This window comes from Phoenix dactylifera, chromosome 8, assembly GCF_009389715.1.
Source record: "Phoenix dactylifera cultivar Barhee BC4 chromosome 8, palm_55x_up_171113_PBpolish2nd_filt_p, whole genome shotgun sequence".
Classification (NCBI taxonomy): Eukaryota; Viridiplantae; Streptophyta; class Magnoliopsida; order Arecales; family Arecaceae; genus Phoenix; species Phoenix dactylifera.
The window spans coordinates 15,144,684-15,287,971 of record NC_052399.1 but is presented as its reverse complement, the minus strand read 5'-3'; the positions used below and the strand labels follow the sequence as shown (position 1 = coordinate 15,287,971).

The 143,288-nt window shown below is 39.4% G+C and overlaps 10 protein-coding genes, 2 non-coding genes and 2 pseudogenes across 25 annotated transcripts; 7 read left to right on the top strand and 7 right to left on the bottom strand.

Annotated features, from left to right (window-relative positions):
• The first annotated feature begins 5,612 nt into the window (after positions 1-5,612).
• Positions 5,613-7,945, top strand: LOC103703369 (GDSL esterase/lipase At4g10955-like). Its single transcript, XM_008786207.4, has 2 exons — positions 5,613-5,964; positions 6,815-7,945. Exons 1-2 carry the CDS (start codon positions 5,762-5,764, stop codon positions 7,788-7,790), a joined length of 1,179 nt encoding a protein of 392 aa, XP_008784429.2. The 5' UTR covers positions 5,613-5,761; the 3' UTR covers positions 7,791-7,945.
• Positions 7,946-9,296: 1,351 nt separating this feature from the next.
• Positions 9,297-9,369, bottom strand: TRNAR-ACG. The gene has a single exon. It is a non-coding gene; the product is annotated as a tRNA-Arg (tRNA).
• A 3,865-nt stretch (positions 9,370-13,234) lies between these two features.
• LOC120111819 lies at positions 13,235-13,320 on the top strand. The gene has a single exon (XR_005513213.1). It is a non-coding gene; the product is annotated as a small nucleolar RNA snoR114 (small nucleolar RNA).
• A 215-nt stretch (positions 13,321-13,535) lies between these two features.
• LOC120111724 lies at positions 13,536-16,807 on the bottom strand (annotated as a pseudogene).
• Positions 16,808-17,506: 699 nt separating this feature from the next.
• Positions 17,507-22,221, top strand: LOC103703368 (oligosaccharyltransferase complex subunit ostc-like). The gene is made up of 2 exons (XM_008786206.4): positions 17,507-18,145; positions 22,021-22,221. Exon 1 carries the CDS (start codon positions 17,586-17,588, stop codon positions 18,132-18,134), a length of 549 nt encoding a protein of 182 aa, XP_008784428.1. The 5' UTR covers positions 17,507-17,585; the 3' UTR covers positions 18,135-18,145; positions 22,021-22,221.
• An 831-nt stretch (positions 22,222-23,052) lies between these two features.
• On the top strand, positions 23,053-35,969 carry LOC103703366. 4 transcript variants are annotated; one of them, XR_603433.4, is made up of 11 exons: positions 23,053-24,289; positions 24,418-24,509; positions 24,633-24,799; positions 25,568-25,887; positions 26,421-26,571; positions 26,974-27,220; positions 27,693-27,764; positions 28,793-28,871; positions 30,916-30,961; positions 31,837-31,954; positions 35,268-35,315. XR_603433.4 is itself a non-coding variant. In XM_008786203.4 (11 exons), the coding sequence occupies exons 1-10, from the start codon at positions 24,019-24,021 to the stop codon at positions 35,296-35,298; spliced, it is 1,548 nt and encodes a 515-aa protein (XP_008784425.2). In that variant the 5' UTR covers positions 23,086-24,018; the 3' UTR covers positions 35,299-35,346; positions 35,422-35,969. The 4 variants fall into 4 exon arrangements, 1 of the variants encoding a protein (XP_008784425.2); XR_003384923.2 differs by lacking the exon at positions 30,916-30,961 and adding an exon at positions 28,014-28,102 and having other exon boundaries at positions 23,054-24,289; XM_008786203.4 differs by lacking the exon at positions 30,916-30,961 and adding an exon at positions 35,422-35,969 and having other exon boundaries at positions 23,086-24,289; positions 35,268-35,346.
• A 7,129-nt stretch (positions 35,970-43,098) lies between these two features.
• On the bottom strand, positions 43,099-46,767 carry LOC103703365 (transcription factor bHLH144-like). Its single transcript, XM_008786202.4, has 4 exons — positions 46,499-46,767; positions 46,285-46,381; positions 45,953-46,135; positions 43,099-45,034 (listed from the first exon to the last, which is right to left on the bottom strand). The coding sequence occupies exon 4, from the start codon at positions 44,676-44,678 to the stop codon at positions 43,938-43,940; it is 741 nt and encodes a 246-aa protein (XP_008784424.1). The 5' UTR covers positions 44,679-45,034; positions 45,953-46,135; positions 46,285-46,381; positions 46,499-46,767; the 3' UTR covers positions 43,099-43,937.
• An 8,054-nt stretch (positions 46,768-54,821) lies between these two features.
• Positions 54,822-61,516, top strand: LOC103703364 (60S ribosomal protein L18a-like protein). Its single transcript, XM_008786201.4, has 4 exons — positions 54,822-55,158; positions 55,299-55,395; positions 59,898-60,012; positions 61,191-61,516. Exons 1-4 carry the CDS (start codon positions 54,963-54,965, stop codon positions 61,248-61,250), a joined length of 468 nt encoding a protein of 155 aa, XP_008784423.1. The 5' UTR covers positions 54,822-54,962; the 3' UTR covers positions 61,251-61,516.
• A 3,069-nt stretch (positions 61,517-64,585) lies between these two features.
• Positions 64,586-69,075, top strand: LOC113462486 (cytochrome P450 CYP72A219-like). Its single transcript, XM_026803050.2, has 4 exons — positions 64,586-65,565; positions 65,873-66,117; positions 67,065-67,455; positions 68,527-69,075. The coding sequence occupies exons 1-4, from the start codon at positions 65,347-65,349 to the stop codon at positions 68,950-68,952; spliced, it is 1,281 nt and encodes a 426-aa protein (XP_026658851.2). The 5' UTR covers positions 64,586-65,346; the 3' UTR covers positions 68,953-69,075.
• A 667-nt stretch (positions 69,076-69,742) lies between these two features.
• Positions 69,743-73,338, bottom strand: LOC103703424 (annotated as a pseudogene).
• A 9,660-nt stretch (positions 73,339-82,998) lies between these two features.
• Positions 82,999-92,709, bottom strand: LOC103703363 (cytochrome P450 CYP72A219-like). 3 transcript variants are annotated; one of them, XM_039129020.1, is made up of 5 exons: positions 92,294-92,709; positions 86,156-86,376; positions 84,556-84,800; positions 84,060-84,432; positions 82,999-83,599 (listed from the first exon to the last, which is right to left on the bottom strand). In XM_039129020.1, exons 1-5 carry the CDS (start codon positions 92,568-92,570, stop codon positions 83,168-83,170), a joined length of 1,548 nt encoding a protein of 515 aa, XP_038984948.1. In that variant the 5' UTR covers positions 92,571-92,709; the 3' UTR covers positions 82,999-83,167. The 3 variants fall into 3 exon arrangements, with proteins under 3 accessions (XP_038984948.1, XP_008784485.1, XP_008784422.2); XM_008786263.4 differs by lacking the exon at positions 92,294-92,709 and adding an exon at positions 86,470-86,818; XM_008786200.4 differs by lacking the exons at positions 82,999-83,599; positions 84,060-84,432; positions 84,556-84,800; positions 86,156-86,376 and adding exons at positions 88,793-89,378; positions 89,485-89,857; positions 90,433-90,677; positions 91,980-92,200 and having other exon boundaries at positions 92,294-92,658.
• A 3,816-nt stretch (positions 92,710-96,525) lies between these two features.
• Positions 96,526-102,298, bottom strand: LOC103703362. The gene is made up of 2 exons (XM_008786199.3): positions 101,769-102,298; positions 96,526-96,987 (listed from the first exon to the last, which is right to left on the bottom strand). The coding sequence occupies exons 1-2, from the start codon at positions 101,935-101,937 to the stop codon at positions 96,704-96,706; spliced, it is 453 nt and encodes a 150-aa protein (XP_008784421.1). The 5' UTR covers positions 101,938-102,298; the 3' UTR covers positions 96,526-96,703.
• Positions 102,299-105,978: 3,680 nt separating this feature from the next.
• LOC103703360 (CTD small phosphatase-like protein 2) lies at positions 105,979-121,763 on the top strand. 8 transcript variants are annotated; one of them, XM_008786192.4, is made up of 10 exons: positions 105,979-106,106; positions 108,176-108,239; positions 109,369-109,448; positions 109,560-109,653; positions 109,883-110,096; positions 110,687-110,817; positions 113,368-113,470; positions 115,091-115,633; positions 120,499-120,836; positions 121,268-121,763. In XM_008786192.4, the coding sequence occupies exons 5-10, from the start codon at positions 109,931-109,933 to the stop codon at positions 121,424-121,426; spliced, it is 1,440 nt and encodes a 479-aa protein (XP_008784414.2). In that variant the 5' UTR covers positions 105,979-106,106; positions 108,176-108,239; positions 109,369-109,448; positions 109,560-109,653; positions 109,883-109,930; the 3' UTR covers positions 121,427-121,763. The 8 variants fall into 8 exon arrangements, with proteins under 8 accessions (XP_008784414.2, XP_026658896.2, XP_008784415.2 ...); XM_026803095.2 differs by lacking the exon at positions 109,369-109,448 and having other exon boundaries at positions 113,368-113,461; XM_008786193.4 differs by lacking the exon at positions 109,369-109,448.
• A 1,962-nt stretch (positions 121,764-123,725) lies between these two features.
• LOC103703359 (mitogen-activated protein kinase 10-like) lies at positions 123,726-140,781 on the bottom strand. 2 transcript variants are annotated; one of them, XM_008786190.4, is made up of 10 exons: positions 140,145-140,781; positions 138,304-138,712; positions 135,427-135,554; positions 135,211-135,270; positions 131,522-131,671; positions 131,250-131,405; positions 130,834-131,045; positions 130,633-130,734; positions 124,644-124,822; positions 123,726-124,450 (listed from the first exon to the last, which is right to left on the bottom strand). In XM_008786190.4, the coding sequence occupies exons 1-10, from the start codon at positions 140,166-140,168 to the stop codon at positions 124,017-124,019; spliced, it is 1,854 nt and encodes a 617-aa protein (XP_008784412.2). In that variant the 5' UTR covers positions 140,169-140,781; the 3' UTR covers positions 123,726-124,016. The 2 variants fall into 2 exon arrangements, with proteins under 2 accessions (XP_008784412.2, XP_008784413.2); XM_008786191.4 differs by having other exon boundaries at positions 124,656-124,822; positions 140,145-140,780.
• Positions 140,782-143,288: the final 2,507 nt, after the last annotated feature.

The window sequence follows — 143,288 nt, the reverse complement described above, 5'->3', positions numbered from 1 at the left end:
TTTAAAGCCATAAGAAACAATTATTTTATCAAATTTCTTATGCCATTGCTTAGGAGCTTGTTTTAAACCATAGAGGGATTTGACTAACCTACAAACTTTTCTTTCCTGTCCTTGAGCCACATATCCCTCTGGCTGATCCATATAGATCTCTTCCTCTAAATCACCATGAAGGAAGGCAGTCTTGACATCCATTTGATGAATTATCAAATTATGGATTGAAGCCAGTGCAATTAAAGTACGAATTGTGGTTATCCTAGTCACAGGAGAATATGTATCAAAGTAGTCAATACCCTCTTTCTGAGAAAAGCCCTTAGCAACTAATCTTGCTTTATATTTTTCAATAGAACCATCAGGTCTTAATTTCTTCTTAAATATCCATTTACAACCTATAGCCTTACTACCAGGTGGTAAGTCAGTTAAAAACCATGTTTTATTAGTCATAAGTGAATTCATTTCACTATTAATAGCTTCCTTCCAAAACATAGAATCTAATGAGTTCATAGCATCTTTATAAGTTTTAGGATCATCTTCAACCATAAAAGTATAGAAATCAGATCCAAAATCTTTCTTTTTCCTAATTCTTTTCCCTTTACCAAGTTCATTAATATCATTAAGTTCATTTTCATTTTCATTATTAGGAATAATTAGAGAATTAGATGGCGAACTACAAGATGCATCATTAGATCTATTTATTACATGCTTTTCTATTTTATCCTTAAATGGAAAAATGTCTTCAAAGAAAAAAGCATCTTTAGATTCAATTATAGTATTCTTTTCTATGCCATTAATATCAGAACTAATGACTAAGAACCTATAAGTAACACTATTAAGAGAATAACCAAGAAACACAGCATCAAAAGTATTAGGTCCTAATTTTCTTTTCTTGATTAAAGGAATATTAACCTTAGCCAAACAACCCCAAACTTTTACAAAGTTTAGGTTAGGTTTTCTTCCTTTCCAAAGTTCATAAGGAGATTCATTAGAACCTTTAAATGGAACCCTATTAAGCAGGAAACATGCAGTAAGCATTGCTTCCCCCCACCAAACCTCAGGTAAACTTGAGTTGGCAAGCAAAGATCTTACCATATCTTGCAGAGTCCTATTTTTCCTTTCAGCCACTCCATTAGACTGAGGTGAATAGGGAGGTGTAACTTCATGTAGAATTCCATTAACTCTACAGAATTCATTCAAGTCATTAGAGGTGTATTCTTCTCCTCTGTCTGACCTGAGAATCTTTATTCTCTTGTCAAGTTGATTTTCTACTAAAGATTTATAAGTCTTAAACATCTCAAATGCTTCATCTTTAGATTTCATTAAATAAACTTGACAATACTTAGAATAATCATCTATGAAGGTAATGAAATACCTTCTACTCCCTTTAGTCAAAGTTCCATTTAGATCACATACATCTGAATGTATTAATTCTAATAAAGTTGAATTTCTATTTATTATTTTAAATGGTTTTCTAGGTTGTTTAGATTGAACACAAATTTGGCACCTTTCCTTTTCATTTAATGAAACATTAGGTAATAAACCAGAGCTAATCATTCTTTTAATAGTATTATTATTCACATGTCCTAATCTAGCATGCCAAAGAGATGAAGAACATATTGAAAGCACAATTTTATTATTGTTATCAGAAGGAAAATCCAAAGATACATTATTTATTACATACAAGCCATCACACTCATAGCCTTTACCTACAAATGTTCCATTCTTTGTTATAATCACTTTCTTAGATTGAAATAACAAAGAATAACCACTCCTATTTAGAAGAGATCCACTGATCAGATTTCTCCTTCCATCGGGCACATGGTACACATTAAATAGTGTAAGCACATTTCCAGACGTAAGCCTTAGAAGTACTTTTCCAGTTCCAAGCACTCGTGCCGAGGTGGAGTTCCCCATAGTTACTGTTAGGCCACTCCGGACCTGATAAGTAGTAAAAAGGGTATGATCAGTACACATATGAACATTCGCACCTGTATCCACTAACCAATCGGTAGAGCAAATTGCCAAATTTAATTCTGGACTTAAAGTTACATACCGATCATCAGTACTAGTAGGACCAATACTGGATAGCACCACGTTGGTTTGTGGATTTGCAGGTTGAGAAGGCGCATGTTCATAGTTCTGATACTTCTTCCTCTTCATCCGGCATACTCGAGCCATATGACCGAGTTTCCCACAATTGTAGCAAATCGGCTTCCGATCATTCTTATTGATATGGTGTTTTGGCTTTTTCCTTTTGTTTCTAGGTCCACCCTTTTCAAATTTGGAGTTCTTGAACTTATGGGTCTTATTCTGGCCTTCTACAAAGTTCACCTTGGTTAGAAGCTCAGGATTCATGAGTTGCTCATTATCTTTCTCAAGGTGTTGTTCTTGGATCCTAATGGCAGACAATAGAGTTTTTATTGTCATATCCTCGGTTTTATGTTTCAGGGATAACCCAAAGTCTTTCCAAGAAGGTGGGAGCTTGTCAATGGTACAAGCAACTTGAAGGCTCTCAGTTATACCCATTCCCCTTAAGCCTAATTCATGATAAATCACTGTTAACTCATGGGCTTGATCAACTACGGGCTTGGTGTCAACCATCTTATAAGACAGGAATTGACTAGCAGCATACTTGTCCATTCCGGCATCTTGGATACCATATTTCTTATTAAGATCATCCCAAATCTCCTTGGAGGTTTTAAAAGTGCAGTAGACATCAAAAAGGGGATCAGTAAGATAGGACAGAATCCTTCCCCTACACAGGTAGTCTTTCTTCTTAAATTCCTCCAAATTACAAGTTCTAGCTGGTTCATTCTCTTCCTCATTTGGAGGAGAGTCAAAGATTATGGAAAATAACCCAAGTGTGGTTAAGAAGATTTCCATCTTCTGTCTCCAACGCTTAAAGTTATTTCCATTAAATTTTTCAGGAGGAACCGGGTCACTTGCATTGGCCATTGGAGTAACTCTAAGTACTAGCCTATTATATGTATGAAGAAATCTACTTCAAGAAAAGTGACCAACATACCACGCCTCAGCATCTCGGGTTCCATTTTTCCACTTTCTCTATTTATTTTCTATAAGCCTATTTCTGCCTATTATTTGTTGAAGTAGAGTATTATAGATTTAAAATTTTCTGGGACAGTATTTTCCCAACATTCTTGAAGTAGATATCTCCCAACATTCTTGAAGTACATTTCGCCGCCTTACAGTGCACTAGGCTTGGATGGCGTTCTACTCCTGAGATACAACAGCCTCTCGCACTGTTCCTTCTGCCTCAATGATTTGCACGGATCAAAGAAGCTTTCGAACCCAGAATCAGTATGCAGCAAGCCCGTTGATTGAAAGAAAAATAGCAAACAGGGAGAATAGTAGTTTTCTGCTTTCAAATTATATATGTCTCCTGTCTAATCCGAAGAGGTCTATTTATAGACTTCTTCGGGACAGACGCGACCCAAAACCGATCCAACGGTCAAAACCGGTAAGAAAGTTTGAAAAAACACTGGGAGTATGGCCAGCGGATGCGAGGTCGGTTGCAAAGAGGTGCTATCGAGGAAGCGACGTGGCTCCTCGTGCTAAGGGTGCGAAGCACGACTCATGCGCCTCTTGGCTCATCGCACCTGTTGTCCGACCTCGGCTCCTCTGGGCTCATTGCACCTGTGGTCCGACCTCAGTCTCGGCACCTCGGACGAGCATAGGCACAAGGAACCTCGGACGAGCAGGGCCTCAGTCTCTTGGACGACCTCAGCTCTGGGTCGCACAGGTGCAAGGAACCTCGGACGAGCAGGGCCGAGCGAGCACAGGCTCGAGCGCAAAGACCGTCGGGTCGGACGAGCACAGGCACAGAACCGAGCCTTCACGTAAATAAATCCTCCATATGAGAGATTTAAAAAAGGAGGAAACAGAGATTCGAACCACCTACCTCAAGCACCTCAAGCGGGCACACCAACCATCCACACCACACTCCCTTCTTAACATATATACATAATATATATGTTTTAAGTATGAAAACTTTTAATTATTATTTAATAAAAATCTAACAGAGCAGACCTCCATCAAAAAGACTTCATACAAAAAAGTTATTAGGAGTGACGAAAAAAGTAAACATCAGCTGTGTACCTTCCTTGCGCGCGCGGGTGATTTGTACGTTATGAAAGCATGTAATTTACCATGCTGTCTCCCCGAGCTGCAGCTGCAGCGAGTTGCAAAGCTCTGTTTCCACTCTCATCCTTCATGTTGATGAGCTTCTTAAAAGTTTTCTACGACGAGCTTAGCCGCCTCAAACTGGTTATATTTCACACTCAAGTGCAAGACTCTCTCTCCTTTATCTGTCAGCGCTTGGCTAAAACACTGATAAGCTTGCAATAATTCCTTCAGCAGAGCAACATGCATGATTGTTTGCTGCAGCCAAATGGAGAGGGATTCGCCCATCCTTATCCCATGCAAAGGCGTGAAGAAGCATCCCATGTCCTTTGGCTGAAGCCAGGTGCAGTGGGTGCAAACATTCGCCCGTCCCGAACTCGGGCTGATCCTGGTATTAGCCTCAGTATCTCTGCAGCCAAAGTCAGTGTGGCCGAGCAAGGAAGCTATATGAAGAGGCGTGTCCAGAGCTTCTGGAATGGTGACGGTGTCGACGACCAGAGGTTCTTGGAGTAGCTGGTGCAGAGCTGCCGCATCTCGGTTTCTTATTCAATGAAAATGAATAAAAAAATAATTCTATTATTTTGTCGTCACTCCCTATTATTTTTTGTTATAATACCATGATAATAACTGTTATAATAGCAATCTTTTTTTATATAACTCTAACATGAGTACATTCGGCCATATCAAAAGAAAGTAAATAATATAAAGTAGGAGGTATGTTTTAAATTTTGAACTACTGCTTGGAGATATAATGTGTTGTTTAAAATCTGGAACACGCTTTAAAAAATAAAAAAATAAAAATATTTTATAGATGAGATTTTTGTGCAACCAAATGGCAAATCCCAGCTCTCCTAATCAAAAATCAAGCTAGGCACCGTGCCATAAGAAAAAATTATTGCTACCGAGGCGCATTCCTGTGTGCATAAGTAATTAGCATAGTGCACAACTAGATGATGCATGCGATATAGGCAATAATTTCTCTAAAATGAAAAGGGCCACGCTGGCCAGAGGAAAAAAAATAAACAACGCCAGGCTGGCCTATCATCATCATCACTAATTGTGAACGTAAGGATGATAGGACCTTCGGAGCTAAGCAAGGGCCAACCCGGCCCTCTATAACGTTACTGTTGCACCATTTATCAGAGCCGTTAACCTCCACCAAGTCAAAAGTCAAATTAATCTGATTCAATGAACGGCCCGGCCCTTTATAACGTTACTGTTGCACCGTTTATTGGAGCCGTTAAGCTCGGCCCACTCAAAATAATCTGATTCAATGAACGGTGCGCGATCTATCTCGTCGAAATCCGATCGCCCCTTCCATTAGAAACCAGACGGCTCCGAAGCCCGCTTCCGGCAACGAGTCGGGTCTTCGCGTTCAAAGACGACCGTTGCGAATTCAAACATCTGCACGCGGTTCCGCTACCGCACCGCTACCGCACCGGCAAAGAAGGATTAAATTATTCAGCGAAGAAAAGGCCGCATGCCAAGCCCCACGCGGAGAGTGCAGTAGAAGAAGCCCCCCCTACTGATACCTTCTTCGACCGTTGTTCTCTCCTCGTGAGCGGAGTTCTCGGTGTTCGTTCTTCCTTTCTTCGATCAGCCTCTCTCTCGGATCAGGGGACGAAGAATGATAGAGAGAAGAGCAGGGGAAGAAGGAGAAGAGGAAACCAAGGGGGCGGGCGTCATGGCTGAGTGCGCGGTAGAAGAGACGGGAGATGGGAACAAGGGAGAGGAACCGGCGGAGGTGGAGGGGCATCCCTACGACTTCCACGTATCGGGTCCTCGCAACCTCGCCTCCTCCAACTGGAGAGATCTCATCCGCTCCAACTGGTTCGTCTCTCTATTCGCCCCACATAAAGATTCTTCTTCTTCTTTTATTTGGATTCTACTAAGTCGATTTCTTTCTTTCAATTTGTTTGTTAGAAAGGAGTTTCGTGGTTGCTGGGAAAATGTGGGAAAGGGAATGTTAATAGGGGAAATGGATGGAAGAGATTATTGTGGCTTCCATTTTCTCTTCCTTATCGCTCATTCTCCCAGCAATAAAAAGAGAGATTTTTTTTTTCCTTGAAGGAGTGCTCACCATTACATCTTGTGGGAGATTTAGGTGTTTTATTGGCGATTTAGGTCAGTTTCTTCAGGAGTCATACAGGAGAGATAATAGAGGACCAGAAGTTTGGGGGTCCATGGGGTTTGAAGTAGAATGGTACAAGGAGAATCTTGTAAAGACAAGGTTTTCCTGACCTTTTTTTAGCTCTGATTGTCTAATGCTCAGTACATAGCGTAAACAAAGATTAAAATGAGACATTGGGTCGCATTTTCTTGGACATTTCTTTCACATTTTATAATTATCTTAATTGTTAACTGGGGTCTCCAGGCTTTTTCACCACCCATTAAAAATAAATTTTTTATTGGTTCATGGAAAAGAAAATTCCTATATGGGATATGAAAAAGCCACTCTCCCACGGACTAGAAATTGTGGTAAATCTTGTTTGTGACCTTCTTAACGGCTATTTTTAATAGATAATTTTAAACCATTAAAGATTTCAGTTTAAGTGATTTGCCTTCAGAATGCTCCCTTTGTTTTCTATTTTAATATCTTAGACCGCTCGAGGGCCTCAAAATTCACTGATAAAATAATGTGCTAACTCTAGCTCCTAGTCCTATATATTTGTTTTTCCAGGATGGATCCAAGTTACAAGAGGACGGTGATCGCATGTTTCATACAAGCAGTATACTTGCTGGAACTAGACAGGCAGGATAAGAGAACTGAGGAGAACGGGCTTGCTCCGAAATGGTGGAAGCCCTTCAAGTACAAGCTGACACAGACTCTAGTAGATGAAAGGGATGGCTCCATCTATGGTGCAATTCTAGAATGGGACCGCTCCGCTGCTCTATCTGATTTCATACTGATGAGGCCGAGCGGCGCTCCCAGGGCCGTATTAGCTCTCAGGGGTACATTACTCAAGAGCCCCACGATAAGGAGAGATTTAGAGGATGATCTCCGGTTCCTAGCTTGGGAGAGCTTAAAGGGTTCTGTTAGATTTGGTGGAGCTTTGGGAGCATTGAAATTGGTGGTCGATAGGTTTGGCAGCAGCAATGTGTGCATCGGTGGGCATTCCCTGGGAGCTGGCTTTGCTCTCCAAGCAGGCAAAGCACTGGCAAAGCAAGGGGTGTTTGTGGAATGCCATTTGTTTAACCCACCCTCTGTTTCTCTTGCCATGAGTCTAAGAATTATACGAGAGAAAGCTGGTTCTATCTGGAAGAGAATCAGAGCTGTAATGCTGCCTCTGGGTGGCGAGGTTGTGCTCGACAGTGAGGAGATGAAGGATTCGAAACCTGGACAGAGGAGACTGTGTACAGAGGCCAAGCAATGGGAGCCACATCTGTATGTGAATAATAGTGACTACATTTGCTGTTATTACACCGATCGTGCCGGGGTTGCTGCAGATGTGACTCCAGACATTGGAGATGCCGCGGCGAAGCTATTCGTAATGTCCAAGGGCCCTCAGAAGTTCATCGAAGCTCATGGGTTGCAGCAATGGTGGTCGGACGACATGGAACTGCAAGTGGTTGTTCATCGAAGCAAGCTTATTAACAGGCAGCTAAGGTCACTATATACAGCAGTCCCACCACCGGCAATTCCATTGAAGTCCTAATAAAACGTCTGCAGTATTCTTTTTTCTTTGGTCTCTTCTAATCTCAATTCCTTTTTTCGCATTCTTTGATTTGCATGCCTTCTTTGCCATTTCCTTGCATAAGCAGGATTGTTCGCCATGCATTTTTGCTAGTAAAGAAAACATAAAGTATGCTACTTTCTAATGTGGTTTTGACCGGAATATGACTCTCAAGTTTTGCTTGCTTTGCCCAATTGGCAAATTCATATACAAGATTTTGATTGGGGGACAATTCTCATTTAATTATTGGGTGTCATGTATTCAAGTCACGGCTGTCTGAAATGGAAATAGATTTCGAGAGGACAATGGAAGCAGCATCCTGGATAGCTAGGAACCCAGATAATGACGTATTGCAATGTCAAATGAAACAAAATGCAAAATGCTATATGAACAGCATTCAGAAGCATCTGCATCGGACCATTGGAGCATTGCTCTGTATCACCAAAGAAGAAAACTAGTTATAGCAAGCAGAGCAGGCATAGCACCATACACAAATATACCATACACATAACAGGAAAGCCCCAAGTCTATCTAGCATGTGTGTTGAGTGTAAAGATCGAGTACTCATGGTAGGCTGAGAGCCTCCACCCTCTAGTTTTTTCAAGGTAAACTTCGACGACAGTATCTCAGAGGATGGTGGCAGATATGGTGTTGGCTTTATGATCAGAGATCAAGAGCTCAGATTGATTACGACAAGGGGATGACGCATATTTGATGAGTCTATCCTAGTGGCAAAGCTGCGCGCGGCATGGAAGGGCTTCGTTCATGCTAGAGTGCACTTGGGGACTCAACGGATACTCTTGGAGGCTCATTCGGCCACAATGATTGAGTGGATTAGGTGCGGGCGTGCCAGGCCAAATCTATACTTACTGGTCTGGGATATATGCCACCTTCTGGAGAGTCTCGACTCATTCTGGGTCACACATAAATTTTGGGAGGCGAACAGTGCAGCGGAATGTGTCGCCTCCTTCACAGCTCATTACTCCGAGGCATTCTTATAGGATGGCACTGGCCCCATTTTGTAAGGCCTCGCTCATGCTTTACATTCTGATTGCTCGTGGCATACTCACATCCAAATGTAGTAAGATGTGGTTGTACCAAAAAAACAAAAAAAGAAAAAAAGGATGAGTAGAACTCCAAAGTAATATTTTGATAGAGCAATGCAATTATACACATTTTTTCTTAAAATTTCTGTGATCTTTTGATCTCTCGTCCAACAAAAGTTATACAAGTTACTGGTTTCTCTGAACTCTTATGGTCGAATGGCTTCCATACAAACTTGCTGTTCAATATTTCCAGATGACTGGAATTGATGATTTAGATTTAAGACTTCTTCAGATGCCCACTGTAATTTTTTTAAAAAAAATAAAAATATAAGAATGTACAACTAGCCAGATGACTGGAATTGATGATTTAGATTTAAGACTTCTTCAGATGCCCACTGTAATTTTTTTTAAAAAATAAAAATATAAGAATGTACACAACTAGCGACTCCGCTGGGGATCGAACCCAGAATCTCTGGTTCCGTAGACCAGCGCCTTATCCATTGGGCCACGGAGTCCACATAGAACACTTTTTCTGTATAAAAAACATTAGTAAACTCATGATGCAAGTAATTAACCATTCATCTACATTTTGGGCAATAATTTAGTTTTGATGGACATCTTTTTCTACCCTTAATTTGGCCGTAGTTTTTTTTTTTTTTTTGCAAGCATAGACATAATAGTCATGACATGCCTTCCGAAAAAATCATTTAGATACCTCCATTAGGTTTTGTCATTAACTTTTAATATTTGTGCCTTTTGTTTGATAATTTTTTGTCCATTTAAACTAAAGAACCTCATAATTATATGGTAGCTTCATCTAAACACTCCTAGATCCTTATGTTGCAAGTATATAGATGGAGATGTTTTCATAGTATCCTTGAAATCTTGAGACTGCATGATCATGGCCCTCTTATTTCCTTCTCCTCACTTGGTTCCTTCTCTCGCACCTACCTGGTGACACCATACCAATAACCAGCTCAGGCATTCAAACAGACACACAAACCCCTTACAACCACAAGTTTGTTAAGATAGCATAAACCCGGCGGCCACAACATCCACATCCATTACAGTGCAAAGAGCAAGCGATGGTAACTTCTACCTTAATAACTGGTGCTCCATCAAACAGATAACATGTTTCTCACTTCTTCTATTCCTGCTCAAACCTCATATGAAGTTACATATAAAAGTACTGCTCATTAACATCTTCTTCTCCAAACACCGAAATTCTGAGTGGCATCAACAAACAGATCCATGAGAATTTTCTTTGAATTAGAGGTCGGTTTCATATACCATAAGCAGAACATCAGCATGAACAAACAAGATAACATCCCATGATATACCAAACTCTCCTGGCTTAAGATCACGAGTGTCAATTCAGCAAATCAAAGCCAGTCATCAGTATTGTGATGACCTCCAAGAAAAAAGTCATCAGTTGTAGGCTGTTCTTACTAACCTCGATCTTTAAAAAGAATGAAAGAAAGAAAAAAAAGAACAAGACATTTCTTTTTGCTACAAAGAACAGACATTTCAGCAAAACATAACTGTACCAGCATCATAAGGTGAGGGGAGTGTGCATTCAATAAATCCAAGCAACGGCAATGAAAGAAATGTTTGGTGTCCTTGGTGTAATAGCTAGCTGGGAAATGATGACAAATGCTCCACACCAATAAGAGACCCTCATCTTGGGTAAAGATTTCAGGGACTACTTGACAGCCTACCACCTTGAATCATTTGCTTGCAGCTGCGCCATCAACAAAGCGTTGGCGCGTCCCTTTTCCTTGCTCCACAGATATCATCACTCATCACTATTATAAATGAACTGCTGTAGCCCCTGCCTTCAGCAGCTGAATGCATCCCCATGCAAACCTCCTTTTCTTTGTAGTTCTCCAATACCCGAAGTAAGCCAATGGGACGCCTGAGTCTGGTTATGCTCTTGAGCATCTTCAGTCTGGCCCTCCTGAACTCTGGAGCTGCCACCACAACAGAAGAGTTGGATAGCATTGCCCCATTGCCAATGATGGTAAGTGCCACTACTGGTTGGGCTGCAATGGCTGCACCGGCCATCATTGCGGCCATGGCTTCTCTGCTTGCATGGTTACTTTGAGTCTTGCACCAAATCTAGATGCTGCTTCTCTTCTGTTTCCAATGAATGCTTGTGAATGTAATAAATATATATAAAATTTTGAGGAAATGGCTGAATTTCTAGTTTTTGGTTGTTCATGCACATATTACATCAATACGTGGATCAGTATGAACAGCAGTTTTTGTGAGGACCTATGTGGGAGTGTGTTTAATTTCACATTGGTTATTCGTCAAGAAGATCTTGGATACTTATCCAGGACTAAGGAATCTAAAAAATACCTTCCGGCTAGCTATTTTGCATGAGGTCTTGGGTTGTGACAGTTTCTATACTCTAGTAGATTCATGATCGTTAACGGTTGGGCATGGATGGAAATCTAGATAATAGTAAGATACTTTGATAGCAAATCACATATAGAGGATAGCTCAATGGGTAAGTGCATGGTTGGTTCAGCATTATCTAATGCCAAAAAGACATCTCTAAGACTGGTGTACAGGCTAACCTTCTTGATTTCATGAAGAGTAGCAGGCAAGCCTTCTATTTCTAAAGCAGATGAAACTCATACATATTTCATGGACAAGTAATTACTATGCCATTACCAACTTCCTAAGCACAGTTTAATTGATGAATGCCACAGAAAAGATCATAAAAGGATATTGTTGTTACCTGGTTGGCTAAGCCTGTTTGAGAAAATTCAGACACACAAGCATCTCATTTAACTATTTCAACCAAAGAATACCTGTCTGCTTAAATGCCCATCTAAAAGTTCAATTGAGCTTAAGCAAATTCAGTATATTTTAACTGAATCTACAATATTCAAACTCTAGATTTCTTTTGATATGAATCTTGAGCAAAATATAATGACCATGAATATTTTCATGTACGAGCAAACTCCAGTACATCTTCAAGTCAATCCTTCTACTCTGAATCATTTATAACAGCCCCAAAATGGAGATTTGGAAAATTAGCTCTCGCTTAAAAATAAGCACCTGCGGTAGCATAAATGTAGATATGTACAATAGAAAAGAAAAGGCACAAGATGCGCTCAGGAAAGGCAGGTCTACTTCCTACTTCTGCTTGCCTCCAGTATATTTACTGCAAGCTGCACCATAAGTTTTCTGATTAAATAAAAGTACCATTAGAAAGGCAAGTCAAAAACACCCATTTATTCTAAAAGGTTTCTTAATAACAAAAAAATCCAATAGCAAACAAAACAAAACTAAAATGGCAACTTCAGAGCATTAAACTCTTATGCATAACAACTGGCCCAGAGTAACTCCCAGGAGGCATCAAAAGCCAAAGAAATTTCTAAACTGGAGAAGTGGAAAAAAATGTGGCAATAGTAAATCAGCTGAAATTAAATTAAAAATCTCGTCAAGATAAATTAAATAAATAATAATGTATAACAGAAAAATTAGAAGAAGGCTCAAGGGTTCAAAGTACAGAAAATTGAAAGTAAAATTGATAACAAGCAGCCAAATAAAAAGGCCTATGAATCAAGTAGGGGGAATGACAAAAGCTAGCAAATGAAAACATCAATGGAACTGAGACCGCCTATGGATTTATGTAGAGGTCTACAATATCAAAAGCCAAGCAGTCATGGAACTCCGGATGATCTTGATTAGTACTTCAGTATCAACATAGTTCCTATAGTTTTTATCGAATCACGGTTTGAGGTCTAAAAGGGCTCAAGTTGCTCGATTTGGGGAATGTGGCAAATGGGACGATATCCAGATATAGTAATGGAATAGTTCAACTTATATCTAATTACCCTCTAGAACTTCACAAAAAAAATCTAGAGAATCAAAAAACCATCAACAAGAAAATAATATTGTAAAATGAATATGCATCAGTATATATATGCCAATATATGTAAATAATATTATAGCAGGAGACAGTTACCATGGTAGGGAGCTGCCACTGTAACAACCCAGGACCTCACCCAAAATGGCTAGCCGGAAGGTATTATTTGGGTTCCTTGATCCTGTATAAGTACCCAAAATCTACCCAGCGAATAACCGATGTGGGACTAAACACACGCCCGCACGGATCCTCACATACTCCTCCATTCAAGCCCTGACGTCCTCGTCAGGCTAAAGGTTCATACTATTCAAATCAAATCACAAACACCACAATTGGTCCGTGGTCAGCCCCAATGGATCCGTGCTGCAGTGTCCCCTAATCCACATAGGTTATGGGGTGGTAGCGCAGTTGGCTAGCGCTTTGGTCTCATAGCTTCTTTAAGAGAGTTATCCTGAGGTCGAGAGTTTGAGCCTCTCCTACTCCAATAAAGGAGAAAAGAGCCATGAGGATAACTGCGCAACCTGTGATGCTAGGGCGCATCACGACCGTCAGATTATTCCGACGAAACTGCGCTTCTGAGCTCTTCCACTTTTAATAAATCTGTCACGCCCCGAACCCGGGGCCCGGGGCACGAGCAGACGCCGCGCACCTGCAGGGCGGACCCCGCAGGCACGCAAGGCAGATAAATCAGATCCAACATCAATAACTAAATAAAGATAAATTCCAGTTTTCATATCAAATGTCCACATATACATATGTCAAAAGAAAGTCCATATCTACTAGCTAAATACATCATGATCACTCCATCCCGTAATTCCTATAATCATATGTCATCACCTGCAAAAATGTAAATAATAGGAGTGAGCTAACAGCTCCGTAGGCAACATCATGCAATAAAGTCGTCATATAACATGTCATGATGCACATAAAAAGCAGCTAAACTCATGAATCCAAAAATCCACACGATAATCCGTAAACCCTATCCGAGACTCAAAATAGCTCAACCGCATGACTACGGCCACATCACCCAGTGGCATGGTTACACTGATGTGCCAATACAACTCTCCGAAGAGCTGCTCCACTGAGCCAACGCACCACTGTGCCACACCCCCTGGTGCCAATTTCATGCTCCACCGAGCCGCTCCGAAGAGCAAAATGCACCCCTGTGCCGCCACTATTCTATCACCGGTGGTCGCGGTGTCGGAACTAGTTCCTCAGTACAAGTCGACAGGGCCAACGTATCATCCCATTGGCGGGGCCTAGACTATAGTCACGCGGATGTTAAAAAATCAATAAATCAATTTTCTACATGGTAAATTTCCAAATCAAAGTCATGATCATACTCCCAATAGTAAAGCACATAACAAATTAAATATTTAATTCTAATTCTAACACATATTGCCAATAATAAAACATAACATCAACATATGCAAGATACATGTTAAAATTCTACTTTAAAGCAATAGGTTACCTACCTGGGCTAGCTTAACAATCCCTGCCACGAATATCACGAACCCCTGATTAAAACATAAACATTAATTATTTAATTAACTAAGAAACATAATTTAAACAAATTTTCAATCCCTTAAACTCCTAAGTTCATAAATCCAAGAATGGGCCCCCAAGATCAAACTTAGACCCTAAGAACAAGTAAAACAAAACCCCAAAATCAAAATCCTTTAAACCCAAAACCAATTGTGGCCCAAAATAGATTAGGCCCAATTGAACCAAACCAGATAACAAGTCCAGATCAGATTTCGGGCCCAACCCAAACCAGCCGACAGATCCAATCAGGTCCAACTCAGCCCAAAAACAGTTCTCCAGCCCAACCCAAACCAGATTACACTCAAATCAGATTAATCCAAATTTCTGACTCAGATTCAGACCATAACCAAAATCCATTCACTCAAACCCAAATCAAACCCAATTCACGGAATAGGTGGAACCGGTTCATAGCTTCAACCGGTTCAGGTTCTGATCCACAATTGAGGCACGGAAATCAAATCAAGAACAAACCCAGGAAGAAGAAAGAAGAAGAAGAAGAAAGAGAAGAAGAAGAAGGAAGAGAAGAAGAAGAAGAAGAAAAAGAAGAAGAAGGGGAAGAAAGGAAGAAGGGGTTGCTGGTGGTTCCGGTCGGCCTTCGGCGGCTGACCGTGGCCCCTCGGCGGTGGCGCTCGGCCAGCCGCCGCCGGCCACACCGCTGTCACGAGCGGCGCGGAAAAGGAGAAGAAGAGAAGGATGAGAGGAAGAAAGGGAGGAAGAGAGAGAGACCGGGGTTGGGAAGCCCAGCCCCCGTTCGCCCACCTCCGGCCGAACTCATTTCGGCCGGATTGACCCCGGCCGGCCGCCGTCGGCCGGCCGAATCTCACAAAAGAAACTTCCCCGAAACAGGGAAAGTGAAATCGATTGAAATAGCATCATTTCTCTCCCCTTAAATCCATAAAAATGATAAAAAAATTGTCTTTCTCACCTCCGGTCGTCGACGAATGGATCCCCGGCAGCGTTGGCGGCTTCGGCGGCAGCGGTGGCTCCGGCAATCCTCTCAAGAAAGGGGAAAGAGGAGGGGAGGAAAGGTTAGATTTTTTAGAGGGATGGGGAGGGATGGGGTACTATCGAGGATCGTTCCCGTCTCTTGTTCGCGGGGGATGGGGTGGTCCCGAGGTTGTCTGACAGACCCATAAATTTTTATGTGAGGATCCGTGCGGGCGTGTGTTTAGTCCCACATCGGTTATTCGCTGGGTAGATCTTGGGTACTTATACAGGATCAAGGAACCTAAATAATACCTTCCGGCTAGCCATTTTGGGTGAGGTCCTGGGTTGTTACAAATGGTATCAGAGCGGACCCGGCCCATAACCTATGTGGACTAGGGACACTGCAGCACGGATCCATTGGGGCTGACCACGGATCAATCGTGGTGTTTGTGATTTGATTTGAATAGATATGAACCTTTAGCCTGACGAGGACGTTAGGGCTTGAATGGAGGAGTATGTGAGGATCCGTGCGGGCGTGTGTTTACTCCCACATCGGTTATTCGCTGGGTAGATCTTGGGTACTTATACAGGATCAAGGAACCCAAATAATACCTTCCGGCTAGCTATTTTGGGTGAGGTCCTGGGTTGTTACAGTCACAATGTAAGGTATGCAAGAATTGAACAGGGTGAACAACATAGTCAATCATGAATGTACTAAGGAAGCCATGATTCCATTATATGAAATGGTTGGATTTAACTTTCCCTCCTTTTAGTGAAAATGGGGACAGAAAACATAGCAGGAAAAAAAATATATACAGAACCCGTAGAAGGAAGAAGATTAAGAATGTCGCGAGCCATACCACATCATGTGTCACAAGACATTATTACTTGTCTAACAGCACTAAACAGATCCTTCGATGAACATGTTGGAGCTTCAATGCTAGAAACAATCTCCACCTTGTAGAAATAATCTTTGCAGAACAATGCTTCCACAGCAACTTCAGCAACTTGATCTCTAGATATGGAACCTTCATCAAGAGTATCCTGCAAAGCATTGTAAAATAAAGAACAGATCAACAGATTAAAATGAGGAAAATAAATATTTGAAGTACAAACTAAAACTGAAAGGCCAAAAATGGACATTGTTAGCTCTGGTTCCATGACTATATTTCCAGATGGGGATCATTTCTTAACCCTCCAGGCCTTATGATTGTATAAGTTATACCAGATTTCCTAATATATTGCTCTGCCTGCAGCTTTGCTATCAAAGTAAGCCCAAACACATTCAGAACTATGCAAGTTGGATTAAAGATTTGGCCCAATGAAGCTCCATTTACTAACATGGAACTGATGAGTGATGAGAATGAATCTGTTACCCCCAATCTTGCGGCATGCTTCTACAAGGTTTGTTATCCCCAAGCTGTATGCCTGTACTATTAATAATTTCCAGTTACTGAAGACTGGATCAAAGATTTGAAGAGAATGTCTGAAAAACAGCACAAAGTAGAACTTACGAATTTGCCAAAAATTGAAATTGCAAAAATTGGAGTACTGAAAGCGAAAAAAGAAACTACAAACCAATAAAACCTGCCGGGCATGATCATATCATATCTATATGCACATTAATTAGGTTCTGATGAAGGGTAAGCTTGATTGTTTCTTAATTAATTATGTGAATATATGAACTCAACAAACAATTACTAGGCAAAGAAAAAAAGAACCAATCGGATAAAAGGATAACCTCTTGGCTGAGAGAGAAAGAAGACATGAGAGCAGAAAAGGAAAGAGTAAGTATGACTTTCACACAAGAGACTTTTTTTTTGAGGTATTCACACAAGAGAACTATAATGGGATTTATTTAGCATTCCTTAAACTATTGGTAGTTATAATTCTGAGAATTCGTACGAACATATGTTTAGTTTCATGTTGGTTATTGGATAGATTTTGAATACTTGTATAGGACTAAAAAACTCAAATAATATCTTCCAGCTAGCTTTTTTGGATTGGAATTCTGAGTTGTGACAAATAGTATCAGAATGGATCTGAGCCATAATCTTTGTGGAACCAAGCTATAGTCTATATGGACTGGAGAATACTACAGTATGAGTTCATAGGAGTATCAATCATGATGCTTGTGATTAGATTTAAATGAATTTAGACTTTTAGCATGGATAGAAACGATTGGAGAGTATCACAAAAGAAAAACAGAATGGTATTATACGGTTACCAAATTCATGGGTGCATAGAATTTCGTATGCAGTGCGTCGCATATAAAGTGCTGGTCACGATAATTACGCCAGCCCGTCAACCGAAGTTCCCAAACCCTAAAAATCCCCCAGTGTCCAGAGCGCAGGAAGGGACGGTGGAATCTGAGAGATGCGACCGAAATCCGATCATGCCAGTGGCGGCAGTGCCGCCGCCGCCGCCGCATACGCGGCCTCCCAGCCGTCGGAATTTGATTCGATCGATCCGATCCTCCACCTTATCCGCTTCCTTCCCTACGGCTTTCTCCGTCCGCCTCGCCTCCGCCTAAAGCTTCCCTCCTCCTTGGCCCTCCCCTCCCCGATGACTGTTTTCTCCCTCGTCCTCCTCACCTACTTCGCTGTCGTCTCTGGTCTCGTCTACGACGTCATCGTGGAGCCCCCCGGTATCGGCAGCACCCAGGATCGCTCCACCGGCGCCGTCCGCCCTGTTGTCTTCCTCCCGGGCCGCGTCAACGGCCAGTACATCATCGAGGGCCTCTCCTCCGGCTTCATGTTCGTGCTCGGCGGCGTCGGCCTCATCCTCATGGACCTCGCCCTCGACCGCAACCGCGCCCGCAGCGTCCGCATCTCCTTCGCCTCCTTCGGCATCTCCGCCATCGTCATCGCGTACGCGATGAGCATGCTCTTCATCCGCATCAAGATCCCCGGCTACCTCTGGTGATCCCTCTCTCGGTATGTCTCAAAGTTAGCATCTTGGATTATGGACCCTCTTCTGGATTTAGGGTTAGTAGCTTCGAGGGTTCTTGGAGCTTTGTCCCCTTTATTTTTCTCTGAGGAAGTGCTAAAACCTTTAGATCTGCTGTTAAATAAGTTACTTTAAGTTAATGGATTATCTTAAAAGGTATTGCGTTTTTTGTTCGAATCAAAATGGATGCTTGTTAGTTGGTCTGATTTAATTGCATTGTCGAATGTTTACAGTGTGAACCTTTTGTTAGATAGTAGTTTGCAATGGTAGAGCTTGGTTTTAATTGATTGTAATTCTGATGTTTCCTTTGTGCTTCATGGCCTCGTTTGATTCTGGACATGATGACTTGGAATTCTTTGATGCCGATGTCTTGGTATCTGCTGAGCCATATTGTGAGGCAACATTGATATGATTATGGACATTCATCGTGGATTTGCTGATTATGTTACTCATTTTGAGAGCAACAATAAAAGCAACACTTGGAGAAAAATTGACCATCATCTTTGTGATAGATATGCAGTAGGCTCCAATATAAAGTTTCTCTGTACAAAGTCCATGATTCACATTTGAATCAAAATGTTAGCATACTTCTTGGATAAGTTTGTGATTGTACAGGATCTGGAAAATGCTTTCCCTGATAGATGAGTTTCATTTGAAAGTATTATATCCCATTTGATTCTGTTGGAAATTCCATGAGAAATTGGTGTTAACACAAACAGCAAAATGATTCGTTTTTTGATCATATTGTCATATGTTATATAACAACCAATTTGTTACAATGATTGCATAAGCGGAACAGCGCAATGCTTGTTTCTCATCAAGATCTCTGATTCTCTGAAATTTTTTTTTTTGTTCTTTATATGCTAGTAGACAATGCGCCCCTTCTTCTATGCAAGCTAGAAATCCCTTTTGGAATATTTTCTCAATTAGGTAAAATTCACTTTTGTTCTTTATGAAAGTATCTTGTTTTTTCCACAAAAAAAAACAATGAAATATTTCTTTTTTTTTCTTTTTTATTGTTGTATTCCCCCCTGTTTCCCTAGATGTTCCTTAACTGTATTTTTTTAATACTTTTTATGATTTAAATCTCGAACTCCTTAGTTCTCGAAAAAGTTTTGGCACAGGAAAAATTGTGCTGTTGGTTGTTCAACGTTGAAATATTTAACTAGATAGAAAACATGAAGAATCTTAGCAATCAAAGTCCCAAACACATCAGGCAGTAAACCTTCACCTAACGAACTTAAATTTTCAATGGAATTGCAGGTTGCTTTTCTATGTAGTCTTTCATGGTTGGTATGAAAGTTTAGTTTTGATTCAAGTATCGTATATTTTTCTCAACCATTTTTAACTATGCGTGTTAGAATGAAAAATTATCGTGGGCACTTTTCTGGCACCAATATTTCAACTTTCTAGTATTTACATCTCCTACGCTATCAAACTATGTAGACAAACACCAGCTTTTGTCATGTCATCCTCTGTGGACGTGAAGCAATATAAATTTTGTTTCCATTCTCTGTTTCTAGGCAGCCCCCACTTTCCATGGTTTGAAACTGTTTCAAGCAAAATTGAGCATCCATTGGAGTCTATTCAGGAGAAAGCACAGTACACTATCAGAACTGAATATCTCATCTCACTAGATGGGTTTTTCAGGCCGAGTATTTTATTTGTATGTCCAACAATATATAGGCAGGATGTCAATCACTTGTTTTAGTTAAAAGCAATATGATATTGATCTAAGCCATTTGTTGCATTTGGCTATATCTTTTCCATATCATCTTTTAGGAAATAATGTTGGCCATATTGTGCACAGGATTCATAATCTCTATGTGACTAAACATATAAAAAAACCTAATTAGAAATGATCAATGTTATAATTTGGTTGCGATTAAGGATGTTTATCAAGGAGATGTAGTTTATCGAATAAAAAGCTGTCATTTTACACTTGTTGCTGTTTTAGGTAAGTGTTGGTGCAGATTCCAATAGAAATTGAAGAGCTTTCAGTGTTAAACATCTTTCTGGCTTAGTGTGAACATTCATGCAAAATGAGTTCATACCTAACTAGTAGTAGAGGATGGAGGGAAAAGTGATTATGTTTGTAAGGAAGGTACTAGCATATTTAGGAGTATTTAAGTAAAGTTGAGGGAAAAATCTATTTGGTGCTCTGAACTTTGTAGTATGTGCGGGGTCATAGTGGGTTTTATGAGCTAAAGGTAACGTAATCTGGCTGTTTGAGTCTATGGAGGCTCTGATGTAAAATCATCGATATCTATTAGGATTAGATTTTTTTTTTTTTGTTAATTGCCATGTTGTTAGATAATTGCAAGTAGTCTTTGGCCTTCCTACACAGGGAAACTCAGTGGCTTAAATGTGGCAACTGGTTCTTGTTAATGTTATTCTAAGGACCATACTGCTTGATTTAAAAGTGAAAATGCTATGCGTGCTGGACATCATCATGAGCTTTTCCTGATATCAGATTTCGAGCATCCTTTTTTTCTCATTCACTTGATTTATCAACCATCATGCAAATATCCTTTGTGACTCCTATTGTAAACATGTTCAGTCTTTTAACAAATATACTCTCCTTATGACTCCCCTCCATCGGCAAAGGAACTAGAGTGCATAATGGAAGTAACTGCAGATGTATCAATTTTAGTCATATGTTCCTTTTGAATGTAACATAGCTCACATGTGCCAAGTTCGGGTTCTATGGAATTAATTGTTCTTATGAAACCTCTGTTATCAAAATTCCTAACTTACAAGCATTTCTTGGCCATATTCATTGGAGATCAAGCTAAATGGTTGCTTTCTTCTCACCCAATACATGAAAATGGTGATATTCTTGAAAACATTACAGGCAAATATTGATGAAATTAAGATATTTTATTGCTGAAATTGCAATTGGATCCTTCTTAAGTTTGACTACGAGAATCTTCAAAATAGACTTTTTAAAGGCATCAGTCTCCTCATTTTGGATTGAAGAGTAGTGCTACATTGTGCATGCTCTTATTCTGAAATATAATCTGTTATGCTGTAAGCTATACATTGCTCTGGTTTCTTCTTGGTGGAGCTGCAAGTACTACACAAGCTTATGCTGTTATGCGCATACAAGTATTGAATTATTAAAAGATTCCTGGCGGAAGTTGAGGCCTACTATTGAAAGAGCAAACTGCTTTAGTCTGAATTTTAATCTCTGAGCACATACTCGAGAGATTATATTTCCTATGTTTCTCATGGGTCATGCGGGTTGCAGTGTGTAACAGTTATATGCAATTTAACCATATCGATTGGTAAATGACCAGATCTTTATTTCAATGTTTAGAAATGTGCAGTTTCATAAGCTGTCTTGTTTTTTGTTCTTGACCAGAATAAGAAAACACTTGAAGTTACACAATGACAAGCAATTATTTGAACTTGAAGTTTGAGCGCCCGTTAGAGTTTTAGATTCTAAAAGAAATTATCGAAATTATTTGAATTTGTAATTTAGTTTCATTCATAAGATAAGTAATGATATGATTTTTTTAGATTTTTTTTATTTATATAATATTATTTTTACATCGCATAAATTATTAATCACTTTATATGTAATTTATGAATTTTACGAGATAGCGATTTGGATAAAAAATAGATGTGTAATTTGGAGTAATATTTTTTGAATTATTGTTATATTATTTACTGATTTTACATCGTGTATGCATATTTTGGTTGAATTATGATATATATGTTATTTTGTAAAAAGAATTTTAATATATATCAGATTTGAACTCTCAGTCTGATTATATATTGGATTCTGCCAATTGAGGGTTATGCATTGGCACTTTGATTATTATTGAGCTCATTGATTTTACTTCTGGTCCCACTGCAGGGTATAAATATGGCATTTCGGCCCACTCCGCGGAATATTAATGCGGTATTCCGACTCACTCTTCAGGATATAAGTTTGGCTCTGTTTCTGGCCTAGCCACAGGATATAAGTGTGGTCATAGTTAAGGATTCTTGAGTTGAATGTGATTTGTTTCAAATTTGATTTATAATAATATATATAAATAATTTTGATGGAAGTTCATATGCTGGTCTGCTAGTTAGTATATATTACCCCTGTTAGATGAACATAGGCCCTCCTTCTGAGGGAAAAAAAAAAAAATTTGGTTCCTCTACTTTCCCCATTCAGGTGGGTTAGGATATGAGTGCGAGGACCGAAACGGGCTGACTTGAAGGCTATGGTGTCGGTTCGCCACCCCACCACCAGCGTTGCAGAGTTGTTACCCCCGGAAACACCTCATGTTAAGAAACAAACAATTGGAGCGACAAATGTATTTCGAAAATAAAAATCAAGCTCAACTCTTAAAAACTTCTTGCATTGAGAGAGTCATTGGTTTGCCTACAATTGGCTAATGGCATGACTGAGGTTAACAAGATTGTTGACGATATTGAACACAACGGGCATTAGTGCAATCAAAGCCTTGGAGGTTGGGATTATGGAATGGCAGCCATGGATACGAGGCCAAGGATGTGGGGACACGCCACATGTATTATTTCTCGGGTTAGAGCTGGGAGTGAGAACACATAAATCATCAATGGCTAACCTATCCTGGTTCCTTTTCCATCTTCTTTCCAAATACTTTGCCTTGGATTGTTGTTCACAATATAGCCGAAGAGAGATGCTGAAGAGATCGCGGAAGAGCAACGTGGATCCAGTCAGAACTGGCCGATCCCTACACCTTGTGTTCTTGCTTGATACCCATAGCTCTTTGAACGGAAGGCCTTGTTGAGAACCATAGTTGAGGATGGGAGCTAGGTTAAGAACAGAGGGTTTACGAATATCGTGCGGTTAGTAGCTAGCCCCATTGAGGTGCAAGGTAAACCGGTTCCACGCGTGAGATGCACGCGGTGGTTGCGTGCGTGGATCTCATGCGCGACTATTTCACTCGCCACTAGCGGTGAGGAAAATCAGTTATAAAGTCGCCACTCTGGCCTAAAACCCAGGCCAATGTTCTATTAGTCGGAACTTCCCGATCCTTACTCCTTGTGTTCTTGATTGATACCCACAGCTCTTCGAACGAAAAGTCCTAGTTGAGAACCATAGTTGAGAATGGGAGCTAGGTTAAGAATAGAGAGTTTACGGGTATTGCGAGGTTAGTAGCTAACCCCATTGGGGGCAAGGTAAACCGATTCCAAGGCAATCGGTTCTGCGCGAGATGCACACAGTGGGTGGATGTATAGATCTCACACACGACTATTGTGCTCGCCACTAGTGGCAAGGGAAATCGGTTATAAAGTCGCCACTCTGGCCTAAATCCCAGGCCAACGTTTTATTAGTCATAACTGGCCAATCCCTGCTCCTAGTGTTCTTAATTGATACCCACGGCTCTTTGAATGGAAAAGCCTTGGTGAGAACCATCCTTGAGGATGGGTCATGGGTGCTAGGTTAAGAATAGAGAGTTCACGGGTATCGCAAGGTTGGCATCCAGCCCTATTGGTGGCGAGGTAAATCCGTCCTGCGCGTGAGATGCACGCTGTGGCTGGGTGCGTGGATCTCACTCAAGACTGTTGCACTCGTGACTAGTGGCGAGGGAAATCGACTATAAAACACAGGCCATTGTTTTATTAGTCAGAACCGGCCGATCTCCGACGCCACCGCGTGCATCTCAATCGACCGTTGCGCTCGCCGCTGGTGGCGAGGGAAATCGGCTATAAAGTCGCCGCTCTGGCCCGAAACACCGGCCAACGTTTTTATCAGTCAGAACCGGCCGTCCCTGGCGTTCTTGATTGATACCGACGGCTCTTCGAACGGAAAGGCCTTGTTGAGTGGAGCGAGCGAGCGGAGGAGAGTCTTGAGTCCGATTGTCTTGTTCTTTGGAGGATGCAGGGGAACGAGATGAGCGTGGCGTTCGAGAACCGGGTGTTCAACCGGCGGTCGGGGCTGGGCGGCGGGCGGATGGGGTGCACCCTCGTTACCGGCTTCCTCGGCAGCGGCAAGACCACCCTCCTCCGCCACCTCCTCCACCACCGTGGCGACCTCCGCCTCGCCGTCCTCGTCAACGAGTTCGCCGACTCCGACGTCGACTCTCTCCTCCTCGACTCCGCCCGCCTCAACTCCGCCTTTAACCTCTCCACCGTCGCCCTCACCCAGGGTACGCTCTTTCATAGCATTCTCAAACCCTTCCCTCTTTCTAGGACTCACGGATTCTATTATCTTGAGTTCTTTTTTTTTTTTTCTTGTTGTCGTTCTTGGATTGCCATCATCGTCGTCCAACATCAGGTTGTGGTTTTGGCGATGTGAATGGACCGTTCAGAGAATCTGTCCACAGGATTGTCGATAGCAAGCACAACTTCGATTGTCTTCTCCTCGAGGTTTTCTTATATTTCTTTTGATTCCTCTTACGCCATGTCTGTTTGCTTATTTGACTGCTTAGGTTACAAATTTACAATCTATATGGTTCTTGTTTACCTGAATCAACTGAACATGTTCTTTAGACATCTGGTTTGGCAAATCCGGACAAGTTTGTAGCGGAGCTGGAGGAAGTTGGCATAAACTTGGATCTCACTGTTGCGGTGGTTGATGCTGAATCTATCGATAAGATTATAAACCTTGACATTGTAAGGAAGCAGTTGCAGCATGTGGATATTGTCTTGTTGAACAAGTATGCTTTCAGAATACCCGGTTTTATTGTTATTATGTCATGATTGAAGGGATGCACCATAGTATTAGAATATTGTTGTTAGCTTTAACTTTTTCATCATTAGTTTTATGAAGATGTATGGAGGTATTCGTGTGAAATTATCTAGAGGGTTGGTCTGGTGCTCCTTATGCTGTTTATTTTGAATCTCTCAGACCTTATCTCCATGTTCTGTGTCACATACAGTCCATATGATGCACGTAAAATTGCAAGTCAAAAATTTAGGACAAGAGTTGACAATGCCCCATTATATTTTTTTCTTTTTTTTGTTTGCTTTCTTAATTGTCTCCTATCATAATCGTTTTGGATTCTGATCCAACCCCTTTCACTTGGCTTTCTTGAACATAATAGGATCTTTATTTCCATATAGTTCTATCATGGGAGAAACTATTTTGAAGCTGTATTCAAAATGGGCTACTTGGGGGGAAAAGGAAGAAAAAATTTACTTAGCCAGCCATATTTATTTAGTGAAATATGCAAGTTTTAGAGACTTAAATGGCATTTTTGCACTGTTCAGTTCAGCTTTCTGAAGCTGAAATTTGCACAACCTTCTTTCATGGTATTCATTGCATGGAACTTTAAAAGAATATTCTGTTTTACTGCTGAATCAAAAAAAAAACAATCTTCTTGTTATGTTTCTATTGTGATCAAGTGTTATCATTCGGTATTAACTTTCCTTGAATGTGAAGATGCAATTCCTCAATTGAAGTCATTATTGGTTATCTCTTGCAGATGTGATTTGGCTAGCCTCAGTCAGATATCTGATGCTGAAGACCTTTTGGAAGGATTAACAGGTGGTGCCAAGGTTGTTCGCACACAGTTTTGTAGGGTCCCTCTGGATCTTGTGATCGATTGTACTAAAATTGAAGCTTTAAATGTGGTGAAGGAAGTTAGCAGTGTGCCAGCAGTACTTTCCCATGAATCTTTGCCTAAGATGGCATTCCGAGGAGATATGTATGCTAATACCTCAGCAACCATCTCATCTATCAGCCATTCTGATGACCAGCCTGAAGCAGTTGGTGATAGATCGAAGTCTGATGATTTGCAAGCTGGTAGGTCACATACCCTATTATTTCTATTAGAAATTTATTGCTTAGGTTGGTTGTATCCACATTTTAAAAAAGAACAAGTCAATTTGTTAGTAATTAATCCATTTATATTAGCATCATGTTGTGTTTCTTGATGTCAGATGTTTCAATAATTGCAATGTGCTTTACGTTTATGCTGACTGGTGTAATGCTAGTAAATTTATAAAATTTATAATGCTTTCTGGATCTTAAAATTGTGGTCACAACTCACAAGTATAAATCATGAATGTATGATTGCTAATTTGGCGATTTAATTTCAACCGAGAAACATCTTAAAAGAAAATAAAATTAGGATTGCATGGCCTGGGTGGTTCTCATTGTTGATTTATGTCATAGCAAGATTCATCGCTCGCACAAATTTATATGTACTTGTGTATGTCTGTATGTATGTATGTATGGACTTATCCTCTTTCGTTGGATGGCCCATGGTCATTGCAATAACTTGAGGCCTTGGCATAGTTTTTCTTTTGCCCTAACTTTTTTCCTTATCCTTGTAGGTTTACCGCAGGGGGTATCTTTTTCATCTGTTACTTTTGAATGTGAATTTCCCTTGTCTTTGGCCTTATTCCAATCAAAAGTTCTTAGAAGCATGAGAAGCACAACCGGACTTCTTAGGTCTAAAGGCATTGTATGGTTTGCTGAGGATAGGTATGTCTGATCTTTTCTTAGTTATTTCACTGTGCATTAGAACAGCTTTGAAGCATGTTCTTTCTGTATTTTTTTAAATTTAATTTTGTGGCTTAGTTTCATTGACATGCTTTGCAGATATAGTTTCTTTTTCTCAAGGTTCGCCGTCTCGGTGCTGGATTCCATACCGGTACCATCCTATTACAGTGTTGGTACATGGTACGGTACGCCCGGTATAGCGAACCTTACTTTTGCTGTTGTTATCATGTCTATCATTCCCTTTACAAGTAGAAGATATAGAAAATCATGTGACATGGAATTTCATTCCATATGTTACTTTATGTATATGACTTACTAAACATATTATCCTAGGGCCAGTCTGCATGGAGTAAGAAGCTGATTCTCCTCTTCTTTTCATTTCAGAGAAAGTCGTTTTGCTTTCCAATGGAGTGGGGTTAAGAGGGTAGAATGTATGAGGGGACAGCCTTGGGAAAGTGCACCAAAAACTTGTCTTGTGTTTATCGGCATTCATAAATTTGAGCTGGAATCTATCATTTTACAGCTTTCGGAATCAGCTGATCCTCAGACAAAGGTATCATCAGAGTCTGGTATTTGCAAAGAATTTGCCAGAACTTTTGCACAGAAGGTTGCAACTGATGGCAGATTTAAGGTACTCTTTATTTGTGCTATAGAAATAACCTCCTCCCCCCCCCCCCCCCCCTCCTCTTACTGCTATGGTTCCTGTTGGTAAAAACTTTGTCTTCTCAGGCATATTTTCAAATTAGTTTGCTTTTATGGAATTTTAGACAAGGGAAGAACCAAATAAAGTTGCTTCTAAATAAGCATAAGCTTAATGGTGAACATCATGATAACCAATAAGCTTCATTAACTAAGCTTATTCATTATGCAACTTCTGCACCTTGGCATACTTCAGGAATGTCATTCGTTTGAAAATAAATCTAAAGAAAAATTCCAATATTACATAGATTGCTTGTCAGTCGTTTTACTATTAATGTGGTTCCATCCATCCTGCAGTTACCTCTAATATTCCTTTATCCTTAAAAAGGTTAGAAGTTTGTCTTATTCTTGCCCATGGAAATTTTTGGTTCGGTTTTCCAGATATATTTTTGAATTTTTTGTAGGAGCCTTCTCTTCATAAGGAGCCTCTTGTTATATTTGGCCTGAAAGGATCACCATTACGTGGAATAAAAGAGGTAATATCAGTACATGTTTTATGAATTTTCATTAATTGGTAATGTATAAAATTGATGATGTGTTTGTGATGACTGATGAAATTAGATATCTTTAAAGTTTTATTATTTTCTGTCATTTTCTTCTTGTTCATGAACATGCTACTGCAAATATATACCAATACTTATTTGCAGCAACTTTATATGTCAATATAAGTAATTTTAAGTAAAATTTTTGTATATTGTCGAGCCTAATAAACATTCTTGACCCAGCTAATAGCTTAAGCTTTTGGGTTCAAGTGGCTGTGTAACATGGTATCGAAGCTATGGTTGCTTGAGGTCATGGGTTCAAACCCATCCAGGTGAATTATTTTTTTAATTAATTAATCCATTTTTTATTTCGATACACATATGTCCCAGCTTATTTGTCTCTCCACATGTGTGGTCTGGGGCCAAACTTGTGGAATGATGTTAAGTCTCATATGCATTGTTGATCCATTCCCTAGCAGCCTAATCTTCTGAGGTCAAGTTGTTAATTGACATATACAGATTTTTGTTGGCCTTGTCTTTCTATTAGTTATCTTGAACCAGCATTATCGAACACAACATATGCAAGTGTGAAATACAAAAATACATGCCCGAAGCATCAATCATATTCAAGATGTCAAGGGATCATATCTAACATGTGACCTTGAACGCTCCTGCTGTAGTAATAATATATGGTCAAAGCATCAAGCATGTGCAAGATGTGAAATGCAGTGACAGTCATACCTCTGTGAATCTTTTAGTCTATCATGCTTATTGTCATTAAATCATGTTAATGTCCCATGTTTTGTCATCTCTTTTATGGTCACTTGGCAACAGGTTCCATATATATGAGGTTCTCCCTTCTTTTTACATTGGTTTTGTTCTTGCCTTGAATCTATTTCTAAGAAATGGCGAATCACTCTAATATAACAGCCTCATGTGGCAGCTACCTAGAATCCCTATTATTGATAGCAGTTTCTGCATCTTCTATATGTTGAGTGATTCTTTTCTCTTCTTATATGCAGTCTCATCTGAATGGAGCTCTAATGCGTGTGGTTAATGGTAAAGGAAGCATCTTCCTAACTGCTACTCCTTCTGGTGAAGGTAATGTTCTCACTTGACATAAGAATCAGTGCTTGAATGGTCTCCAACAAATCACGTAATGTGTGTATGTTGTTATAGAACAAGGATAGCAATTGCATTGACTATCTTTTAGACTTTTAGCCAAGAAATTGTTGATAGGGAACAATCACAATGTACCATCCAACCACTGGCTACTTAAACTGGCAGTTATTAATCCATTATTTTTAACTTGATCATACTTTTATTTGATCGAAGCAGTAAAAAGATCTCTAGTTTTGATGGATCATATGACTGTCATAAAAGCAGCATCATGGCAGAGTGAAAAGAATATTTTATATCCAAAATCTTTCAGCTTCTGTAATTGGATGTGATTGAGTTTCAGTGACTCGGTCGGTGCTAACTTGTCAAGTTGGTAACGTCATTTGGGATGGAACTCAATGACCTGGATTTGAATCCCTCCTACAGCCAGGTGGCTGAGTGAGGGGTAATCCTCTTCCTTTTCTCGCAAAATAAGGTATCAGTGACTGAAAAATAGATTATCATCTTCTATTGCCTGGATGTTTTATGTTATTTTTTTAAACAGTTCAGCCCGTAAGCTAGTGATTTTGCAGGCTACATAGTGAGGGTAACCCATCTTTAACGGTTGTGCTCTGGAGCAGATCGTGAATGCATCTATCTGACTCTGAACCACCCTGAACCAGACAAGTTAATTGATACTATCAATGTCTAAGTTAACTAGGATATGCTAAAGCTTATATGCATAGAGGATATGACAGTTTTTGCTGGACTTCTTTAACCTTATAGTATGAAATTTTTGAGTATCAAAATTCTTAAAATGTCAGAACCACTTAATATATGTACTTTCATTTGATGAAGTGATCATTAATTCAGGAAGGCTGCCCACTTAACATGTTGGGCAGCCAGGGGATCACATATGGGCTAGGTGTACGAGTAGGCAATCTTCTTGAATTCCCCCAAAAATATATGTATCTGGCAAACATATGAAAGTAGCAAGAGAATTAGGAATACATCAGAAAAAAAGGTAAATAAAATAATTACATTTGCATTTATTGGGTGATCTATCTTATTGAAACATGGCATATTTTCTATTAAAGCAACAATGCCTTTCTTATTATTTATTTATCTGACGATACTATTAATAGATCAATCAAGAAGCAATAAACTAAGTGATTAATGTAATAAGAAACTCTACCTAATGACAAATAATCAACAAAAAGTGGGGAATCAACAACTAAATGATTAAATTTTAATTTATAACTAAGATGACTTATTAGTTCAATAAAGAGAGAGATAAGTGGAGCCATAGTTTCCCTGCCAGACCTTCCTATTGCTTTGGCTTCATCAACTAGTTAACCTTCCCTAGAAGATGCACTGGACACACTCTACATTCCTATATTGCATATTGGAGCTTCCTATTATAAAGATATATTCTTGTTGGTGTTTTTTAAGCCTCTCCATAACAAGTGTTCAGCTAACTAAGTGGAATCTAAGGAAAACTAAAAAGCATACATCATTTTCATGGAACAGCAAAACCTTCTTATCTATAAGGGTGCTAAAGTATCAAGTGCCTGCCCAAAATGGGCTAGTAGCATCATCCATCGCAACTTGGCACATCCCCTATTAATTATTTTTTAAAATATTTTTTAATTATAGAAAAGGTGTTAAGTTCTTTTTTCAATTTGGCATGGTGGGCACATGTGCTGGCACAATGCTGGCACTTTACTTCTTGGGGATGCCCCTTGAATCCCCAATAAAAGCTTGAAGAAATTTCAAAATGAAGTATATTTTTGACAACAACTAAATAGCCGTAGGCATATTTTCTTGACAGATCTTATACAAATTTAACTTCTAATTCTTATATGGTTTTCACCTCATACCATAATCTACATGATGTAAAATTTGGTAACAATAAGATCAAGTAATAAACCCAAATTCATTAACAAAAGTTATACAATGGCCATGGTAAAAGACGGCCACAAAGATCCTAAAAAATAGCAAAATTTTCTCAGTTTACTTCTGACCTGGTAATTTTGTTTCTCTGCAGACTCACAAGACCAAACTGCTGTACAACAATGGTGCATCAACCATATGTAATAACAGTTTACCTGATACCTGTATGTAAATTTAGGGGAACAATGGTGCAACAACCATATGTGATAACAGTTTACCTGATACTTGTATGCAAATTCATGGGCTTTCGAAGCTTCCAACCATTCTAGCTTGAGACAACTGCTGCTTCTAAAAGTTGATCACACCTTATCCACATCTTTAAAACACCAATTGTTTTGGTCGGTAAATTAAGTTCAACCTGCTTCAGATGACAGTCAAAACCCATATATTTTTCGCATCATGAGTTTGAGGGGAAAAACATAGGAAGTAAAAAATCAAAGAAAAAAGCTCATCTATACTATATGTATGTATATTTATGTATATATTTATTTATGTATGTGTATGTATGTATATATGTATATATGCATGTATTTATATGTATGTATGCATGTATGTATACATGAACGGATTTTCTTCGTAAACATGATTTTAGAAACCGGAACTGGATGGCATGTTGGGTTGCATAGAAAGTGTCAAATACGCTGTGTAAGGAGATTTTCAGGTCCTTCAAACTTTCAGTTGACTCTTTTATTGGTATCTGGAGTTCAAATAATGGGATGACAAAATATTCCATGAATTGATGTCACATAGCATTTCGTCTATAGTTTTTTGAAAAAAGCCTACCTGTTTTACCAACATTTGTTTACATGTTGGTTGTGGTCTATCACTAACAAGTGGTTGTCACTATTTGATGATTACGTGTTGCCCACTTGAATAACTAGTGATGCATAAGTTTCTTGTGAATCATTGACCGGTGAACCCTGATTTTTGATAGAATACATGCATGAAAATATAAGTTTCTAGTAGTTGTAAAATAGTTACATTTCTGAAAATGGATGTACCATTTTTGTTCCAGAGCACAATCTGCAGATTCTGCTTTGTGAAGAGTCAGTTGTAGATGATGCATGGCATGAAATTCGATTGGCTGCTAGTGCAGTGATCTCCAAATTATGCAAAAACTTTTGCCCATGCAGGTAAGTTGAGAATGATGTACAAGTAGCACATGCTTTCTGAGTTGTTAATCAAGTTGTTGATATTTGTGGATATATCTTTTTTTTTCCTTGTTCATTAGTTTGTCCATGTTCAATATGAATTCTATAATGAGTTCTTTTCGTTAAAGTTACCTAATCATGTTCATGTAATTATCCTAGCCATTGATTTTGTTAAAAATTGAGACAAATAGTTCAAGTGGAGTCATAAGAAAGTTTATACGATGGATTAAGGGCGCGATATCTGTCAGCAGAAACTTATACTCTAGTGCCCTACCAGAGGATTTTGTAGAAGTTGTCTCCTTTGAATATGCAATGTTTGGATTTATTTGGGAATCCAATCTTTATCAGCATATAACCAGCACAAAGCAGCAGAATTTTAAATCTCTTAGAAGCTGCTATTCAAATATCTTGTCGAGATTTTAATTTTAAAATAATTGCCTTTCATAAGAAGCATTTGCAAAAAAACAATAAAGAAAAACTTTTGGAAGTACAAACGAGGTCATGGATCAGTGCTTAATTAATTCTATAGTCATCTGAAATGCTAATATGACATTCTTTATGCATTTGCATCCTATCAAGCAGTTCTTCCCATGTCTAGTCAGATGCATTAAACACTGTCTTTGGCTAGAGAATTAGGATCTTCGAAGATAATTTGCTGATTGGAGACCTTTGAATATAAGATCAATACCTTGTAACATGAGAAACATGTTTAAGTAATATTAGACTGTGGCAGAATAAATGACTTTAGATGGCTACTTGAACATTTTTCTTCTTAAAGGGGAATGCTGTAGGTGACATTGAATTCATACCAAGTCCCTCATAAGACTGTCAGACAAGTCATGACCATATGTGCGTGAAGGTAAGCTTACTGCAGATACTGCATATCATCAATTGATGCTCCTGTGCATCCTGAAATATAATGCTCCTTGGACAATAACTTTGGTAGCTCCTGTGCATCCTGATACAATTTTTCATGTAGAGACATTTCCAGAAGAAGTTATTATATTCAAAAAAAATAGCAATACAACTTTATGTTTCATAGTTGAATACCCAAGATCAAGGTTCACGTACTAGTGCGTATTGTCCTGCACCGAGTGTATCTTATTGTATTGGTACCGAAGCGAGACCTGGTACAAGGCGTACCAAGTCTCAATATGTGGAACCAACCTCTGTACTAGGCATACTGACACTATATCAGCATGATACTTCTAAGGGGCCCAGTGCCGAGATTGCGAACCTTGCCCAAGATACAACCTAAAGTTATGAAACATATCATTTGTCAAGTGTTCTAATACTTTTCATTGTGAAGTAGTTACTTGATCACCGTCATATGATTAAGAGGAAATCAATTAGAGACTAGCCTGTACAGTATATAAAAATAACAGTTTCAAAATCAGGGAATAATCTTGTCCATCTATCAATTTTGATACCAAGAATATCCCTCCAGTTTATCTTAAAAATACATTAATTTCCCTACTAGTTTTCTGACCTTTAAGTACCACACGGACTCTCTCCTCCTTTCCCAATGACCTCTTTCATAAATCTCCCAAACAAGTTGGACTCTATCTCTCTCTAATAAGACTCCCAAACAGAATGGGCTTTCAGATTCAACTCTCAACCAGATTCTATCAGTCTCTCTTCTCTTAAGCATGCATCGCACATGCCTGATTGCTAGTTTCTCAAGGTTTTCAGATTGGCAGTCATTGCCTACTTATTTGTGCTCTGTCTACATGCATTAGCGGCAAGTGGCAACTTGCTAAATCAGTTAGATTTGAGAGTTATATTTCAGAGGGTGCAAGAAAAATTATATCTGGCATATAGTTCAAGAATTCTAGTTAGATTACTGAACCAAAGACCCCATGCCTTTATCTGATGGGTATCACATCATGAAGGTTGCATTAAATTAGCCTGACAATCATTTAGCTCGAAGGCAACATCGGCAGGAACTAGAGGATGGGCAAGAACATCTAGAAGACATGTCTGGCTGCATTGGACAAGTTTGTCTGCATTCTGCAAGGCTAGATCACCAAAGATGTATTGAATGCGAAAGCCCAAGTTTTATTGAAAGGTTTGATATAGTGATAGTCAAAAAATTAGGAGGTTCCAAAATTATAATAAAGTTATGTAAGCCAAGTGAAGACTAATGTCATTTTTATATGACTGCTGAAATATTCTATTTGCAAAACTAATTGATTCAAAAGCCAATGCTTCAGTATCTTCTGGTTTATTTACATTTAATATAGCGCTTTTTGTACATAGTTCTTGTAAACTATATTAATAATCAAGAAATGTTATGGCAGAATACTAGAGCACCATGATGGCACCATCCAAAGTAGTCCATTTCTCCATAATGGCAGCATCTTTTTTCCCCACTATTTCTGTATAATGGTTTCTTCTATTGATCTTACTGTGATAAGTGGACAAAGAATCAAAAAGTGATGGCAAGGTTTGCTGAGGGTGTACCAGCCGGAGACAGGTTCGGCACAATATAGTCCATACCATGCTGTTTTGGGGCATACCAAAATAGGGAGAGACGGAGAGGGAGGGAGAGAGGGATAAGGAGGGAGGAGGGAGAAGGGAGAAGGGAGAAGGAGGGAGGGGGACAGAGGTTGAGAGATAAGAGCTTTAAAGCCCTCATCATTGTCATTGTTGTTAAACCCTATTGTAGCAAACAGAGTGCTCCATGATAAAACCAGTCGTGTAATTATCATGTCAACGTATACGTGTTGTTGTTTCTATTGTTGGTATTCTAGGAAGAAACAAAACCAGACATTAAGGCATTGTGTTGGGTTATAGAGAGAATTTAAACAGAAGACTGCCATAATAAGATAATGCAAGTTTAAATCATATAATGAACTAGAGTTGACTTCCATCAGAGAAATTCAGGAGTTGCATCTATGGTATAGTAAAAAGAAATGGGTTATAGTGCTTTGTTCATGTTTACAATGACAGCCCAAGTGCTGTTGGATATGGGTTGAAGCAACTTGCGTGGAACATACTATTTTCGGATAGAATGTGATGAAAAAATACTTTGTAAATTATACCAGGATAGGTTAGACTAGGTTTCTGGCTGAGGTTTTAGGCAAAAGTTGTGGGTGTTCTTAACCATCAAACCGATTATTGATATCGATATTTTATTAGCAAGGCATGCATGGATAGGCACTGATAGGAATTGTGGTGCTTCTTGATTATGATTTTTGTTCTGATAGTGGCAATATATATTCATTTCATAGCTTACAAGCATTCTCTAACATTCAATTTGCATTGCATTGAATGGATATTACTTCAACACCAGGTCAGATCTTACAGCTCATCATGTCCATTGATAGTGCCGCATTACCAACATGATTGGAAAAAGACTAAAGGATTTCAAGGTATTTATGACTTTTCTGTCTCCAGCATGCAGAGCATAATATTGTTTCTAACAAGAATTTACACTTCGTGACAAGGTTCCTTTGCTGCAATCAGAGACCATTTGCTTGAAGAACCTTTATTCCTCTCATAAGATCTTTGATTATGCTGTGGCGATCAGATACTATACCTTAACAACATGATGTTGCTTGAGCCTTCAGGAACTCCATACGATTATCCCAGGCCACCAATTGCACCCTGCAATCAGATTCTATAGTTTAAAAGAAAAGTTCATCCAGTAACTAGTCTATACAGCTCATCCCAGAGAATGTGACATTGCCAGCCTCTGATGCGCATGGTTTTTTGCTTGTCAGATGCTGAAGGTTTTCTGAATTAGCCTTGGACATGAGTTTTTATTAATTGTAAAAATATGTACTTTGCTGATCTTACTTGGAAATCATGATGGCAGCCTTTATGCGAGGATGTTTATAAGATGAAAGGCACAACAATTTACCGATTCATTTAGCCTACACTAATATGCTTACTGAAGGAAACATGGTATATATACTGCATAATACTGCACTTAGAATTGGAAAAATCTGTTTTCGTTGAGTTGAATGAAGCAAATTCCTCTGAGCATGCTCAATCAAGAGATTACAAGTTGTTATAACTTATTTGTACTAGACAATTGTAAAAGATGTATAAACGACTTAGGGATCCTCTTGAACAAATCCACTTTGCTGTTTATAACCTTGAATTCAAGAGCTAGAGAATCAGATCTAGTTGCAACAAGGCATGTGCCTGGTCTTTGCCATTCTGTGTTCTAAAGAACTTGACAGCTATTTAAATTATGTGTTCCAGGTTGCCCCACAAAACTTGATACCACCATTTCACAAATAGACAGATTAGGTATAGTCTAGAGTATAGAATGGGCTCAGCCATGTTCCACGGCTTTCAAATGTTCTCAAACCTAGACTCTATATCTAGTCATTACAACACTGAGATCCAATGGTTTGTAATTTGAGCTTAGGATTTTGGTGTTCTGGTTAGAGGCTCTTGATGTCCAGCCGTCCAGGCTATACTCCCAGCGATACAGCGGTGCTTTCATTGCAAGTGCATGAGTTGTTGAGCTGGGGTTGGATAGCATTTGGTAGCAAAGGATATGTTTACCACCATATTATCTGTCGTGGGGGAAACGAGAGGAGCATTTATCTTTAGTATGCTACTGATGCATGGGATTCAATGTTACCATTGGTAAATAAATAGGCTTAGGTTACAGGGTAGGACCCAACTATGACTTCGGAGTCCAAGACGTATTTTCCTGTGAATATCATCAGCCAATATAAAACCTTATCAGCCAGGACTTCGGCACCAAGGCAGAAAGCAGCTCAACTATAACATAGCTCCATGACCGACAGTGACAAGTGGAGGTTAGGTCATACCATTCCGCATTTGCGTAAAGCTATCGTCAGGCTGGTCATTATTGAATTCACGTCGCTACCTCCACTTATTTTCCAACTGTTATATAGCACGCACCATACTGTGATGAGGGGTAGTTCTAAATACACCCCCCCGATTGCTCAGGACACCCCCCAAAAATTAAAAAAAAATTAAATACTCTCTACACCCCCCCATTTGCTAAGGACACCCCTAAAAAATTGAAAAATCCTAAATTACCCTTCACCCTCCCCACCCCCTCACCTAAATTGCTCTCTACACCCCCCAAACCCCCCCCCCACCCCGCTCTTCCCCTCCAAAACACCACTCCAGCCGGCTTCTCCCTTCCGCCCAAAAAACTTCGCCTCAAGCACCTCAAGCCCCTCCAAACCCCCTCCGTCTCCCCCTTCTTCCTCTCGTCGCCGGTCGGTGCAGTGCACCTCGCCAACGCCCAAAACCCCCCCGTTCCCCCTTCTCCCTCTCGTCGCCGGCATTCTCCCCTTCTCCCTCTCGTCGCCGGCATTCTCCCGGAACCACCTCCCCGGCCATCTCCCGAGCAACGAGCACCTCGCCGGCGCCTCCACGACCACGTCGAGGTAGCTCCACCCCCCTGCCTCCAGTGCTCCGTTCGGCACTGGATCGCCGAACAGAACCCTTCTGTTCGGCTGAACAGTGCCGAACAGAAGCCCTCTGTTCGGCAACACTCAACCGAACAGAAGCCTTCTGTTCGGCTGCACGGTGCCGAACAGAAGCCTTCTGTTCGGCTGCACAGTGCCGAACAGAATGGTTCTGTCCGGCTCTGAGCAGCCGAACAGAATCCTTCTGTTCGGCTCTGAGCAGCCGAACAGAAGGGTTCCGGTGCCAAATCGCGTGCCGTGCCAATTGAATTATTTTCTTTGATGTAGCCTAACATTGAATTTCTATATTTTCAGACATGGATCCCCGTCCCGCCAGAGTTAGACCTACGGCGTCAGCTAGGAGACGTCGTGCTAGGATTGCTTCTCCCGAGCCTGCTCATATGCCATCGGACTCTCCTGAGTCAGAGCATGATGATATGCCCGCTAGGGGCGAAGACGATGAGCCCGTTGGACCATGTCCAGGAGGTCCAGAGGATGAGTCCGTCCTGATCAGTTTCAGGACGCATATAGCAGCTTCCATCTGGAGGCAACAGGTATTGTTTATTTGTTATAGCATTATATTTTGTTTATTGATGTTTTATAAAGTAGTAGTAATTATACATTTATATTACAGGAACGAGCTCCACTCAAGTGCATGAACCATACTGCCAAGGTTGGTGAATGGAAGTGGTGGTCTTCAAACCAACCAAATACCAGGTTCAGAGCACTATTGAGGCAGTCGGGCCTCGTAGAGTTAGTGCAGTGCTCTTATCGATTCATCGATAAGATTCTGATTTCGGGCTTCGTAGAGAGATGGCAGCCCGAGACGAACACCTTCCATATACCATTTGGCGAGATCACTATCACGTTGGATGATGTATCCGCCATTTTAGGGATTCCAGTCGCAGGTTCCTCAGTATCAGTTTCTCCTGAGAGGATGAGTGATCGGGATGCTGAGGAGCTACTTGTGGAGTTGTTGGGGGTGTCAGCTGGAGACGCGCGTCAGGAGGTACTGTCATCGCGCGGTCAGTCTGTGAGGATGGAGTGGCTGAGGACTCAGTTTCACTCTGTATCTGATAGAGACAGCCAGCAGAGGATAGAGTGTGCAGCACGAGCCTATTTGTTATTTTTGTTAGGCTGCACACTCTTTGCTGATAAGAGTGGGACCAGGGTGCCTATAGCGTATCTGTGTTTACTGCGGGATCTGGATAGGGTGAGCACATATGCCTGGGGTACAGCTGCCTTAGCATATTTGTATCGGCAGTTGGGGATTGCGTCGAGGTCATCAGTGAGACAGATCAGTGGTTATATGACGCTTCTGCAGGCATGGATTTATGAGCATTTTCCTGCACTCAGTCCTCACCCGTCGCTCGAGTATACTGATGCCAGTCCCCGCGTGCACCGCTGGATGCCCGGCACTCCATCCCGTACCACGATGGACCATTTAGTGGTTCTACGTGAGTACTTGGACCTTTTGAGCATCGATGAGGTACGTATCATATTACCATTTGCTTGTGTTTGTCAGTACTTTTAATATGCGATATAGTATAAAACTGAAATGTACCTTTTGTTTTGCAGGTTATTTGGGATCCCCATCATCGGCTTCGGGGAGATCGCCCATATATACCCGTCGCATTTTTTACTGGCTCCATCAAGTGCCTTGATATCGTAGAACCCTATCATCCAGAAAGGGTTCTTAGACAGTTTGGTCGTATTCAGACCATCCCTCGAGCGCCACTAGCCCCTACGCGAGCCAACAGAGGTTCCACAGCAGGCTCGTACCGGATACATTACTCCTATATGGATCAGCTTTGGGAGCGGTGGGAGGACCACGTGCTGAGCCAGGCGAGCAGGAGCCACCCAGTTACCCGGCCATCAGACAGCGTACCGGGATATATGGAGTGGTATCTCCGTATCACGCACGTTGCAGTTCAGCCTCCTCATCTGCGCTCGAGTACTCATTCTGGAGCTAGGGGAGGTCATGATGATGCTGACATGCACCGGCGGCGTATTGCAGATGCAGTCGGTATCAGTACCGACATTGTACGGATGGGTCGCCCAGAGGCTACGTCACTAGGTGCCGGGCACCTATATGATGCTATTTCTCAGATGCATCAGGTACTTCTGGGTGATGAGCCTGGCCCGAGTACAGCACCCTCTCATTCGGATCCAGGACCCTCTCATTCGGACGTACAGCAGTACACGCGTCGACGATGGCGTCATAGGGATTGATGATGGAGCCTTTGTAATCTTTGTAAAGCCTTTGATATTAATGAAAAATATATATTTTTGGTACATTTACGTGTAATCTTTGTAAGGCCTGGCCCGTTCTATTTTACGAAAATACAACAGTGCACATAACAATCAATCTAACAATGCGAATACAGATATTTTTTGATTTATATTGATGATGGAGTTTCACAGTACATGACTCTAAGAGGCCAAAAAAATTTACAACTTTCAAAAATTGTACATATATAAACAATCAATCTAACTCTCCCGTGGGGGGTTTGACCCTGAATCTGATACGACTGATGTTCTGCCTCCACCTCCCTCTGAGGTACCTCCAAATGTTGTTCCAATCAAAGCTGACCCTGGACAAAGTTCCCCTCCAAAAAAGGCAGCAAAGCCTAAGAGGGTGCCAGTGGCAAGACCTGGCCTTGCAAGGAGAGGGCAGCCGATTAACCTCTTAACCAAGGACATCACAGAGCCCTCTTTTCCAACAAAAGAAATGATAATGCCTGCTCAACTTTTCCTTCAGAAATGATGATGCCTGCTCAACAAGAAAGTGAGATGGTGCAATCAGAAGTTCTTCCCCATGATACATTTCACAAGGTGTAAGATGCGAAAATAATCATAAAAAAGAGATGAATGTTTACCCTCCAGCCCATCACGACTATAGCGGTTGCTACCTGAAAGATTATTACATGGACTTCCACCAATAACCAGATCAAACCCACCAAATGTGTTAATCATCTGCTCAAGCTTGTCACCGTTAAGTTCTTGTACATCAGAAAGGTCTAAGAGCCCAAAAAAATTTACAACTTTAAAAAATTGTACATATATAAACAATCAATCTAACTCTACTGTCTCGCTAATTGTAACTCTACTGCATCCACACTTCTTTGTCCCACAGGCAGTCTTTATTCGCTTTTCTTTTGTGGTTCGGTACGTCCCACCCCTCTCACAACCTAACGTAATTCTGGGTTTCTTAGAAATGGTACCTGCATCGGATGATTTGATTACAACAACAAAACCATTTCGCCTCCCAGCTTCACGACACCAATTACACAAGTCCTCTCTACTCTTGAAGATCTATACATTAAACAATTTATGTAAGTACACAGTTGTAAAAATAGCTCGCTAAACTAATACAAAATTGCACAATATATTATAATACCTCGTAATTTTGCACCTATATAAAATAATTTATCACCAAGAATTAATGAATCAGAGGATCTGTTCGGCACAAAATTCACGGCACGCGATTTGGCACGAGAAGGCTTATGTTCGGCTGCAGAGTGCCGAACAGAAGCCTTCTGTTCGGCTGCAGAGTGCCGAACAGAAGCCTTCTGTTCGGCTGCAGTGTGCCGGACAGAAGCCTTATGTTCGGCACTGTGCAGCCGAACAGAAGGCTTCTGTTCGGCTGAGGGTTGCCGAACAGAAGGCTTCTGTTCGGCACTATGCAGCCGAACAGAAGCCTTCTGTTCGGCGATCCAGTGCCGAACGGAGCACGAACCGTGAAAAAAAAAAACTTTCGAAACAAGGTGGAACACGTACCTTTGCGGCCGATTCTTCGTCCCAAATCACTAGTTGCTTGTCCATGCTTCGAATGGGGCTTAAATCTCCTTCAAAGATCGCCTAAACGATGTAAATGGATCGAGGGGTTTAAGGGGGATTTGAGGGTGTTTTTTTTTTTTCTTTTGAAAACGAAACGGAGGAGGAGACGGAGGAGGAGGAAGGGGGGTGTACTGAGAAAATTTTAAGGGTAAAATGGTAATTACACTAAAGGTTAGTTTGGGTAATTTTTTTTTTTGTTTTTGGGGGGTGTCCTGAGCAATCGGGGGGGGGGGGGGGGGGGTGTATTTAGAACTACCCTGTGATGAGTTAGCCACCCCGTATAAACTGCAAGGGAAAATGACATGAAACCCAATCATCACAAGGCTCCCGGCTCTAAGCCTAGGAGCAGGTTTTGGCTGATGACGGTGACAAGATGAGCTGTACAAAAACTTAATGTCAACTTTGATGAGGTCACGCAACTAAACCTGCGCAAGCATGTAATAATGAGGGTATGTATTCTATCAGTTACAGTGAAAAAAATATTGAAGGGATCTCTAATTGATGTAAGCTTACTTAATGAGTACGCTAGGAATACAGAGGAAACAATTTTCATGTCCCACATCACGTGCTCCATGCCGATCTTTAAAGTAACAGGCGATTTCCTGTTGTTTCAACCAGCGGGATACTTAAGCACACGTAAAAAAACTGGTTCTTTGACTGACCTTAAATCAGGCAACAAAATTTTTTTTTTGATTTTAACTGTGAAAATTGTGCAGACGCGTGTTTAGTCCAACATCGGTTATTTTCCGAGAAAATTTTGGAAACCCAAATAATACCTTCTGGCTAGCTATTTTGAGTGAGATTTTGACTTGTTACAGATGATATCATAGCGAACTCGGCCTATAGCTTATCTGAATTAGAAGACACTGCAATACGAATTAATGGAAGCTGACCACTGGCCTATTGTGGTGCATGTGATTAGATTTGAATGGATTTAAATCTTTAGTCTGATGAAGACGTCAGGACTTAAATGAAAAAATATGTGATGATCTGTACTGACGTGTGTTTACATTTTCGACCTTCATTATCATAGAATTCTCTTTGGTAGCACAGGAGATTGCCAATTTGTTCACCATTACTAATGGTATAAGACTTGATTTTTATTTTTACAAAGTTCCGTGCACAAACAAGAAAAATGGTTTGAATATGGGAATTCGAGTTTATGATGGGTGTTTACTCAAGTTGAGACAGCTGCCATTTTGTTAACAGAAGTTGCTTCTCTAAAAGACTTCGGAGTTCCCAGCCGCCAATACTAACAGCGACTCATTTATTTAATAGTAATCAGGGGTTATATGCGATGAGCCCACACGGCCTTGTCATGCAGAAAATGCGACGGCATCATAAACGAGTAGATAATTAGCGTACATACAAGCATGACTAGCGATTTGACCTCGGTTTGTCCGACACAGAATTTTAGCTTAGATTTGCAGCCTTTTTATCGTTAATCGGCCCCTCACTAGAATTACCTGGTGGAGTCAAATTCTAAGGAAATTTCTGAAAAACAAAAAAGAGAAGACAAGCTAAAATCAAAAGCCACTCGCGAAGAAAACTGAGAGAAGGAAGCCCCTGCACAAAGCTTATATCATTTGAATGAAGCCAATGTCATCTCAAAAAAGAAGCAACATGACAGCGTGTAGAAATCTCAAACTAGAGCAAGAAATGAACAAATCTGCACCAGCTACAATACATGAAAAAGGAGGCCATTTCTAAGACCAATTCCCTTGCAGCTTCTCCAGGTACACTGCTTACAATCTCAATAAGAATGACACAAGAGAGAGAGAGAGAGAGAGAGAAGCAACAGACTATCAAGTACAAGGGGACAAGGCCTCTCAAGAAATGGCAGGGCTTTATCCAAGCTTGGAGTACACCAAAAACCTACTAGGGAAACTCTGATAAAGCCCCATCACATGGGGTTCCAAGGGCTTGACCAAAAGGACGCCACGTCCATCATTGCTCTCAGTTCAACTGTCTCGTATACCAGCTTTTGCTTGCTTCTTTTCCAGACTCTGAACATCAAAGAGAGAAAAGAGCCAGGCGTGGGTGCTACCTGGTCATCTACCATTATTAGTGTTTCTCCGCGAGGACTGACTTGCTTGTCCAGAAAGGAAAAGGCAGGTCTATTCTGCCACAAATTAACTAACAAATAACAGCACCTTAAAACAACAGCAGCACCATAAGACAACACACGGCTACAAGTTAAATAACACTAATAAGAACCCAGTGAACATAGACATAAGATACCAAAAGGCAGACAGATGTAACCGAGGCAGAGAATTTCATACTAGAATGACCACCAAAAGGATGTCGAGCTTATAAAGGTTGTGGTTTGGCCAACATAACATAACAGAAAGATCCCACATGATCTTAAGCACTACACCATTGTAAGAAAAGAAGAGGCAAGAAGAAAAGGCATAGCCTTGTAAGAACAAAACCACACACTATAAGCATCCAAAAACCGTGGGCAATAACCAAGACCCACCACCAAGAAAAGGTGTGCACCTCCACTCCTTTGCTTCTTTTGCCCCCTAATGCCTCCATCCAATCCAGTAGGCACGCAGAGCTTCCTTCCATGCTCTCATCATGGAGCATAAAGCTAGCGTATGTGGGGCATAAATAACACAAGCAACATACAGCATCATGATAGTTTATGCTTTTAGATAAGGATGCAGCTCCCATTTGGTGCTTTTAAGTTTAGTGAGACTACCACAATGCCCGCCATTTCAGCTGTCAAGATTCTGCACTCCAAGCTTCTTCACTTCCACCTTGAGGGATTTCAGGTACTTAACAGCCTCGTCCAGAACAGCAGGTGTATCCATCCGGTCTCCACCGGGAATGATTCCCCTGAGTGTTTTAACCATCTTCTTCATTTTCTCCCTTTTCCTCTCACTACCGCTGCCGCTGCCGGCATTAGTAGAATTGAACTTCAACTTGCTAGATCTCATTCCATCCGAAAATGAACATGAAGAATCTGGCGAACTGCCGCCGCCCCAATTGCCCGGAGTCCGGCCAGTGCTGACCACATCATCATCTTCTTCTGAACTCAGCAATGCATCGATATCTTCTGCATCCTCTATGTGAGGCGAGGAATATTCTCCTGCGTTGTAGTAATCTCCAACCGTACTTTTGCCAGCTTCATGGGCATGAGCTCCATGGACGCCAAAGCTCGAAGAGCCAAAATTGTGGGCTAACGAAGGGTGGAACATGACCCGGCTTTTGTTATATGTCTGGTCGAAGATGACAAAGTTCTTAGGACAGGTTTCAGAGGGCTGGAACTCAACTCCATTAAGCGGAACAGGGAATTCATGATGCTTCATGCCTGTGAGAGCTTCCCCAAAGGAAGGTGCAGCGGCAGAAGCATCAGTATCACAAGCACCAGCAGGAGAGTCAAGAGCACAGCTGCCCGCTTCATAACCACGAGATCGGGAAGCCTTCTTAGAAAAGAATCTTCGGTCTCTCTGCATAGGTCTCTACTGACTTTTTATCAGACTACCACGCTGCTATTAATGGGAGCGATCTGACCTGTATGTAAACCTTGGCCGGATTTAGCCGCTGCTAACAAGAGTGATCTGAAAGTACTAAGTTGGAAATGTTGAAATTCTTCAATCAAACATCTCTGTCAGCGTAGCCATTTGAGTCTAACAAGTGCAGAAGAGCTTATCTTTCATGAGTTGGTTCTCTTCCTGATTTGATTTCACCAAAAATTTCTTTGAGATGGATCGAGTAATGAAGGAACAAGAAGGTGCTGCGGATCAACTTACGATCAACCTACTAGTTCAATCTACGTGACAGGCTTAAGCAACTGGCGGAAGTACTCAGCCTACCATTTGGCATAGAAAGTTGTCAGGCTACTGCAGCTTTCAGGCTTAGACAACAATCATAAAGAAGAATTCACACAGAAAGAAAATCAAAAATTGCATATATAACTGACAAAAAAGAACACATAGATTTCAGCATTATTATGGATTAAATAAAATAAAATGTCTACAACCTAGATATTAGCTGCAAAAGATTCCCCTATATAAAACAAATTAATTCAGCAGTGAAGTAGAGCAGCACCCTATGGGAATTCTGGAAACTCATGGTTTAGAGCTATCCACATCACTGACAACAAAGTGCACAGTGTCCACTTCATCAGCCTATGAAAAATACAACAGCTAAAGATATACCAACTGGATCATAACCAAAAGTTGATTGGTTCGTTAGTGGAGGAAAAGAAAAAAATGCAACAAAAGTCGACTGGTTGGTTAGTGGAGAAAAGGAAAAATTCAACAAAAGTTGACTGATTAGTTAGTGGAGAAAAAGAAGAAAACATGCCTGCTTAGGATTCACTCTATTGAGAACTTTCTGTATGCCCACACGAATGCTTTTCTCTTGTGGCTGCAGCCCAAAAGCAGCCGTGATAAGAAACGGAATATAACGTATGTCCACTGGCTATCAAAGAGGACGGAGATGACTAAAGAGGCCATAGATGGAGGTAGCAAAGACAATCTAATTGCTTGTTGATACTGTGCACTTAAGATTAAAATGAACCTAAACATATGGAGTTTTTTTTTTTTTTTGAGCAAAACGGTGGACTAACCACCAAACCCATACACATATGGAGTTACAGGTTAGACACTTCAGGACAGAATGACAAATTTTTCTACAGTATAAAAGCATAACACCAGAAACATAGTTATATCAAAAAGGAAATGATGTGTTCAATTAAACTGATAATAAACCTCGCATAGTTCACCTGACAAACTTGCATCAACTGATAATAAGCAATAATTCCAACGCTCATTATAACGTCTCCAGCCTTCTTCACTATCCGATTTATCTTCAGATTGACCGCAACGTACATTCTAACTTCCTCAACTCAATATAATCAAAATTCGGCGAACAGAGAACTCCCGATGATCAAAATCCACGAAGTCAACTGCGCACAAGATATAACTCCATAAACTTCCATCCTTCTCCCAAAACGCCGCACATGAAAGCAGATAATCCAAGGTGCTTCTATTCGAGATGTGATATGGATTTAAAGAACTCGATCGAAATTGAAAGAAAGAGAGCAGGGGATCATACAGAATGACGCGGAAGAAGACGACCAGACGCACGGACTTGGCGAAACAGTTGGCCGTCCACGACACCCACGGCATACTGTCCGATTTCAGCTCCTCTTCTGTGATCCAACATAAACTTAAATCAGATAAAGAAAGTTTTAAAAAGAAACCCACGGAACATGAAACCGAAATACAAAAATCAGCATCGGAATGAAATCCCCAAAAAAACCCCCAACCTGGAAGCAGAACGGAGCGAAGCGAGTTTGGATTGACTCCACTTCGGGACGAACGGGAGGTGTTGAGATGCAAGAGAGAACAGGGGGTTTCTCCAGGGGACAAGCGGTGGAGCTCCAAAACTGAGATACCGAGGCCGAGGGCGCAACAACAAAGACGCTAGTAGTATAAATCCTGTTGTTGCCCGCTGCTTCTTTTCACAGAGGGTTTATTTAAATGGTATGGAAGCAGTAATAAATGAGGCGTGGCGTGGGAAGGGGGAGGAATGGATGGGCCTGGGAAGGCGTGCCCCGAAGCCACCAGCGAGTATATAGGGAAGCCCGCCGCGGGCTTCCCTTCGGATGCCGACCGTTGGATGGGGCCCTCGGGAAGCGGGATCTCCGTCGATCGCGGGTGGGAGGACAGCCGTCGGATCCAGCGCGCGTGCTACTAGATCCCGGGGTGGGGCCCGGCGGATCTGGGGGGACAGGCGGAACGTGGCGAGCCCTGGCTCATGTGCGGCTGTCGGAGAGAGAGTGGCCATCATGATCATCATGGATGTAGTCGTGTAGAGGAGAATGGGGGGACCACCGGGGTGTGGATACGGAGCGACAGCTAGCGTAGAGGCATAGCACGCGCGGCCACTTCCGTTTATAGTAACCAAGCGCCCGGATTGATGGGTCTATTCCATGGCTACATTGGGTATCATTTCCTGGTTTCCAGCGAGGATGGTTCTCATTTTTCTTGACAGGAGGGAGAAAAATAAGTGCCATTAGCTTCACTGTTCTTCCTGCTGGACTGGCTAAGGGCAGTGATTATTGTACCCACCCCTGTAACGCCATGATCACAAAGTCTCGGAATCATGAGTAATTGGCTCAGGAAAAAGGATCTGTGAGGCAGAAGAAATATGATGACGGGACAGTCAAATTTCAGAATGGCTATAGATTATGGGAAAGAGACTGAGATGGGGTTAGCCGTTGGTTTTTGCCCAAGATTTGTTTTAAAGATAAGTAGAATATTTTTTTTTTTGGTAGAGTTCACAGTGTTAGGTAGCATTTACAATTGACTCATGATAAATGAGATTAATATGCGAGTAGTTGCATTAAGAGAAAAAGGCACGGGCTCGATTGCGGTGCTGCCTACAATGTCCACTCTTTTGCCACTGTTTATTTATCTGTATATTTACCATAACATCTCAGCAACCTTCATAAAATAGGTACCGAGCACCAACAATAGCATTGAAGATGACATAAGATACTCGAACATTAAGAGTTTGTGAAAAATTTGTGAACAATTCATGTGACATTATAAAATTTTATTCAAAAAAAAAACAGAGATACTATTTTAAATTTTTGGCCCAGTATAAGTATCCAATGCATAGCTGCTGTAGAATTAAACATATGTTTAAATCCTCACATGCTTTTTTTATTTAATCCTCGACGTTATTGCTAAACTAGAGATTCAAATTCATTCAAATCTAATCACAATATCACAATCGACTTGTGGTCGGCCCTAATAAGCATGTGTTGCAATGTTTCTTATTCCACGTAGGCCATAAGCCGGATCTGCTCTAATACCATTTATCACAATCTAGAATTTTATCCAGAAAAGCTAGCCATAAAGTATTATTTTAGATTTTTTGACCCTGTATAAGTACCTAAAATCTATCTGATATATAGTTGATGCGAGACTAATCACATACCAGCATGGATCCTACAATTCATAAAACTTATGAATCATTTTTTTCACTAACATCCAAGTTTGGAAATAAAAAAAAAAAAAATATTCAGAAAAAAACCTATGACCGTTCAAGGCTTATCTATAATTTAGCAAAGCATCGTTATCTTGCTTCTACCAGCATCTAAGTCCCCAGTGTTTGCTTATGCTTGAGGTCTACATGAGAAGGGACCATTGTTGATAAGAGCATGTGAACTGGAGCGTTCTGATAAGTATATGCTGCATGGGGCCAGCGGGGCCGGTGATGGGGCAAAAGAATCCCTTTTTCTCCCTCAGGTGGCATCTTATGTTCACGCCTAATCTCGATGGTCGATAGGCTTCTCAAATCTCTTCCGGTTCTAAAGAACTCACACGCGGATTGTAAAAAAATATAAAATATGTAAATAAATCTATCTCATCCTATCAGCTTAAGCTTTTGGGATAAGTGATGATTTCAATATGGTATCATAGCAGAGATCCTTTCAAATTATGTCTGCACACTCTTTAACCCTATTATTAAAAATTTTACATGTTGGACTTACCCATTAAAAAAAAATCCGGCCCATATATGAGGGAGAGTGTAAAAAAATATAAAATATATAAATAAATTTATCTCATTCTACCAGCTTAAGTTTTTGGGATAAGTGGTGCTTTCAATATGGATAATAAGAGAGAAACTACCAAGGTGTAATTGGTTGCTTTGCAGAAGAGAGTGTTGTTACTTTGTTAGGGTTCTCAATGAGCTCAGACCGGATTAGACCGGGTCAGGTCCAAGTTTTGATAAAGGAGAAAAAACGAAGAAAACAGTAGGGCTCTTGGGCTTGAGGTTTTGATCCTGGACACTGAACCCGGGCTTGGGTCCAACCCTGCCCACTATTTCATATGATTTATAAAAAAATTTTGTAAGAAATAAAGGGTGGGAATGCCCTCAATTGGATAATTTGATGCCACTCCTAGTGGGTGCCAACACACACAGCTAAGTCCAAGCACCCCAAACTTTTTCATCATAATATATTCTTCTTCACTCAAAACTTAAGATATTTTTTCCATTACATCCTCTTTAAAAGATACTTGATTGGCATTCCTGAACGGGAAGTGGACATCATACATGATTCCTTTTATCTAACGTTTTATATAGCTCCAAAGACATGATTCCAGAACTTAGGTGCTCTTAGATCCAAAAGATCAATGCAGGCATGATTATATTCCTTTTGTGTTTTCTGATGTCTATTATGAATCATAATTTATGATTCATTATGCTCAAAGTTTTTATTTTGCACTATTTAAAGTTAATGAGCCAATGTAAACCAAGTTTCATATGGTTAAGTCGATGAATTAAGAACTTATTCAGCCTAATATTTTTTTACTGAATTTGATATGAATCCATTGTCCGATTTAAGTGGGTCAGCTGAAGAATAATCCGGGACAAAGCATTTGCCATGACAACCTAAACAAAACACTTCCAGAAGATATTAAAAATTACAAATCAGTCCCAGCATTTAGAGTTGTCCTTTTTAATAATTAATAGTGTTCGCATTAAGCAAAATGCCATGTCGTTACTGCACAATATGTGATCTAGCTGTCAACACATTGAGGGTATTATGATCCAAGCAATGTCAAGTAGACAATATTGATTGAAAACTTGGGCATTTTGTAAGCAAGTGTTGGTAAACAACGAGATCAAGTAGCGGAATAGCTTGCACATAGGGAAACTCAAATTTTGAGTAGGCTGGTATCCATTGTTTTCTTAGTAGAAGTATTGTAGACTATGTCCAAATAGTTTACTTTTGAACATTTGTAATTTGAGCAAGGCTTCTCCCTATCAAAATAATAACAATAACAATAATAATTTTGTATATTTATTTTAAAAATATAAATCAACATAATATATTAAATTGACATGAGTTGAAATCAAATGGATAAACTAATTTTTCTAGTAGTTATGGCAAGTTTTGTCCTATACTTAATTTGATTAAGAATTAAGAAGTATGGACAAGTTAGTTCAAAACCAGAGGCGAAATGAATTATCTAAAATGAGTGTTATGCCTTCTACTACACTTTCAAATGCTATAGGCGATCTATAGCTTATGGATTTAGAAATGGGAAAACTTTTCCTGGAAATATCACAGCCCTTTGAGAGTTTTGATGGCTTCCTTAACTGGGTATTTGAGGGTTTACTTTAAATTGAAACCTTGATTCGTCACGCTTTAATTCATCAAGCGAAATATTAATAGGGTAAACCTTGATGTTTGATTTGGTTTATTTTGTTATATTAAATAGATAATATGTGCCATGGAACAATCGAATCCATAAAACAATAGGTAACCAGAACATCTCTTTCAAGAAAATTTGTTGGAATACGATTGACATGAACAACATTAAGTCGTACATTTTCTTAATCATCATTAATATTTGATTGGATTATGATTGTTCCTACCATACAAGCAAGATGCATGAGCAAACCAACTATATACATTTTAAATAATTTAGTTAGGGAACATTTTATATACTTGATAAGACTAGTACGCTTGAATGTCATATGCACTTATTATCTAAGACATACATATCTTATTTAACATACTAATGGACTCAACTCTTCATTAAAAGAAGAGCATGTAGTAATTAAAGAAGTTAAATGTACCATGTACAAGTAAATCAAATATTTATAAGTAATTTTAATTACTCTAGACAAAGACCGAAAAAAGGAATTCTATGAGTTGCTCCACATTGCTTATTAAATAAATAACAAGTAAGGAGTCGAAGTTCTAATCATTGTTAAGAATGCGAGAAACCCTAGACTTAAAAATACAAAGAATGTTAAATTAATTATACATGAAGATTATGCTTGGTATTTCAAAATTAGCTTGATTCTATTTTTTTTATAAAAATAATTTTGAAGAGCAATGATAAGTCAACACTAAAAGAGCAAAATTTAGATGCTTTCAAGTGTAGATCTATTCTTTAAAATTTTTTAGAAAAATACCTCTTCAAGTTAGGAATGGCAACGGATTATGAGTTAGGTAGGCCATTCCATGTACTTGCCTTAGGGCAAATAGAGTATGGGGGCGAGGCGGGGTAAGTATAGTTAAATAAAGTGAGTTGGACCGATCGTTGGGTAAAGTTATAAAAATCAATTTTTTTTTAATACAAATTAATTTTTTTTAATCTTAGGGAGGGGATTTGTGAATATATATATATATATATATATATATATATATATATATATATATATATATATATATATATATATATATATATATATATATATATATATATATATATATATATATATGCAGGTCGAGTTTGGGGCAAGTTTTACTATTACCCATATCCACCTTATTTGGGTTGGATCAGGTTGGCTACCTGATGGGAGAGTAAATTGCAATCTTTACTCAAGTTTGGGCCATTTATATACAAAAGTTTAAAAAGTACCCCTTAGCCACCATAACTTCAAATTTGTTGCAATTGGCGCACTAATCCATCTCCATAACAAAATGTTATTAGGTGAGGGTCACTTGTTGACTTAACTTTTATAAAATTTCGAAACTACCCTTCTCATTAACTTAGCAAGAGACTCTTGTTTTAGCATGAATTAAAAGGAAGTGCTTTGATATATGTGTAGGTGGATGAATGACAAAAGGTGGAGGACTTTGAGATCTGTGCAAGCAAATGAATGATAGAGGATGAAATGCTTTGAGATCTATGTAGGTAGATGGAGTGCTTTGAGATCTATGTAGGCGGATGGATGATAAAGATAGAGCATAACACTTTGAGATTTGTGCAGGCAGATGAATGACATAAGATTGAGCACTTTGAGATCTTGCATATAGATGAAAAAGGATAGAGCACTTTGAGATCTGTGCGAGTAGATGGATGACAAAATGAGTGCTTTGAGATCTATATAGGTGGATGGCTGACAAAGATGGAGCACTTTGAGATCTATACAGACGTATGGATGATAAAAGATTGAACACTTTGAAATATGTGCACATGAGTGAATGATATAGGATGGAGTGCTTTGAGATCTATGTAGATGGATGATTGACAAGAATAGAGCACTTTGAGATCTATGTAAATGCATAGATGATAAAGGATAGAGCACTTTGAGATCTGTGCAAGTGGGCGAATGATATATGATAGAGTGTTTTAAAACCTATGTAGGTGGATGAATGAGAGAGAATGGAGCGCTTTGAGATCTATGCAGATGAATGGATGATAGAGAAGTACTTTAATATCTGTGTGACAGAGGATAGCTTGCTTAAGGTCTGTGCAAGCGGATGGATGATGGAGGATGGTGCGCTTTGAGATTTGCATAGGTGAACATATAATGGACAACGTGCTTTGAGATGTGTGCAGGTTGATGAATGTGAATAGATAGAGTGCTTTGAGCTCTATACAAGCAGATGGATGATAGAGGATGGAATACTTTAAAATCTGTGCATGTGAATGAATGATCGAGAACAGAGTGCTGTAAAATTTATGTAAGTGGATGAATTATAAAAAATGGAGCACTTTCAGATCGCGTGAAAGTCATGATCCATCCTCTCTAAATCAAGGATATTTTGATCTTTTTTTCTTGTTCCGTTAACGATGCTAGAATCCATATAAATGGTTAGGCCATATTGCGACGAAGATGAAATTTCGGTGGTTAATTAAAATTTTTTAAACTTTTAGGATTTAAGTAGAATTGGCCCAAAGGATATCTCTGTATATTTTTCAAAAATTATTTATTATTTTTTTAAAAATAATTATTTTTGAGAAAAAAAATCGTTCATATTATAATTGTTATAATTATTCAGTTTTAAATATTTGGAATTAGTACACATGGTAATATGGTATGAATCCAAAACCTCTTCTTAGCCGACGATGCAGTTTGACTAACGGGAAAAGTTCGAGTTCAAAGAAAAAAAATTATTAGACTACTAGCATTACTTAGAGCATTTTAGCGGAAACACAGTCAGAATCGAGCTTCAAGCCTAGAAGCATCCATTGATCTGGGGTGCTTGTCGGATACTTTAGTATTTTGACAAAATCTACCTCTTGATGATACCCTTAAGTAGTGTTTGGTATGAGGTGATGAGCTCCAGATTAAGAATGATTTGGGTGGCAGTAACGAGATCGCCATATTTTATTTCACTATGGTGATCCTATATGGTGGTGATTGCTAATTACTTGCACTTCTATTTAATAGGTTACTTCTATTTGACTTATTTTACTATTCAAAACAAATATTAGTACTAAAATAATAATATATGATAAGTATAAATAAAATTTTAATTCTATAATTTATATAATTAATAAAATATAATTTTATTAAATATATTGTAGATGGTTTTGGAATTATATGATCAATAACTTTGAATTCTCATAAAATACCAAATAGATTACTCATAGTTATTTGGGAATCTTTAATTATTGAAATATAGTGTGTCAAATACAGTGATGTTAGATCATCAAAGATTAGATTAGTTCTAGATATGTATTGTCCATAATGTAAGATCATCATATTAAACCTATTTAGGTCATCAATGGCCACACTTTAGTATAGGGGTACAAATAGGTTGGGTCGGACTAGATCATGAGTGAACCCCAACCTAACTCGGTTCTTTGTTTAGGTCTTAATGTCGAACTTAGATCCAATCCAATAGAAGATCGGGTTGGATTGGGTCGGGTAAAGTCTATTGCTAAAATTTCTGACCCAACGGGTCATTCGGGTCGGGTCTATATATAACTCGGTTCTAATCCAAAAAATTTGGATTCGGCTCAGGTCTGATTTATGCTCGTGTCGGGCCAAATGTATCTAAAAGAGTATGACTGTGTCTGTAAAGTAGAAAGTAGCCTCAATGACTTTTCTTTTGGTATTGAAGGACAAAAAACTGCAAACGAGATAAAGTTGAATGGCTAAAAAATAATATGCAATACTCATCAAATCAGATTATCTGGGGAATGGCCCATATCTTCATACTCAAGCCTTTTTGAGCCCCAATTGTTATTTTATTGCCACAAATGTCTATTATTCTTTAATAAATCTTGAAACCCAAGCAATGAAACTGCATAAATCATTTTATATTTTGAATTAGAGCTATAAACTTAAGATACAAAATACTGCTCATATAAAGAACATGCACATCAATCATAAGGCATAACTTAGAGAATAACACAATTTCAGACTATTTCAGATCCAAATGGTTTTTCAGGTTTGGTTCGGATAGGGTCGGGTCTTTTTGGAAATCCAAAATTGCCTAAAATTCCGACGGATCAGGTCGGCTTGGATCTAATTCAGTAAATCCAGACCCAATCCGAAAAATGGAACGGATCCAATTTTAGAATTCGAAATGGCACTATGAGTCCTTCAAAATAGGTCGAATTGAATTTAAGTAGGTTGAGTTGAATCGAGTCATGGGTCAACCCAACAGCCTTACCTTAGGGCAGTGAAGAAATGACCCATGATGCCTTTTAACCGGATCCGAGCGCGCTTCATGTGAACCCGGCCAGCTAACTGTACGGCGAACCAGCGGCTCTTATGAGCCACGTTGACGCGTATCAGGAGAAGCAAACCGCGTCCTCCCGTATACCAGCGGGCGGTGCGGATTTCTTGACGAGCGTCAGATTTTGCTTTCCCCGGCGTTAACAGCGTGCAGGTAAAATGCGATGGAGAAACTGCGTCCATCTCCATCGCGTCCCGTCTTTCTCCTGCCGTTGATCTAGAAGTGCCCAAAATAGTCCCGCACCAATAATACACCGTCCTCCCTCCCTCCCTCCGAAAGAGAGATGGCAATGATGGGCGGAAAAGATGGGGAGGGCGATCCGACAAAGATCTCCGTCGAGCATCCTCCTCGCTACGGCACCTTCCCGCCACCTCCGCCGCCGTCATCGTCCGCGCCTCTCCTTCCTCAACCTCAATATCCTCCTCCTCTTACCTACTATCACAACCCGCAGCAGCCGGCCACCTATCACGCGATCCAAGGTTGGCGTCTCCCTCCCCAATTTCTCATCTTTCCTTGGATCTCGCACGACCCGTTCCTATTTTTTTGTCTTTGAATTCAAATATTCTGTTCTAATTCTGGCGTCCCTTTTGTTTCGTCTCCTTGGGAATATATGTTTCAGTTGGGTATCAGACGCAGCCCTATCAGGCGCTGGTGGATGGCATCCCCATGAGGGAGCCGCCGCTGCCTTTCTGCGGCATCGGCATCGGCTGGGCATTGTGAGTTAGAATTCTCTAACTCTTCTCTTCAAACTTCTTTTTTTCTTTGTAATTTTGGACTCACAAGTGATCGCTGTAATGCTTCTTGTTCATCACTTGATTCAATTACCGTTTGTGAGAATGATCTTCAGGGAGTTGCATACGCTTCTTCTGTACTCGTTCCTAGGTACTAATGATTTAGATCCAACAATCCAACTTGTTTTTCTTAGACGAACTCTGTGTGGATGCTTGATATGATACTAGTGTTGAGGTAAAATTCTATTCATTAGACATCACCATATGATACAACCATTGAAAACGGAAAAGCTCCATCCTTGGAGTTATATGAACCCCGTTATGCCTCCAAAGCTAATAACAAAAGAAAACGAGTAACGTTTTGTCATAGAAAACAAAAGTGTATAACATAATTTAATGACTAAAACCTATGCCTTTTTGATGTGTATAGCGTTCACGTTATTCATATTCAATTCGGATGCTATGTTCCGTATGTTAGTCGTATACGTGGCAAACTGATGTGTCTTTTTCCCTGAATCCTCATTGCAATCTCTATCTCATATTCAATCAGTAGGTTTTGCTTCCTACGGCCTCCATATGCTTATTTGGAGTGTTTGACTTGGATCTTGTAGAATCGCTTCATAGAGCCTCTGTACCAAAGCATTAGGTGCACCAACAATAATCACATCTTTTATTGAATCCCTTTCTCATGCCTCGCACTTGCCCTCCTTCTCATTATCTTTCTCTATATGTACTCAAATCACTGCTACCATAATCCAGTTACGAGATGTCATAGAAATTGACACAATTTTTGATGCGCCCCTTCACAAGCGCTTTGGAATGTCCGATCAATTGGAGTCCGGATTTCTTACTCTAAAACCAAAATGACACGGAAAGGCTGCATATAATTTATTTAGGCTGATCTAGATCTTTCTTTTCTACTAACAATAAATAATAACAAAGAAAAGCAATTGAAGTGTAAGGAAGCAAGATTTGATATGAGTGCTCATTCTTGCTCTATTTTCAGATCTAACTTCTCAACCAGCTTGGTGAAAAATGAATTTTTTGTGTTCCCCTATCTATAATAATATCATAGAGCAAGTTTCGCCGTCTCGGTACCGGACTCCATGCTGGTCCCCATACCGGTGCCACGCTAGTATAGTGTCGGTATGGTATGATATGAAATTTTTTTGGCGTACCAAGTGTCGATGCGCCATCCATATTGAATACCGGTACCGAACCAAAATGGTACGGCATGCTCTGTATCGTCGGGTTTGGCCCGTACGGCATACCATATCACATAGCTTTCTTTACCATGCATCTGTATCTTAAAGATGCTAAACAATAGTTTATGTGATTTGGTTGTTGCTTTTGTACAACATGACTCTGAAAGGATTCTACATCCTCAGGATTTCTTTCTGTTGATGTCATCTTTTTCTGAGGAGATGTTTGAGAAATATGCCCTAATCTACCACAAATATAGCATCTCACTCTCTCTTTCTTGTCTTGATCTTTGGAACTCTCTAGCTGCCTGGCTGTTTTCTGCTTCCGACTGGCTTTCTTTGGAGGCGGCACTGACGTGGGTTGTTAGCTTGCGGCCCTTAGGTTTAGCTTGCTACCCCATTAATAGACAAGTACTTGAGACCCATCGTGTTATCTTGAATAGAGATCTGCAGTGCAGTTTTGTAGTTTGCCACAAGTGCCTATTTGAGGTTAGGAAGACCTTTCCATGTTTTAATTTGTACTTTTCTTACTTTAGAGAGTGCAAGTCAGTCAAGGAATCCTTTGTAGCAATCTATCAAGGAATCTGACTTTTACTGTGTGGTCAGCCCACAAAAAATCGTGTGAAACTCAAGACATTTTGCTGATTATGGAGAGAACCCACGGGAAGCTTGTCACATTTTTATAGTTTCCAGCTTGTTTCCTTCCTTTTTGTGGCCCTTATAACTTCCCACAAGCTTTGGAACCCCTAATTCGCTGTTTAGCAAATAACGTCCAGTGTCCTGCACAGCATATGACTTATTTCTGCTGTGGAAATCAGCATTTATGGTCCAAGGTTTCTAAAACAAGCTGGGTACTGTCCTACCAGTGGTTCTTCCAATCAATATAAATGAAGCCAAGGTGCATGAGGATTTTCAATGGAAATTGATATTCAACTGATGGTGGAAATTAACTCTGATAAACATAAATTGTGGAAACCACTGGTGATAAATGGAAAATGTTACAATGGCAAGAAAGGAGTTTCCCATAGAATTTAAATTCAAACATCCTAATAGAAGATCTCCATAACTAACAATGTTGACAGAAAGTTATTGCTTTTGCAAATAAAATGCAACTTAAGCTGTGCATTTAAAACTTGCCATAGTTGCTGCCAAATTGATCGGCAACAGTGACTTGGTGTAAGTAGTAGAAAAAGAAATCCTATTGTGGAAGGTGAAAGGAAAGGGATGCTCAACTTTGAAGGTAAAGGCATTTATCTGGTTCCATTGAATGCAACAACATGATTGTGCAACAACTCTTTTGACAATGCTGTTGGGATGTGGAGAGTGCCTGGTTAATAGCAATTATTGTGTCTTGTCACCCATGAGTTGAATATTGCTTGAATCTATTCTGAGATCAAAACAGAATTCATTATTCTCATCTTGGCCTTGATGCTATACATTTTTAGGTTGTGAAACTAAACTAAACCATGATTTAGTATTTATGGTACGAAGTTCTTGTGATCTTTAAGTGGAGTATTAAATCATTGTTTTCCTTGCTTTTGATAGTGATGTATAGGGCTTCTTATCACACCTACAATGGATTATCAGTACTTTGTATGACATGTTTGTACATATAAAGGATCATAGAATTACTTGAATGGTACCAGGGATAACTAACATATTCATGTTTTTTCCCAAGGCATAATTGTTTCGGCATCAAAATTGATGATCTGCTGTCTTTATGATTTCAATCAATTAAAATGCACAAAGTTTACAAGAAAAGAAATATAGGGGGTGTTTTATCTATGCCTCAGGTGATCACTAGATGAACGGTTTCAATTAGAAGACATGATATCTTTTGTTTTGATCCATTTCATCCTTTTAACCCACTTACATTTTGGTATCTATGTGTGTACATATACAAACCATATATATATATGCATTTATATATAAAATATACAGATGCATATAATCATTTATTCATTATCTAGGCTCCAAGCCATGCTTGGGCTAATCAAGGGTAGCCCATGCACTTCTTTAATAATTTAGGACCTAAAATTTAGGTCTTCAAATGAACTGGACGGAGATAGGTCCTAAGGCTTTTTGGTCAATGAATGGCCTGGACCATTAGCATGCCTGGTGGGTTGTGTTTCTGTAAGTATGCCTGTCTAACGTCAGTATTTATATGAGAGCTTATCAAATAAGCAAAGTAAAATATTTTCATTTTGAAGTTGATATCAGGATATACATGAACAATCTTCAAAAAGAATGCCTTTTCCTCATTATGGAAGTCCCTATTTTGCAGCATGCTTTGTAATATATGCTTGTAACGTGTCATTCTTTTTTTCTCCTCGGTGGTTGGATTATTTATAATGCTTAAAAGTTTGAAACTTTGAATTGATTGCTCACCCGTGCTAAAATAAACCTTGGATGAGATAATTTTTACACTAGGCTTCTTACTAATTTTCTGGTAAAGCAGGCATTCATGATGGAAGATATTCATCTTATCTTGCTTCATAGGTCATCTAAATTTCAACAGCAAATGCAATCATGATAGAGTTGAGCATGACCTTTTCTTCTGTTGATGAAAAAATTGTTGTTATCAACACTTAGATTGCAGATGTTTTTATAATAAAAATAGTTGCTTGCTATCACAACTCTCTCTCTCTTCCCCCCTCCCCCTTCCCTCCCTCCCCCCCCTCCCCTTCTTCCCTCCTGCCATCTTCATTCTTTTACTGTTTTAGTAAGAATTTATAAACTTGTTGCTAGTTGATGATGCATGCTCGTGCCTTATATTGCATTTTTTTTCTCTCCTTCCTCTATGTCTAGTCGTAAATCTATATAAATAAACAAAAATGTCTACATGTACATGTACGCAAATTCATATCAATATTATAAGCAACAACTACTATCATACAATTTGTTCTATGTATTCAATTTAAAGCTAGTCCATTTCGACCTGCTGTGGTTGCAATACGCTGTTTTAATGGGATGACCTACTCATCTCAATACAACTTATGACATATCACAACTACCATTATGATAAGTCTTGGTTTCACTTGTTAATGTCATTTATATTCAAACTTTGCCTTAGCATATAAGTAATTGGATAATGATGTTGCATGTCACTTATAGAAAAAGACCAAGCATCCACATAATCGCATTGTGATTTACTTCATACTGCATATGTGCATGCGTGCATGCTTATTTTGACATTTATACCGACATCTAGCGTATTGTATATATGTTGTCAATCTCAAATTTCTAGTGAATATGCTGACACAAGTTGTTCTTGTTCTATGTAAGGTTCCTATCTGGTTTTTTTCTTGCTGCAATTCCATGGTATGTTGGCGTTTTCATTCTACTGTTTGTTGCTTTAGACTACAGAGAGAAGCCAGGGCTGGTTGCATGTACAGTTGCGGCAAGTATCCATCTCACATCTGAATTTGATACTTAAGATTTATTGGCTAATGTTTTTGGTATGTTGATTTGTTCTATTCATTGGATGATGCTGTTATTCATAAAATGGTTTCCGACGTTGGTACTCTCACTCAAGGATTTAAGTGCTGGTGGCACAGGGCATGCCAATCCAGTATTAATGAGATGTATTGACCCATCCTGAACTGGCATGATTCAATAACCTGTGATGCACAGGGTACCAATGCGCACATACATGTGTCTTGCTGGCACTATCCTGGTCCAGTTCAGCGTGACCAGCACAAAGCAGCAATTAAAATCTTGCTCTTGCTTTATTTAAATGCAAATTGCTTAATCTCTATGGGTTTGTAATTTTGATAACAATATATGGAGTCTATCTATTTGTCAGAACTTGTCATTTTAATTGGTAATTCTTGCTCCCACTTTGTTTAAGTGTAAACAATTGCGTAAACTCTATGGATTTGTAATTCTAATAACAATATATCGAGTCTTGTGTTTGTCAGTACTGTCATTTTTACTGGGTCTTGTCCCATCATCAAGGTTATATCATGTTTTCAGTACTCATTTGTTCTTTATACGTATCAAATTCAAAATCTATAAGAAGAATTTAATAAGACAGCATGATATAAAGATCATACGAGTTTTTTTTTTAAATTTATTTTCTTTTATGGGATCTGCTTCCAGGTACTCATTAAACTCACTCTCTTCTTTGGTCTTGACCCATCCAAGAAGGAGGTTAATTTGCTTTGTGTAACCCTTCTTTTCATGCCTAGTGCTCTATCTGTATTTCCTGTAAAATTTATATTTGTGCAGTACAAACGATATTCGAGTCATTTATAGTAACATGAGTTATACCCTTGTGCATCATGAATCTGGCTTCATGGATCAAGTCTTTAATGCTTGAAAACGCCAAATATCAGAATAGTGATGTTTTCAACGCTTGGGATATGGGGCTGCGCATGTACTTCAATGGACATCTGTGCAGTGTGCATCAACCTCTGATTTTTCTTTTTGTTGCTGATATTGAACGTCGGTGCAATGATTTTTAACTATGTTTTGTGTGATAGCAATCATTTGATAGTTCTCTCGACGAGTCCATAATGCATAGTTTTTGGGTACTATCTGCAACGTTTGTTGATGATTCTATTTTTCTTTTTGCAGGCGGTTCTGACATTATTTCCTATAATTCTTCAGGCTTTTAACTTTCATATTTTCTGGTGATCTTTCAAGCCATGTGTATGTAATGGATACTGAAGTGATGTGTATTCATTCACTTTCTGTCCTGACTGCATGAAATGTAAGCTTCTTATTTGGTGTTTTATAGTTGTCTGACAACTGTATGTAGATGGAATTTAGCATGCTCTCCCCATTATGCAGCTTGTAATCTGTTCTGCCAGACTTATGTGACTTACCATTACGAAAATGATGCTTGTATAAAAGATTTGTAGATTGTGCATTTAATATGTCAGATTTTCTGTTCGGTGAAAGAGATGAATGTTTCAGCATCTAAAATACTACTTTTTCTTCTTTGATTGTAATCACCAGTCATTTTTTATTGGTTGTAAAGAGCAGCTCTTCTGAGTTTTGTTCTTTGATGGTCACACACACACACACAGAGATACATATACATATACATATATATCATGTAGAACAGCCTTGTTTTCTCTGATACTGTAAGTTGGGTGGCACAAGTGAAGGCAACCTAGAAGGAAGTACTCTTAAACTAATTGAGCTAGTGGGGCTTAAGAACTTTATTTTGCTTCAAAGTCTTTAAGTAAACATGCTAGCTTCTCAATGCCTCGCAAAAACTCATTCATCAGTTATTTGTTCATGCTCATTTATTCTGGTAATCTGTATCCAACTATGGAGAACCGCTCTTAGAAATTGTTATACGCTCCTATAATGAAAGCAACCGCTTAAGCGCAGTTTAGCTTTCGGCTGGATTTTTTGGCAGAATAGATAAAAAAAAAATAAGCACTGTTACAGTGGCCTTCATTGTCTATTGTTATGGGAAATAGTCAGAACATTTGATTGCTCCACTGTTCAAAGAATAAATATTTTTAAAATTAATGCAGAGATTTAAATTTTTTAAATGATATTGTTGTAATTGATGAATAGTACAAAGTCAAACAATGGCTTTTTTTTTTTTTTTTTTTTTTGTGTGTGTATACCGACGACTCACTACATCAGCCGTGAGTACGCCTGAGTGATCACAATACAAAACACGCTCTTGTGCCACCGGCACGTGCTCCAATCCCTTTTAGAGGACACCTTCAGAATGGTGTGCTGCAAAAGAGGTGATACAGTCTGCCGCACTGTGCCTTTCGAAAGACGTGCGCAACTCGGAACGAGTTCAGCTCTTCCACAAGATAGCAGATATCATAAACAAGAGGGTGCAGGTCTGGCCTGATACATCTGCTCCGAATCCAGTCGACCACTATGACCGAGTCTCTCTTTAGTAGGACTCGCCGAGCATTCAGGTGCACTCTAGTCTGAACGAGGTTCTTCCATGCTGCTCGCAGCTCCACTACTGGGACAGACTCATCAAAGATACACTGTCCTTCTACTGTAATCAGTCTGGAGTCGTGGTCTCTGATTGCAAAACTCACGCCGCATCTGCTCCCGCCCTCCGAGATGCTACCATCAATTCACCTTGAAGAAACCGAGGGGTAGGGGCTCCTAGGATACCATTGGTATCGTTGCGTACCTAGACGCAGAAGGAGTCAAAGAGAAACTCCAGATGTCCCTGTCACCTTCAGGTGGGCTCACAACTGCAGTGCTCATCAACTCGGCTGCATGTGCTAAGGCTCTATCCACCACTGATCTCAGGTAGAACCCTCTGCCCTCAAAGATTCTCACATTCCTGTCTAGCCAAATATGATATGCCACATATGCCCATGTCACTCCTCTCTCCGCCATAACATATCTCCGAGCAAAGTCTCTCAGCTTTCATTTCAACAGCAACATTTCATTTAGAATATATGTATGATCCTGAACGAATAAATTAAAAAAAAATTCCACCTAAGAGTTGCCAATCCTGTGATGCACGGGATTAAAAGCAAAAAAAAAAAAAAAGGGAAAAGAAAACGTAGGTACTCAAAAGTCTAAAGGACAAGACGTCCATGAAAATCTAAGCCGTTCACGCGCAAACACGATGTAACATTTCCCTTCCCAGTTCCCCAGTCCGTTGCACTCCTTAAAAGGTGACCCACGTCCCTCTCTTTTTTTTGATTGAAAGGGAGGTGATGCCACCCCGCGTCTCCCTCTCACGGTAGCACAGTTCTCCACGTCGCTCGTCCTAGGCCTCAAACAGTTCCTCTCACTGGAAGGCACCCACTCCCCAGCTCCCTCGACCCTCTTTTCCAAACCTTTCTATTGTTCACAAAAGGTTTCTTTGATCAAAGCTTTTTGATTGAGAAAGCATAGCATGCCCTTTTCACATAGCAAGCGCATCATGCTTATAACTAAGTTACCTAGGGTTGTTGCCAACTTGCCATCACATTTATTACATTTATAAATAAACTGCTGCCTATGTTGTTGGACTTATGTAATTCTGAAATACTAATATTATATATACAATTAAGGTTCTTCATCTTGATACTGAATTTTATTATGGTGCCATATTAGCACAATATCAATATGGTACGATATGAAGATTTTTTGGTTATGCCACCCCACGTCCCTCTCATGGAAGCCTAGCTCTCCATGAAATAGTTCTTCTCACCGGAAGGCACCCACTCCCCAACTCTCTCGACCCTCTTTTCCGCACCTTTCTATTGTTCATTAAAGGTTTCTTTGATGAAAGCTTTTTGATTGAGATATTATAGCATTACCTTTTCACATAGCAAGTGCATCATGCGTATAACCAAGTTACTTGGGCTTGGTGCCAACTTGCCATCACATTTATCACGTTTATAAATAAGCTGCTATCTGCGTTGCTGGACTTCTATAGCTCTAAAATATGTAGCAACTAATGTTATATATAAAAACAAAGTTCGCCATCTCAGTATTGTGAGGACCTGTGCGGATGTGTGTTTAGTCCCATATCGGTTATTCGCTGGGTAGATCTTGGGTACTTATATAGGATTAAGGAACCTAAATAATACCTTCCAATTAGCCATTTTGGATGAGGTCTTGGGTTGTTACAAATGGTATCAGAGCGGATCCGGCCGATAATTTATGTGGACTAGAAAACACTGCAGCACGGATCCATTGGGGCTGACCACGGGCCAATCGTGGTGTTGGTGATTAGATTTGAATAGATTTGAACCCTTAGCCTGACAAGGATGTCAGGACTTAAATGGGAGGAGTATGTGAGGATCCGTTCGGGCGTGTGTTTAGTCCCACATCGATTACTAGCATAGTGTTGGTACGGTACGATACGGAGATTTTTGGGTTACTCCATTTATATCGGCATCAAATCAGTATAGTACGGTGCTCGAATCAGTATAGCTTACCATGCATATAAGCACATACTGCTCAAATCAGTATAGCTTACCATGCATATAAGCACAAGTAGTTGTAAGACTCTTGGAACCGTTTGGTTGATTCCTAGCCCTTCGCCCAGGACAAAATGGACGATCTCTTCCTCTCGGCAATGGCGACGGTCTCTATGACCCTCTTTCTCTGGCTTGTTCTAAGGGTGTTCTATTCGGTGTGGTGGAGACCCAAGGCTCTGGAGAGAGAGTTGAGGCAGCAAGGGATCAGATGCCGGCCCTACAAGCTCCTGCTGGGCGACAGATTAGCGGAGGGGAAGTCCATGGCGGACGCCTGGTCCAAGCCCATGAATCTGACTCACAGCATTGTGCCACGTGTCCTCCCCTTCATTCATCAAACTGTGCAGGATTACGGTATGCGAAAACCCACCGAATAAGCTAACCAGCTTGGGGGAAATCAAGGTCCTCCACCCTTCTTGATTGACTGTCATTTTATATGTAATTTCTATTAATCTAAAATTTCATGTCCGATCCTTGGTTTTGATGATACTCTGTAATTTAATATCTAGTGCATACAAAAATGTGTTTTAAGAAGTATAACTCTGCATACAAACTGTTTTCTCGGAATAAAAAGAGAAAAAGAAAAACTGTGTATAGAAACAGATGCAACTCTGTGCAGGGATTAAACATAGGTTCACTGTAAGTTCTCAGTTTTATTTCCTACTCTTCCTTGCTGAAATGTGTTTACCATGCTGTACTGTTGTTCTTGGAGCTTTCATAAACTGCGTCCTTTCTGGAATTCCACATATTTTTCCAGCATCAACTGACTATTTTTAAACTGTTGCTTTCTGTGTATTCTTTTGTTGGGAAGCTCAGGCAAGATGTCGGCCATCTGGGTCGGGACAACACCAGGACTGGTCATATGGGATCTGGACCTCATGAAGGAGATCCTGTCAAACAAATCGGGCCACTTTCGGATTCCGCCGCCACCAAATCCTTATATGAAGATGTTGCCGCAAGGGGTTACCATCCTTGACGGGGAGAAATGGGCTCAGCACAGGAGCATCATCAATCCTGCTTTTCACCTCGAGAAGTTGAAGGTCATTTCTGAAACCATGCAAAATGAACAGTACATGCTGCATGGAAAGAGAAAGCAAGGACTGAAAAAAAAAAAGTATATGAAACATGGAAATCATCTAAATAATATCAAAATAGATCAGCCTTCTGCCTAAGGATTAGGAGCTTATGGATCACCCTAGTTATCTTGAATGACAGCCAATTTGAGTCCATGACAAGATATTATATCTGTGTTGCATTAGAATTCTTTAGCTCATGTTCCCTTTATTTGAAACATTTTGCCTCCCGGGTGATGAGGATATCTGTGCTAATTAAGATATACTAATGCAGGCAATGATACCAGCATTTTTGGTTAGTTGTACGGAGATGATCAAGAAATGGGAGATGTTTATTGGTGATCGTGTATCGTATGAAATCGATGTATGGCCAGAGCTCCAAGAACTTACTGGAGATATCATATCTAGAACAGCCCTTGGTAGCAATTACATAGAAGGCCAAAGAATATTCCAGCTTCAAAGGGAACAGATCGCATTGATCCTTGAATTATCGCAAATGCCATATATTCCAGGATTTAGGTGCATTCCAATTTCCTACGCTGTGTAATTGGACATTTTCCCTTATATTATTCACTGAATTTCAGTTTACTGTCAACTATGTGATTTTTGATGGTTTATCATTTACATTGTCAAAACTCCATCAAGCTTCTACTGACGATGCAGTGGAGAAGCATCATTAGTTGGATAACACTGCTACATCTAGGACTTGTTTGGTCATGAATTATAAAAATCAATTTTTAAGAAGAAAAGTCATGTCTCTGGATTCAGAATTTTAAGAACGTTTTTGCTTGCTCGGATAACTTCCAGATCTACCTTCAAACTGACTGATTTGTATTTTTAGAGTTCCATTTTCACCCAATGCAGTGAAAGCTTCTTCCTTTTTAAGTTCCATCACCTCCTTTTTAGAAAATTTTAAAAAAAGCATACTAATGTTTAATTTCTTTTCTTTGTTGGCATTGCTTTTTGGGGCCCAAGTATATGATAAGTTCCTTTATATCTAAATCATGTATGCTCCCCTTCTAATTATACTTAAAAATGGAGGGAAACAAAAAGAACAAGACTCTACCTCACTAGCCAACTCCAATGACTACTATTGGGATGGAGGTAAGAAACACTCCTAGAACTTGCAGTTATTGATAACAAGATCATAATTAGGATATCCTAGTAAGTATAATATTGGCAAAAGATGAATAAGAAAATTTTGATGCTAGGATCCTAGTAAGAAAATTTTCATTCATTAGGAAGAGTTAATCTTCAGTCTTGGTATTGCTGCAGATCTTTTCACAAATTTTCCTCCTGGGTCAGATATACTCTCTTACACCCACAAAAAAGTAAACTATATACAAAAAAAAACAAATAGGTGGAGATTTGCTAGTTGTATGAATGAAAAAAATTCTGCTAGTATGACAAAAAAAACTTAATAAATTCAGTGGACCTTGTAAAGTGATACTTGTGTTCTTTTGTAGATTTTTACCGACGAAAAAGAATAAGCATGTAAAGCATTTGGACGTACAAATCAAAGCCTTGCTGAGAGATTTGATCAAAAAGAAAGAACTAGCTATTAGAATGCGAGACTGCAGAATTGATGATCTGTTGGGCTTGATGTTGCAATCCAACTGTAGTGATCAGCAAACACATGTTAATGATTCAAGATTCAAAGGTTTGACAACTGAAGAGGTGATGGAGGAATGCAAGCTTTTCTATTTTGTTGGACATGAATCTACCTCTGTCTTGCTCACGTGGACAATGGTTCTCCTTGCTATGAATCCAATATGGCAAGACAGAGCACGGGAAGAGGTTCTAAAGATATTAGGGAGAAGTGCACCAAACTTTGAAAGCATAGGCGAACTTAAGATTGTAAGTGTTTTATGCAGCATTTAATTTTTCTCATTTCTAATGAATAATGGAGTTGTTAGTAGTTTCTTTTTGCTCATCTATGGATTAAACTGGATGGGGATTGACTTGAGGCATATCAGTTAATAACTATGCAATTTGAATCTTGTCTGCAAAGAATGTTTTCTTTTTCTTTTTCCCTTTTTATTTTGAGGGGGGTTTGCAAAGAAAAAAATAAACATACAACTATGACCGTTTCCTTGAACAGATTGTATTTGCCTTTGCTTTGGATCCGACATCAAGTCAGGTCTGACAGCAAACGATAAGATGAGGCTACAAGCCTTCAAGGCTATGATTGGCGAGGAACCGAGCTATTTAGTTGCTTAACTTTCTGTATACAAGATCTTCTTATCTTCCCGATCTTGATGAATCAGATCATTCAAACATGACATGATCTCACTTCATAAGGAGGCTTCCCTCACCTTGCAATTTGACTGAAAAAAACTCAGGATCTTATTCCATCTGCGCATTCTTGAAATGCTTTTAAATGTTTAGCTTTGATGTTCTCATAACCCATTCACTTTCAAGGCTAGAGGCTGAGTGATCAACATAACTTGGGGTACTCCAAAATAATTATCTCTATCCTGCAAAACTGTTCACCATCTTTTCTGCTGATTGCTTGTGGCAAAGAACAAATAAATAAATTTCACCCACTTCTTTTTCCCATGGATCTGCTTTAACTCATGGAGTATATTTGACCTGACACGGAAACCTCCAAAGATTGTCTATATTGAAGTTTTACCTTTCTCTTTTTCCATCATGGTTTAGTCCTCATGTTGTCTAGAATTGCTGTAGAATTTAAGTTATGCACGGTGATCAGGTTCATCCATCTTGTCAAATTATCCTCATGAATTTGGCTTCTGATAAATTTATTTCAAGATACCTTGAAGAATCAATCATAGTTTCTAGTCTAAAGTAATGTTTTCATTCATCAGAATATTTATTTTCAAAGGGACTGAGAACCAATAATGATATCGAGATGTATATAACTGACCGGACATGCTTCTTAGCTACAACTGCAAATTGTTTCCACAGATAAACATAATACTACATGAAATTTTAAGATTATATCCATCGGTGCCCATTCAATACCGGTATACATATAGAAGATCAAAGATCGGAGGGGTCTCTCTCCCTGCAGGTGCGAACCTTTTGCTGCCTACACTTCTTGTCAACCATGATCCTGAGATCTGGGGCACAGATGCTGAAGAGTTCAAACCACAGAGGTTTTCCAGGGGCGTCTCAAACGCTTCAAAGAAGCAAGCGGCATTCTTCCCATTTGGCTGGGGGCCAAAAGCCTGTGTGGGCCAGAACTTTGCCCTTATAGAAGCAAAGCTTGCTCTGTCAATGATCTTGCAGCACTTCTCATTTGAGCTCTCACCCACCTATATTCACTCTCCTTACTATCTTCTTACCGTTCAACCACAACATGGAGCTCAGATCATACTCCGCAAAGTCTAAGATGACGGAGTCCCGATTGTAATGTATACTGGCTTATTCGCATGATCCTGTTACTTTTATTGTCATGAGAACACCATTGCCATAGCTGTATACATGATGAACGTTTCCGGAACGAAACACTTCTATCCAGCAACTCTTGAGGTACTTTGTTTCAGTCATCATGCTATAACAAGACTTGTAATATTTAAGGTTCGCCGTCTTGGTATCGGACTCCGTATCGGTGCTAAACTGGCACAGTATTAGTACGGTACGATACTGAATTTTTTTGGCGTATCGAATGTCGGTACGCCACCCATACCGAGTACCGGTACTGAATTTTATGGTACGGTACACTTTGTACCGTCCAATTCGGGCCGGTACAGCATATCATGGCAATGTTCCTATCAGCTTTAGTCTTACCAAGCAATCAAATGCTCTGAAATATCTAGCTTACTTCTGGACAGTAACTTAGGAATTCTTGTGTGCCTTTGAGAATCTATCATACCTATGAAACTTATCAATCTGCAGTAGAGGGATATCATTCACACACAGGGGCGGCCCAATACATTTGGGGGCCTAAGGCGAATCCAATAAATGAGGCCTTTTTTTTAATAATAAATTTTTTAATAAATATAAAATACTTAAAAAATGATATGAAAATAGATAGCTATTAAGTACACTATTTCAACGAAGATGCATGAATCTAACAAAAACAGACAAGAAACCTTTTTAATTTAATATAATTCTTCAATGGGTGCACAGAAAAATAATTACCCTAAAAGAAGGGCCATGAAGGCATTACATCATCACCTTCTGTATGAAGGCACTTTATTGCAGATCAGAACAAGGGTATTCATACAAGCTCTCATCATTCATTCCATATAAATAATGATTACTCACACTCTTATAATAATAAAGGCAGCTAGCTTATCCAACCTCTCCTTCACCTTCATAATAATGATTAAGCATCATTATTTACTGGACACTACTACAAATGCCAAAACTAACTATAAGAAAACACCTTTTATGTGAGAAAACTTGCAAGGTAGGACATGCTCCAAAGCATTAACATCCTTTACTATAGTCTCAGAGTTGATGAAGTATGATATGAGCTCCATATTGTGGCTGAAGAGTTATGACAGTATAAGGAGCATGAGAATAGGAGGGTGACAGCTCAAAAGAAAAATGTTGGAGGATAGTAGCTAGAGCTATCTTTGCCTCTATTATTGCAAAATTCTGGCCCAAACATGTCCTTGGTCCCCAACCGAAGGGAAGGAATGCATTCTGAACTTTTGATGCCTTTGCAACCCCTTCTGAAAATCTCTCTGGCTTGAACTCTTCAGCATCTTCACCCCAAAACTCTTGATCATGGTGGATGAGGATTGTGGGTAGCAAGAGACCAACACCAGCAGGGAAGGAGAAATTTCATAATTTTGTTTTCTTGATGGTGTGTCGATACAGAGAGACCACAGGTGGATATAACCTCAAAACCTCATGCAGTATCATGGTTACCTGCAATCCAAGTTTCCCAAGTGCAAAATAGTCAGAAAGAAGTGTGATGATATCCTCTTAAGAGAGAAAGGTGAAAGTTATGGTACTCACAATCTTAAGGTGGCTCAGGGATTCGAAATCTGGTGTATTCTTCCCACAGATGTTCAGAACTTCTTCCCTTGCTCTCTGTTGCCAGCTGGGATGCATGGCTAGGAGAAGCAGTGTCCATACTAGCCATGCAGAGGTTGTCTCCTGGCCGGTGAAGTAGAATAGCTTGCATTCCTCTATCACGTCATCTATTGTGATTCCATAGTCCTGATTGTTATTGTGACTGAATTGGAGCAACAAGCCAAGCAAGTCATCGCCACTAGATTTGTCCACTTTCATGGAATTCAACTTCCTGTTGATCATCTCTTTTATCATGGTTTTGATCTCTCTGTCTATACACATTCTCCTCTTATTTTTTGCAGTAGGTAAGAACCTGTACCAAAATTAATAGTAAAGATTTAGCCTATCAATCTTCCTCTCTTCTTGCATTTGTCCTAGGGTTGTCTATTGAAGCAAGATATAAAAATACATAACTTCAGTGGAATAAATCTGAATTACTTATTTCTCCAGAAAATATAAGTCAAAGAGAAGATGTGGACAGAAATGACAGCCATGAATTCACCTGAAGCCTGGTATGTAAGGAGCCCATGCGGCTTCGATCACTAGGACGGATTGCTCCTTTTCCAGTTCAAATATTTTCTTGCCTTCTGCAAAGCTGCTTCCAAATGCTGCCCGGGAGATAGCATCACCTGTTAGACCCTCAAATTCTGGCCAAACATTTGCCTCACAAGATCCTTCAGGCTTCAGTGCTAGTTAAGTTCTGCCATCTTTTTATCAAATCACTGCAACTAGTATAAAAGGCAGGCATCATTCCCTGTGAATGAAAATTGTGAAGCTAAAATGAGGACTGCGCACTTAACACAATCAGTATACTGTATACTGTATTGAGTTATTTGGAATAATTCTCGTACTCTTACCCGGATTTGCTGGCTGGAGATTTGTTCTTATTTTGCTTACTGAATGTTAGCTTGTTCTAGTTATGAAAGTGATGTGACTTTCTGTTTGAGAAGAAATAAAATTGATGCAACTCAGAGGGTTCAGAAAATATTTTTTGGGTTCCTTAATTCACGGATCCTCACATATACCACTTGTAACAACTCAAGACCTTATCTAAAAACAAAAGATTAGTCGGAAGGTATTTTAGAATTTCTTAGTCTTATATAAATATCCAAGATCTCTCTGGTGAATAATCGATGTGAGACTAAACATACGCCTGTACAGATCCTCATACACATAATCCCCCTAAAAGTTCTTTGTAGTTATTTAAAATTTTATAGTTATTTTTTGAAGCAAATGTGAGGTATTAAAGTCTGCTGCACCTGTATAATGCCGACAAAGTCAATAAGATGGAACCACCATCGTGGTTTATTGTGGGATATGAAGTGTTTTTCTTAGTTTTATCGTTTAAGTAGGAATCCATCTTAATTTGTCTAAAGATCCAATATACACTAGCAAGTAGAAAGACTGAACGTTAAGTAAAAAACTTGGTGCAGTGATTATGTTCGATCATAAAACTAATTGGTCGGGCCTTGTTTGGTGATTAATAACGTCAAAAATTATCCTTCATTCGTATGGAGTAAAAATGAGCCTATGGATGTAGATCTGCAAACCTTCAATTTCTCAAGTGGAAAGCAGGGGAGGTCACCCTCCTCCGTTTAGCCCATATTCCTCTCCTTCAAGGCCTGTGAGCCCCATGGCTAGAAGCTTTATCAGAGGGTTCACTGGTGGCTTCTGAAACCGGCCCAGCTTGTCCAGCAGCGCCTCCACCATCTCCGAGTCGCATATGATCACCCTCGGAGTTTCTCCATTCCATATAAACGAAGTCTTCCCTGTGAGAACTCACAAGCATTAAGGTCAATTTTGATGGGTCAGTGCTGGATGGTGGCATAAAGGGTAGAGCGGGTTTCGTCATTAGGGACCCGAACTCCAGAATCGTGGCGGCGGGAGGCTGTCAGTTATTTAACTGCACGGTTCCTGGAGCGGAGCTGAGAGCTGCCTAGGCGGGTCTTCGACACGCTCAGCGTGTGCTCTCAGCTAGTTCAGTCATTTTGAAGGATGACTCCACTACAGTTATTAGTTGGATCTAGGGGGGTCAGAGGGTCGGTGCTACCAACCATCCCTTGATCCGCGATATCTAGATGATGATGAGAGACGGAGGGGTGGTCCAGGCGAAGCATATGTTTAAAGAAGCTAATGGGGCTGTGGATTGGGTGGCCACGTATGTGGCTAACCATACCAATAGTACCCTATAGGCAGTGGATGGGGAGCTGCCTCGGGAGCTCCGTGATATTTTGTTTTCCGACTTTATTGGGTGCATCCGTACACGTGTTGTATAGATCATTCGGTCTAGCAAAAAAAAAAAAAAAACGAGCATAACATTAAATGATCAAAGAACAAACACCAGTATCTTGTAAATAAAGCTCAAATCATGATGGCATAGTACCATATCTCTGCACCGTCTGATAAGCGAATGGAACGACACGCGTCACGATCTTGTGGGTCAGATTGATGGGCTTGGATCATGCTTCCTTTGCTGCCTGTATCTCCGCCTTACTGTCCCCATGAAGGAGGTTGTATGCGCTGCCTCTGATGCCTTGCAGCCTTAGTTGTTTCTCCAAGGCTTTGGGTTTCCACCACAGGGAGTAGAACGCTCTCAGCCCACAGTACAGTAACACAGCGAGCGGAGAAGCTATCAGAAGAAGAGGAAAGAACTCTTCCATTATGTTCTCTCTTATTCACTTTTGTTATTGAGGGATAAAGATAGAGGGCGATGCCTATTTAAATGCCACAAAGTCTATACTCCCTAATCTCTTCTTTGGCAAAGAAGACTTTGTGCTCATTTTAGTAAAAGAAATTGGAAGTTGTGTCTTTTGGATCAAGTTAAACTGGGAACAGGGACGTGAAGCCGAGGCTCTTGCAACCTTCTGCTCTGACTTTTGGGGTCATGAGCGTGACGACTTCGCGCCTAAGCCCGCAACTCCCTTCACGGCTGATGGTTTGCCGACAATAAATGCTATGAAGCATGGGACAGGATGCTAGCTTGTGGGGGAAAGAACTCTGGGCGAATTTGAAAGGCTGAGTTCCGAAGGTGGCGGTGGGTCTACTAATCACCTCCTAAGCTTGGTTTCACAGAGATAAGTTTGTTTCTAGTTTGTGATGCTACGCGAGTCGTTTCTGATTGAATGCTTGTTCACCAAGAGAAAGAAGTCTCTGCTACTACAAAACAAGTAATCTTATGGTGATGTGACCTCGTGCCAAGTTATTTATTTATTGACTTATATTTTAGAATTGTCATTACCATATCCTTCTTCCTAGTTACTTCCCTGAGGTATGTTTTATTTTCCGGTTACTCCCTTCTTTTATGAATGCATATCTTGCTCTCATAAGCACAGCAGCCTGGAATAAGATACAATCTATCAGGTTACAACAGCTAAAAAGCTGAAGTTATTGGGAGAAAAACTGGCGCATGCTAATAAGCTTATGTGGTACCTTTTTTATTCATCAATGTGGGACTATGATGCCCTCATTACAGTTTAACTCCTGCTTAAGAGAGAGGGGTCCACTCATAGCGCAGATCTTACTTAATCCTATCAGATCCTCCTCAATCCTGGTTTCCCTCAGTGAAGCATCTACATGGTTGATAAAAGTTATGACGCGCAATGGATCTGGCTTTGATACTACTTGTCTCAGCCTAACAATCTAAAAACTTCAGCAATTAGGAGGACTGATATAGGTTAATAAACCCACATGGCACCTCTTTCATTAATTTAATATAGGACTGAAAAAATAGAGATATTTTCATGGATATTGTCCACAGAAAAAAATAACAGATAGCTATATGTAAACTATGAAAGATTCGGATGCATGAGAGTGAACTAAAGTTTCGATTGGAGTATACTCTTTTATTGAGGCATAACTTCTTCTTCTTCAGGTGTGGCTTGTTTGTAACAAAAACTCTTTTCCAAGACAACTTGGACGAAAGCAGAGAATATAAAAAGTAAGCAGGAAACATCAACTATAGGCTTCAAATATTGTAGAAAATCCCAAACTTTTAGCGATGCTCCAAACTTTTAGCCCACGCTCCAATCCCAGGCTAAGGTACTGCTATTGCTCTTGTGTGGCCGTTTGTAGCATCTCTTGCTAGCTTCTATGCAATTTTTTTTCCCGGCAGGGGGGTTTGGGGGGTTGAAATCCTCCACAAAGATAATACAGTGTTGAGACAACGGAATGAAATGCTCTGGTGGACGCCCATTCTTTTCTTAAAGAGTCTGACCAAGCCTAGCCATGACAATTTTCTTCTATGAGAAAAAAAAAACTAAAACCTTAATCATGATTACAGTCTTGATATTTCCATGTTAGTTCTCTCTATTGAACTGGAAAAAAAAAAAAAACTGTGGAACTTCGAAGGCTAAACCAGTTCCATTAGATGTATGAGCTGGAGTCCACAGTCCCAACAACCAATTGCAAAATTCTGCCTACTATTAAATCTTTCGGGAACAGAGTGAAATGGATTTTTTTCAGGAACTGTGCCCATAACATGTTATACACAAGCAGTTGAGAGCCATATACTCAATACCAAGAGACTATTTAGATTTTGAGGAAGCCTTACATGAGTGGCAAAGATTTAAAGGAATTCGGGAGCATTTGACTGGCCATGCAGAGGAAAACATTGCCTCAGTTTAAACAGTGCTTCACATAAAAACTAAAAAGCTTACGACTTAAGACCTCATTTGTCACGCCCCGAACCCAGCACCCGGGTCCGGTACGCGACCGGCCGCATGAGCCCTAGAGCAGTGCCCTAAAGATCATGCAAGGCCTATGATTAACAAAAATTCCAATAAATCCACAACTAATTTAATAATTCAAATAGACAAATCCGACATGTCCAAATAAACAAATTGGTTCAATTACAAAGTCTTCAAATGTTCATCGACATAAAAGAAAGATAAACAAACTAACTAACTAATAACTCGGGTACTCGCACTCGGCGCCCATCCCATCCAAATCTATGCATCCTGCAACTCTGGTAAAGAAAAAGAAGAAAAAGGGGGTGAGCTTTACAGCCCAGTAAGAATCCCTACACTTCCGAACCAACACAATAATAATATGAATTTGAAAGCCACGATAAATCGATGCACATTTCATGAAATCATAAACCGACTATCAAAAGGCTCAAATAATCAATATAAGTATGCACGTCAAATATCAATGAAAGTCCAACCACGCAAGAATGATATAGCATACGATAGCTCATAAATCTTCATTAATGTTTTCAATGCTTTTTCTTTCCATTCTATATTAACTTGATCCGGATCAATTATCTTTCCGACTTTGGGCTATATCCCGGTCACGTTTCCGGCCCGTGACGGGGCAATCGATAGTATCACATTTCCAGCCTGTGATGGGGCAATCGATAGTGTCACATTTCCAGCCTGTGACGGGGCAATCAATAGTATCACATTTCCGACCTGTGATGGGGCAATCGATAGTATCACATTTCCAGCCTGTGACGGGGCAATCGATAATATCACATTTCCAGCCTGTGATGGGGCAATCCATAGTATCACATTTCCAGCCTGTGACGGGGCAATCGATAATATCACATTTCCAGCCTGTGATGGGGCAACCAATAATAACGAGATAAGCCCAAAGTCCCTGTTCATTTAATCAATTCACAAACACACATCCATTCCCTTTTCCACTTTATTTCCGACCTAGTCTAACCATGGTCACGTTTCCAGCCCGTGACAGGGCAATCAATATAACATGGTTAGTCCATGCCACCACATCCATAAATCCAATTATGCAGATATAGGTTATACACATACATGCATCCATCATAATTCCAATCACAAGCCAACACGACTAAAATATAATTTAATATAAACTATTTTTGCTTTGTCTGGGTCATAGCATATCAAACATATATAGTGCAAAAATATGTATATCATGTAGGATTGGCGTACAAGGATTCTTACAGAAATTGTAGACAGACTCAAATACAGATCTGGATCACAACCTACGAGCTGGGGTGCTGAGTCCCCTGATCAAAACCTCCTGGCACCGCTGACTCTTCCCCTACAACATCAATTATAAATCACAAACTAAATTATTTAATATTTAAATATTCTAAACCATAATTCACATCTACTATGGGTCCATCACCAGGTTCCCAAACATCTCAATCCCTCCAGATCTAGGACAGTCGGGGTGGCCTGACTCCCACCTTGCACCATCGGCCTATGTCGTCGCCAGCCGTGGCCGCAGCCATGCCGGCGACGATGGCCGGTCCCGATGAAGAGACCAACATAAAGAGATGATTTCTCTCTCTTCATGGTTGGGAATACATCTCCCCTTTTCCATTTTCTTTGGTCCATGGGCAGCAGCCGCCACCTGCCCAACCCTCGGCCACCACTGGTCGGACCGTCGCTGGCCGCCACTGTTGCTGTCACCGGCGATGGTGGCCGACCAAGAGAGGGAGAGAAGAATTTTCTTCTCCTGTTTCTTCTTCTTCCCCCAAACCAACACTGCCTCCTCCCCCTTCCTCCATTGTCAACCGAAGTCCTCCCCTCTTCTCCCTTCATCAGTCGGAGGCCCTCCTCATGGTGGCTCGGCCCCCCCCCACCCGACGGTACCCAGCCGCCGTCGTCGCCGCCGGTGGCCAACCGACGAGGGGAAGAGGAAGAGGGGATGGGATCCCGAGGAAGAAGACCTCGGATCCACCCTTCCTCATCACATACACAGCCTAGCAAACCCTCTTCGGCCTTCACACGAACCCGACCAGCCCCACCGCCATGGATCCCGACCAACCCGACGGCCGGCGGCGGCAGGATCCGGAGGAGAGGAGCCGAAACAGGGGTACCCTGTTTCGGACTCTTCCCCGACGATCCGCCGGCCAAAATCCCACCCACACGACCCAAAAACCAAGCAATGAAGCGCAAGGGGCTTACCTTAGTCCGATGGGCGTGCTCCGACGGCCTTTCCGGCGACGAAATCGGAGAGGAAACTCGGATTTTTCACGCACGGGTCCAAGGCTTCACCGATTTGTGGGGATCTCCTTGAAGGGAGGAAAAGCTTTCCGGCTTCCTCCACGGCCGGCCGGTTCTCGGCTCCGGCGCTCAAACCCCTCCGGCGATCGGCCTCTCCAATGCCGCCGCCCCCTCCCCTCAAGCGCCCTCCTTCCATGATCGTGCCTAGGGCACAATCATAAAAGGGAGACGGGCCCGGTCTTTTCGGGCAGGCCCGTTATCCCTTTCTTTTTTTTATTTTTTTATTTTTTTTATTTTTTAGGGGTATTACATACTTCCCCCCAAAAAGAAAATTTCGTCCTCGAAATTAACTTTCTTGAAGTCTCAAACATTAAAAGTATGCAACTACCATATCATCCTCAAGCTCGTAAACAATCTCTCTCTCAGAATTCCCGCTCACAAGATTTGAACGCTTATTGAATTCACAATACTTATTGAATTCACTTGTTGATCTCTTCTAAAAGAAGACTAACATCCCAACATTGGATTAACATGCCATAGTTCTTTGCCCAAGGATTTAATTGCTCTTGATTAATTCCACACAGAGATCATAATCGGCTAAACATAAATAAGAGAAGGCTTTAGCATCGAATGCTCTTCATAATCTATAATCCTCCTTCTTCTCTTAACTTCACTCATGATTTAATGATCAACCTTTGTTTTAGGAAAACCTCAAACCTTTTCAAATTGGTAGATTAACAATGTTAGAGCTAGGAGTAGGAGATTCATGTTAAAACATTCCAAGTCTAAGACCAACCAAGGAATCATCAACCGGTAACACTAAATTTAAGATGCCCAAGTTTCTTCCAAAGGTTGTCAACAAAAGAAGAACCCATTGGTAAAAGTTACATAGCTACCTCTAGATCATCCATAGAATCAACAACATTCTCCTCTACTAGAAACTAACTCAAGTGTTCCATCATAATACCTTTTAGGTCAAATATTAATGTCCTTAACCAGTTTCAAAATAACTCAAACCACCACACTTCCGCTGCGCACTCTGATTTAATCCATTAAATACTCTAAAGCCTCTAAATGATTTATGACCGAAATATCACTTGCACTAGGAGTAAGAAAATCCAAATTTCGAAACTTTAATTGAGTAGAACCTCCAGATCTCTCTATCCTCAATTTATGTAGAGTATACTTACCATAACTAACTCTTAAGCCATTAGTCATGTTTAAGGTCACTACATGATCTCCATAACTTAGAATCCAAAATATCTAGGCTTAATTTAAAATAAGTTAACCTTGGTTTTCCTCAGTAATTCGATTAGACAATCTACATTGATCTTCTTTCCAAAAAGATTTACTTCAAATTCAATGGGTTAGAAGTCATTGAGCCAATACACTATGATTATAAATTAACTCTATCGATCTCCAGATCTTTCTTCACTAAGATTCTTAACATCCATCAGCAATGCTATATATTATAATTCATATAAGCATCTCATGACCAAAGTCTCTACTCAATATGACATTTATTAGTAGCTTTATCAACAATGACAAAAGATCCTGCTCAAATCTTAAACCTAGGCTTGAGTTTTAAATTTAACACATCAAATAGTCTTCTACAATTATAAGTAAAATCCAGTAGCCCAATCCGAACATGAGGATTCAAATAATTAGAATTCCCCCATCAATATGCCAACTCAATAGCCTCAAAATAAAATCAAATATATCAATAGAAAATAGACCTATTTGTAATATCCAAACATGCCAATACCACATACATATTCAACTTCGAAGAACATTCCTTTCAATATTATGAAATCTTCTTAGCTCACTTCAATACTATGGAAGATCTACGTACAAATCTCACTCTAATAATTAGCAACAAAATCAAAAGTACAATCACATCAAAACCTATATCAAGTTTGAACTTTCAAGTCATTTAAATAATATATGAGCATGGTATAACCGATATGCCATTGTTGACCTTCCTATACTTATCTTAGGTCAAACCCCTCTTATCATGATCAAAGACAATTTATACTTTCCTTCCACACTCATCAAAAACCAAATCCGATGCATACATTTTATCACAATGCCCAGTGATCTTACATCTTAAGCACTGAATTTAATTGTCATGTTCCAAGTGATCAGAACCTTAAGCTATGATATATCTCTGTCACAATACCTAGTGATCTTAAACATATACTCAGATTTCGATTTGTCACTATCCCCAATTATCTTAAACGTCAAACTTTAATGCCACTAAGGCCACAATCCTTAGTGGTCTTAAACCTTAGATTATAATATCATTTCTGTTACAATCTCAAGTGCTTATAAACCAAGGCTCTGATAGTTTTTCTATCATAATTTCCCACTCACACTCATCTGAACCTAAACCTTAGGATACCTTAACCTGGCTCTGATACCACTCTGTCACGCCCCGAACCCAGCACCCGGGTTCGGTACGCGACCGGCCGCATGAGCCCTAGAGCAGTGCCCTAAAGATCATGCAAGGCCTATGATTAACAAAAATTCCAATAAATCCACAACTAATTTAATAATTCAAATAGACAAATCCGACATGTCCAAATAAACAAATTGGTTCAATTACAAAGTCTTCAAATGTTCATCGACATAAAAGAAGGATAAACAAACTAACTAACTAATAACTCGGGTACTCGCACTCGGCGCCCATCCCATCCAAATCTATGCATCCTGCAACTCTGGTAAAGAAAAAGAAGAAAAAGGGGGTGAGCTTTACAGCCCAGTAAGAATCCCTACACTTCCGAACCAACACAATAATAATATGAATTTGAAAGCCACGATAAATCGATGCACATTTCATGAAATCATAAACCGACTATCAAAAGGCTCAAATAATCAATATAAGTATGCACGTCAAATATCAATGAAAGTCCAACCACGCAAGAATGATATAGCATACGATAGCTCATAAATCTTCATTAATATTTTCAATGCTTTTTCTTTCCATTCTATATTAACTTGATCCGGATCAATTATCTTTCCGACTTTGGGCTACATCCCGGTCACGTTTCCGGCCCGTGACGGGGCAATCGATAGTATCACATTTCCAGCCTGTGATGGGGCAATCGATAGTGTCACATTTCTAGCCTGTGACGGGGCAATCAATAGTATCACATTTCCGGCCTGTGATGGGGCAATCGATAGTATCACATTTCCAGCCTGTGACGGGGCAATCGATAATATCACATTTCCAGCCTGTGATGGGGCAATCCATAGTATCACATTTCCAGCCTGTGACGGGGCAATCGATAATATCACATTTCCAGCCTGTGATGGGGCAACCAATAATAACGAGATAAGCCCAAAGTCCCTGTTCATTTAATCAATTCACAAACACACATCCATTCCCTTTTCCACTTTATTTCCGACCTAGTCTAACCATGGTCACGTTTCCAGCCCGTGACAGGGCAATCAATATAACATGGTTAGTCCATGCCACCACATCCATAAATCCAATTATGCAGATATAGGTTATACACATACATGCATCCATCATAATTCCAATCACAAGCCAACACGACCAAAATATAATTTAATATAAACCATTTTTGCTTTGTTTGGGTCATAGCATATCAAACATATATAGTGCAAAAATATGTATATCATGTAGGATTGGCGTACAAGGATTCTTACAGAAATTGTAGACAGACTCAAATACAGATCTGGATCACAACCTACGAGCTGGGGTGCTGAGTCCCCTGATCAAAACCTCCTGGCACCGCTGACTCTTCCCCTACAACATCAATTATAAATCACAAACTAAATTATTTAATATTTAAATATTCTAAACCATAATTCACATCTACTATGGGTCCATCACCAGGTTCCCAAACATCTCAATCCCTCCAGATCTAGGACAGTCGGGGTGGCCTGACTCCCACCTTGCACCATCGGCCTATGTCGTCGCCAGCCGTGGCCACAGCCATGTCGGCGACGATGGCCGGTCCCGATGAAGAGACCAACATAAAGGGATGATTTCTCTCTCTTCATGGTTGGGAATACATCTCCCCTTTTCCATTTTCTTTGGTCCAAGGGCAGCAGCCGCCACCTGCCCAACCCTCGGCCACCACTGGTCGGACCGTCGCTGGCCGCCACTGTTGCTGTCACCAGCGATGGTGGCCGACCAAGAGAGGGAGAGAAGAATTTTCTTCTCCTGTTTCTTCTTCTTCCCCCAAACCAACACTGCCTCCTCCCCCTTCCTCCATTGTCAACCGAAGTCCTCCCCTCTTCTCCCTTCATCAGTCGGAGGCCCTCCTCATGGTGGCTCGGCCCCCCCACCCGACGGCACCCAGCCGCCGTCGTCGCCGCCGGTGGCCAACCGACGAGGGGAAGAGGAAGAGGGGATGGGATCCCGAGGAAGAAGACCTCGGATCCACCCTTCCTCATCACATACACAGCCTAGCAAACCCTCTTCGGCCTTCACACGAACCCGACCAGCCCCACCGCCATGGATCCCGACCAACCCGACGGCCGGCGGCGGCAGGATCCGGAGGAGAGGAGCCGAAACAGGGGTACCCTGTTTCGGACTCTTCCCCGACGATCCGCCGGCCAAAATCCCACCCACACGACCCAAAAACCAAGCAATGAAGCGCAAGGGGCTTACCTTAGTCCGATGGGCGTGCTCCGACGGCCTTTCCGGCGACGAAATCGGAGAGGAAACTCGGATTTTTCACGCACGGGTCCAAGGCTTCACCGATTTGTGGGGATCTCCTTGAAGGGAGGAAAAGCTTTCCGGCTTCCTCCACGGCCGGCCGGTTCTCGGCTCCGGCGCTCAAACCCCTCCGGCGATCGGCCTCTCCAACGCCGCCGCCCCCTCCCCTCAAGCGCCCTCCTTCCACGATCGTGCCTAGGGCACAATCATAAAAGGGAGACGGGCCCGGTCTTTTCGGGCCGGCCCGTTATCCCTTTCTTTTTTTTTTATTTTTTTATTTTTTTTTATTTTTTAAGGGTATTACATCATTAACAATGAAGCACTGATATATACATTACAACAATAAAGCGCGAAAAGTAGAATCCAGAAACAAAGTTTTAAGTATAGAATTACTTTTAACTCCGTTTCTCTAATCGAAGAACAGAAGGCAGTATCTTCATCTACCCAGATACAACTGCCGTTTACTCAAATAATCTGGTAGACATGACAGCAAACCATGCTTCTTGCTCCAGGCATTGCCCACTTAAACCAGTCAAGGTTTTAAGGTTATGGAATAGGACTTTTGCTCTTGTATGACGGAAACTGAGAGGTTCTTAACATCATTTTCCTCTTCATGAGCCTACAAGTAGTCAATTCTTGCAGGTATGTATTTTATAAAATGAGAAAGCTGTGATGGAGATGTTAATTATAAAGATTAGCTTTCATTTAATGCAGAACCAGAAATAGAGTCTCAGCACTAGAGCTCCTATCATCCATTCAATACAAATAGGTATTGCATACACTCTCCAATAAGAAAGATTGAGTCCATCCATTTCAAGGACCCACCTTTACCTTAATGATGAAGATTAAGCACCATTATATGTTGGTGTTAGATAAGATCATATAGTAAGAATATTACTGCAAATACCAAGAAAATAATTGAAACATAGCACTTGTACTGAAGTTTTAACAACCTTTACTAGTATAAAAGTTGATGAAGGATGATATGAGCTCCAAATTGTGGCTGAAGAGTAATAACGGTATAAGGAGCATGAGCATAGGAAGGTGACAGCTCAAAGGAAAAGTGTTGGAGAATAGTAGCCAAAGCCATCTTTGCTTCTATCGTTGCAAAACTCTGACCCAAACATATCCTTGGTCCCCATCCAAAAGGAAAGAATGCATTTTGAACTTTTGATGCCTTTGCAATCCCTTCTGAAAATCTCTCTGGATTGAACTCATTGGCATCTTCGCCCCAAAATTCTCGATCATGGTGGATGAGGATTGTGGGTAGCCAGATATCGGTGCCAGCAGGGACAGAGAAATCTCCTAGCTTTGTTTCCTTGATTGCACGTCGAAAGAGAGAGGTTGCGGGTGGATACAATCTCAAAACCTCATAAAGTATCATGGTTACCTGTAATTGAAGTTAGCAAGTGTAAATAGACAGAAAGAAGTGTGACTCTAGCCTATTAGAAGTGAAACAGGTGTGACGTTTGCGTGAAGCTCCGGAACCGGACAATATCTGGCAGAGGAGCCCTGTGTTCCCCCCTCATGTGGCCCCCACGTGAGCACTAGGTGCCTCACGTGCCCCGCGCAGGCGGGGGCATGACATTTGGTATCAGAGGCGAGGACGGCTCTTGTCCGATAATGGGAAGGGTATGAGGCCCAATAGTCCCACATCGGAAAGACTCGTTCTAGAGCCTAGGCATATGAGGCGGGTGTCTCCAAATCCTGTAGACGCGTTTCGGGCAGGGGAGCCCTATGTTCCCCCCTCATGTGGCCCCCACGTGGGCACTGGGTGCCTCACGTGCTCCGTGCAGGCGAGGGCATGACAACAGATATCTGGATAGCAACAATGAAGGGCTGATGCTCACAATTTTCAAGTGTCCTACTGACTCAAAATCAGGTGTATTCTTCCCACAGATTTTCAGAACTTCTTCCCTCGCTCTTTGTTGCCAATTTGGATGAAAGGACAGGAGAATCATCGTCCATGTTAGCCACACTGAGGTTGTCTCTTGACCAGCAAAGTAGAAGAGCTTGCACTCTTCTATCACCTCATCGATCGTAATACTATAGTTCTTCTGATCATTATTGTTACTGAACTGCAGCAACAAGCCAAGCAAGTCGGTGCCGAGAGATCCTCCCATTTTCATGGAATTCAACTTCTTTTCGATCATATTTCTTAGCATGGTCTTGATCTCTCTGTCTATGTGCATTCTCCTCTTATTCTTTGCAGTAGGGAGGAATCTGCACCAAATGCGTAATGAATGCTAAAAGAATCTGAATTAAGTACCTAAACCACACTATCTAATATGAAGAGAACAGATGTGCATCATACAATCATAATAATAATAATAATAATAATTTCACCTGAATCCTGGTATATAGGGGACTCGGGCAGCTTCTATGACCAGGACAGCTTGCTCCTTTTGCAGTTCAAATATTTTCGTTCCTTCCTCATAGCTGCTTCCAAAGGCTGTTCGAGAGATCACGTCTCCTGTCAGATTCTGAAACTCAGGCCAAACGTCTATCTCACAAGATCCCTCAGCGCTAGTTAAGTTCTGCCATCTTTTTATTAAATCAACACAGCTGATCAGAAAGGCAGGCACCATTCCCTGTAACCAACAAATGTCACGTAAGAACTACCCGCTACGTTCTATTTAACAGACACAAACACGCACGCACAGCACTGTTGCGTGGATTTTTCCACTGCAGATCTATTGTTATCCAAGCTTAGTTATTAGGTCTCGTTTAATATTAATGTTATAAAAGGGGATGCATTCAATCAACAGAAAAAAAGTTCTGACTTTCAGGCTTAAAGTTTGTTGCATTCATCTATAATGTCAACAAGTATATTGAATATAAGAACATTGTTGGAGATGATGGCTTGAACAAGCACTAACACTTTGCAATTTCCTATGACTTTTCCTCTAATCTACAAGTCATTATGAGGTATCTTCTACATTTCACTATAAAAAACGGACTTTTTCTACCACTCCTACCATCTATATTATTTGCAATTTGATTAGCAACTAATCAACATCAAAGAAGTCAAGAAAGCCTTCGTTTTAGGACAACACTGCGAATGATGTTAAGATAAAAGCTTTTCTTCTGAGACTTCTAGTGGTGAATGGTAATTGTATTATATCCCATCCCATACATGATTAGTTAGCTTAGTTGGATGATTAATAGCATTAGAAATAAGTTATATTTATGCTATATTTATGATCCAAGAGGATTCCTAGATCGATATAAACCATTTTGGCTACTATGAATAGGGCTAGACAGGATTCAGGAGCAAGATCCGCCACATCAGGAAGCTGAGTCACAGACCAAATTTTTGAAGGCCATAACTTGGTCATATGACGTTCAATTGAGATAATTTTTTTTTTACTTAGTTAGTTTTTCGAGACATACAATGTGATGCCCCGCCATTTAGGGGGCAACCCTTAGCGATCGAGGCCAAATTCTATTATTTGGGCCTGAAACGGATCGATCAAACCGAAAGTTTTCTTTTGAGGTAAGATTTTGACCGAATGTATCTCTCTATCAGAAAAGAATTATATTGAGCGACAAAAGGCAGAGTTGATGTAGAAGTCGACATCTACCTTCTCAAGAATTTTAGCTTTTTCTAGAAGATTTCTACTAGTGGTATCTATTTTAGAAAAGAGAGTCCTACTAGAATTAGAATGAGCGAACAGAAATAGAATCCCACTAGAATTAGGAAGACGAATTCAACCTAAATTATGTAAGGGTGGACCTTACTGTTATAAATAACAGCTGTGTAGCTTAGTTTTTAAGATCACCAATGAAAGAAAAGTAGATTTAAACTCTACTTTCACAATTTTTCTATCTTCTTTTAACTTTTTTGTGAGAGATTCGAAGTTGAAAGAAATTTTTTTTTTTTTCCCGACCGGATTAATTTAGGTCTCTTCTTTACTATGAGGCAAAGGAAGTAGGATTTCAAAACCTTCAATTTTTCAAGGTGAAAGGCCGGGGTGATGACCCTCCTTCGCTTAGCCCACTCCTCGCCTTCGAGACTGGCGACCCCCCTGGCTAGAAGCCTTACGAGAGGGTTAAATGGTGGTTTCTGGAACTGGCCCAGCTTATCCAACAGCACCTCCCTCATCGTCTGTGGGTCCCACAGAATCACCCTCGGAGTTGTTCCAATCCACACCAGAGATGTCTTCCCTGTGCTCCCAAATTACCCAAGAAGAAGCATCAAATCTTCAAGTGATGCCGGAATATCATGACGGTATCCAAATCAAGCGGCAGTTTTCTTACCGTATTTCTGAACTGTCTGATAAGCGAATGGCGCGACTCGTGGCACAATCTGATGGGTGAGAGCGATGGGCTTGGACCATGCTTCCTTTACGGCTTGCATCTCATCTTTCATGTCCCCATAGAGGATCCTGTAAGGATTGCCTCGGACACCTTGCTCCCTTAGTTGCTTCTCCAGAGCTTTGGGCTTCCACCATAGGGAGTAGAACGCCTTCAGCCCACAGAACAGCAGGACAGCGAGTACAGAAGCTAACGGAAGAAGAGGGAGGAACTCTCCCATGGTTCTCTCTTCTCTTGTTTATCTTTAGTTGAAACTTGGAACTTGGAAGTTGCGAGGGGTAAGGAAGTAGCAGTAGGTAATGCCATTTTATCGGCCATGAAGTATCAAACTTCGTCTTTGACTTGTCCGCAAGTCCAAAGAAAGTGCTCTGCCTTGGGAATCAAGTTAGAGAACAAAGCTGGAGCTGCGGAAGCTTCTGTGGTTAAAATATTTTAATGGCGTTGGGCTGCTTCTACTGGCTGTGTGAGTGGAGTTGACTTTGTGCTTGTCCGAACTTGGAAGAAAGAACATGCAGCCAGCGGAATCGAGGTGTGCGTGAATAATTTATGCAACAAAAAGCCGGCCCAGGACGCATTCAGCTCATTAAAAAAAAAAAAAGGTTAATTATGAAGCTTACTGGGCCCATCTTGAAGCCTATACGGAGCAAGAAAGAGATTAAAAGACTCCATTAAGCTCAATAGATGGCGCAGATCTAACAAATCCCACGTTCTTTTCCATGGTTTTAAATTCCAGTGAAAAGCTTGAGAACTTTCGTAAGCATGTATAGATAGAGAGAAAAAAGCCATCAGCCTGCACGCTATCCCTCATTTAAATGGAGAAACTGGAGATCTGACATGGAGACAAGGTACTGATCAATAACGAATAGGAACCATGACTTCAAATTCTTAGCACCATAAGAAAATTTGCTATTACAAATGAAATGATCACAACCCTTTTTTCCCTGTTTTACACAGCAACTAGTTGCTTCCTAGAGAAACATGAAGCAACCACCTGTGCTCTGTTCGTGTGTAAAGACCTAACGATCTAAAATTTCACCTCATTAACAATGGAGCACTGATACAGACATTACAACAATAAAGAGCGAAAAGTAGAATCCATAAACAAAGTTCCAAGTATAGAATTACTTTTAATTCCGTTTTTGTGAGGACCTGTGCGGGCGTGTGTTTAGTCCTACATCAGTTATTCGCAAGGTAGATCTTGGGTATTTATACAGGATCAAGGAACCCAAATAATACCTTCCGGCTAGCCATTTTGGATGAGGTCCTGGGTTGTTACAAATGGTATCGGAGCGGACCTGACCCATAACCTATGTGGACTAGGTGATACTGCAGTACGGATCCATTGGGGCTGACCACGGGTCAATCGTGGTGTTTGTGATTAGATTTGAATAGATTTGAACCTTTAGCCTGACGAGGACGTCAGGGCTTGAACGGAGGGAGTATGTGAGGACCCGTGCGGGCGTGTGTTTAGTCCTACATCAGTTATTCATTGGGTAGATCTTGGGTAGTTAAACAGGATCAAGGAACCCAAATAATACCTTCCGGCTAGCCATTTTGGGTGAGGTCCTAGGTTGTTACATATGGTATCAGAGCAGACCCAGCTCATAATCTATGTGGACTAGGGGACACTGCAGCACGGATCTATTGGGGCTAACTATGAACCGATTGTGGTGTTTGTGATTAGATTTGAATGGATTTGAACCCTTAGTTTGACGAGGACGTTAAGGCTTGAACGGAGGGAATATGGAAGGACCCGTGCGAGCGTGTGTTTAGTTCCATATCGGTTATTCGCTGGGTAGATCTTCGATACTTATACAAGGTCAAGGAACCCAAATAATATCTTTCGGCTAGCCATTTTGGGTGAGGTCCTGGGTTGTTATAGTTTTTCCGGTCAAAAGAACAGAAGGCAATATCTTCATCTATCCAGATACAACTGCCGTTTACTCAAATAATCTGGTAGACATGACAGCAAACCATGCTTCTTGCTCCAGGCATTGCCCACTTAAACCACTCGGCTTCAAGGTTATGGAATAGGACTTTTGCTCTAGTATGATGGAAACTGAGAGGTTCTTAACATCATTTTCCTCTTCATGAGCCTACAAATAGTCAATTCTTGCAGGTATGCATTTTATAAAATGAGAAAGCTGTGATGGAGATGTTAGTTATAAAGATTAGCTTTCGTTTAATGCAGAACCAGAAATAGAGTATCAGCACTAGAGCTCCTATCATCCATCCAATACAAATAGGGATTGCAAACACTCTCCAATAAGAAAGATTGAATCCATCCATTTCAAGGACACACCTTTACCTTTACATATATGTTGGTGTTATATAAGATCATATGGTAAGAGTAGTATTACTGCAAATACCAAGAAAATAATTGAAACAGAGCACTTGCACTGAAATTTTAACAACCTTTACTAGTATAAAAGTTGATGAAGGATGATATGAGCTCCAAATTGTGGCTGAAGAGTAAGAACTGTATAAGGAGCATGAGCATAGGAAGGTGACAGCTCCAAGGAAAAGTGTTGGAGAATAGTAGCCAAAGCCATCTTTGCTTCTATTATTGCGAAACTCTGGCCCAAACATATCCTTGGTCCCCATCCAAAAGGAAAGAATGCATTTTGAACTTTTGATGCCTTTGAAACCCCTTCTGAAAATCTCTCTGGATTGAACTCATTGGCATCTTCGCCCCAAAATTCTCGATCATGGTGGATGAGGATTGTGGGTAGCCAGATATCGGTGCCAGCAGGGACAGAGAACTCTCCTAGCTTTGTTTCCTTAATTGCCCGTCGAAAGAGAGAGGTCAGGGGTGGATACAATCTTAGAACTTCATAAAGTATCATGGTTACCTGTAATTGAAGATAGCAAGTGTAAATAGACAGAAAGAAGTGTGACTTTAGCCTATTAGAAGTGAAACAGATATCTGGATAGCAACAGTGAAGCGCTGATGCTCACGATTTTAAAGTGTCCTAGTGATTCAAAATCAGGTGTATTCTTCCCACAGATTTTCAGAACTTCTTCCCTTGCTCTTTGTTGCCAATTTGGATGAATGGACAGGAGAATCATCGTCCATGTTAGCCACACTGAGGTTGTCTCTTGACCAGCAAAGTAGAAGAGCTTGCACTCTTCTATCACCTCATCGATAGTAATACTATAGTTCTTCTGATCACTATTATTACCGAACTGCAGCAACAAGTCAAGCAAGTCGGAGCCGAGAGATCCTCCCATTTTCATGGAATTCAACTTCTTTTCAATCATATTTCTTAGCATGGTCTTGATCTCTCTGTCTATGTGCATTCTCCTCTTATTCTTTGCAGTAGGAAGGAATCTGCACCGAGTACGTAATGAATGCTAAAAGAATCTGAATTAAGTACGTAAACCAGACCATCTAATATGGAAGAGAGTGTAAGATATTTTATGTCCCACATGACCAAAATGTTGAATGACTTTTGGTTTATTTGACTCCTAAGTTACTTGGCTCTTTCAATTTCCCATAAAGTGTGTTAATGGTCAAATTTGTGAGAAGTTAATTTCCTCTTGGAACTCGTACTTTGATGGACGGTGGAGAGTCTTATGGTATGTAGAAGGTTGGAAATGTGGTCCTCTCTCTACCCTATAAATGAACACTATCTCCATCATTTTGGTGTATATGAATTGAGGGCTAAGTGAGAGAAATCATAGTGTCTACTCTAAAGATTTCAACAAGAAGAAGAAGACTTACTCTCATGGATTCCGGTATGTCTTCTAAATTACTTAAGCCTTATATTTATATTTGTGAAAAGCATGATAGTTGAAGGTCTTGGGATTTATGTTTATTAGATCTCTTATGTGTTTAGATCTATCTTATTGATTAACAGAGAATACACGTGCATCATACAATCATAATAATAATAATAATTTCACCTGAATCCTGATATATAGGGGACTCGGGCAGCTTCTATGACCAGGACAGCTTGCTCCTTTTGTAGTTCAAATATTTTCTTTCCTTCCTCATAGCTGCTTCCAAAGGCTGTTCGAGAGATCACGTCTCCTGTCAGATTCTGAAACTCAGGCCAAATGTCTATCTCACAAGATCCTTCAGTGCTAGTTAAGTTCTGCCATCTTTTTATTAAATCAACACAGCTGATCAGAAAGGCAGGCACCATTCCCTGTAACCAACAAATGTCACGCAAGAACTACTCGCTACATTCTATTTAACAGACACAAACGCACACGCACAGCACTGTTGCCTGGATTTTTCCACCGCAGATCTTTTGTTATCCAAGTTTAGTTATTAAGTCTCGTTTAATATTAATGTTATAAAAGGGGATGCATTCAATCAGCAGAAAAAGAGTTCTGACTAAAGTTTGTTGCATTCATCTATAATGTCAGCAAGTATAATGAATATAAGAACATTGTTGGAGTTGATGGCTTGAACAAGCACCACCACTTTGCAATTTCCTATGAATTTTCCTCTAAATAACAAACTTTTTCTACCACTCTTAGTTGGTCCCATCTATATTATTGGCAATTTGATTAGCAAATTGTCAACAAAAAAGAAGTCAAGAAAGCCTTTGTTTTAGGACAACACTGCGAATGATGTTAAGATAAAAGCTTTTCTTCCGAGACTCCTAGTGGTGAATGGTAATTGTATTATATCCCATCCCATGCATGGTTACTTAGCTTAGTCTAGCGATTAATAGCATTAGAAAGTTAAGTTACATTTATGCTATATTTATGATCCAAGAGGATCCCTAGATTGATATGAAACATTTTGGTACTACGAACATGGCTAGACAAGGTTTAGGAGCAAGATTCGCCACATCGGAAAGCTGAGTTGCAGGCCAAACTTCTGGAGGCCATAACTTGGTTGTACGACGTTCGATTGAGATGATTTTTTTTTAAAATCAGACAGTTTTTCGAGATATACAACATGATGTCTGCCCTTTAGGGGGCGGCCCATAGCGATCAAGTCCAAATTCTATCGTTTGGAGCCCAAAATGGGCCGGTCAAACCGAAAGTTTTCTTTTCAGATAAGATTTTGATTAAATGTATCTCTCTATTCAAGAAGAATTATGTAGAGCAATAAAAGGCAAAGTTGATTTAGAAGTCGAGACTACCTCCTCAAAAATTTTAGCTTTTTCTTAAAGATTTCTACTAGTAATATCTATTTTAAGAAAAAAAGTCCTACTAGGATTAGGAAGAGAAATCTGACGAAAGCAGATAGAAAAAAAATCCCAACAAAACTAGAAAGATGAATTCAACCTAAATTGTGTAACGGCTATGTACGTTAGTTTTTAAGAACATCAACGAAAGAAAAGGAGATTACACTCTACTTTCGCAATTCTTTCATCTTCTTCTAGTTTTTTTTAAAGAGAGATTGAGTTGAAGGAAATTTTTTTTTTTTTTTCCGATCGGATCAATTTAGGTCTCTTGTTTACTAGGAGGCAAAGGAAGTAGGATTCCAAAACCTTTAATTTTTCAAGGTGAAAGGCCGGGGTGATGACCCTCCGTCGCTTTGCCCACTCCTCTCCTTCGAGACTGGAGACCCCCCTGGCTAGAAGCCTTATCAGAGGGTTAAACGGTGGCTTCTTGAACTGGCCCAGCTTATCCAACAGCACCTCCCTTATCGTCTGTGGGTCCCACAGAATCACCCTCGGAGTTGTTCCAAACCACACCAGGGATGTCTTCCCTGTGCTCCCAAATTACCCAAGAAGAAGCATCAAATCTTCAAGTGATGCCGGTATATCATGACGGTATCCAAATCAAGCAGCAGTTTTCTTACCGTATTTCTGAACTGTCTGATAAGCGAACGGTGCCACCCGTGGCGCAATATGATGGGTGAGAGCGATAGGCTTGGACCATGCTTCCTTCGCGGCTCGTATCTCATCTTTCGTGTCCCCATAGAGGATCCTGTAAGGATTGCCTCGGACGCCTTGCTCCCTTAGTTGCTTCTCCAGAGCTTTGGGCTTCCACCATAGGGAGTAGAACGCCTTCAGCCCACAGAACAGCAGGACCGCGAGTACAGAAGCTATCGGAAGAATAGGGAGGAACTCTCCCATGGTTCTCTCTTCTCTTGTTTATCTTTTGGTCAAACTTGGGAGGTGCGAGGGGTAAAGAAGTAGCAGTAGGTAATGCCATTTTATCGGCCATGAAGTCTCAAACGTCGTCTTTGACTTGTCCGCAAGTCCAAAGAGAAACTGCCCACGGTTTTGGACGTATATCGGACGCTCTGTCTTCGGAATCAAGTTAGAGAATAAACCTGGCCATTAGGGCGGCTTGCATAGCTTATCAAGTATGGATGGCCAGAAACGTTCGGGTATCTGGCGGGCTTAGTCCATCCTCACGTTTCGTGATGGAGCGGACTCAGGCACAGACAACAGAGATTCTTCGGATAGGGTTAGACTACAGACTATTGACAGCTCGGGATACCTGGTGCCCCCACATTGCTTCGGCAACTCCTCATACGGTTTTCTTCACCTGGAAGCCTCCACCTCCGAGTTTCCTCAAGGTCAATTTTGATGGTTCTGTTTTGGATGGAGGTAGGATAGGAGGGGTCGGGTAGGAGGGGTCGGGTTTGTCATCAAGGGCCCGAGTTCGAGTGTGGTCACAGCGGGGGATGTCAGATCTTCGATACCTCGATTTCCAGAACAGTGTTACAGACGGCTTGGATGGGATTGCATTATGTGCGGCACGTGCTTCAGGCAACCTCCATCCTCTTGGAGCGTGATTCGGCCACGGTGATCGGCTAGGTCCAACGGGACACAAGTAGAAATGGAGATGTTCATCTCCTGCACCGTGATATTTGGTTGATGGTGAGGAAGGGCATTATATTTCAGGCTATGCATGTATATCATGAGGCTAACAGAGCGGCGGATTAGGTTGCGGCATATGTAACGAGCTACTTAGGAGGCACCCTGTGGGTTGGAGAGGGTGAGATGTCTGTTGCATTTCGGAACCTTTTGTTTGCCGATTCTATTGGGTATATTCGTATCCGTGATGTATGAAATATTCGTTTCAGCACAAAAAAAAAAATAAAAAAAAAAACAAAAAAAAAAAACAAACAAACAAAGCTGGAGCTGCGGAAGCTTCTGTGGTCAAAATATTTTAATTGCGTTGGGCTTTTTCTACCGGCTGTGTGAGTGGAGCCGGGCCACCGTATGTTTGACTTAGTGCTTGCCGGAACTTGGAAGAAAGAACATGCAGCCAGCGGAATCGAGGTGTGCGTGAATAATTTATGCAACAAAAAGCCGGCCCCTGACGCATTCAGCTCGTTAAAAACAAAGGAAAAAACGTTAATTTTGAAGCTTACCGGTCCCATCTTGAAGCCTATATGGAGCAACAAATTAAGAGACTAAAAGACAATTCTATCGCCACTGGGATTTATATAACAATAGTTTGGGGAAGAATCCACTCCATTAAGTCCAATAGATGGCGCGGATCTAACCAATCCCACGTTCTTTTCCATGGTTTTATATTCCAGTGAAAAGCTTGAGAACTTGCCTAAGCATGTAAAGAAAGAGAGAAAAAAGCCATCAGCCTGCACGCTATCCCTCATTCAAATGGAGAAACTGGAGATCTGACATGGAGACAAGGTACTGAACAATAACGAACAGGAACCATGACTTCAAATTCTTAACACCATAAGAAACTTTTGTATTACAAATGAAATGATCACAGCCCTTTTTTCCCAGTTTTACACAGCAAAGTAGTTGCTTCCTAGAGAAAAATGAAGCAACAACCTGTGTTCTGTTCGTGTGTAAAGACCTAACGATCTAAAATTTCACCTCTCTGCTATGTTTTTCTTCAAATTCTATTGGAGGACGAGGAGAATGTTGGGGAATGAAAATAAGTGCTAACCGTTGATTAACCTTTCTTTCGAGCAAAGCTGACTATTTGAATGAATTTGACATTCAGATTTGAACGAATTTGAAATTCAGATTTACAACTATTATGGCAGCTATGAATTTCTGGAATTGGGCTTCTCCTTCACTTGCCCGGAAGACTCAGACTCTTCTGGTGAGTCCGTTCCAACACGCCCCCGCATTCGAATGTGCAGTTCTTGCACATGAAGATTGTCTCGAAGATGCGTGAACCTCACTACTGATAGAGATTTTGTAAGTAGATCGGCTATCTGATCTTTTGACGATAAAATGACACTCTCAGTTATTTCTTCATCACCTGCTCTCACACGGTATGAAAACTGATTTCAATATGCTTCGTTCTTGCATAGAAGACTAGATTGGAGGAGAGGTAGGTAGCATCTATGTTGTCACACCACAATGTAGGAGTTTCTTATAAGGGCAAATGAAGATCATTAAGTATGGACTGCAACCATTGAAGCTCTACAGCGGTATTGGACAGGGATTTGTATTATGATTCAATGCTACTTCTCGCAACTGTTTGTTGTTGTTTGCAACTCCAACTAACTAAACTTGCACTATGAAAAACACTAAGCACCAACATTTCTTCTGTCATCACAGTCCCCAGCCCAATTAGCGTCGGTGTAACTATGCAGAGTGTGACGCGAATGAAAGAATAACTGGAGACCATAGGAAATTGTATTTTGAGATACCTTAGTATTCTTTTAACAGCTTGCCAGTGAGATACCCGGGGTTGATGCATATATTTGCTGACTTTGTGGACTGCGAATACGATGTCTGGTCTAGTAAAGCCCAAATAGTATAAGGCGCCAACAGTACTTCGATAGAGATGAGGATCATCAAATTCTTGACCTTCAAATTTTGATAACTGACAGGAAGTAGACATCAGGGTGCTACAAGGTTTAACTTTATCCAGAGAGACCTTTTGTAAAAGATCAACGATGTACTTTCATTGAGTGAGGAAGATACTAGAGGGTATTCGTAAGGCTTCCACTCCAAGAAAAAAACTTAAGTTGCCAAGGTCTTTGACAGAAAAATCTTGGCTGAGCAAGTTAATGATTTTGGTGACTTCATGAGCATCGAATTCAATGATAATTATGTCATCAACATAAATGAGGAAATAGATATGAAGTTGACCTCGATGCAATGTGTACAAAGAACTGTCCGCTTTGAAGCCAATGAAGCCATAACTCTACAGCTTATCTGTCAAGCATTAGAATTAGGCCCGGAGAACTTGACGCAGTCCATACAAGCTTTTATGAAGCTTACAAACATAGTGAGGAAAGTCTAGATGTGTGAAGCCAGATGGTTGGCTCGTATACACGTCTTCTGGTGGGTCTAAATTTGGCAGCTGTTATGATAGCTAAGAATTCTTCTTCTGATGAGTCCAAATTTGAACAAATTTAAAATTCAAATTTCAAATTTACAACTATTATGGCAGCTATGAATTTCTAGAATTGGACTTCTCCTTCTCTTGCGCAGAAGACTCGGACTCTTTTGGTGAGTCCGTTCCAACAAGCTGGTCCCCTCAGGCTCTCTTTGAAGGGCTTGGCTTCCAGTATAACTTCTGACCGAAAGCTATCACATAAATTGCAGGGAATCCTATCACACCAGTAAGATCTTCCAGCATCCAGATAGGGCTAAAAAGTCTTCATTTGGCTCATGGCACAGAAGGATAAGAAACAGGAAAAAAAAAGGGGTTTGTGCAAAGCAAGAAATTGCTGGGTACTCAGGAGCAGGGCATAAGAGACCTGGCAAAAGCATCTCATAAATGTGAGCGCCAATAGAGTTGTGAAGCCCTGACAAGTTCCAAGTAGTCATGAAGTCATGACCATCAGGAGTCAGCATAAGCACTGCCTTCTTATCATAAAAGACGACCTCGACATCTGATATGCCATGAGTTTCAGACATGCCAGAGAGCATGCTACAGCATTAGCTGCTTGTCAGACTTATCATCTCGAGTTCCATGATTCCCTCGCAATCCTGCATTCAGGGAAAGAAACTCATTTTCGCATGCCACAAGATCAGTAGCAGCATTAAGACAGAACAGCATGCCGGTCTCCATGCATCAACTTCCCCGCGAGTATCTTGATCTTGCACTAGCTGGGGACAAAAGAAACACAGACAGCAGAAATTGGAGCTAATGAACACAGATAACCGGTATAGCAAATACAGTCATTTTGTTACATCAAGTATGCACAACCAACTTGATATTCTATAGGCTTTAGGATTCCTTCTTCCTCCACTCAACCAACATACATGAGTTTGTACTATATATTTACTGGTATGTTTCCCAACATACAGTACATCTTTCAGCTGCAATACATTGGCACGGAAACAGGTTTGTAAAGGAATGGCCTGACAGTGTGAGAGTTTCCAGATGGCAAATTGTAAGTGAACTTGACCCCGGAGTGGGCATCTCCCTTCCGAGTGCACTGCTCATGGTAGCTGCTGATGGGCCTTGCTAAGCATGACACCCACCGATCGCTCTCAGGCATGGTCTCTGCCACTGTATAAATGCCTTTCAAGTTTGTGAAGGCCTGATAATTAATAACTTCACCAGATTTAGTTATGCAAAGAACAGCCACCTCAGCACCTGCAAGGAACATGACAACGACCCATGAGACCAGATACATTCACCTAAAAGCCCTTGAACAGATACCATACATAACCGCAATAGCTGAAAATTCAGCTCAACGAATCTACAGTGAAGATTACATGCAACAAGATAAGAATGCAAAATCATATAAAACTCTGATAAGTATAAAAAAATGATGGAGAAAAAATACTGTGAGTTCTGCACAAATTAACCTCCCACAAGAAACTTAAGAGCAACCTCTGAGGAAACATGACATGCAGTCAATGGCCCCACAATATGTTCTGGCTTCAACCAGTATGGTAGTCAAACCAGATAAAAAAAGAAACATTGTATGAGCCTTCATGTTCTTAGATAAAAAAACATGCAGATCTACATTGTAGTTCAGGCTTGGATTCATAATTCAGTTCTGCTTACTGAATCAGGTTAAAATTTATGTTTGTTGATTTATATAACGCTATAACAGTTCCACTTTTTTTTTATCTATCAAGATGAATTATGTACACAATATAAATAAGCACTTTATTTTTTTAATTTAGGAGTTAGAAGGAGCTACATAGGAAAATTTTCTGCATACAGGAATTAAATGGAGTATAGCTTTTTATAGAATTTATACTAGCTCATCTTTTTCATATTACACAAACCATTTCAGTTCGTACCAATTTGTAATTTACTATTGATTTAGCAAATTAGGTAACTATTTTATCATGCTTCAGACTTGCCAAGACTGGCGTCTGGCGGTTATATACTTGGCTGTGCTCAAAATTAACCAGTGTGCATCCTCTTTGTGAAGTTATTTTAAAAACAATGGTATGGAAATTTTTTTTTTTAATGGAGCATCACTTTGACCAAACGGTTTGTAGAATTACTTGACGGGAAATTTCAGGATTTTCCTGTAATCAGTAACTTCCTTTCCACCATCCACAAGCACCACTTATGTTGTTCTGACTTCCATGGACTGTTTAACAACAAGGGCAAGATGGTACTAAAGCTACAACATTACTTGCGTGAAAAACAAATTTCTTCTAAGTTCATGGTGCTTAAATAAGTTAGGTCCCTTAGCAACATAAGCATTCATCTTGAGCAAGAAGAAGGTTACCTCCAATAAGCCACAAGGAATGTGACTCATTGGAGCTTCAAAGACAAATACTGAACAACTATGCATCATATGTACCATGCCGAGGCACCATGTACTCAATACACCCTCCTTCCATATGTTCGGGGTGTCTACCAACCAATCATGAATTATTGTTGCTCTGTACCATAGCATATTGATCAACTGATTGATAATGGATGTTACAGAGTAACACAAAAACATAGACATTGGTAGTTTTCCAAACCAATATTTTTTAAGTTTTATTTGATTTTGCATGAACTAATTCTTAAATAATGATACTTTTATGTCAATTTCTGGTCTGAAGACATTGCTAGTGTAGGATGTATGTTTCCAAATGCAACAATAAAGAATGAAGAGGCCTCAACTTTTGACAAAGAAGTGTCTGAAGAAAAATCGGGCCCGCAATTAAGATAAGAATGGAGGGCCAAAAAAACACTTATAAATGCATTTTCCCTCTCCGCTTCTGTCATTAGGATTCATAGTGCCCAAATTATTTATTAAAGACAAAATGCATTCTTAAGCTTGAAAACACGTTTATCCATTAAAACAAAAATATCCAATACAGCTGTGCATCCTTGTATATCAATGCATGCCGACTGTTGGCTTGACATGTGTATCTAGCTAAAAGCATGATATAATAACATAATCATGGTCATGAACAGGAATACTAGCTGATAGTCATGTATCTCAATTCACAATGATTATCACTTATGATAGATGTAATTGGAGAGCCAAGAAACTCCTAAGACCAAATGAGCAGACAAAGTACCATAGAGCAGTTAATGAGTTAGAACTAAAGGGCACGTTTCATCTTTGACCTGACTTCTGATGGTATTAAAAATCCCAAAAAGTGGTTACAGGGATGGGAAAGCACAGTTTACATGTTTTTCTTTTCATATCCCAGAGTTTTCCTTGCTTTCATGCTTCCATGAATTGCCAAAAACCCTCATGGCACGTCTCTGTAGCAGATAAAGATGACTCAGACTCTGCCACCCGATATTCTCTTGGTAATGATTCTTCTCCAGAAAACTTGTCTTCGATCAACATGAATGGTTGGAAGTGATGAATGTTGTATGTGAATTTGTGGACAGCATTCTCCAGAAATAAAACTTCTCCATTTAGGTCAACTAAAGCAAATTACATTTATGGATGTTTATAGGGAATATATGTTTCCCAAGAGAGAAGACAATAAGTCTTTTTTTTTAGGAGGAGAAAAAACAATAAGTTGAAAGATCCAAATGAGAGCAAAGAAGTGGTTCTCAGAATAAAATAAAACAATATAAAAGAGAATAAAACAAAATAACATCAGTAGAACTAAGCCCACTTCAAGCCTCATGGCCACTATGACCTCAAATCATTCATTTAATTGTTTTGTTACCTTGGCTGAGCTGCCTCTCTCTAGCTATATCAGTCACTATAATGTGTTTAGCCATAACATAATGACAATGATTATCTTGGCTGACAAATATATCCTTTCAATTGTCCCAACACCTAACTCTTAGCAATAACTATTTCGGTATATGAATATGAACTGTGATGGATTTGAGACCATCATGAACTACAGATGAGTTCATTATCTTTATAAGATATTTAGATTTCAATTTGAGCAGGATGATCAGATTGATATCAATATATGATGCCCAGACCATTGCTGAGGATGAAGTATTGGGCATTTATTCATGCATTTTTCAAAAGTCAAGAGGCTATCTCCAATTCTTAATCAACCTGAGGACATTGATAATATTGACCTTAATGCATAATGCAAGACCCTAATGCATCAAACTTTAAAATCGCCTAACAAAGATTGCCATTAGTTTTTCTCATGATTATTTATGCAATTTGAAGAATGGCATTTCTGGGTTGTGAAACTTATTTTACAGTATCAAAAAGTCAGAAGGAACTCACTGGAACTGCAAAAATTTCTCATTAATATGCAAAGTATATCATTATCTGAAGAAACTCAAATATTTAAGCCAGTCCTGTCAAAGACCATGAGCAAGTCCTTTATTACCAATTTTTTTCCCAACACTGGTATGTCCATGGAACTTCCTAGCACTTTTCTAACTACGATGTTCATCATAACTCATCCTAAGGTGAGTATCCTTGATATTTCCTCTAATATAATATAGTTAAACTACCAATCTGATATTGAAGGCAGAGATATCATAACCATTATTTATATCTTGTTTAAAATTTGATTTCATTTCATATTTCTGTGCAGAAATTAAGCACCATTGAGCACAGCTAACAATGCAATCAGTTCCACTATCTGAGGTAATTCCTTTAGTGCAGATAGAGTTAGAGTTACAGACAATCAAGAGAAATCCATAAGAGGAAAGAAGAAATCATACTCATTACCTGTCACCATATATGAGAGCAACTTCTGCTGTTCCTCCTTTTATGGCCAAAGACATAAGAAGAATTATGGAATGTAATTTATTATCTAAGTAGGGTGTTTCTAAGCTGTCTTCCCGGAAAGAAACAAGAAGAACAAACAAATAAGGCATTTTGAAAACATCAAACTTTCCAATGATAGCAAAATCCATATTTCTGCAAGACCCAACAGAGAAATCCATCGTAATCTTAAGGCACAATCATAGTGAGTTCAAAAAATTTCTAGCCAACTACTCTTGATAGAATTATCATATCATATATTTTTGGTGCATGATTTCTTAGTTGCAAATCATTATCTAGGATACAACACGTGATATGAATCTTGCATCTGTCATAATGACCTCCTCAACACTTTCAGCCTCTCTCGTCTCATGAAGCACCATCTAGTGCTATAATAATCACAAGATAAGTTCTTGGTAAGAATTCTATAGTTTCTTGTTTTGTCATTTGTTGCATACATCCACATGTATGCACACCACAGAAAATGCTCTAAAGTATTTCCCTAGGCACATCCACTTCATCTATTTATACAAGAATTTTTGTTCCCCCGCTTCTGCATGGGAATCGGTTGCCAATTCTACCATTCATCAAGCTCCAACACAAGACAGTGCTCTATATTTCTGTGTTGAATACCAAATTCACTGTGTGATCTTTTGATCTCCATCTTACAACTTCGATGATTGTAACGAAAACTTCAACTCTTGCTATAGAATTTCATACAATTACCTTATGAAATAATCCCGTATTTTTCCACCTTTTACTTGGCATTATACTTCTCTTGACTATGTTGAATACCAAATTTACTGTATGTTCTTTTGATCTCCATCTTACAACTTCGACGATTGTAATGAAAACTTCAACTCTTGCTATAGAATTTCATACAATTACCTTTGTGAAATAATCCCGTTTTCCCATCATTTACTTAGTATTCTAGTTTTCTTGACTCCGAATCATCAGTACACTGAATTGACAGATGGAATTGGGATGTATGAATCAAAAAATTTAAGCAACGAAGAAAAAGAATTTCCATGGCTGCTGATCATGAAGAAGACAGAAGTAGAATCAGACAACAAAACAAATAGACAATAAATTGCTGGAAAGCATCAACTGCCTTAGAAATCCATGAACTCGAACATGAAAAGAAAAGAAAAGAAATTCCCGACCTAAAATTGAAAAAAATCTCATTTTTTTTTGAAAGAAAATAAGATATGAACGATAAAGTTGGAGAATAGAATCAGAGATCAAAAATCATGGATAAGACCAAAATCACCTTCCAAGACGTGATCTTCTGGTCCTATGGAAGAATCCCCACACACATCGCAGACCACCCTCCCGTGGATTTCCCCCGTCCACCCCTCCGCCGCGCCGCACAGCAGGACGACCAGAACAAGCCCGCCCATCACCACCATCGCCAGTCCTCCTCTCCTCGGCGGCTCCATCTCCGCCGACGCTTCTGCGCTTCACGAAGAGAGAGAGGCGCCCACGCTTCTCAGAGCCTACCCTTTTTCCCCTTCCGATAACAGGACACGGGAAGACGGCGGCTATAGATTGTGTCTATCTAGATGAACGGCTGATATCCACCGTCTGTGCTACTGTGTACGATCCAGCAAACATTCTAGATATCAGAGAGTAACTTAGGGTTAAGTGGTTAACAGCATCGTAAAAGAAAACCAGATCCCGAGATCTCAGAAAATTTTAAAAGTCAAAAGTCAAGAAAAATTGGGATGAACCCAGGATGGTAGTTTATTCTGATGGGAATCTTCCGTCTTGGCAGAGCACAGATTGCTCTAGCTGCGCTAGGAGAGCAGAATTTTCTGAATCACTGAGTAAACAGTCTTTCCTCCTCTCTCTCTCTCTCTCTCTCTCTCTCTCTCTCTCTCTCTCTCTCTCTCTCTCTAAACAGCAATTCATATAGCTCTTACGTGGAACAGCCAGCCACGTCAAAAGAAAAGAAATGATACAGCGAAGGAGGAATATCAACAATCGTGGTCTAGATAACATCTTCTGAGTGCCCGGTAATGAAAAAAAAAATCTAATCTGCAGCTCTGTTTGCCTCCCGAAATATATGTACTGCTTGAAAGAACTCTATCATTCTGATCAATCTGTGAATCTCACTAATCAACGAATGGCCATTTCCGTAACGGTCTATTCTCCGCGTCCAATCGATCATCGTCCATGAATCTCCCTCAAGATGGAGTCTTTTCTAGTTAGAAGCAATCAGCTGGTCCCGCTTTCTTATCTAATTTGAGAATGTTCTCCCTTCTCCATTCAATGCAATTTGAAATATTAAACTTAGCTTTGACAAAATATGAAAAGATGGACTATAGATATCCAAATTAAACTCGCTGAGAGGGCTTCCAATAACGTTAAGATTTAACTTGCTGAGGGGGGTTCTAATTTGAAAATTCTTCCGTTACCTTCTTTTCCAGATACACTAGCATGCAGAACTTACAAATCTATCGCAGGCTTTTAGTGGTCCAAGTTGTTGAATTTTAGACATCCAAGATGCTAACAAGGCTCCATTGACCATTGGTAGATGGGAGAGTAGGCGTTGAAATTTGGCAAGGGATGAGCCAGAAACTAACTAGCAGAATAGGTGCAATTCAGCAGTGAGTGGTCTATGGCTTCTGAGCATGAATTGCATGGACACGCTGGATTTCTTCTCCACTGATACTTAGATTCTTTGATGATGGAATCTTGTCACTGAGAGCTATCCAGGAAATCATTTTTATCTTTTCTAGGATAGGCAGTGAGGGAGGTATTGTTGAAGAATAGATCCCGAACCTAAAATATTTGTAGGAGAAGAAAAAAATAAAAAAAGAGAAAAAATAATTTTATTTTTTTGTTCCGCCATATTTGGTACATTTTAGAGGTTATATATACTTATGTACAAACTCCATATAAAAAAAATAATATAGGTTGATACAGAATCACGCTGATAAAGAAAAATATTATGAGTGATGCAGGTTGTTACGTGATCCCTAAAATTATGCTAACAATCTTAAACTTTGAGAACATTTTTTTTTTCAAATCGTCGATGCGGTAGCCACTAAATGGCTAGAATAAGATTTGGATTTATCCCACTGGAATGATTTCCATGCTCTGTCCATTATGCTAATGATGCTTGTTGGTAGAAGAGTTCTAAACATCCAATAAATACGTATAGAGTTGAGGACAACATTCACTAATTTCAGCTAAGTCTATGATACGTAAAGTCTTTTTTTTTTTTGGTTTTTTGATCGTAACAACCATGTCATGATCACTATAACAAAGTGATGAGTTATCAAGGGATATCCGTTATTAAACTCTTAATCTATGGAGAGCCCTAGCCTATTTTAATTTTTCGTAAATACTTGTATTGCAAACTTTCTTAGTTAGAATCACGAATATACTTGCTTATTTTGAGCTTATCAACTCATTCAAACTGCTTTTAAGTCTACGATAAATTTTTTGTAATTTGTAAGTTTCTAAACAAAACAAGCATGACTACAATTAGGAGTCACCTCAAGTGAGTGCTTTTCGGGCAAGTTATAAACACATATCTTAGAGCTCATATTGAAATTAAATCTAGTTTGAAGGTATTGTTACTATTTTTGGATTTTTATTTCCCTGCAAATTGGTGGACAACAGCAAGGTTGGGGACAGTATTTGCATGAAACTTGAATCATTCCTCACTATTATTTTTTTTGAAAGTGGAAGATTTTGTTTGTCAAAGATCTAAATGTTTAATGAATGATTTTAGAAACAAACAGACCTCATGGATCATGGTACATGTTTGTCCACTCTAGCGATTTTCTTCTTGTATTTTTGAAAGTAAAAATAGAAAATAAAAGAAACATTAAATGGACTCTGAAGTTTTCAAAATTAAAATCTCGACTTGGCTTATTTTTGACTTTAACATATACAAGTTACAAAATTTAGAAGGTGTGCCACCTTCAATTTCAAGTGATATAAGGGGTCGAACATTTAGTATATGGGGTGCGAATGGTTCAGCAAGTGTAATACATGAGCTTAATGGAGAAGCGGAAAGTTCACTGTATCAAGCAAATATCATAAGAAAAATTTAATTTTAGCAGAGCTACGCCCGCAAATAACTGGTCAATAATCTAGCAAGTTCCTAAATATTTTAATCATTAACTTTTTTCAAGTGTGCGAGAAACAGAATCAATATTTTTTTTCCAGCATGCGAGAACTAGGATCAATAATGTGTTGGAGTTTTCATGTCTCACAAAAAATCTTAAATATCAATATTTTGGTTTAAGCTCCAAGTAGTATTGTTTGTAATTGTAATAAAGTAGAGTACCACTAATGTTAACAATCTCAAAAATAAACAAAAAAATAATCTAGTACGTAAGGCTTCTATCACTGTAAGATTTCAGCCGTACCCATATATGTTAAGAGACTTAATGTATTATAAATTAGTGGCATCCAAATCATACTGAAGTAACCATAACTTAGTAATAATTACAAACCAGACTCTTTAATCTGCAACCAAAATTATAACATGTTCTACTCATGGCCATAGTGAAGCAGAATCTAAGCTCTGGCTTATTAGTTAACATGAGTCCGATATTGGCACACTGAACTAAGGGGGGTTTTTTAAATAATTATCTAATTAATTCAATAAATCAATCGATTCAACTCAAAGCTTGACAGGTACATACACTTTTTTTTATTGAAGCATTTGCTTGGCGCCTTGACCCGGCTCAAACACTAGTCATTGCCAAGGACACCTGTCCAATCATTACGTAGGGACAGCAAATAATATATTAGATTTTAAATAGTAAGTTAATGGTTATCTTCAGTAAGCAAATGAAATTATAAAGTAGAGCAAGGATTTATAATTTCGCCGGCACCCTGCTCATCACACTTTGGATCCGGAGCCATGTCTGAACCAAACGCATTCCATTGCAAACCGGTCAAAACGTAAAAGTTCGTCAACCCCACGCCTGATTATTTTGGGTGGACCCGGACCAGCTGGCGGTCAAAAATTTACTCGGTAAAAATCCATCATTAAGTTCTTCGGATTCCCTGCATTGGACCAGGGTCGCTCTTTCAATCACGGCCGTCCGTGATAGGCACAACTGCTGTGATTGGATGGGCCCCATTTAATGATGTCATCGTGGCTGGTCTTAGAAAATAATTCCGCTCTAATCTAAGTTGGGATGGATGATGAAACATTGGAAATTAAGGAAAAAAAAAAGAACCATTTTGCTGCAAGTTAGATTGCCAGCTCTCGCGAACCGCGTCTCCGATCACTGAATGCTGAGTTTCTAAAGCGACGCGTGTCTTCAGGAGGCCCTCGCTTCCACTGCTCGCACGTGCGAGGAATGCTGATGCGGACCGCAGACTTGGACGTGTCGTCGGAGAACGGAAGTGGCGAACCGAACGAGATCAGATCCTGGCCGTCCGTGGGGTTTTCCGAAGGGTCGTCAGGCTTACCCCGTCTTTGCGAACCATCGACGGGCCTAATAAATGACCCCCCACGGAGGATCTTTGACTCCGCTTTTCTCCGCCTTTCTCTGCTCCCTCTCTCTCCTCTTTCTTCTCCCAAAGAGAGCGAGGTAGAGAGCGAGAATGGAGAGCTAGGCCGTCACCGCGCCCGCTTGTATGTCTTCTCCTTCTTTTTCCTTTTTGTTTCTCTCTTTGACGTGTTCCTCTCTCTTCGCTCTTGGTTTCTGGGCTGGGACTTTGTGCTTCTTTTATGATTTTTTGAGCGAATTTATCGAGTTTTCTTTCTTGGGAGTCTTTTACATGAGATCAGTTTTCTTGGAGGGTTTTCCTTTCTGATTATTTACTGCACAAAGCCGGGCAGCAAAAGAATAGTGCTTCCTGACGAATAGGATTCTTCAGTTCGTTTTGTTTTTTAAAATTAAATAACGAATGGCATCTTTTTTGATTTTCTATGTTTCTTCAATTTCTTTTTTGTTGTTGATGGTACCTTTTTTTTGGCTATCAGATTGGCTTCTTGGTTTTATTTCTCTGCTTGATCGTGAAATTAGATTTGAATTTTCCGTGTGCGGTTATTGTTACTTTTATCGGTTATTCTTGGATTTCTTGTGGGTGATTTCTTGTGATCTTGATAGCTTTTCCAGTTTCTGTTTCCTTCTCAATCAATCAATTGTTTGGTTGATTTTTTCAAGTTAATTAGTTAATTAATCTATCTATCTGTCAAACGGGAAAGCCACAAAAAGATGGTTTCATGGTTTTAAGTTATGTCCCCATCCATCGGAGATATGATCCTAAAGATGTCTTTGTATCAGTCTCAATTCAAATGGTTCCCTTATATAAAGCAGAGGTCTAACGTACGAAACAAATATGTGGAATTTATAGAGGATAGTCAGGAAAAAATCAACAAGTGATTAAAAATTATAGCTTGCGTGGTGTTTTCTTTTTTTTTTCAACATCGTCCTGAATATCGTAGGATATTTTTTCTTTTATACTCTTTGGCTTTAAGCTATTCCTATGTGTATGTTGTATGATGATGATAAGTTTGTGCGCTGCACCATGTCTTAATAGGCTTCATTCTTATCATGGAGTATTTAGGGTTTAGTTGCTTCTTAAACCCAATATATATTTCCACAGGGATTAGGGGGCTTGTGGTAAAAACAGTTGACAGTAGAACAGCGAAGCACATTTAGAGAGAACAATATAAGGGCATAAGAATATAACTCCAGGGAATCATATACTTAGATCTTAAACGAGTCAGAACTTTAAAAGTCTTGAACATGGTCTTTGACATAAGGCGACAGATAGAAAGCTTGAGAAAAAAAAAAGCACTTTAACATTGATATCATCATCCTTATCAAAGTTGCTATCACTTTCGACATCGTTAGTTCCCACTCCGGCAATTCAAACATCGGTTGGAGTTGCAGTTAAAATGCTGATGCTGTCATTCTGATTCCTAGAAAAATAGTGATGTTGTTATTCTTTTTTGATGAGGTGTAGAGGTTGTATTATTGAATCAACTGTTTTAAACATCTCATCCAACACCATTAATAATCAATAATGTAGATTCCAGGTCACTAATTTTGGTTAAAAAGTTAACAGAACTCATCTAGGATGTAGCGCTACAAAGGGCATGATTTTTCTCTTTTAAGTGAAAAAAGATGCATGGCCCAACTTAGTTTTGTGAGTCTAACATATGCAACTTTTCCATGTATTCTCGGGCAAACTCCTAGTTCTGGCCTTTCTTTCATCCGTCTCCATATATCAAACTAGTTCTAAACATGTGCCATTCATGTGAGGATTTTCAATTCATTACTCTCCACTACTCTTTTTCATGCTCCTTTCATGCACATCCACATGATTGCACGTGAGATGGTTGAACGTCCAAAACTCTGCTCAGCGGTCAAATAAGCTAATTAATTTAAGCTTTCTTTTTAAATAATATTAATTTAAGCTTGCCAAATAAGCTAATTATCTCAGAGCCAATATAAGTTATGAATGTTAAAAAAGAAGTTCCACTTAAATCTTCTAATGTTTTCTACCTTGAAATAAACATGGAAATACAAGAAAGAAACTAAAATAGAAACAATAAAGTGGTCTTCTAGATTGCATCTTATTTCATGTTGTCATCATTAAGATTTTAGTTATTTACATAGGATGCAGGTGAATAAGTTAGATTCTGCATCCTAGGTAGAAGATTGCAGTTCCTAAGGTTTGGATTTTGTGCAGTTTGCTGTCTATGAAGCACAAAGATATGCTGATGTGATGATACTAAAGAATAAGGCATGATATGGTAAGTATACAAGAGAAAGAAATAGACATATTATTGTTACTTGTTGAACTATTAGATATGGTATATATCGAGGTTTGTGTTGTTTGTGTTTGTTCAAACACAAACCATGTTGAGGAAGTTCAAAGAGGGTTTATTTATTTTAAATAATTGTGGATGCAGATTTATCTTCCTAACTATCTTGACATATGACATGATGACCCATAAAAAGTTTCTAAGGATGTTTTTGGAATGTATTTACATCATATTAGAGACCATTTCTTTCAGATGGATATTCGTAGAAAGTATTTGACACATATTGGACTGTCTCTCAGGTGTGTTGATGTCTGATATATATTGCATACAAATGTGACTGGTACAAAGCAGTACCAAAGAAACCAGAAATGAAAATCTATAGAATGCGATTTCAATTTAGATATGACAAATTGCATTTCTCTGTCCATGCATTAGGTCTTAACTGAGTCAAGCTTGAGTGATCTTAGCAAATCTTTAAGCCTGCTCTAATTATAATCTAGACAAGCTTGTGATGTCTGACTTTCAAGTTCAAGCCTGGATCTATTAATTTCCACCAAACTTGAGCTATTCATGAACAGCTTGTTTATGGGATAATTGTGTGTCGACGTCCCTTGTGGGCTTCTATTCCTTGAGTTAATCTCAGTTCTTATATCTCAATTCAACTGCTGAATTTTTTTTTGCATAACGAATGCTTCATGCATCATATTTCTATCAATATTTAATAGATAAATTTATTTAATAAGTTTTCATTTAATAATTGTATTTTTTATATTTATATATAATTATATATGTATCTGTGCTTATGTGTAAAGTTGAGATTAATTAAGCTGAACACGAGCAAGCTAAACAATTCTCTAGCTTGGCTCTAAACAACCGTCATCCAGTTAAACGTGAGTTGAAAATGATACATTATGAATGACTTGCTTAATTGACAGTCATATCTGTCGCAGCGGCAAGCAAAACTATTATTGCTCACCTGCAGATCCAACAGAACAGGGAATCTTTGAGCATAACATCTTCACCATGCACTGATACACTTGTTTTCTTAATTATGGAAGATACTTTGCACACATGCCAAAAGCATCCTATTTCCATATTCTGTACGTGTTTCCTCCAGGGGCATTCTTAAGGAAAACACATCTGGTTGTTGATACAAATGCAGTCCACAACTGTGTTAATACTCAGTAACAATGACTAGTGGGTTTGCACTCTTCTTGTTTTCCACCTTTCTTGTCATCCATCCTATCCATACTTTTAAAGGTGGTTTCCAATCCTTTATAATCACTGTATTCTTTGTTATTAATACAGCAAACTGGGCAAGAGCCCAGCTGTTGCACCTTCATTTCAAGAAGAGGTTCTGTCTTCTAATCTCTGGAGGTGTTATTGCGGGTTTCTGATACAGGTAATTCTGACCAGTGCTGCTTCCTCCATTATTCCCAGGGAAAAAAAAGAAAAAATTCTTATTAGTATGTTGTATGCCCATTTTCTTCAGGAAAGCTAAGGCACCATTTGACTACTGCAAATTTTTTAGCATTTCCTGGTTTTTAATTATAAATACTTCTTTTTGCATGAGTTAAATAGGTACCTTATTGGAAGCTGATATAACTTTGCACCATTGTTTTCTTTTGCAGTTGATGATTATCAAGTAAATTGTGGTAAATATCAAGAGACTAGCTCAAATGCCGGCTTTAAAAATGAAGAACAAATCAAGAACAGATTGTGTAGGAGGACGCAATCTCCATACTTGTCATAAATCAGTTAAAATCTCAAAAAGTTTACAATCACAAGTCAAAACATTGGAACAAGCAGCATTTCTAGACATTCCCACTGAAATTCCTCATGACGGTATGTGACAATATGTTTGGGCTATCACCTCATCAGTCATTCCCATTGAATGTTGAATCCACGATAGAAGTCTGTCCTTCCACAAATATCATGAGAGTTTCTTATTTTTCTCCCTCCTACCCTTCGACATCTAATGAAATCATTCCCTCGAGATATTAGGGCCCCCTCTCTTCCCATTGCACATGATTATAACATCTCAATCACTGCTGCATTACTTCACTAACATAATGCACAAGCTTTTCTTGCTATGCTGCTTTATTCTTTTATACTTTCTAGTTTATATGCCTTAATGTTCTCTAATTGCATGTATCTTTTTGAGTGTTTATTTTACAGTTTGCTTATGTTACTTTCTCTTTTTTTGATCATAATAGGCTTTTTTTTTTGAGTATGAAGTTCTTAATGCAAGATATGTCTTTATTTTATATGAATCATTTTTTTTGCTTGGCATAAATCTTTTATGTAACAAGTTCTATGGCTATTAAATATGTATCCTGGGCATGTGCCTTTTGCTTGCCGTTGTTAGTGGCTTAAAGCTATGTTCTGGAGGTAAATCGTGCCTAGTGAAATTTCTTAATGTCCACTTAATGCAGATTCTTTAGGTATCGAGACATTGAGTGAAAAAATTCAAAGAACTGAAGCCAGTGACGACTTTGCTCATGCTTCTGCTCAACTTATAAACTCTGTTTCAGCGTCAGCTGATTCTGCATCCACTGGAACAAAGGTACAATTTTATTTTGTGGTATGTTTTTATTATTTAGATTTCTACATTTGCTGTATGATAATATCTGCTTCCTATTTTGTGGTATCTGTCTTAACCATATTGTGCTTTGTGAATTATAAATACCATCATCAACTAGTTCGGAGATTATATTATTCAGCCACATCTAGGTGCAAAATTTTACTGTTTTAGGTACTGAAGAGTCTTGGGGACCTATATTAATCTGTAATTCTCATGCTTTAACTTACAGTTCTAAAAATCAAGAAGAACAGTAATGAGATTCTACAAAATTAGGGCCAATACCTAGATTCTGTCAGGCTCCAAAAGCCAAGAAAAAAGTGGTTGAGTTGTCAATTATAATATTATGTTCTTATTTTTGTGATGGCAGCATGATATTCGAATTGCTTTATATGCACACACTGTGTGCATATGTATATATGCATGCATTGACTTACATGCGCTGCATATGGTGTGCATGTGTATATGTACGTATGCACACATGTATGCACATATGCATAAGCATTCATGCATTTATGTATGTATGCATTCATTCATGCATGTAGAAATGTATGCATGCATGCATACATGTGTGAGAAATAATCCTGAATATATTGATGAATAAGTCATGGTTGTAACTTTAATGTTACGATCAAGGTTAAGTGCCAACATGCCGGTCACAACACTGGTACATTCCAGGGGCTCGGTATTCCTCTGTACTGACACATGGTACAGGTATATTGAGCTGACTCCTGCCGTCTATCATGTGTTAGTACAGGGGCATACCATAATATATGGTTTTCTTTAACTAAAAAATGTTTGTAACAAACATTTGTAAGATATTTTTTGTTTATAAGATATTATTTGCTGATATTATTTGGAAGATGATGTTTGATAAGATATTATATGTTTATTTTCTTTGTCCGCCTAGATGGCTATTGGATATGGCATGGCAGGTTTTTGCATCTGGAGATTCCATGGAGCTAGGTCATATGCAGCTTTGCTGGGCTTGCACCTTTTGTGATTTTTGTAATGGTCTGAAAGCTTGAATCTAACTAGCCCTCTTATTAATAGATTGCTAGGATATTAAGGGGCTGGGTCAAACTAGATTAGTCAAATCTAGTTGCAGTGGGACTAGTATTTCAAGTTTTATGCTTGGTTTTGTTCTTGGTTCTGAACGACTCAGTATATCCTGGCTGGGTACATCCAGTGTATTAGCAACCATATTCCTTTCGTCACATGGTTCCTTGGTGTTTAATTATGACTAATATTGCAAATCTGAGCTCCTGTGAAGCTCCAAATACTCAAGTGCTTATCCTAGAGCATGCTAGAGTTTAGGACTCCATTTACAAGTCAACTTCAAAAAACGGGCACAGAGTGCTTCCACGCTATATTTTCTAGAGTCCTTTACCATTGACAATTAAGGTTTTAAAAAGTTTTTTCAAGTATGCTTGAATGATCGGAGTGATAATTTGTGGAAGTATCAAGTTGTGATGAGCTGGCTCACATCATGATGAGACTCATAATTTATGGAAGTATCAAGTTAGAATAGGCTGCTCACATTAATTTTCCATTTATCAGAATCATCATAAGCAGGCCATTAAAGTGCACAGGCTGATTTTTTTTTTCTTTTTTTTTTTTTTGGTGGGGGGGGGAGTAGGGGGATGGGGAAGGAAGAGTGGGAGGGGAGGTGTTTGTGTTGGTTGGAGTTGATTTTTATCATGTCACTCTAAATTCAGTGGTTTGGATTTAGGGAGGAAAATACATTATTTAATAGCAATTGAAAAACAAAAAGGAAGCTCCTTGGGTACTCTTCTATAACAGGATCCATGGCAACCCAATAAATGGTATAGCTAAATGAGCAGATTCCTTGTGCCTGAGATCTTTCCATGTTAGTTGTGACACCTTGCAACACAATGACAATTGTGCTTTTATCAGTCATGCTCAACAAAGAGGCACTGACCTTAGAATGGTGACCTTTGTCACCTGGGCAAGTGATAGGCTGACAGGTGCCTAGATGTCTTTGAAATCCAACATGGAACTTGGACATGGGATCATGCCTGTATCTTGATAAAATTGATAAAACCTTACGTGTTAATATCTTATGCGCAACATCTTCAACTGGTGAGTGTCAAACATTGACATGGCATGGTATTGTCCATAGTCCTTTTGGTCCATATGCTTTGAAAGGTTAATTGTCTTAAGGAAGTTTCAAATGTCAAAAATTCGGAAATTCTGACTGGTAAGCACGAAAATAAATGATCACTCATGTCTTAACAAGGACTCTTCCAAAATCATTTGGCTACTATCATGGTTATAATTGTTTGGACGTGTGTTCATTATCTTGATTTAATTCTTCAGCTATGATGTGTATTGCCTGTCTCTATTTTAATGCAACAAAGTTCTATACAGTTGTTTCCTATAATAATTTTTTGAAAGAAATGATGCTTAGTTCTTTTCGATAAGTCATCTTAAGATTGTTAGATTGAGATGTTATCTATATTAAGGAAAGCATACTTCTTTTGTTTGTTTTTGAAATGTATAACCTATGTGCAGGCTTCACAATTTTCCACATCCCGACCAATCTCAGAAGCCCTATTCTCCCCAGTTATTGAGTACAATGAATCTCAGTTCAAGCCAGTAAATCACGGTAATGCGGGTACATACTAAGCATGCTCCTTTCCATTCAGAAGCCTCATTCTTCCTTACATTGATCAACTTCAATATTTTATCATCTTTCATCCAATTAGAAGTTTGTCTAAAGATTCACAGATATTTTGAGTTCAATATTTTATAATTAGTATCTTCATAAAATTGAAAAAGGTAGAATGAGGATAAACACTAAAATTCATTTTCGAGATGAGAGTTCCTAACACTGTCATTTCTTGCAATTGAATCTATCTTATCTATTTCAGCTTTGCTGTGAAGAACTAATATCTTTAATGCATATTTGAGGCCTTTGATGCTGAAAATCATTATTTTTCCATTTTTTATTAGTGAAGTAATAATCAATTTTATTTATTTCCTCCATCATGTGCAAGACTTGGTGCTATGTTACAGCATTAGTTTCTTTTGGATGTCCAGAATATGTCCTTCAATAGAAATAGACATATGACATGATTGAAAATATTGCTGAGATGAAACAGAAATTACGATTTACAAAGTTTAGGGATTTTAGTTATAGTAAATTTTAGAAAAAGAAAAAAATATTAACAATTCTATCATCATTTAATGATGTGTTTTTTTGATGTGTTTTTTTTTTCTGAAGTTTATAAGGTACACTTATGAGAGATGAGATATCTAAATTCTTCTTGAAGAAAGAGGTGAGCTGAAGTGAATGGAAGTTATATTTGCTGGATCGCTCATGGAACAGTGAGTGGCAATCATGGCAATATTCTTGCTGTTGCAAGATTGCACCACAACCATGGTGTTATTTTCATGTCATATAATGATAGATAAAGTGTCCCTTACATTCCCAATTTGCGGAAATTTAATTTCTATAAGTCATTTATGGTGGGATCAGAATTAAGAATTGCTTGATTTTGGTGAATTAATTCTTCTATATAAAGAGTGATCTTACTAATCATTCCATGTAAAGTATATGCTATACAAGCATTTGAAATCTGTGAATAAATGAGGTCTAAGAGAAAGTAGCATTTGAGAGAAAATGCTTACGATGAGACTATATCTTTCTTCAGCCTTCTAGGTTGTGCCCAATTGCACACATAAACCCCTTGCTGGGGACTGCATATTTTTATGTATGCTTATGCATGTAAAGGGAGTTCTTAATGATTTTTGCTGTCCATCATTTAGAGCAATATGATGCAATCTAAAATGCATTTTGCAACTTCTCTGATTTGTATTTTTTTAGTCAAATTCTATCGCCTTCCTTACTAAATTTTGATGTTCATGCAACTAATCCTTTACAGTTGTCCCTTATAGAAACTTGTGTATTTTTACGCTTTTCATTATATTTTTTGTTGTTAGAATTTTGATAATGATTACTATCAGAAATTTACATTTAACACCCATGTCTTATCTTTTTGTGTGTGTGTGTGAGGGAGAGAAAATGGTGGTTATTCACCACCTCAGGTTTGAATCTGAGACCTCTGACTTGGAGATACCAACCAGCTGAGCTATCAGCTGTTCGTCAACACCCATATCATGTCATTGTGCTATCGTCATGGAAATAACATTTTTGGAATACCCAGAGTTTAGCTGCTAATAATTTTTGGTTGTTTCAATATGTCTGTTTTTCTAAGTGGTCCCTCTTTTGCAGTTAGAGATGATGAGCATGATGAAGTGCCTAGCCTGATTGCCAATGACATAGATAATGGGAATTGTAACGAAAGTGAAGTTCAAACTGCCAATTTTTGGGATCTCTATACATCTGAGAAAGTTGCTGCTTCTCCCTTTGATGTTGACATAGGATTTTCTGATGGAGTAACTACTGCATGTCCAGATTATGTATACATGCAACCAGACTTGTTTTTTGACAAACAGGATAGTTATGTCATACTGCCCTTCTTCGAGAAAACTGGGGGAACTATTACTAGTCATGATCAGGATCCGATTGAAGAACCTGCAGTGAGGTCAGATGGTTCATGCTTATATCTAGCAATCCATCAATTGAACTCATCTGATCAGGAAACTGAATCGAGCTATAATCTGGAAGAAGCAGAATGCTTTGATCCACAATTATTTTTCAAAAGTTTACCAGATTTACCTGATTTATCTGAGGCAGTTTCGCCCATTTCTCCTGCTTTTCTACCAAAGGAAATAGGAAGAAAGAAGTCTGTTACCCTTGTACTAGATTTGGATGGTAAGCTGAAGCCATACTTTGCTTGCATTATTTTTCAGTAATTAAATCTATTTGAGTTTGTCTTGCCTCCAACTCTTGTCTCTTTGCATGTGTTATTAATATGATTTCAATTATATATTTTCCTGCTATATTTTGTTGGACTATTTACATTTTCCTTTTTTTATTCTTTTGGGTCTCAGAATAGTCAATGTCCACTTATTTGCTTAGGGGGTTCTTCATAAATGCCAATTTAGTTATAACCAAGGTTCATTGAACTGGTACGTAATGCCCGTACCAAGCATCTCAAGCCGTACTGGTATTGAATTGAGACTCGATATGGGGACATAGGGAGTCTCATTATGCAAAACCGACCTTAAGTAGTGATATTGTACTAGCATGGTATCCATGCAGGTTTCGGTATCGAGACGGCAAACCTTATTTATAACTAAATAATTGGTTTATATTATTTTGGAAAATATTAGATTACAAGTGCAAATTCTTACAAATCTAGTTATCCATGGTTTTATACATTTATATCTTTTAGGACTCCCCTTTTAATACTACTTTTCCTCATCAGAAGCGAGGGTTAAGCAAGAAAGGTTTCAATACTTGTCTTTTTCATGGGCAACCAAAAAAATACGAACTATCAAAAGAAGGCTAGGGCAAACTTTAGCCTTAAACAAATCCATAACTATAATTGTTGAGCCTAATTCATTTTCAAATCTTTTTGACAACTTATAATATATATTACCTTGGTTTTTACCTCCACTTCCCTGACCCAGCGTCACGTACTGCTTGCTACAAGGATTGTTTTAGATCTTTGCATTTACCCTTACAACATGAAAAAATGTAATATTTTTCTCAATTATGCAATTTCCTTTTTATTATATGTACATGTGGTCATGCTTGATCTTTATCTTAAAAGCCATAAATTACATAAACAAAGCCTTATTCTATATTTGTTAATGCTAGCTAGATTTTACTAAATTATTGTTTTATGTCCAAGACTACTATAGAAGTTCTTGTCTATGTTCTATACTTTTTTTAGGGAATCGATTCATTTCCCATACATATCTCCAAGTGTCATTTGGCCCTTTTCTCCTTTTCAGCTCTTCAACATTTAGGTATCCCCTTAAGTATGTTGCACATGGTAAACCGTCTTAAATTATTTTCTCTATATTATTTTGAGAAACCTTCCTATATACTTCTATCCAAAATCATCCAACCTAGCAGATGATGTCTTCTTTAAAATATATTCCTCTTCTTCCTTGAGGCCTATTTTCCATTTTGGGCAATAGATAAGTTGCTAGGGGAATGAATCTTGAATAGATTCCATTGATTACTATCCATGTTTAACGAACTTTAAGATTTTTGAAATTGAATAGGACCTCCTAATCCTTTCTTGAATAAAAATTTTGAAATTTAACATAGAGAAGTAGTAGATAATCTTAACCAGATTTCTTAGTTAACATTCTATAGACCAACTAAATCCCGAATTTTTAAGTATAGTTGCCCCCTCGTGCATTGTTAGCTTTGCTGGTGTGTCAGAGCTGTGGTTTTAAGCTTGTTGTAGGGGGTGCCGACATGGGCTTGGTGCAATACGATGGAGGGTTTTGTCTATGCCAAGAGTTGGAATGCTCCTTGATACTCTGGAATCTCTAGGGTGGAGATTGGGTGGATGCCTGCGTGGGATATTAAGAAGGCAATGGTTAGCCATGGCAGAGCATGGCCATGGTACAACATGTTGTGGGACTCACAGTGCTTAATTTTGGAATCGTGGCTGACCACTAGGACTTATGCGGATACTCGAGGATTCCTCATGGATTGAGGGGCATGGTGCTATGGGCAACAAAAGGGTTTTGTGTGTGTCAAGAGTTGCCATGCTTCTCAATATTTTGGAATCCTTAGGTGGAGATTGTGGGATGCCTAGTTGGGGTATTAAGGAGGCAATGGTTAGCCATGGTGTAGCATGCCCGTAGTGCAATATGTCGGGGGACTCTCAGATCTTGATATTTGACATGGTGGTGGACCACCAAGACATATGGATACTCGAGAATTTCTCATGGATCTAGGAGGGGCATGGTGCTATGGACGCATTCCCAACTCCCGTAGGCTTATAAGACATGCTGCCATGGCACAACTACGAGGCAAGGCAGGGTCATGCCTCGTTGGTCTCATTTGAAGGCATTCGGGGTAATGTTGGTTGGATGAGCTGGTCACATTAGCTTAGGGAGTTATCCGGGCTACCCTATACATGCTTGATCTTTGTAGTGGAGTGTAAAGGTGATATGGGACTAGTCGAGCAAGGGTCTGTTCCTATAGGCATTGTAGAGTGTGATATCTATGAAGATCCACAGGAGCCGTTTGGTTGTGGAGCACAATGGTGCCTAATGAAATATTGATCAGAACATGTGCCTTAGAGTTGGGAGAAGGATTAAGGGTGACCAAGCAGATCATGTCGCGGAGAATATAGTGTGGTGCAAGGATTTGTCTATCGACAATATTTACTTGATGGGTAGACTTGCATGCCATTGTTATGACAATGCATAATGATGTGTGAGCAGGCTATGGACAAAGAATGTTGGAAGATATACCTTGGACCTCAAGGATTGTGGCAGTGCGTAGCGTTAATAGTCCATAACATTGTTGAGCAGTATGGTTGTGGATGGGAAGACATGCTGAGGATGCAAGGCTGAGATTGAGCTGCGAGAGCTTGTGGGGGAGCTTGGATGGTGGAACCCACGAGGACTTGGATGTGCACAGTCGACCGTGGCTTCAAGATGCTGTGGGGCATGTTGACTTGATGGTTCAGCTAAGCGACACTAAAGGATGGTTTGAGTATAATCCGCATGCATACCAATGGCTTTGCATAGTCATGTTATGTGGGTTTGGTTTATGTATTCTCGAAGGCTAATGCGGTGGCTTGCAAATTGTAGCAACATGGATATGTTGTGGCACGGAAGTATTTTGCTTATTTCTAGTTGAGCAGTGCTTGGCTTGTGGGGCGAAGGGTAGGAATTGACATAGAGGTGCTTGGTTGTAGAGCACTCTTGGGAGGAGTCTATGCTAATGCCATGAAGCTGCGCATGAGCGTTGGGGAAAAGGTCGGGTTGCTTGCAGGCACTTGACAGTGTCGCATTGTATTCAGATCAACAGAGGTGCATACTTAGCTATGTGGCGATTGTTGCATATTTATATGCAAGTCCTTGGGAAGGAATCAAGAGGCTGACCTTGGCACTTGACAGTGTCGCATTGTTTCAATTTTTTTTTTCTTCAATTTTTTGGATGTTTTTGATTTTTTTACCAAAGCGCCGAAATTCCGAGTGAGACTGTTGAACTGGAACTTTATTGAAACTGCCGAAACCAAAACTTTATTGTGCACCAAGGGGGGTGGGGGCCAAACGGAAACCAAAACTGATTTTAAAAATTTTGTAATTGACTGAATTTTGGGGTTGATGTTGTTGCAGCGGAAAAGGATGTCTTGTGTCACTCTTACTTTGGTGATGTTGGCCAATGGCTGATTTTTCCTGAAGGTTGTTCAATGTGATACATGGAAGACCGCATGATCGTGCTAGTGACTTCATCTGTTATTCCCTTTCCATTTTTCAAAAATCTTTCATCTTAACTTTTACTCTCCCAATGTTCCTTTAGTTTTCTGATTTTCCAAGACCTTCTGGCTTCTTGAGTACTCTTATGCTTGTAATTTATCATATCTTATTAGCCCATGTAGGTCACATTGCTGCCCCTGAAGTTCTGGTGCCTGTTTTCTTCTTTTTTTGCCATCCTTCATGCTGATTGCAAAATGTTATCTGCAGAGTACAGAAATTAGATTTCTTGGTTAGAATGTTACATGCATGAAATTTAACTGATCATCTAAGTTCTTGATTGGTTATTTATTTTTGTTTAGACACTAGTTATGGGCCTATTTTGTTTGAACTGAAGGTTCTTTTTTAATTTTTGATACATAATTTATAAAAATAAACCTGAGAAAAGGTGCCTAGAAATCCTATAGATGCATACTGTTTTTACCACATCTAATCAATCTCTACCACACTTAGCTTACGTTCACAGGCTCACTGTGTCTGATATTTATGTGCATCTATAACTACATGTATGCATGCACACATGCATATATGGAGACATGCTTTCCTATTGTACATAGATATGCACATACTTACATGCATAATTAGAGGGAGGGTGGGGAGAACAAGAGAGGGACCACAGAATGAACTTGTGCAGTATGAATCTATCTTATATTGTCGCATGCCTTAAAGAATTTTGACTGCTGGATTTGATCTATCTTATATTGTCCCATGCCTCAAAGAATTTTGACTGCTGGATTTGATATTAGATAAATCAGACCAAATATTTGACTGGTGCCTATTGGACCATCCATGATTAAAGTTGGGTTTATGTGGATCATAATCACTGTATCATTAGTTAGCAAGAGGCAATACCAAAAGTTAGAACTACTAAATGCATTTAATACATATGCATGTCTACACTCATGCAGATAAATGTATATATTCATCCATTTATCTATATGTGTCCATGCCTCTATGTGTGTGTGTGTCCTTATTTGGTTATCTCTTGTTTTTGGAGCTCTCAGAAGAAATGAATGCATTCCCTATGAGGTTTGTGTGTGTTCTAATTCTACTTTGATTTTATAATTCTCCAACTTGTGGAAATATTCTTTCCATCTTCTTTAATCTTTACCAAATCTGTATAACATTTCACTTCTAATGTCCTTGATGATCTTGACTTTGTGTTTTCAAGTTTTGGAAAGATCAATTTATCGTACTACATAGAGTTGCTGTAAATTTCAGTTGCATTTTATGCTTCAAAAAAAAAAATGTTTCTGATGTTCAATTCTCTTTGCCGTGCAGAAACTCTTGTCCACTCTACCCTGGAGCATTGTGATGATGCTGACTTTACCTTTCCAGTTTTTTTTAACATGAAACAGCACAGTGTATATGTAAGAAAGAGGCCTTACCTTGAGACGTTCCTTGAGAAAGTTTCTCAGATGTTTGAGATTGTAATCTTCACAGCCAGCCAAAGCATCTATGCTGAACAATTACTAAATATACTGGATCCAGATAGGAAGCTAATCTCCAGGCGCATCTATCGTGAATCATGTATATTTTCTGATGGAAGCTATACAAAAGACCTGACCATTCTAGGTGTCGACCTTGCAAAAGTTGCCATAATTGATAACTCTCCGCAGGTATCTCTCTTGTGTCATAATTGTATTAAAGATCAGTTACTTCATAAAGTCATATAGAACTTTGTGCATGATGTTGCAAAAGCTGCCCATATAGGGTGTCAAATTTCTCTTGGATGAAAAGATACACCTTGTCAAATTGAAAATCTCCTTATATTATTGGATCTTGCATTTAAAATTCAAGATGCTACTTGAAGGGACGAGGGACCCCCTTACTTTTCGTTGGATTCTATATCGTTTAGATGAGAATGTCCAAGCTTATTAAAGTGTCATTAGCAAACTCTTCCTCCATAATGTATTACACACATAAGCATGCACCTTTACATTCTGATTACTAGCATCATGTTAGATGCGAAAAGTGATGTATCATCAACAAATTTCCAAACATTAAAATTTCAGTCATCTTATTTCTCCTTATTGTTTCATGATTTCAGGTTTTTCAGTTGCAAGTGAATAATGGAATACCTATTAAGAGTTGGTTTGATGACCCATCAGACCATGCATTGATTTCATTACTTCCCTTCCTCGAGACCCTGGTTGATGCAGAAGATGTTCGTCCTATCATTGCAGAGAGATTTGACAATAAAGAATGACATTATTTGTTCCCTTCAGTCAATAGCATGATTTATTAACCTCCGATCACCTTCTTTAATGCAATAGTCTATACATGGGATGCCTCATATTTGGTATTGTAAATCCCATAGTTTTGTTTCTACATTAATGGCGAGCTGCTTTCATAACTTGCTTCAGTATCATGGCTGCTGGCACATGTGCGTGAACTTGCCTCTTTTTTATTGCACTTTTGTCATAACTAGCTTCCAGTGATGTATATATATTATTCATTCCTTTTCAGCTGGGTACTGTCATAAAGGTGTCTCGCTTGTATACAACAGCTGCGAAATAAAGATTTTTCTTTGGCGTGCTTCTACATATTTGACAGGAAAAGAAATTCTGTACAATGACCATGCTTCAGATATGAAGTAATCTACATGATCACTTGGTTGGTTTCGGGAGGGGGCGGGGTTGGGTTTTTCTGTGCAAGTTGACATGATTTTTGTGGTTTGCTTAATATCGCCTTTTATCTAGCAAAATGCAATCAAGAACTGATTAGTCTTCAACTTTATAACCTTATGAAACACGTTTTTTTTTACGAATAGGGAATGCTATTCTGTAGTCACATCCATGTAGAGAGGCAAAATCAAACGTCGGCTTTAATTTTATATTAGCAGGCCATGCCATTTTCCGATCTCAATCAATATCAAGACAACCTCGATTTCAATTCAGAATCAGAAGCAAGGCAGGGTAGTACTACAGAATCATAATTGCTCAACATCTCCCCACCACGAAGAAGTTGTGCCTGATGAAGCTCGTGTCCTGCAGCGCCACGTCCATCCTGGTCCCGTAGGCCACCGCCAGCAGCCTTGCCCCATGCTCGGCGTTCATGTTCGTCCCCGTCGCCGTCTTCGCCGTGTAGTCGAACGGGTTCGCCGGTCTCTCTGGAAAGTCCTCGAGCAGCGTCCGGTTCCCAGAGTAGTGGGACTGGAGAATCGAGATCGGCAGCCGAACAAAGGACTGGTGTCCATCGACGCCGCGAACCTCTTGGAGTCCGGCCCTTTGCAGGTGCAGTTACCGCAGCAGTCCTGGCGGTTGAGGCTCGCCGTCAGGAAGACCTCCTTGTCAACTTCTTTTGGTAACTTGGACGGGAACTCGGCGGAGGCGAGGCTCCGGAGCTTGTCGGAGAAGTCCGTGGCGAAGGCGGTGTCTCGTAACTGGGGGAGGTTGCTGGGGAGGGTGAGAGGCAGGGAGGAGACGGGCGGGATGGATTTGGAGTAGCGGATGAAGCCGACCGCGGTGGAGTTGTCGAGGGAGCTTCGGTGGCGGTGGAGTTGTCGAGGGAGCTTCGGTGGCGGTGACGTAGGGGCGGACGGCGACGGCGAAGGTTCGGCGGGCGGGGGCGGTGCGGCGAATGGTGGTCTGGCCCGGGGCGATCATGAGCATCTCTGCTTCTCTTGGCCAAAATGGAATGTGGGGGAAGCCTACTAGACGGCCAGTATTTTGGAAAACAAAATCTCAGCAGATATAGCTCTAAAACAGGTACCGTTCTAGGATATTAATTCGATATCAGCTCGTTACAAGCTCACTTAAGCCTGAAATTTATAGATTGAAAACCTAGGTAACATACAAACTGACATTGGAATCAATTTATTAATAAGCTGGAGGTTGAGTATTAGGTGCTAATATATATTTTCGTGATAGATAATTGGCAAGAACTGAAATTTTGTTGTCAACATATTGTGGAAGGTCAATCTAATACACAATTACTACGGATATATGGTTTCCACGGAGCTAAAATACTGAACACATGCAGCAGCTAGAGCGCGGAAATGTGATTTCATCATGCGTATACACAAATGGATTACCATCCATGGCATGATGATCATTATGATTTCAGGTTTGTTTGTTTGTTGCACGGTATTATGACGGAACGAATGCTGCAAGATGGTTGGTCCAACACTGTAGATATGCGAATCTAATGATACGAAATAGTAGTTGCTTGTCAAACCATTGCAGCCATATTCATCCAATATGTTTCAGCATCAACCCAGGTTAAAATGTTTCATTCCACTGCAAATGCTGAAACCCTCAATGATCAGGTGTTGTACCTTTATCTACTTTTGATATCATGCAACCCCCTACATAGAACTGATAAAGATTCATAGGGCCAACAGATACTGTAACCAAGGTTTAATTAGTGTGTTTATGATTGACGTGCATACAGATGCACAAATGGCTGAAACTCATAATTATTAATTCTGAATCCTGATAGTTGATCACCACTTCACAATTCAAACTTTCCTCGATAAATGCAATTTCTCAAGCCCATCATTACACGTGCAAACGAAAGGAGGCGAGTATCATGCCTCATATTATATTGCAAGATTAAGCTGAAAGTACAGAACCTGCAACTTCAGCTGCAAGTGTCATGAGTTGCATAAATTGCAATTACATGATGGACTCGGATCTAAATTACTCATGCTACCCATGCTCCTTTTTTCCTTTATTAACTTGTTTTCTCCTTCCATGTATCTCTCGCCTCCTCTCCCGTCTGAGCATCTTTACACCCATCATCAAATGTCTTGAAGGATTAAGACATCATTAACTACTCTGTGCCTTAATCAGTGCCTAACACATTCTTGCCATGCCAAACTGAACGCTGCTCACCTTCCTGTGAGCAGCAGCAGCAGCAATTCCATCATATGGAGGTTGGGCCTGCAGCAGGTTTGCATCCATGGTGATTATATCCCTTGATGAACCAGCCTTTGGTCCTGGTGATGGATGGACACGGTAGGCTTGCATGTCTACAGCTACATCTGGGGCCATCTTTCCTGGCATACCTTGGTGGATTGGTGATCTCTGTTGTGTCTCCCTCTCTGCCTCCACACCTTTCCTCTCTAAATTGTCTATTTTGCCTTCAGTTGTTTGGAAACCATGTGCAGGAGGAATAGCTGATTGTGCTGGAAGAAGAGCATTTCTTACCAGCCTCCGTGGATCATAGGCATCCTTTGCACTTCCATTTTCATATGGCATTATAGGCCCCACAACTCTTCCAGGTTTAGCTGAAATGCCAATAATCCAATATGCCATCATGTTAGTTGCGAGATAGTAGCTGATTTCAACTCAGCTTATCACATTACAGTAAGAAAGAATTTTATCTTGATTAGGGCTCTAGTTTATCAGAGTGCAATGAGGATTTAGATAGAAAACTGGAGTGCAGCAAGAGAGAGAGAGAGAGAGAGATGGAACTAGTACCAAAGGTCATACCAAGTGGAACTCTTTGAGGTAGCTGTGAAGCCCTTGCTAGACTTCCAGACAGCCCTTCAGTATCTCTAGGATTTTTGCACGCCTCATCTAAGACATGCCTCCCTCTGAATGAAGCCAAATGGGGTTGCTCCTTAAGGGGAATCGTAGTAGAGTGAACAAACGTAGATCTAAGAAGACAGACAACTAGAAATAGTTATAATTTGGGGATTATACAAAACAGAGCACATACAAAGTAGTGGAATTGAAACCGTACACAGACGAAATGCTCAAGCAAGAACACGTGACAAGAACTGACCATATGCACCTAGTTTAAAGTGGGTGCATTAATCTCACACAGCTGTAATAAATTAAAGTTATCAATTTGAAAAGAAAAAAAAAAGAAGTATCACTGAGTATATCATTAGAGGGATAAATCATTCTCCTGAGAGACTTTTTCAATATTCCAACATTTATTGCATTCCCAAATAGAGACTGGGTGAAAGTTCTAGTATCAGCTGATTACCAGAACATAGTATGTACAGCTCAATCTTATTATCAGATGTTAGAAAATATTCATAATTTTAGTGAAAAAGAAAAGGAAGAAAAAAAAGGTAGTCCTCATCTTCCCCTCAATCTCGGCCAACCTCACAAATTAGCTTTCCCCTCTCAATTCACATTATATTGGAGCTCCATAAAATCGTACATTACAAGCTTAGTACATTGATCTCATTGAACCCTCTGTTCACCAGTGTAGGGGCTATTTGGGCACCATAAGTTATCATCCCAGTAATAACATATAATTGGCTGAAGAATCAGTTCAAAGAGGGGCTGTAATGGACAGTTAGAGAAGGACCACAGGTACCGATGGATTTTCAGATCCATACTTCCATATATATACATATACAATCCATGTATGCATGATTGCGTGTGTATGTATTTATATGTATATATGCATTTATATATGCATGTATATTATATGTATGTATGTGTACACACACACACACATATATATGTATAGAGAGAGAGAGTATATATATAACGAGAGCAAGAGAGAGAGAGGGAGATGGACTATGCTCCTCTCGAGATGAGAGATTATGTACTTCCTCGAGATCTAAAATCAATGATAGGGCATCCAAATTGAAGCTCTACACTGTAGATCATGATCTATACCACTAAAAAAGCCTACAAATCAAAGATCACGTGTTTTGGTTCGCTTTAACCTATGCTATGAACAAAGATCACGTGTTTTGTTTCGGTAGGTGAAAAATATAATGGTTAAGATGATACAAGACCATATTTTGCTATGACCTAAGCACTAAAATCTATTGATTTTTAATCTATACAAGTTTTAATATGTGTAGATCATGATCAATAAGGTGGTTTCTCAATTTAAATAACTTATTATGTATTTTAGCACACTAGCATAAGAGGAACCAATCTATTTATGTGTCCACTTGATGCATGGGTTAGAGACCATCAAAATACAATTTTTTGGTTTCTAGGCATTTTTGCGAGTAAAGATATATAATGGTGTGGATTTTCAATTTGGATGCCCGATTAGTGATTTGAATAGAGTATAATACCTCTCCTCTCAAAAGTACTATACTCCATCTGGATATACAGTACATAGTGTATATATATATATATATATATATATATATAGAGAGAGAGAGAGAGAGAGAGAGAGAAAGAGAGATGGAATGTGTGTGTGTGTGTGTATACTGGGTATATATGTATGTATATATGGAGATAGAATGAATTATCCTTGAAAAATTAAGAAAGGAGGCAAACATCTCTTTGAGTGTGCGCTGCCCCTATCCAACCCATCACCCAGATAGTAGCTTCGGATGTCCAAAGAGGGTCGCAATGCCTAACATACACCGGCCAGATTAGAGATTTGAAGAGATTGCCATGACCTAAGATATGCCAGCTGAGAACAGCAGCCCTTGCCAGAACAGTGCCAACTGGAAAAGAAAGGGAGCTAAACATATCAAGGATAGATTTTCCTCTGATGGAGAGTATGTACCACCCTCCAGTACTATAAAAGAGATGGAGAAGGAAACATGTTGTTGCAGGCGTGAATGCAGAGAAATAGCTTGACCAAATAGATTCATTTAGACCACTAGGCTAGCAGAAATCACAATCCTGACACCTGTCTCCTTTAGTAATGCTTTGTCAAAAGGTTCTGAACCTTATCCTCACTACCTAACTGTACATCTTAAAAGCCATAAACGGCAAGCAGACAGGATTGCTCCTCTCTTTGAGAGTCTTAAAACAATTGCAAAGTCGAAGTTCCATCAGAGCAGATTATCTTTGATGAAAGTAAGCTAGTAAAAATTTGGAAGAAGTAGAATATGCTTTGACAGCCAAAATTTTTTGGGTGCCAAGATGCAGAAAAATATTAGGAAATAACTTCACAGTAGAGAATAACTTTCCAATTCATGAAAAACACTAATAGATACATGGTGGTGCACCTTGTTTTGGGTTGTGTTCAATTTGATTAGAATATAATTAACATCCGGTGAAGATTCCCAAGTGATTCCAGGGCATATAGTTACCCTACAATGTTGGCACCTCAATGTTTTTAAGGCTGAAGCGTTAAATCTCTTGTTTGACATGAGGAAACGCTAGCTCTCATAGCTTCTTGTGCAAAAAATCCATCCAAATCACCAGGAAACTATTGAACAATCTATAAGAAATTGCACTTTCGCATGCTTGTCTAAATTTGGACCTTAAGAAATCAATGCTAGAAGGACCATATGAGTAGCCCTCCAATGGGAAACAGAAGAGTAATGGATGCTGAAAGCATGGTGGATAACACAAATGACAGACAAAGGAATGAAATCGCCAACATCTATGGGATAACAGACAAGGACGGCACCCTTGCCAGGACATGATGCCATCTGAACAACAAAGGGAAATAATAATACCAGGGGGTAGTTTACCTCTGTAGAAAGCTAGAATATTGGTTGTAGTTGTTCCAAATCAAAGGAATGGAGACAGAGAAAGAGAAAGGGAGGCATGATGCAGAGCAGTAGCTGTGAATAGAATACATGAGTAGTAGGTATGTCACCAGTCACATTAAGCAAAGCCATGCAGGCTCAACAACAAAAATGTGAGGAAACAAGGCAGATGGATCTAGATTTATGCTTCCAGCGGCACAAGAAACTACAATTAATATGGATTAAAATGTCTTTAAGCCCAAGTTAACAAGCACCAATTTCAATATCACATATTGCGAAAGGGCAGTAAAATATTCCTATAAGATCAACCACTAGCCAACTTATCCAAAATAAACAGAACTAACACGAGACAGGCCGTGAAGATAGATCTAGCTGGGTATGCAACAGGGATATGGACGCTTCCAACCAAAGCCAGATCCTAATGCAATGTTAAATGCTATGCATAAGAATTTGTGGTGAACTTAAGGGTCCGAAAATGAGGTGCTAATCCATGTATTCATATCAATGCATTACTCTAGCCCCTCTGAATATAAGGTGAAAGTCAAAGAGACCGTGGAGGTCCAAGTACCCATCCAGACATCTCAAGTATTGTTGAGGAGGATGCTACACCACCAGGTTTTGACAGAAAAACTAGAAGATAACAATTAAAATGGGCTGCTTCAATGGGAACCAAGTAGCGATGAAGAAAAGTTAGATGGCACAAATAGGCGAAAGATGGTCATCTTTTAAATAGTATCTCTAAATGAATCTTGAGGTATGCAATTTGCTTGCATTGTTAAAGAGTTAAAATGAGGCTGTGCAGAGTTTTCAATTTCAGGCTCCATGTCCAAAAGCTAAAAGGCCTATATTCTCTAAGGTGGTAATATGCCGGACCCTACAGTATGATAAGCCGGATCATTACTGCACTAGCTCCTTTTGGTTCACTTATCTAAAAAAGGCATCAATTTTTCAAAGAAAAGGAATATGTCTGGTAGTCTATTGATCAACTTTTGAACTGATAACAAGGAGCATGCAATATTCATGCTTCGTACACCTTATAGACTGTCAAAACTCAAAATATTTTCATTTATAGAATAGAGGTTGTGGGGAAGCATGCATGAAAGTACAAGTAACATGCCCTCATCAACCACAGTAGAATTTATGGATAGTTTTGACTCCATAAGTACAAAATTCTAAAGAGATCACGTAGCTGATATCTTTGAAATAAAATATAAGAACACAAGAATGAGCCTGTCCACCCTTTGAGATATGGATTAAGAGTTCAGGTTAGGTCAAAACCTCACACACCTTTTAAGGCAAATAGTTCAGCTCACTGGCTGGTAAAAACAGCTGCCTCTATTAGGGTCAGTCAGTAGTGGAGCGCAGACTTCTCTAGCAATCTTACTCTTCATACTATGGCATAAAGTTATGGGTATTTGTACCATAGATGATTATATTCTTTCAGGCAAGGCTCACAGTACGGTACGGTACCATACCGTGCCGTTCTGGTGCATTCCAACAAAGGGAACCAAGAGAGGGAGGAGAGAGGAAAAGAAAGACAATGAGGGAGGGAGGGGGAGAGATAGATGCGAGAGAGAATCCAACAAAGGGAACCAAGAGAGGGAGGGAGAGAGGGAGGAGAGAGGAAAAGAGAGACAGCGAGGGAGGGAGGGGGAGAGAGAGATGCGAGAGAGAGTCCAACAAATGGAACCAAGAGAGGGAGGGAGAGAGGGAGGAGAGAGGAAAAGAGAGAAAGGGAGGGAGGGGGAGAGAGGGAAAGGGAATGGGGAGAGAGAGAGATGCGGGAGAGAGAGGGGGCTCGGAAGCCCTCCTCTCGTCCGCAAGCCACGCTAGGCGGAGACCTATTTCGTTCAAAAGCTCGGCCAAAAGAAAAAGGGAGGGGGAGAGCGAGAAAGAGGGAGGGAGGGAGGGGAGGGGAGGGAGAGAGAGGGCTTGGAGCCCTCCTCTTCTCCTCCGATCATTCGCAAGGGCCACTAGGCCCCTTCACTTAAAGAACAGAAAAAAAAAATTAAAAATATGGGGCCCAGCCCTTGTTTCGTTCCAAACAAGGGCTCCGCCCAGTGGCCCCTGCAGACGATCGGAGGAGGAGAGGGCTTCTAAGCCCCCTATCTCTCCCTCTCATGGCATTTTTCTCCCTCTCTGTCCCTCTCCTCTCTCTCTTTTTCTCTTTTCCTCTCTTTCCTTCTCCCTCTCCCCCTCCCTCGCCGGTTTCTCAATGTGAAGGCCAAAACCATCCTAATCCGCCACTAGTATAGCATAGTACACCCCGAACTGGGCAGTTTGGGACAGTTCCGCCAACACTGCTTTCAGATTTCTAAATAATAAAAAAAAAGAGGAATGGTGTGATTAACGAGTTTCCATATACACACCCTTTTTCTTAGCCTTTAGCTTATCTTTCTTGGAAGAGAATGGTGATGTATTCAAAATTTACTTTTGATACTCTGTTTTTTTCATTTGGTTGCGGATTTGAAGGGAGCAGTTTCTTTACCCATAAGCCAAAATGTAAAGACAGCTAAAGTTAAATGTTCAAACAATTCTAACATATTTGCTGCAACAATAAGAGCATATTTATAAGAATTACAAGTTTGAAGTAGATTATCTCAAACACATGCTCATACTTTTCGTTTTATGAATCCTTTCTCAATCATCCCCATCACAGTAAGAGGGTGTATTGCCTTGATGAACTCTAATTTGTTGCGGAGAGAATCATCCTTTGAAGTTTGCCCACAAAATCTCAATTTAGCACTCACCCGTGCTAGCTGAGAACTAACAATTTGAGAAAACATTTGACATCCCAAGTATTTTTATCTATCAAAGCCACATGGCAGCCCAATGGATAACAAATAGCAAAAAAATTACTACGGAAACTATATCAATGGGCCTATTACAGAACTAGTTCTTAGAGAAACACTTATCTATATAAAGACCAATTCATTTTCAACATCAAATTATTAAGCCCAAACATCATGGAGATAAATACATGCTCACACCAAGACAAGATGAACTATAAAACCGGATTAAGCAGACAATATTACCTCGGAAGAGAAACATGCTTCCTCTCTAGTGGAATTACCGGCCCACTTTTACCACCATTTTCCTCAAGTTGAGCAAATTGCTTCCTAAATCGATCAACAGAACTGCATATAGAGCATGCATGAAAGATGATATTTAGAATGTAAACAGATACCAATATTGGAGGCTGAAAATCTGAAAAACCAGTTTGGCATCATCAAAACCTAGGAGAAAGAAAGTTTGTTTGCTCAGTTCCATTCATGTAGTCTTTGAGGAGTTGAGGATGATATTCCAAAATTTCACGGAAGATAAGATCCCTTATATCCTCCTTTGTCACTCTCCGCCTCTCAAACTCAAACTCCATCTTTGAAATTGGTTGGCAAGATGGCTCTCTCTCAAGTTTGGCCAGACCCTTGAAATAAGAATCTGCCAGTGCCTGATAAATCAGATGTATATACATCAATATCAGTGAGAAACCATCACACGGACAAAATATGACTAAGGAATTATTTTATGCCGATGGAAAAATGGTGGTAACAAAATCCTGGGGGTAGAAAACAAGTGGAAAGAAGAGCAGCAACAAAATCTTGGAGGTAGAAAACAAAGTGGAAAGAAGGGCATGGACATATAGTATACAAACCTCCTCCGCAGTCGGACGATCCTTTGGGTCAAAAGCTAAAAGTCTTTCCAGCAATTTAAGTGCTAAAGGATCTGCATTTGGAAACTTCTGTGAAAAAGGCATAGGTTGTTTTTTCCTCATGCTGCTCAAATATTTTCTTGCCTTTTCATTTCTCACCTGGAAACAGAACCAAGTGGATACATAGATGAGAAATATTTTCCTGCAGTAATTTTTTTTTAAAAAAATATATATCCACCTACTCAGATACAAATTAACATAATGAGATGCCATACCCGTGAAATAGTGTCCAAGGAAGGTGTGCCTAGAAGATCAGTAATCAGATCCAGTTGGTGAACCACATTTTTACCAGGGAATATTGGCTTTCCATTTAACACCTCAGCAAAAATGCAACCTATGCTCCACATATCAATAGCAGGGGTATACTGCAAATAAAAGACTCACTGCTCATTTTTGTCTCAGAAACCCAATCCGAATAATGAAATGAAGCAGAAACTCATCAACAGACTCAATTACCTGTAAGTTTCAGCTTGCAGGAGAGTTCAAGAGTCCTTCCTGAACAAGCATTTTTTTCTCTAATTACTAGAAATTATTATGTTTTTGAAGGTTCATACAAGAACTCTTCAGAGAAAAGGCAGCAATTATAGTAATTTTGGGTTACAATTGAAAGACATAAAGATAGTCTAGAATGTTTTTTAACTTTGCCTCATTAGCATACCCAGTTATGCAATCAGTGTAAAGTCCAGCAGATCAAATGACAAACAAAAACATGCTGTGAAAATTAAAAAAAAAATGCTAACATTGATGAGCCGTGTATCAACTACAAAGTAATGAAAAAAAATGTCTAATTTCTCTACTGTCTAGATCTCAAGAACCTATTATTTATGTCAAAACAGAGTAGTGTCATTGTTCTTGAAACTAGTTCCCAAAACATAAAGAGTGAATTGCATAAATTCCAAATGTAAGATCTACTGACAAATCATCATCAAATATCAATCACACAAGGTATGATTAATGGGATTGAAATATTCTTTTGGCTCAAAAAGATACCTTTAAATGTAATGGCAGCTGGGTTTCCATATACACATCAAGAGGTTAATTACGATGTTTGTATTTCCATGTTCAGTTCCAGCCTCTTAAAACCCTCTTGATATCAAGAAACTAAGGGAAAAAAATCTGCTATGATGTTCAAAAATAAAAACCATCTGAAGTTCTGAACAATTACTCTTCTAAACAAACAAAAGTTTCAGACGTATTGAAGGGCTCTGGGTCATTAGGAGAGATTTAGTTTTTGTCATTTTATCATGTCTTTTATTTTACTTGGTCATTTCAGGGTGTTTGAAGTCAAAGGGGTTCTTCCACACAGTGGTCTGAGAGTAAAAGATCTTAGAACATATTTGAGGGGTTAATAAGACAGTGTTCTTCCACACAGGACTCTCGTCACAACAGTTTTCCAAGGCCGTGGAGGGATTCCACCAAACAGTGGGCTGAGATTTAAAGATCTCAAGTCATATTTGAGGGCGTAATAAGACATGGTACAGTAGTCGTACTCTTTGCAGTACTTTCATTACAATGATGCAAAGAGGAACTGGTGCCTTGTGAGGGTAATTTAGGAAATCTAAAAGTCTTATGGTTTGCCTTCTTTTATAAATAGGGATCTTGTGTATATATAATGCAGTTTTTTGGCACTCGAATAAAAGAATAGGACTGGTGGGCTCTAGCCTCCCTTACACTTCAAAAAGGAACAAAAACAAGGCTCTCTTCCTCGACAACACCCAGTGCCCTCTTCTCTTCTCCTTCCCTCTTTCTCTTCCCTTACAGAGCCCAGAAATCCCATTTAAACTCTAACAAATTATAACCTATACTACGGGCAGGAAGGGAATCTCGTGCCCTACAGAGCCCAGAAATCCTTTTTGAACTCAAACAAATTATAACCTATACTAAGAGAAGGAAGGGATTATTCCCTTCTTGATTCCTTTTGGGCCTGACTGAGGTGTTTTAACTTATCTAGTTTTTCATATTCATGAACTACTGGAGTCTAGATCCTTTTAAACGCTGAAATAAAATTGACATCTGCCTGCTAGGAAAGTGACAAACCTTATGTAGCTCAAAATTTCCCCTCAAAAGCACCATAGATACATTATACATACAAGATAATCCAAATAAGAAAACCAATCGCAACTGGCAAATAACATTACAATTACAAGCAAATATATCTTGGGCATTTAGTGGGTATCTAACATCATTTTTTAATTTTTATTTTTCCCTTTCTCTGAGTACTACCTGGCAATAACTTAGCTGTGGACCTGGTTTTCGATTAAACAACCTCAGGTCCTCAGCTGATGGTAAATGATACTTCTTAAACTCTGGCTAAGAATAATCACAGATTTTATCTTAAGAGGCTCCATTATATTGTAAAAATATATAATGGAAAATAAAGTAATACTTATGACATAACCATTATACCATTGTTACAAAGGTCATGGGTACCTTGTTATAATAACCATTGTATACACTCTTCATGCATTTAGTATAAATTTTAGATTAAATGGACATTGAAATAATAACTTGCCTTTAACTACTATCTCATTATTATATAGGTCCACATTAACTTGTTATCCTCATAAAACTGTCGTCATTAGATGTCAATGTTAATTACACGGAGATTTTTTAAGTTGGTTCCTAAGATCTGGGATCATGATGTATGCAGCGCACGTGCAACGCCGCATGCATGTATATGAACACATTATGAATGGCATCATATAATGGGCCTCTATTTGCCTAAAATAAATTCAAAAGAACCAGCTATTTTTTAATATTATCTTATAACCATGTCATGTGGCTGTTGTTAGCCATTATAAGAGAAAATAATAATCAATAGTAAGAAAGAATATCATTATACATACTTTTAAAAAGGGAAAAATAAATGATTCTTTCTATTTACACGATATTATTATATATAATTCTTTAATTTAAGAATTAATAAATTATATTTTATGAACATTATTAAGGTAAAACAGACAATAGGCATCGTCTCTACTATGTAACACTGTTAATGATTATAAAAATGCACACATAACAGTAATTAATATTTATACTATTTTCAATTACATATGCTGCAACGAAACAGAAGGTGCTTGGAACTAATACAATAATTATTATTTAACATTGCACCAATATATTTGCTCATCGTGCTTTATGTTTGATTCTTGCAGTACAGGTACAGCTACTAAGAAAAATATTAGAGCATAAGATAAATACTTGAGAAACCAACAGGATACTAGTCAAGCCAGATGCTACACAATAACCTGATAATGACAAAACTGAGCACCATTTTAAGTAAAACTTTAGAGTAATACAACTAGATGTTCTACATGGTGATCACATGCTGTCGGAAATCTGTACTATGTGGTCCTTCAAATGATGTTCCTTACTATACTCATGTTGCATATTGCATGCACTAGGCACATGCTATCCACCTAAAGGGACTTCCCATTAAACTCTAGAGCTGCAGCATTTTTTTTCCCAAGAACAAGTTCAACAAAACACAAAGAAAGGCAGCACAAACATCAATGCATAAGAAACCATTCTAGGAATCAGTTTAGCCATGTTTAGCAGGGATTTAGAAATGCTAGCCTATGGGAAAAAACCGATGTGTATTCTCATATTTTCAAAAACCAACCAATGCATAATATAGCACACAGATTAATAGGTAAATGCTTTAAAATTCATTAAATCAGTTATACTATGTTTGAAACATTAGTAAAGATTAAAATATATGCATGTCCATATGCATAAATAAATGGGCTATTGCTTAGTGCAACTTATGGTGTTTCTATTTCTAAGAGTCTATATATACATCGTTAAATTGTAACATGAAATTGGTGCAAAGGGCATCAGACCGGGAAAGCCATACCTTAGGACAAAATTTACAATGACTATTACAGGCCAGAGAACTCCATACCTTAGAATAAAATGATCCACAGAGTTCCGGGGCTCTATACCATCTGGTTGCAACATAATCCTGCAAAATTACTTGGTTCTTCAGAGGTCTGCAATGCTTATACGAGAGGATAAATGACAAAATATATCATAAAGATCTGAAAACACCAATCACATGGTACAGAAAAAAATGGCAATTGGAATATATTAAGATCATAAGCTGATTTTCTTGACATACCGTCCAAAATATTGTCATGGGGTTGTCACTGAAAGCGACTCTTGCTAGCCCAAAGTCACATATCTTGAGTTTGCAATTTGCATTTGCAAGTATGTTCTTTGGTTTTAAATCTCGATGATAAACATTAGCTGCATACGAGCAGATCAAATATTAGAACAGAACCAAAATATTAATAAACAACCAGGATGAACCACAATACATGTTATCCAGTATGAATATCTCGGATATGGAAACACGAAGAGCATTTAACAAAATGAGATAAAAAGATCAAAAGATGCTTTTTGGAATATGTTGAAGAATTTCAGAAACTCAAGAAGACATAGGAGACCTACATTCAGAAAATATGCATCCGAAACACATATAAATATGAAACATAAAGTAGAAAGATATTTCAAAAGCACAGACAAAAACCACCAAAATAAAGCTCAGATGGCATTCTGCTACATGTTGGAAATTTCTAGGAGAGACTAGATTGGTTAGATTAACTGGAATATCTGAAAAGAAGTTAACTGAAAAAAGTGGGATAGCTGAAATAAAGGTGAAGCTCATGATGAAGATGCACCACCACAGAGCCTTTGAGGCAACTGAGAAGACAGAACACAAGTTACATATTAGACGAAAGAAGAATTAGACACGATGCCAAGGAGGTCATCAACAAATATATGTATTACTTTGCACCACGTGACACCATCTTGTCATTTATCAGATGAGGTCCTGAGAGAATCTACAGGAAGAATTAGATGACAGAAGAATCCTATACAAGCATTTGTCAACTTAAAGAAAGCATGTGGTAGAATGACATGAGAAGGTATGATTAGGTAGAATATTTTCTAAGGATGACATATGCTGATAGCATGAAAGATATCTGTGGTTCCAATTATGCTGGCCTCTCCCAGGGTTCACATCAATCCTGTACCACTGTATTAATTCAAAACTAATCCTGCAACCAAATGATGTCCTCTGGCATATCTTATCAGCAAACGATGAAATTATATCGCAAAGAGGGTAAATGCTTAGTTAGAAGTGTAAATGAAACCTAGAGGAATAACAGGTGAAGCCAGAATCCACGGAAATGGTTGCAGTATAATAAGTTGCCATCATCAGCAATGTTCATTTTTCTTATCTATAACATATTAAGAAATCAAGAGACAGATTTTGTACAAGCAAAAGATGCAATTATATGGCTGAGAGTAAATGCTTAGAAGGATAAATGAAACCTAAAGGAATAGCAGGTGAAGCAGAGTCCACAGAAATGATTGCAGTATGATAAGTTGCCATCATCAGCATTGATCATTTTTCTTGTCTGTAACATCTTATATCAAGAAATGAAGAGAGAGATTTTGTACAAAATAAAGCATGGTGGATGAATTAGTTCTAGTGCGAAATCATGGCATCAACATACAACAATGAGTAGGAAGGCCGTGGCCAATTTGTGCTAGATTTTCAGATGTAACAACTGGTATGAACCAAACTCAAGCTGCTCAACCCAAGTTCCATCCTTTCTAATTAAATTTGATCAAAGAATAATATGAATGTTGGGCGATAATGATAATATAGGCAAATAAGATGAAAAATGGTAGAGATGGAACAGTCCTAAAGAAGCATATATTGTAATACTAGGAAGAAACAAAGAACAGATACACAAGGCTTAGGTGTTGAAGGATAGCATGAAAGCATATTCCTGGTATGTAGCTAAGGTGAATGTGCAGAATTAGCATGAAACTACCATATATAATGCTAGAAATGAGTAGAATACTACAAATCTACTTTTAGCACATAAATGGTCAAGTGAATAGATGAATTACCAACAATAGTACCACCTTGCTGGCACTAGATGGGTGCCCAGGCTGACCCCCAAAGGTCAAAGTAGCACAAAAGTAATAAATATAATAAACTCATGATTATAAGGAGATATCTAAAAATTAGCCACAATAGCATTTGGCACCAGTTCATAAACTGATCTCATTCTCCATACTCATTACTCAAAAATGATGCAAAACACTGAACTGAGAGCCTAAGCAGTTACCTAGGCAGCCATCATTCAAAACTTCATGAAATACAAGGCAGCAAAAATATTGCTAATACAACCACTAAATTACTGGATCTGTTTACTTTATCAAAATAGAGGTTGCTTCATAAATATATTTCTTAGGTGCTAGCATCCCAATTGACAGAACCACCTGCACACTATTGCACTCACACCAAAATTGGGCTACATAGCTACAGATAGCAATCAAAAATTAATCTATGTTGACGATTGCATCAAGAAGCTTCTAAAGCATAGAAAATATTTAATGGTGAAGTTGTCTTACAATAACTTGTGCAAATGTTTTGCTCGTCTTAGCTAGTGAATGATGTGAGTGCAGATGTGAATATAGCCATAGTGTACCTGGTAGCGATTTAGCCATACAGAATTCATGATATGGTGAAGTTGTCTTACAATAACTTGTGCAAATCTAGCATTAAAATAACAGCCAAAAAGGGACATGTAGGAGCGATGTAAAAATGACGAAGTCATGGAAAATTATAAACTAGGCAAATGCACAATAATGCAAGTGCTTCATTGAATATTCAAGATCCCAAACTAATTTTACTATATTAAATCATGGATTCACTTTTCTATAATGGAATTAAGATCAGTAAAACAGATAAGACTGATCTACAGAAAAGGATGTTGCTCCAATAGCCTCCAGTTAGATTAACTAAAACATACCATCAGCTTGTAAATGCAGTACCACAATATTGACACAAGCATGTAGACATGTGGATTGTTTCAAAAAGTGGAAAGATTATTGCCTAAAAAGTCTACGTCAGTGTGATTTTACTTTATTCCACAGCACTTCATTTCTTTGGAAATATTGGGAGTATATACATTACCTGTATGGATATATTTTAGGGCACGGAGCAGCTGATAAAGGAAAAATTGATAGTGTTCCTTTGTCAAGTCATCATTAGCCTTTATGACTTGGTGAAGATCTGACTCCATAAGCTCAAAAACAACATAAATATCTTTGAAATCTTTTTTTGATGGAGGCAACATGATGTGCTTGATCTCCACTATGTCAGGATGCCTTAGAAGCCTGAGAAGCTTAATCTCACGGAGAATCCTAGCAGCATCAGAGATGTGCTCAAAGATATCATGTATCTTTTTTATTGCTACTTTTTCTCCAGTACGTGTATCAATGGCCGAACACACAAGTCCATAGCTTCCTTTCCCTATGACCTCCTGAAGTTTGTATCTATTAACATCTCCATACTCTGCAAAGAAGTCCATCTCTAATGTACTCTGCACAATGAACAGAAAACTGAATATGAGACTGCAAAGTCACCTAGTGGAAAAATAAATAAGTAAATAAATAATCAAGATTAAACCAATTAATTTATTAGTAGTCAAAGTAAGACAAATATCATGGGCTGCAGGAATGGCCAGTCCATCAGTGGCAGTTGCATTGGATTTATTTTTCGTTATAAATTTGATATGGCCGGATTTACATGAACTTGTCTTTAAAAAGAAATTGAGGGCAATGAGAAGAAACTCCAATAGCAGACTTGTGTACCTTTCTCACTTTATTTTTTCAAAAACAAGGGCAATATTCAGGTAGATATATCCATAAAAATGATATGTATGCATAGTTATACATATGCCGAAATAGTTTGTTAATCTATACGTTCATCCCAGAAAAATTGTAGCAATGCATAACACGGTATTAGGTATATGCTATGTGATTCCATTAACATACAAGGTCATAACAATTGTATTATATAGAGATCACAACCTCTCAATGGATTCCTAACATCCTGCTTCATCAAGGATGGAAAGACACCAGATGTAAAACTAGAGTAAAGACCTTAGCTTTGTTGGTTTGCTTGTTTGAATGCCTGTTTTGTCTTGGTACCATATCAGACCTCTTTTTTATGTAGTTTTCAGAGCAACACCTCATAAACTCTTGACAATCAAATCAATTTCAGCCAAATGTATTTTATTAGCCAACTAAGGAACCTTTTAGTGGAAGAACAATCCTAATTTTCTTGTTTATCATCACAAAATGGACAGCAAAATCATCGGGAATTTAAAGATCTAAATACAACCAGATACCTATGTAAGGGGATTTGTTTGCCATAGGTATACAAATTTCAATATGAAGAGAAGGTGAAACTCTCTACAAATAACTGTTTCATTTACACATGCTTGCTATTAAATTGTCAAATATCAGGGAGCAGAACCTCGTTCTGCAGAAAGTTGATGAGTAATTAAAGTTGAGTCTATCATTAAAACCTGCGAGCACAAGCTTTTCCTTTCCCTTCCAAAGAATTCCATCCCAATTAAAAAACATAGAAAAGAACAACGAAAGAAAAGTAATCCAAAATTACATTCACATCCACACAAGGTATATGCAACAGGTTATCAAAGGAAATTACAGAAGCAAATCAACGCCCTATTATTAATTAAAACAAGCATCAAGCTATTTAAGTCGAAAGAATGGACAAAGAAGAGGAGGAGGAGGAGGAAAAGATTGTACAAAAAACACAAAACTCAGCTGAATCTGGAACCAAAGCAGGAAAGGAGATAATAAACACCAAAAATCCACCGCGCCAACTCAAACATATAAATTCCCCTAATGACAAATACCTAGCCTACAGAAAATCAAATTCATTCTTCTAAACCAATTAAAGATATTTTAAAAAAAAGTAGAAGCAAGGAACAAGAAACTATCAACCTTCTTTCGTTGATCTTGCTGCATTTTTTGGCAGATCTCTAAACGAACAGTCCGAAGATCCTTTTTTTCACCCTTTCTTTCTCCTTCTTTCGCCAACTCGACTCCCTTGCACTCAAACCAAACGCGAATTCAGCACAAAATGTAGCAGATCCGCGGCGACCTCAGCCACATTTACCCCACCTACCCCTGCTGCGTATCACAAGCCCACAGTCCCGCCTCGTCCCTCTCGAATCCCCGACTGCGTATAGAGAACGAAACAGAACCCGCATGCACTCCCTGGCCCCCCCCGCCCTCGATACCAAGCCAAGAACAATCACCCCTTCGCCCACCAGCACGATCATAGAGAGCCCAAGAACCGCCTACTGTTCAGCTCCAGCATCGCCGCCCCGCTGTGCTCTCCATCAGGCGCATCCAATTCAAGCCCCCCCGAGAAGAAATAAATTAACCCACCACCAGCTTTCCCGAGGCCGCCTCGGAGGAATCGATCCAGATCCAACAAGAAAAATCTCGAATACGAGGATGAAGAGAGACGCTCTCCACGATCACCACTCTAGGGTTTCCAGAAGATTTCCTTCGCCCCTGGGAAAATACTCTTTCTTGACAGCTGTGGCGGTTTGGAGAGCGGTGGGTGCCATGAATCTAGGGGCGCTTGCTTTGTATTGCCATCGATGTGGCATTTTCGTAATATTTGACAAAATTGGGATCTTTTCTTAAAGGAAACCGATACGCAATATTGGAATTCCAGTTCACCTCGGTGGTCATATCAAGACCTACCAAATTGGGCAAAGTCGGGTGCGAGGAAGTGGTGGCGGGTATGCGTGGGAGTGGAAATGTGGAATTGGACGAGCTGGGCACATGAAATAGTCGAATTTCGAGCATTTTAATATCTCCGTTGACCGGAAGAGTATCTGACCGCATTGGGGTGGCCAGCCTGAACTTATCCACTTTTGGTTTTCTCGGAAAAGAAAGCGTTAACGCAATCTCATGCAAATTTCCTCGTTTGAATCAGAAGTCCTTGCATGAAATAATGCAAAGAAACATGAGATGGATACCAACCAGAGAGCCATGCCTGCATGCATTATTTTGCTTTGATTTCAAACCTAGTTTGCATGACTTCTATGGTTGCTTCGTAATCATTCATTGGCAGCATGAAACATGGGTGTTCCCTAACTTGCTGTCAGAAAAAAGACCTAGAATGCTCATAAACTATCTTATAATTTGGTCCTATAAACTAGATTAATTAGAAAGTTGCAGAGGCTTGTAGTTCTTTAATATAGTGCATGGACTGTAAAGTTTAAACAAATGGACATAGTGGGGGTTTTTTTATGGTGATATGCGTATTAAGTTTTATAATTGGTTGTTTTTGGCAAAAGCTTATCTAATGCGACTTTCTCTTTCCGGGTATTATTAAGAAGAACTATGAATACTAAGGTGCACTTTTTAAATGAACAATAGTATATCGTCTTATAGAGAAAAATATAGATGGATGAATCACAGGGAGGATGGAGAAAACAACTGAATTGAAGTTGGATGCAAATTCTAGATTTATCTTGATTTGAGAGTTAATTTTGTTAGTAGAATAAGAAACATATCTAGTTAATTCAATGAAATTCGTCTTATAAAATAACTTAGACGTGGTTTGTTTTGTCTACCAAATATTTTTTTTGTTTAACCCATAGTCTTCGGTATATCTACTTTACATGCAGGCATGCAAGCCTGTGACTAGTAGCATGATCCCAAAAAATAGATTATTTTTAAAAAATCGAGTCCAGAAAACACTAAATTTTGTTAATGCACATGTCATGCTCGTATCTCTAATACACTGCATTAATAAAAAAAATAAAAAGGGTAACTTTATAAATGAAGAGATAATTTAAAGAAATTGTGCCGAGACTTCATTCCTGTTTAATTATTTCATCACTCTTATATTAATTTGTCTTTTTCCAACATATGGTCTGATCATGTCAATAAACTCAAGCCATGGTGTAAATAAAGTGAACTTTGACTTCTTCTTTTTTTTCAGTAACTAAATTGAACCTTGATTGAAAGGGCGAACCTTAAATTCCACGACACATCTTATTTAATCTGAGAAAAAGAAAAGTCAATGTATACCCTTTTCTTTCCACTGCATTATCAATCAATGGATCTAAATGCACCATAGGCGCACCCTACCGCAAACTTGAAGGTTTACGACTCGTTTGGTTTCTTAAAAAAAAAATGTTTTACTAAAATATATTTTTGAAAAGATAATTTCTGAAAATATAATGTCTGAAAAAATAATTTTAGCATGTTTAGTTAATTATAGATAAATGGCACATCCTAAAAAAATTTATATTGGGTTGAATATTAATTTTCTAAAAAAATTATATGAAATATATATTATATCCTTAATAAAAGAAAAAAAATCTTATCCATGAATTTTGATGACTTGAGAGAGGCCCAATTACCAACTTGCTGGAATGTAGTTTTTGCATATCCTTTATGGATTTTTTTTTTTTATGAAATATGGAAATTTTATTTCTATAAGGATGTTACTTTTCCATCTCTCTTCTTTGAAAATTTTCACCAAACAAAATCCATTTATTTGTCTTTCCACTAACAACACTTTCTCTTCTTGTTTTCTTGTGAACCGAACAAGTCCTTAGAAATAATATCTTGCGTCTCGGCCTTTCAAAGTCAAGGACATGCCTAACCTGGGGGAACTTATTTTAGCTAGGATGCTTTGGGCTCTGACTAGTTCGTATCAACGTTGCTGATCAACGAGCTTTAGGTCAGATCTACGACTCGATCGGAGGCGAAAGGCAAATTGGATACGAGCCTTCACAAACAGGCTTGGCAGGGTCCAAACCTTACGTACGTCATCATTGAATCCTGGTGGCGTGAGGGTTCAATTGATGCAAATCAAGGTGGATACTTTGGACCTTCAATCTTGGGCAAAATGCCAGCACTAATACCGTCTCATCAGGCTGTGATTATGTGCTCTGGGCCTAAACATCGGCAAGACGAAATCAGGCAGAATGTAACGTAGGCCATGGACTAGAGACCGGTAAATCAAGGAGGCAGGGGCGGCCCAAGCCTTAGGCGACCGAGGCGGCCGCCTAAGGCCTCGGCCTAAAGGAAGGCCTCCGGCCCTCCACTCTCTAG

Bases quoted from the DNA above. Each gene is read 5' to 3' on its own strand.
- LOC103703369 (XM_008786207.4), top strand. From the start codon at position 5,762: ATGATAGAGAGAAGAGCAGGGGAAGAAGGAGAAGAGGAAACCAAGGGG. The intron at 5,965-6,814 runs GTTCGTCTCTCT...TTGTTTTTCCAG, and splicing joins GATCTCATCCGCTCCAACTG to GATGGATCCAAGTTACAAGA.
- LOC103703368 (XM_008786206.4), top strand. From the start codon at position 17,586: ATGCGACCGAAATCCGATCATGCCAGTGGCGGCAGTGCCGCCGCCGCC.
- LOC103703366 (XM_008786203.4), top strand. From the start codon at position 24,019: ATGCAGGGGAACGAGATGAGCGTGGCGTTCGAGAACCGGGTGTTCAAC. The intron at 27,221-27,692 runs GTACTCTTTATT...AATTTTTTGTAG, and splicing joins CAACTGATGGCAGATTTAAG to GAGCCTTCTCTTCATAAGGA. The intron at 27,765-28,792 runs GTAATATCAGTA...TCTTATATGCAG, and splicing joins CATTACGTGGAATAAAAGAG to TCTCATCTGAATGGAGCTCT.
- LOC103703365 (XM_008786202.4), bottom strand. From the start codon at position 44,678: ATGCAGAGAGACCGAAGATTCTTTTCTAAGAAGGCTTCCCGATCTCGT.
- LOC103703364 (XM_008786201.4), top strand. From the start codon at position 54,963: ATGGCAATGATGGGCGGAAAAGATGGGGAGGGCGATCCGACAAAGATC. The intron at 55,159-55,298 runs GTTGGCGTCTCC...TATATGTTTCAG, and splicing joins CACCTATCACGCGATCCAAG to TTGGGTATCAGACGCAGCCC. The intron at 55,396-59,897 runs GTGAGTTAGAAT...GTTCTATGTAAG, and splicing joins ATCGGCATCGGCTGGGCATT to GTTCCTATCTGGTTTTTTTC.
- LOC113462486 (XM_026803050.2), top strand. From the start codon at position 65,347: ATGTCGGCCATCTGGGTCGGGACAACACCAGGACTGGTCATATGGGAT. The intron at 65,566-65,872 runs GTCATTTCTGAA...ATACTAATGCAG, and splicing joins TTCACCTCGAGAAGTTGAAG to GCAATGATACCAGCATTTTT. The intron at 66,118-67,064 runs GTGCATTCCAAT...GTTCTTTTGTAG, and splicing joins CCATATATTCCAGGATTTAG to ATTTTTACCGACGAAAAAGA.
- LOC103703363 (XM_039129020.1), bottom strand. From the start codon at position 92,570: ATGGGAGAGTTCCTCCCTATTCTTCCGATAGCTTCTGTACTCGCGGTC. The intron at 86,377-92,293 runs GTAAGAAAACTG...TTGGGAGCACAG, and splicing joins TCAGACAGTTCAGAAATACG to GGAAGACATCTCTGGTGTGG. The intron at 84,801-86,155 runs GTTTTGAAATCC...TGTTGGTTACAG, and splicing joins TTCACCTTGAAAAATTGAAG to GGAATGGTGCCTGCCTTTCT.
- LOC103703362 (XM_008786199.3), bottom strand. From the start codon at position 101,937: ATGGAGCCGCCGAGGAGAGGAGGACTGGCGATGGTGGTGATGGGCGGG. The intron at 96,988-101,768 runs GTGATTTTGGTC...TGTTCCTTGCAG, and splicing joins AGAAGATCACGTCTTGGAAG to GTGCTGAGGTGGCTGTTCTT.
- LOC103703360 (XM_008786194.4), top strand. From the start codon at position 109,931: ATGCCGGCTTTAAAAATGAAGAACAAATCAAGAACAGATTGTGTAGGA. The intron at 113,471-115,090 runs GTACATACTAAG...CCTCTTTTGCAG, and splicing joins AGTAAATCACGGTAATGCGG to TTAGAGATGATGAGCATGAT. The intron at 115,634-120,498 runs GTAAGCTGAAGC...TTTGCCGTGCAG, and splicing joins CCTTGTACTAGATTTGGATG to AAACTCTTGTCCACTCTACC.
- LOC103703359 (XM_008786190.4), bottom strand. From the start codon at position 140,168: ATGCAGCAAGATCAACGAAAGAAG. The intron at 131,046-131,249 runs GTTTGTATACTA...CTGATTTATCAG, and splicing joins ATCGTCCGACTGCGGAGGAG to GCACTGGCAGATTCTTATTT. The intron at 130,735-130,833 runs GTTTTGATGATG...CTCTATATGCAG, and splicing joins ACAAACTTTCTTTCTCCTAG to TTCTGTTGATCGATTTAGGA.